The 144179-nt window shown below is 43.1% G+C and overlaps 3 protein-coding genes across 4 annotated transcripts; 1 reads left to right on the forward strand and 2 right to left on the reverse strand.

Moving 5' to 3' along the window:
• Window positions 1-19901: 19901 nt before the first annotated feature.
• LOC147899736 (uncharacterized) lies at window positions 19902-22033 on the reverse strand. Its single transcript, XM_087377787.1, has 4 exons — window positions 21069-22033; window positions 20615-20957; window positions 20297-20458; window positions 19902-20141 (listed from the first exon to the last, which is right to left on the reverse strand). Exons 1-4 carry the CDS (start codon window positions 21968-21970, stop codon window positions 19902-19904), a joined length of 1647 nt encoding a protein of 548 aa, XP_087233913.1. The 5' UTR covers window positions 21971-22033.
• Window positions 22034-31571: 9538 nt separating this feature from the next.
• On the forward strand, window positions 31572-91890 carry LOC147899737 (lipid phosphate phosphatase 2-like). The gene is made up of 8 exons (XM_087377861.1): window positions 31572-31806; window positions 51875-52136; window positions 89014-89101; window positions 89193-89302; window positions 89442-89535; window positions 89782-89970; window positions 91238-91297; window positions 91453-91890. The coding sequence occupies exons 2-8, from the start codon at window positions 51906-51908 to the stop codon at window positions 91608-91610; spliced, it is 930 nt and encodes a 309-aa protein (XP_087233987.1). The 5' UTR covers window positions 31572-31806; window positions 51875-51905; the 3' UTR covers window positions 91611-91890.
• A 28133-nt stretch (window positions 91891-120023) lies between these two features.
• LOC147899738 (putative L-gulonolactone oxidase 6) lies at window positions 120024-122662 on the reverse strand. Of its 2 annotated transcripts, XM_087378343.1 has the most exons (4): window positions 122252-122662; window positions 121586-122083; window positions 121206-121461; window positions 120024-121046 (listed from the first exon to the last, which is right to left on the reverse strand). In XM_087378343.1, the coding sequence occupies exons 1-4, from the start codon at window positions 122339-122341 to the stop codon at window positions 120217-120219; spliced, it is 1674 nt and encodes a 557-aa protein (XP_087234469.1). In that variant the 5' UTR covers window positions 122342-122662; the 3' UTR covers window positions 120024-120216. The 2 variants fall into 2 exon arrangements, with proteins under 2 accessions (XP_087234469.1, XP_087234468.1); XM_087378342.1 differs by having other exon boundaries at window positions 121586-122662.
• Between the last annotated feature and the right edge of the window lie 21517 nt (window positions 122663-144179).

Raw genomic sequence — 144179 nt, forward strand, 5'->3', positions numbered from 1 at the left:
GGGAGGAGGAGGAGGGAGGAGGGAGGAGGAGAGGGAGAGGATGGGTTGCAGGGTTGGAGGAGAGGGGAGAAGGGTTGCAAGGTTAGGACATGCTTTTGGACGTGCAGTGCAAGGAAGCATGGACACTTGAGACAAATGCTTGGAATACCAATGTAGACTCACACACAATGCCCCAAGAGTGTGGGCTTCATTCCATTATGGGGTATTTATACAAGTTGGAGAGCTTCTCTCTCTGCATGTAACACAAAGTCGTATCACAAAGTTGTAACACAAAGTTGTATCACAAAGTTGTAACACAAAGTTGTGTCACAAAGTCGTAACACATTCTCTCTCTTCATGTAGAAGATGTAACACAAAGTTGTTACACAAAGTTGTTACACAAAGTTGTAACACAAAGTTGTAACACAAAGTTGTGTCACAAAGTTGTATCACAAAGTCGTAACACATTCTCTCTCTTCATGTAGACAAACTCGTAACACAAAGTTGTTACACAAAGTCGTAACATAAAGTTGTGTCTAGAAGTTGTAACACAAAGTTGTAACACAAAGTTGTATCACAAAGTTGTATCACCTTCTCTTTCTTCATAAGTTCATGTTGGCACAGAGTCAACAATATTTGACATTCAACGGCCAGATATCTGTTATGTAGTAAGCTCACTAGCACAATTTATGGCAAATCCAAAACAGTCTCACTGGAATGCAGCCAAAAGAGTCTTGAGATACATCAGAGGTACAAGACAGTTTGGGATAGAATACAGAGGAAGTCATCCATGATCGCATGGATACCGTGATAGTGACTATGCTGGAGATCATGAGATCAGGAGATCGACACAGGGATATGCATTTTTCCTTGGTCAAGGTGCTATATCATGGTTGTCAAATGAACAGCCAACTATTTCTTTGTCTTCGACTGAAGCAAAATATAGAGCACTCACTACATGTGCATGTAAGGCTATATGGCTCAGAAGACTATTGTGAGAAATGGATTAGTTTGATGAGTCAAAGCCAACAACAATATACTGTGATAATCAATCAGCTCAAGCATTGGCCAAAAATCCAGTATATCACTCCAGGACAGCACATTGATGTCAAAGAGCACTTCATCAGAGAAAGAGTGTTAGTTGGTGACATCACACTATAGCATTGTGATAGCAAAGAAAATGTTGCAGACATCTTTACCAAACCACTCGATAAAGAGCTATTCGAGAAAAACCGACTAGCTCTTGGTTTGATGCAGAGGAAGGACATTCCCATTAAAGGGGTGTGATGGAATGTAATGTTCAGTCCTTCTTCGATTCCCTAGAATCATCATCTTGAGGGAAGGCCTACTTCATGATGTTGATCTTGAGGGAAGGTGTTGAGAGTTCATGCTCAACATCATGTGATCATGTGTGCATAGCACCATCATGTGATCATATGTGCATAGCACTAACCTTATAGAGTGCTATAAAGGAAAGGGTTAGATCCCCTAGCCCTAATCCTAAAAGGGTTTGTATATATTCTATTTTTTCAACTAAATCTAGTGTACAGTTAGTCATTTGTGGTGTGCTCTCTAGCTATGCCCTCTCTCCTCATCTCCACTCTTCTCCTCTCCCCTCTTCATATTTTGTCAGAAAGGACATTCCCATTAAAGGGGTGTGATGGAATGTAATGTTCAGTCCTTCTTTGATTGCCCAGAATCATCATCTTGAGGGAAGGCCTACTTCATGATTTTGATCTTGAGGGAAGGTGTTGAGAGTTCACGCTCAACATCATGTGTGCATAGCACCATCACATGATCATATGTGCATAGCACCAACCTTATAGAGTGCTATAAAGGAAAGGGTTAGATCCCCTAACCCTGACCCTAAAAGGGTTTGTATATATTCTATTTTTTCAACTAAATCTAGTGTACAGTTAGTCATTTGTGGTGTGCTCTCTAGCTGTGCCCTCTCTCCTCATCTCCACTCTTCTCCTCTCCCCTCTTCATATTTTGTCACTCTGTTTGGCCCACAGCCATCTGGGATCATCTGGGACTCCAAACGGGCCCCACAACCCAAGAGTGGGCTGCCTCAAGAAATGCTCTGTCTACCCTCAATGCAGTCAGTCATGGGATGCCTTCCCGCACTTGCATGTAGCCTAGTTGGCAGTGTGCCAACTCCGTCCAGCCATCAGGCCACACATGGCCCCCATCTGGTGTAAACTAGGACCTATCGTATAACCGAGCTACTCAAATTCCTTCTCCTCATATGGGGGGCTTACAAGTAGAGTAAGCTAGTTTCCGCATAGTTACATGAGAGTGGAGCATTGATATCTAACACTAACAAGTACTTGAAGTTGACATGACCATATCTCTTGTGCCATTTTGTAAATATTTGCATCTGTTGCAGTTGAGCTGACATGGCATGCTTATCTGGTACTGTAGCTAGCATTCTGTATAAGCATCCTTCCTTAACACCTTTTGCTACTAGCTGACATCTTTTGGATTTGTCTCTAATAGTGCATTCATCACCGTCGAAGATGACTTTGTAATTGTGTTCCGTCATTTGACCTACTGACAAAAGGTTCTTGCTGAGCTTCGGAACATAGAGCACATCTTTGACTAATCATTTTGTACCAATGAAATTTTTCATAGGGATAACACCTGTCCCTTGAACTAGATTCAGTGTATTATTTGTGGTGTAGATGACATTTTTCTATCCTTCTAATGGTTTCATCTCTGTGAACCATTCGTGATGATTTTTCATATGAGATGATGCACCGTTGTCGATGTACCAAGGATCCTATTCCACTTGGTCAACTTGATAGCTGAAATCCTCTTTGGGATTGAAATCAGTGTCTAGGTACACTATCTAGGTACACGTCTAGGTACACTGTATCAGTCTGATGCGATTCCTCACTTGCAAGAAACATATTCCCATGTTCATTTGCAAAATGACTGTGACTAGAATGTCCACCATGATGATTTCCTTTGCCTCAAAAATTCCCTCGATTACTGCTAGATTGACCGCCTTGTTCGTACTACTTCTTGTGGAAATCTCTTTCATAGTGTCCAAACTTGTGACAATAGTTGCAGTGAATGTTTAACACATTGGTGGATGCATTCCCTCGTCCTTGAAATCTTCCTCGGTTGGAATGATTTCCTCTTTGCTGATTCTGATGTTGCTAAGGATGATGCTGATTCTGACTTTGATTTTGTTGATGAAGACCACTTTTCTTGTATGATATACCTCTGCCTTTGCCTTTGCCTCTGCTTCTATCTAAAGTTGTGAATGCCTGATCATTAGAATGACCTTTACATGCTTGAATGGCCTGACTTCTGAGTTCTTCACCAAGTAGGACTGACTGAAGTCCTTTTAGTGTTGGAATTTGCCATTGGATGGCAATATACTGGACTAGATTCTCGTATCCCTCTCCTAGTCCATTCAAGATTACTTGAACCATTTTTGCAGGGTTCATAGTCTCTCCTACTACTACAAGTTGATTGTTGTAGTCTTTTATGCGTACATAAGCATGACCGGTTTCATTGCTGTTGCCGAAACTCTAGTTGATCTGGTTTCGCAAGGTGAGAATCTTGGATGTGTTCTTACACTCGTAGAGAGCTGCAAACATATCCCATGCTTCTTTTGATGTCTTGACTGTGTTGAGCTAGCCTAGCATGACATCTTGCACATTCTGCTTAATCAAGTGATAGGCATACTTGTCTTTCTTATCCCATTCTGCTTGAGCTCGGGCAATGGTAGGATCTACTATTGGTGCAAAAACTGTTTGTGTAGATGTAGATCCCGTTGTAGATTCCATTGCTGGTGTTGTGACAATAGATGGAGTAGAGCTACTGGTGGCTGGATTGTCCAATGGTCTAGGTATAGACCCATCGACATACTCCCATTTGTCCTGAAGCACAAGAATGGCCTCCATTCAATATTTCCATGTACCATAATTGGAGTTGTCTAACTTAGTAGATGCCTCTAGATTGAGGTTGCTAGTCGACATGGTGCAAGAAATGTACTCAAAAGTGGCGTGAAGATCTGATGATTTATACGCCATTTGGATGCATTTTTATCCTTATTGGATGCACTGATAGGCCTAGATTGCCTTGTAGGATGCTGTTTTTTATGGATGCTTTGCACATGGATGCTTATGATGAGGAACAGCTTTGACACATTGTAGTTGATGCACTGATAGTGTTATGCTCTCTTGGATGAGATATTGTTGATGCATATGCCCATTAATGGTGTTAATGCTTGAGCCATTTGGCACTTATTGGCATTTTGGATTGCCATTGCAGTTGGCATTTTCTTTTGGGCCAGATTTGCTCATATGGATGCATAGTACATGCACATGAGTCAACTGTATCTTTTGATGCTTTGAGCTTTGAGTTTTGGTGATATTTCACTCTATTGTGGCACAGACATTTGGGTGCACCTGGTATTTGGTGTGATTCTCTCTTGTAGGCACTAGCATTTGTGATTTTGCTTTATTTGCATCATGGCATCCTCTTCCATGTCTGAAAAGAAGTTTTTCAGCATTAAAAAGTTTGATGGGACAAACTTTTCTTTGTGGAAAGAACAAATAAGGGATGTGCTTATTCAAAAGAAGTAGATAAGACCCTTGCAAGGGATTGCAGCTAAGCCTGCAGCTATGTCCATAGATGAATGGAATGAGTTGGATGCATTGGCAAAGTCTACCATTAGACTTCATCTTGGGGAGATAGTTTATTTCATAGTAGTCACTGAAAAGACTATGGAAGCTTTATGGAAAAAGCTGTGTGCTACATATGAGAAAGAGACTGTCTCAAACAAAGTCTATCTCATGAAGAGATTGTTTGAGCTACACATGAAGGAGCGAGTATCCATAGCTTTGCACTTGAATGAGTTTAATATCATTTTCAATCAGCTTCAAGCTCAAAAGCTGAATTTTGATGCAGAAATGAGGGCAATATTTCTCTTATGCTCATTACCATTCTCATGGGATACTTTCTGTACTGCTATCAGTAACTCTGCACCTGGTGGAGTATTGAACTTTGATGATGTGGTTGGTAGCTTGTTGGCTGAGGAGATTAGACGAAAGTCAATGGAAGGCAACAAGAAGGATGCAGCCTTAAATGTGCAAAGAGGTAGATCACAGTCTAGGGGGAAGTTTCAAGAAAGAGGGAAGTCCCGTAGCAAGTCTAGGGCATGGAAAATTGAGTGTCACTATTGTGGCAAGAAGGGCCACATGAAAAAGGATTGCTACAAGCTTAAAAGAGAGCAAAAGGATAAGAAAAAGAATGCAAATTAGGGTGCAAATCAGAAGGAAGAGAGTCCAAGGGAGGACAAAGGAAAAGTGAAGATTGAGGAGATCAATGCAGTCGCACATGATAGTGACAATGACATTCTCTTCATGTCTAGTTTTTCTACAGAGTTGCTTACCACTTCAGATGATGCATATTCCCAGGATTGGATTTTGGATTCTGGTGCTTCATTCCATGTTACTCCCCATAGGGAATGGTTCTCCACTTATGACAGTGGAAACTCCCACAAGTATACAATCAAGGGTAGATAATGGATCATCTATTGGTGGAAATGATGAGCCAAATGTGGCTGATATGTAGGTGGGACAGGATGCTGAAATGCCCTTGATAAGATCATCTAGAGTGTCTAGACCACCTGATAGGTTTGTTCTAGGGGTAGACTATGTGATGCTTACTGATTGCAGGGAGCCTTCTTGCTACAAAGAGGCTATGATGCGCGAGGATCAACACAAGTGGGAGTATGCTATGCAAATAGAGATGAGTTCACTTATGAAGAATAAGATGGGACTTGGTTTCTTTGCCACATGGAAAGAAAGCATTGCCATGTAAATGGGTCTACAAGATGAAGGTCACAGGTGATGATGTGCCTAGGTACACGGCCCATTTGGTTGCTAAAGGGTTAAAGCAAGAGAAGGGTGTGGGCTTTGATGAGAAATTCTCTCCAGTTGTGAAGATGACCACACTTAGATGCATGCTTGGACTAGTGGCATCAGAGGATATGGAGCTTATGCAGATGGATGTCAAGATAGCTTTCTTGCATGGGGATCTACATGAGGAAATTTACATGGTGCAGCCGGAAGGATTTAAAGAAAAGGGCAAAGAGCATTTAGTTTGCAAGCTGAAGAAAAGTCTCTATGGTCTTAAGAAGTGCCTAGAGAATGGTATCAGAAGTTTGATGCTTTCATTCAGTCCCAGGGTTTCAGAAGGAGTGAAATTGATCACTGCCTCTGCAATAAAAGGGCTAAGGATAATAGCCTCATACTCTTGGCACTATATGTGTATGATATGCTATTGGCTAGCAAGAATACTCATGAGCTAGATGCATTAAAGGCCAAGTTGCATGAGGCCTTTGATATGAAGGATTTGGGACTTGTAGGTCATATTCTTGGTATGTGCATCACATGTGATCGGAGTAGGAAACTCCTTTGGCTTTCACAGAAGGATTATGTTACAAAAGTATTGCAGCATTTCAATATGGAGGGGGGGAAGGCAGTGAGTACTCCATTGCCTCCATATGTGAAACTGAGTCATACAAATAGTCCCAAATCATATGAGGAGAGGGCCATGATGGCCAAGGTTCCTTATGCATCAATGGTTGGGAGTCTTATGTATGCTATGATAGCTACTAGATGAGACATTGCATTTGCACAAGGAGTTGTTAGCCAGTATATGGCTAATCCAGGAAAGAGGCATTGGGAGGCAGTTAAGTGCATCATGAGGTACATGAAGGGTACCAAGGAGATGTGCATCTGCTTTGGTAGAGGAGACATGGGTGTACTTGGGTACATAGATTCAGACTATGCAGGGCATGTGGATAGTAGGAGATCCACTTCTGGTCATGTGTTCACCTTTGCAGGTGGTGCAGCATCGTGGATGTCTCATACACAGAAGTGCATTGCTTTGTCTACCACAAAGGCTGAGTATGTTGCAGCCACAGAGGGTTGCAAGGAAGCTATATGGCTTGATCGGCTAGTGGGAGATTTGGGGATTCATACAGGTGTACCGACATTGGTTAGTGATTCCATGAGTGCTATTCAGCTAGCACAGAATCCGGTCTTTCATGCAAAGACCAAACACATTGAGGTCGAGGAACCATTTCATCAGAGAGGTACTTGAGGACAAGCGCATAGATCTTGTCAAGGTTCATACAAATGATAACCCTATAGATATGCTAACGAAGAGTCTACCTAGTCAGCGGTTTGAGTATTGTCATGTATTGATGGGCATTGGATAGTATGCTCACTAGTTGTTCTCCCTTAAATGCACATTGTCCTTTAAGTGGGAGGTTGTGGGTGTTAAAGGTCACTGTTCCTTTACCCCAGTTATGTACAATACTCAAATACATATATAAATGAATGAAAAAGAAGCTTAGTGTGTTCTGCACACACCAAAAACTTGTGTGGCTCTCTGTTTCTCTCTCTTTCTTTTCCGTTCTGCTTCTGTTGAGAGCACTCTCACCTTGAGCTCCATCCTAACATATATTCCCCCCATCATCTCTTGGCTCATGCCTCTCACCATTTTCAACTAACCCAATAGTCACAAACTTACGAACCCCTCACACCTAGCTTCTTCCCTTCCCTTGCCAATCCTACCCTTGAGGATTAGCAAGTTGCTCAAACCATTTGCCCAATTCCCCCCCTCCCCTTTGCTCCCTCTTCCACAACTCTCTTCCATATTTCTCCCCCATGTCCCCCGATTCTCTCCTTGCCCCATCATCACCTCTGACACTACTTGTGCTTCCATCATCAGAAAATGCCACAATATTTGATTTTGAATATCAAGATCCGGATAATCCAATTTGTACTCCCATGCCAAGTTCCAATGATGGGTATGATGTTGATGAGATACCACTTCCCAGTAAACCCATCAAGGAATTTTGGAGCAAATATCTTGATATAAAAACTCGAGGTGGATGGACCTTGGACAACTTCCCTACCAACCTTTGTCAGCGTCAAATTAGTGAAGATTGGATAAGCGAGTTGGATCCACAACTTGATTGGCGCCGTCCCAAGCTCTTTGATGTAATCTTCTTGAAAGAGTACCTACGTCCACCTCCATGTCTCAAAACCCATCCCAAGTTCTATGTAGTTTCACGATGTAAAAAATGGGAAGCCAACATACACACTTTGGATGAAGGTCGCACCATTAATTATCCAATGATCGAACCATACTCAAAAGTAGAATGGAATATCCAAGGCACAATAATCCAAGCACTTTAGCAGCATGAGCAAATAATGTGTGGCAACATTAATCGCTTCCTTTGCCTAAGTGCTATCTTTTGTAAAACATTGGAATACATTTTGGAGGTCCCATGTTACCTCCACGGCCATTTGCCTCCACTTAGTTTCAATCCCAATGAATGGGTCGATGCTCAGATTGTTGAGATATCGAGCTCCACTCATGATATGCCAGGGTGACCGTTGTGCATTTATGTCACCGCCTTGTTAGTTGCAGATGCGGTTGGTACACTGCCCATGAATAATAGCTAGATGATAGCTATCCTTATGTACTCTAGTTCATGGCTCAAATAGTATGCCACCTTAGTTAGCTGAGTTTGGTTTGAGACCCACATATAGGGTTCTTCTATTTCTTTGTACTAGAGTTTTTTTGGCTTTCACAACTAAGAAGAGGAAAACTATTTTCAGCCTCCACCTCTGTGTGTATTCCACCATTGTGTATGTGAGAAAGCCGCAAGTGAGACTCCTTCCTTCTCTCCCACTATCTTCACATGGCATCAGAGCCTCGTTCATGGTAAGGAGCTCAAGTAAGCAAACCAAGATCGTGGTGTCCTAGTAAGAGGACCAGTGTTGCTTTCCTTTTTCGAGTTTGGGAACAAATCTCTACAGGTAGCACAGCCAAAAAGTGCAAGAGTGCATTGTGAGACGCCCTTCGCAGTGTGGTGAGGAGGCAGTATATGGTGCAAGACAAGGCGACCCCCTTGGTGACTTTATTTTTTTTATTCAAGGCCACTTCGGGGCCTGTTTTGGAGGCAGAAGTTCTTCGCAAGCACTGAGAGGAAGAAGGTGTAAGAGCATGGGGGAAAGAAGAGAGAGGAGGGAGGAGGAGGAGGGAGGAGGAGGAGAGAGGAGGAGGAGGAGGAGGGAGGAGGAGGAGGAGGAGGAGGAAGGAGGAGGAGGGAGGAGGGAGGGAGAGGATCGGTTGTAAGGTTGGAGGAGAGGGGAGGAGGAGTTGCAAGGTTAGGACATGCTTTTGGATGTGGAGTGCAAGGAAGCATGGACACTTGAGACAAATGCTTGGAATAGCAAAGTAGACTCAACACAATGCCCCAAAGAGTGTGGGCTTCATTCTATTATGGGGTATTTATACAAGTTGGAGAGCTTCTCTCTCTGCATGTAGGAATTGTGACACATTCTCTCTCTACATGTGCAAGTCATATGTAAAAGTTGTAACACATTCTCTTTCTACATGTAGAAGCCGTATATAGAAGTTATAACACATTCTCTTTCTACATGTAGAAGTTGTAACACATTCTCTATCTACATGAGTCCATGTTGGCACAGAGTCAACAGATCCATTTTATTACCCGTCCTTAGGTTATGGCTTATTTTGATTTCAAAGTTGGGATGCCATGTGCGTAATCCAGTGGCTGTTGAGCTTGTGGCATGTGAGTCATTCCTGTTGTAATGCTTTTGCACCATACAATTCATGGTTTGTAGTCAAGAAGCGTATCTCCTCTTGAGGAGGGGTAGACAGCTATGAATTTCAAAGGGGATCTTGTTGCTGAGGTTGCGGACTCTGCCATCGAATCTTCTTGAGAAGAGGTTTGGCGGGGGTCTCGTTGTTGAGGCTGGCATTTCTTGCTATCTTGCATACATGTTGGATGTGATGGCACCCGTATTATTGAGCTTGTAGATAATTTGTATGCAAGTCTGATATTTTTGCATATAGGATATGGCTGTGATGTTTGGAGAGGGTCTCGTTGCTGAGGCTGCAGACTCTTTTGCTAGTTCATCTTGAGTTTTGGCATAGCTTCTTGTCCTACTTGTGAATTCATTGCATGCTTTGAGAGTATGGAATGAAAGGATGTGATACTATTATTGATGCAATCTATTATGTGCCTATGCAAAATCGTGTGAGTATATGTGATGTGTCTAACTATATGCTTATCTGTGGGATTTAGTAGGGAAACTAAGACTCAATCATTCCTAATATGATTAGGTCTTCCTAAATGTGCAAAAATGTGCATATGCCAGTGAGTGTGCATGTAACAATCGAGTGCAAAATATATGTGCAAAAACGTGCATATGCGAGTGAGTGGTTGTGATACAATCTAATCCTAACTAAGGAAGACTTGGTTTCCCAAATCTTCGTTTTAGTCGGGGATGGCTTGCATGTTGAAGTAGTAGCGCTTTAGTCAGCTCCCATTTATTGTTGTGTTGAATTGGACTTCATCCAAGGTTTCTAGCAACACATCTTGAACTTCAGATTCTTTTCATGGTCTTGGCATTGCTATGGGGACACTACCACATGTAATTCTTGAAGTACTCCAGCACTTCTTGAAGATCAGCCTTTGATGGTGTTGAACTAGCCTGACATGTGCCGTGTGTACAGGGTGGCATAGTATTATAATTTGTTTGGCTCTTTGAGACCCTCTTTTTTTAATTTTTGGGTGAATTCTCTTGATCGATCTTCATACACACATGTGGCTTATACTTTTGAAACTTCATATGTTGGGAACTGCGGGGTAACTTTTGCACTGGTAAGGTGTTTCCAAGTAAGGGTTCATTTGCTGTGCATACTCCTTCCAATCCCTCAGGTGACCATTCAAGAGGCGGTGGTTTTGATTTCGAGGGAGCTTGCTTTGCAAGGTACAATTCAACCATCCTTAATTGGACTCGTTCAAATTCATTGAAGTGGCCTGCCTTGGCTTTTCTATGAGTTTCACCTTCAACTTTCTTGCGTGATCTTCTGCTGTTATTCAACTTTGGAGGTTCAACTGTTGGGACCTTGACTACCATTAGGGCATGCAGAATGGCTAAGTCATTATCAAATATTTGACCTTCAATTTCAACATTCATAGCCTCTGTTTCAAGGTCCCAAGGAAAATCCGAGTCGTCATTGGTATGGAAATGGTCTTCAGATTCATATCCCACTCAAGGTCAGCCATAAAGAATGGCATCTCTAGATCGATTGGTTCTTCATATTGGAGTGGAGGATCTACCTGTAGTGCCTTAGCATCGATCTGTGAAAAGATGGGGTCTAATGAATGGCAGTTGTCGATGGTTGCCAATGTTTGTATCCAATTATTGACATTGTTGTGAGTCACCCGCTATGGCATGCTATTGCAAGGGAGCTGACCTACTTGAGATTGTTATTGAAGATGTGTCATCCAATGCTTAAGGCACAACTGATTTAATAGCTTCTATCTGCACATTCACCCGGATGGTGGTGTCATGATTCTGGATTGTTAGTCTATCAATTCCCCAGTCATGGAGGACTGATGCTTCCCGTAACCAAGGACGTCCTAGTAAGCTTTGATAGGATTTTTTGGGGAGATCCAAGATTGTAAATTGAAATGAAAAGCAAACTCCTACGATCTTTATGGACATGCCATTCGCTATCCCCAAGGGTTTAGCCCGTGAATCACATCGGCAAGGCATATGTTGAAATTAGCCTTTTGCATCGGTGGGAGACCCATTCTTCATAGAGCGCCTTGGATAGGACATTTACACCTGCTCCACCATCCATTATGTCTTGGACTTCATTATATGCCTTGTGGATCAAAGGCACAATAAGGTTGCATATGTCATCTCTTTCAGTTAGTATGCCACCTTAGTTAGCTGAGTTTGGTTTCAAACCCACATATAGGGTTCTTCTATTTCTTTGTACTAGAGTTCTTTTCGCTTACACAACTAAGAAGAGGAAAACTATTTTCAGCCTCCACCTTTGTGTGTATTCCCCCATTGTGTATGTGAGAAAGCTGCAAGTGAGACTCCTTCCTTCTCTCCCACTATCTTCACATGGTATCAGAGCCTAGTTCATGGTAAAGAGCTCAAGAAAGCAAACCAAGTTCGCGGTGTCCTGGTAAGAGGACCAGTGTTGCGTTCCTTTTTCGAGTTTGGGAGAAAATCTCTACAACTAGCACAGCCGAAAAGTGCAAGATTGCATTGTCTCAGATTGAGATGCCCTTTGCAGTGTGGCAAGAGGGTAGTATATGCTGCGAGGGTGGGCAAAGCCCTTAGTAACTTCATTTTTCTGATTCGAGGCCATTTTGAGGCCCATTTTGGAGGCGGAAGTTCTCTGCAAGCATTGAGAAAAAGGCCCTGTTTTTGCTGTGCGACCACTGCTCTGCAGGTCGATGAAAAGTTGTCGCAAAAATTGCATCGTATGCATGTGCGCAGAGATATTGGGAGTTACAGAATCATCCTTATTGCCTGTTGATGGAAAATCATCACTAGGAAGTGACTATGTGGTCAAATACCACTTTCGTCAGTTTTGCAGATTTGCCCTTGTGAGGCAGAAGCTGTGTTTTTTGCATTGACAAAATATTTTTCAATATTCAGTAATGGTGTCTGATTCTCTTTCACAGATTGTCACTGAAAAGCTTGACAAGAACAACTTCCAAGCATGGAAGTTTAGAATGATGAATTTCCTTATGGGAAAAGGCTATTGGGAGTTAATTACAGGAAATGAAGAAGAACCAGTTCTTCCTAATGTTTCCAATCAAAAGGAAATGCAGGCATTTAAAGGATGGCATGAGAGAGCCAGAAAAGTTATGTACTGGTTGTCTATCACTATTTCAGCTTCTATGATTCTGCATATTCAGGATGCAAGTATGCCAAAGGAGGCATGGGATACTTTGGCAAAAATGTATACCACAAATATGCAAGCCAAGAAAATGCAGCTCAAGTAAGAGTTGCATAATGTGCAGAGAGAAAATATGAGCATCAATGACTACCACATGAAGGTGAAGAAGATTGCAGCTCCACTTCCTTCCATTGGGTCGCCAGTGGAAGATGATGATTTAGTTTCTATTACCTTGAATGGTCTAGGAAAGGATTATGCACAGTTCGGGACATCCATTGTCGTTCGTGAAAAATTTCTTGATTTTGAGGAGTTGTTTGCTCTTCTAATTTCTGAAGAGCAGAGAAATGGTGGTGCATCTTCTTCAGGAGGAACTTCAAAACAAATTGTCTTCTACTCAAATGCTGGAAGAGGTAGAGGAGGCCAATCTGGAGGCCCTGGTAGAAATCAAAATATGTAGCAAACTCAAGAAAACCAGTCCTATGGAGGAGGACGTGGTAACTCTAGAGGCAGGGGGAGCCAAAGAGGTCATGGTGGATGGCAGAGAGGCCAAAATGCAAACAGCAATGTTGAATGCTACTACTATGGTAAAATGGGTCATATGGCTAAAGACTGCTATCAAAAGCAGAATGACATCATGAATGCAAAATTGTAGCAAGGGAATTATGCATCTTCTAGTAGACAGGGTGATGACAGAAATGAGCATCTGTTTATGGTGCAGCACATGACCAATTCTGTGTCAAGTGCAGAAGAAAGCAATAATGTGTGGTATGTCGACTTAGGTGCATCAAACCACATGACAGGTCATGCAAAATGGATGCAAGATGCAAGAAAAATGGAAAGACTAGGATTTGTGGAGACTGGTGATGATACTGCACATCCTATTGTGCAGATTGGTAAAATTCCTTTGTCTATGCAGGATGGGAAAAAGAAATACCTGTCTGATGTATTTCATGTCCCTAATATCACCAAGAACCTAGTTTCTGTTGGTCAAATGGTGGAGCAGGACTTGTAGGTCAGATTTAATCCTCATGGATGCTTTGTTGAGGATATGAAAAATAACGGTCACTTGATAGCAAAAGGAAAGAAGAAGGGCAGGATGTTTACATTGGATGCAAACATGCCTGAATTGAGTGCAGCAATGTTTGCACATGGGACTGGTGTAGTTGCAGATATTGATATCTAGCATAAACGCATTGGTCATGTTAATGTACATCGACTTAAATCAATGCAGGCACAAAATATTGTTGCAGGTTTGCCTAAATTCAAGGTTACAGAAATGCATAAGGTATGTGAAGCCTGTCAATTTGGAAAACAGGCAAGGAAACCATTTCCTAGACATGTTCAAGAGAGTAAGAAGCCATTGGAATTAATCCACTATGATGTGTGGACTACTAAAGCTGCATCTATTGGAGGTTGTCATTATTTTGTCACTTTTATTGATGACTACAGCAAAAAAGTTTGGCTCTATTTTATGAAAAAGAAAAGTGAAGTGTTTGGGCATTTCAAAGCTTTTAAAGCTATAGTTGAAAAAGAAACAGGCCTGCAAATAAAATGCCTAAGGTCGGATAGAGGGGGAGAGTACCTCTCAAATGAGTTTGCAAGGTTCCTGCGGCAGCATGGCATAAAGCAGCAATATTCATGCAATCATACCCCACGGCAAAATGGACTTGCAGAAAGGAAAAATAGGCATATTAGAGAGGTATCTCCGGCCATGCTAAATGAAAAAAACCTACCAGATTATTATTGGGCTGAGGCAGTTGCTATAGTAGTTTAAATAATGAACAGGACTCCCACTGCAGCAATACATGGCATGATGCCAGAGGAGATCTATACTGGAAGGAAACCAGATATTTCTCATTTGAAAATTTTTGGTTGCATTTCCTATATTCATGTGCCAAATGATTTGAGGTCCAAGTTGGATCCAAAAGCTGAGAAGTGCATCTTTATTGGTTATTCTCTGCGGCAAAAAGGGTATAGATTCTATAACCCTTCTACTCATAAGTTTACAATGAGCAAAGATGTTGTTTTTTATGAGATGAGTAGCTGGTATAAACCAGTAAATGTGATTGATGATGTAGATGCACAAAATGGTAATGCTGCACAGAATTCATAGCAGCAATCACAAAATATTACTCGACTGCAGTGTCCTCCAGCAATGGTTCACATACTTTGCCATGGACAGGCAGATTGAGATCAGGAGAATCTCCTCAAAGCAATGTAAATACTGGTATGCAGGTATCACGAAAAGGAAAAGAGAAGGTAGATCACCCCATGTTTGATGTGAATGCAGGTCACTCTTAAATGTGGATGGTGAATCCAGTGGCTCAAAACAGAGCATTGACAATGAATTGGGTATTCTTTCTATTGTTACACCGAGAGTAAGGAAGACCAGGGATGTTTTGAGAGCACCTGGAAGTGAGCCTATTTTGCGCAGGTCTACAAGAGCTAGGTATTCTGTGGATAGACTGAAATATGATGGATTTACAGCCATTCACTATGCCTATATGTCAAAGTGATACGGGAACCAGAACCCACTTCTTTTGAGCAAGCCATGGGAAAAGAAAAATGGGAGAAAGCCATGGATGAAGAAATGGATGTCTTGGAAGCAAATGCTACATGGAAATTGGTGCCTTTGCCTAAAGACAAGAATGCAATCGGCTATAAGTGGGTTTATAAGGTGAAGCACAATGCAGATGGTTCTATGAATAGATACAAGGCAAGATTAGTTATCAAGGGGTATGAACAAACATATGGCATTGATTATGAAGAAACATTCAGTCCGGTTGCAAGGATGGCAACTGTGAGAGTAGTCATTGCTATGGCTGCATCAAAGGGATGGTCTTTACATCAGATGGATGTAAAGAATGCCTTCTTGCATGGTGATTTGCAAGAAGAGGTCTTTATGGACCAACCACCAGGTTATGTTCATGCTGTTCATCCTGAGTTAGTTTACAGGTTGAAGAAAGCCTTGTATGGCTTGAAGCAAGCACCTAGAGCATGGTCTGATAAGATAGGACAGTAACTTGTCACTATTGGCTTTCAGATTTCCATGGCATATTTCTCACTTTATGTGAGAAAAACAGAGAAAGGTATTATGCTGCTTGTCATTTATGTTGATGATTTGATTATCACAGGTGATAGTGAAAATGCTATTGAAGCAGAAGTTTGAGATGAAGGATTTGGGAGAGCTGCATTACTTCTTGGGCATTGAGGTGATTGGATCACCAAGTGGGATATGGCTATTGTAGAGGCAGTATGGATTGGACATGCTGTCCAAATATGGGATGACAGGTTGTAAGCCTATTTCAGTTCCTTTGGAGCAGAATGTGAAGTTGAGCGCAGATGCAGGTGAGCTTCTGGAAGACCCTACTATGTACAGACACATAGTAGGAAGTTTGATTTATATGACTATTACCAGGCCAGATTTGAGCTATGGTGTTGGATTGGTAAGTCAGTTTATGCAGGCTCCAAGGAAACTGCATTTGGATGTGGCTAGATGCATACTCAGGTATGTGAAGTCAACATTGCAATATGGACTATTTTTTGAGACTAGGGTTCAGATACAGTTGCATCGATACACTGATGTTGATTGGGCTGGTAGTATTTCTTATAGACGATCTATCAGTGGATATGTGTTCTCTTTTGGGAGTGCTGCAGTCACTTGGAGCAGCAAGAAACAGCCTACAGTTGCCTTGTGTAGCACAGAGGCTGAGTACAAGGGTGCAGCAATGGCTGCATGGGAGGTAGCTTGGTTGCATAAGCTACTTTATGATATGCTAGAACAAAGCACATTGACCCAGTCTATCATGCTAGAACAAAGCACATTGAGGTGCATTATCACTATGTGTGGGAGAATGTTTTACTAGGTCTTATGTCAGCACAGAGGATCAGGTAGCTGACATATTCACGAAGGCATTGGGCACAAAGAAGCAGAACAAGTTCAGAGACCTGCTTGGTGTGCAGGAATTGGGATTGAGCTCGAGGGAGAGTGTTGAGATATCGAGCTCCACTCGTGATATGCCAGGGTGACCATTGTGCATTTATGTCACCAACTTGTTAGCTACAGATGTGGTTGGTACACTGCCCATGAAGAATAGCTGGATGACAGCTATCCTTATGTACTCTAGTTTGTGGCTCAGTTAGTATGCCACCTTAGTTAGCTGAGTTTGGTTTGAGACCCACATATAGGGTTCTTCTATTTCTTTGTACTAGAGTTCTTTTGGCTTACACAACTAAGAAGAAGAAAACTGTTTTCAACCTCCACCTTTGTGTGTATTCCCCCATTGTGTATGTGAGAAAGCTGCAAGTGAGACTCCTTCCTTCTCTCCCACTATCTTCACATGCCAAACATCACAGCCATCTCCTATATGCAAAAATATCAAACTTGCATTCAAATTATCTACAAGCTCAATGATACGGGTGTAATCACATCCAACATGTATGCAAGATAGCAAGAAATGCTAGCCTCAACAATGACACCCCCGCCAAACCTCTTCCCAAGAACATTCAATGGCAGAGTCCGCAACGTTAGTAACGATATCCCCTCCTAAATTACAACCATCTACCCCTCCTTAAGAGGAGATAAGCTTCTTGACTACAAACCACAAATGGTATGGTGCAAAAGCATTATAGCAGGACACCCTTGCATGCCACAAACTCAACAGCCATTGTATTACGCACATGGCATCCCAACTCTGCAATCAAAATAAGCCATAACCCAAGGATGGGTAATAAAATGGATCCGGGAGTATGTTGACTCTGTGCCAACATGGACTTATGTAGAAAGAGAATGTGTTACAACCTCTACATAGAACTTCTACATACAACTTCTACATGTAGAAAGAGAATGTGTTACAACTTTTACATACGACTTCTACATGTAGAAAGAGAATGTGTTACAACTTCTACATGTAGAAAGAGAATGTGTTACAACTTCTATATGCGAGTTCTACATGTACAAAGAGAATGTGTTAGAACTTCTACATGCGAGTTCTACATGTAGAAAGAGAATGTGTTACAACTTCTACATACGACTTCTACATGTAGAGAGAGAATATGTTGCAACTTCTACATGCGAGTTCTACATGTAGAAAGAGAATGTGTTACAACTTCTACATATGACTTCTACATGTCGAGAGAGAATGTGTTACAATTCTTACATGCACAGAGAGAAGCTCTCCAACTTCTAAAATGTGTCTACTTTGGTATTCCAAGCATTTGTCTCAAGTGTCCATGCTTCCTTGCACTCCATGTCCAAAAGCATGTTCTAACCTTACAACTCCTCCCCCCTCTCCTCCAACCTTGCAACCCATCCTCTCCCTCTCCTCCTCCCTCCTCCTCCTTCCTCCTCCTTCTCCCTCCTCCTCCTCCTCCTCCCTCCTCCTCCTCCTCCTCTCTCCTCCTCCTCCCTCCGCCTCCTCCCTCCTCTCTCTTCTTTCCCCCATGCTCTTACACCTTCTTTCTCTCCCACTCCTATGCTCCCCCTAAACCATTTGTTCCTCAACCCTTAAACTCCACGATCTACAAGGGAGATGAGTTCTCCACAATGTACTCTACCCTGAATCTTGGATCCTCCTTCTCACCCTAGACTCCTTCTAAACCTTGGAACCTCCATCTAACCCTAGAACCTCTTCTAAACTCTGGAACCTCTTTCTACACCCTGGAACCTCCTTCTAACCTTGGAATCTCTTCTAAACTCTGGAACCTCTCTCTAAACCCTAGAACCTCCTTCTAAACCCTGGAACCTCCTTCTAACCCTGGAACCTTCTTCTAACCCTTAAACTCCTCCTAAACCCTGCAACCCCCAATGAAGGCGAAAGCCTTCATTACCTCAATCATGATGATACATGTTTGTTTACACATGCATGCACTTTGTTTGCTTACCACACTTAAGCCTACGTCTCTCACTGGAACACGACTCGAGGTCCTAAGCTACATGTATACTACAAACGACAAGCCCATTATATCTATAGGTGACAAAAAGCCTCGGAACCCTGCATATTGAGAATACCCAGCTCTTCCTACTACTCTTCCTATGAAAGCAGTAGGAATTATGTAGAAAGAGAATGTGTTACAACTTCTATATACGACTTCTACATGTAGAAAGAGAATGTGTTACAACTTCTACATACGACTTCTACATGTAGAAAGACAATGTGTTACAACTTCTACATGTAGAAAGAGAATGTGTTACAACTTCTGCATATGACTTCTACATATAGAGAGAGAATGTGTTACAACTTCTACATACATCTTTCTACATGTAGAGAGAGAATGTGTTACAACTTCTACATGTAGAGAGAGAATGTGTTATAACTTCTACATGCGACTTCTACATGTAGAAAGAGAAGGTGTTACAACTTCTACATATGACTTCTACATGTAGAGAGAGAATGTGTTACAATTCTTACATGTAGAGAGAGAAGCTCTCCAACTTCTATAAATACCCCATAATGGAATGAAGCCCATACTCTTTGGGGCATTGTGTTGAGTCCATAGTTGTAAGACACGTTAAGACACGACATGTTAGACACGCTTTAGACACGAGTGTCTAAAGTGTCTTAAAGATAAGACACGTAAGACACGTTTTCCAGTTATAATAATATTAAATAAATATTAAATTTAAAAATATAAGTATGTATAAGTACAACTTGGTAGCAATGTAGCATGCTGCATGACTAGCTGCTAGTTTTAAGTTTTAACATTTTAGAAGTACAATGTAGTTAAGAGTCAATCATCATAGTCTTCAATAAAGTTTAAACATATGTCATAAATAACTCGGCCAATGCCACATGAAATTTGAATGAAATATGAATCCTCATACATATAACTGAATGGAAAACTTTTGAATCTCAAGACTCATCCTAGTCTGAATCTGAGTCAAGAGTCAAGTCTCTCAAGACTCATCCTAGTCTGGACTCTGAATCTGCTAGGTCACTGCCACTGCTGGATCCAAAGTCACCATCAGTGATAGTGTTACCCTCACTATCATACTGTGGCTCCTCGGGCACCTCATCCTCCTCCTCCTCCTCCTCATCCTCCCCCTCCTCCTCGTCCAAGGCAGACCGCATAGGTGTATCTGACGAGGTACTGGCCATAGCCACGGCTCTCCCATGGCCACGTCGGATGGCACAACCACGACCTCATGCTCCTCTTCCACCACTCCTGCCTCTGACTCTGCCTCTGCCTCTGCCCCTGCCCTCTGATGTGTCCCTCTGTGCTGGAATAGCAATGGCTGATGATGCTGATCTATGACGTGAACGAGTGACTCGTCTATCTATGGTCTCTAGCTCTCTATGTAGCTGTGCATATATCTCCTCCTCATCAGCTTCAACTCTAGCATAAGTAGGCAACTCGGTTATGTCAATGGTTGTAGGATCCACCTGCAACAACATTTAGAAGCAATGAAGCATATGTTATTATGTTCAATGTTCATTGTTATGATTTCAATTTCCTAGATATATTTAGAATCGAAATCATAGATGATAGAACTGTGAACATGTTACAATAGACTCAAGCTAGTAGCTACCAATGTTACCTGCATTGGACCTGCCAAGTTTTTAAGCTTTCTTATAAGCCTCAAGTTTGCACGGCAGTATACTAAGCGCTCGAGTTGCCTTGTGCTTAACTTGTTCCTTATTTTCGTATGGATCAAAGAGTAGGAGCTCCAGTTCCTCTCGCATGCTCCTGCTGCACATTCCTTTTGCCATTTGGTTCCAAATCCCGATTGGCATTTACAAATCGAGATTAAAGGAGTGAGAATCAAGATCACTCATCATCTACATTTACAGTTTAAACTTTACCTAACCAGGAATAGCAAATGCCAAACTTCAAAGATATATGTCTCAGCTCTCACCTGAGATAAAATCCGGAGAGCCAACTTCCGCACTCGAGGAGTGGAGTAGCCATATGTCTCCCACCACTCAATTGGCTTCACACAAATCTCTTTCCTTCTAGACGTGGGTCTAGAGAAGGAAGTACCCACACTATTCTGATACTGAGAAAGCTCCAAGTCTAGCTCCAATTGCTCATCCTCTGAAAAAACCCTCCCTATGTAGGCATCTCTATCCGCCAATAACTCTGGCTTATTGAATAAATCAGCTGACTTAAACAGTGGATGCAAAAGTGTTGCAAGCCCATGGATGGGCCTACACATGAACTGCCATCTCATATCCACTAGAGACCTTACTTCTTCCAATCTACATATCAACATAATTTGTAAATTATAATAAACACTTGTCACTGATAATGGATTTATGATAAGTGATGATTCATTACTTATTAATATAATGGACATAGACCAACCTTACCTCTCAGGTGTGAGGGAGCTACATGTACTCAGCGAAACACGCAACTGCTCCATGAAATGATGGACCAAGCCAAGAGTACTTCCCTCCATATCAGTCACCCGCAAGACAGCGAATAAAGGATGGAGAGCTTTCACTATGGACTCCATGTCAGTCCAAAGTGAGTGATCCAAGCACATCCTCTGTACTGTCATGCTCTCTGCCCTGGTAGAGTCAGGCCACTCTAACCACATCCGAGACACCACTGTCTGTCGAAGAGCTGCATGCACTGCAAGAAGGCGCTCCAAAACAATGTGCATGTATGCAAAGCGTGTCTTCGATGGCCGGACAATTTCCAAGTTGCTATGCTCCCTGAATATGGCCAAGGCCTTGGGCTTCTTCTTAAAGAAGGCTGCAATGGTACTAGCAGTCTGCATCACACTAGCAATCCAAGGGAGCCGACCGATGTCCTCCATGAGAAGGTCTAGGCAATGTGAAGCACAAGGAGTCCATACAATGGAAGGAAACTCTGCCTCCACAAGCTCTCCCATCCTCACACAATTACTTGCATTGTCTGTAACAACTTGGACCACATTCTCAGGCCCTATCTCAATGATAGCTGCTCGGATATGCTGAAAAATGACTTCACCTGTAGTGCTAGCACCTCCTCGACCTGTATCAACAGCTTTCAAAAAGTACGTACCAAGGCATGAGGATACCAATATATTAATGATGCCCCTCCTCCTAACATCACTCCAACCATCAAACAGAATGCTGCAACCAAATTTCTTCCATCCCTCCTTGATAGGATCAAGAGCTTTGTTAATTCTGCCTATCTCCTCCTCCAACACAGATGTCCTCATCGCACCATATGTCACACCTGTCCATGTATCTGTAGCTCCCACAGCTGCCACTGCCTTGATCATCCTCTTCCACTGTGGTGTTTGTAGGACATTGAAAGCAAAATTGCATTCAATCACAGTCCTCCCAATTTCAATATCTGCCAAACGCTGCCACTCTTTTTGCCAAGACTGTGTGGACAATGCACCTGATAAAGTCCCCTGGTGCTTTTTCGAAGTAGCCATAGTGGTGGATGGTTGTGAGGATGTAGCAAAAGCAATGCCCTCTTTCCTGGCCCTCTTCTTTGCATGAGAGGAACCAATAGCACTAGAGTCACTATCCATAGCATCATTAAGGTTGATAGTGTGAGACTCAGGCCCCAACAAATCCTCATCTTGCAAGGCAGCAGGCATGGTACTAGGTCCACCATAAAGTTTTGGATGATCTCTGATAACTTTCTGCGCAATCTCAAAAGGAACAGAAGTACATCCACCAATTCCCCTACCACCAACTCCAGACACATGGAGAATAAGACGTGTCGCTGAGCTCACAAAAGGCTCACCACAATAATTGCATTTCCACTCTTTGTTTCCTGACCCCGTTGCCACAGCGGGGTTAATCATAGTGGTATGGATCCCCCAAAGTGGATTTGGAGGTTTAGGCATGGTAAATCTCTGCTACAGCCTGCTATGCTGTAATTCTCTGTTGCTCTGCTGTAATTCTGCTGCTATGACCTGCGACCTGTCATGTTGGCATGCACACGAGCATAATTCAATATAAATTTTGGGAGAAGTAGAACAAGCAAGTGAACTGCAATCTATAGACTAATTGTGTTGAGAAATGCACATGCCAAGCTTGAAGCAAGCTGCAATAGAAGCTTGAAGGCTCAAGCATTAAGCAGTGACAAGTCTAATGCATAAGGTGCTATCATCTATGCAGCCCTAAGGAGGCCAAATTAATTAGGGCTTTCAGCCCATACTTTGCCCCCTTTAAATTTACTGTTATTCTAGCAGGCTCTTATATGAAACAAAACCAGAAGAGGGCCAACTTTCTTATTCATGAACTTTTATAAGTTACGACATTCGAAGACAATTCACTTGTGCAAATACTCCTTAGCAGAATGTAAGAGCTGAAAGGAAGAATGGTACTTCAGCAAACAGTGCTAGAGCAATGCTTAGTGAGAAGCATCTTCCGAATCAGTATTGGGTAGAAGCAATAGCCACTATAAACTATTTACTTTATCAGGTTCCTACTAAAACGATTCAGGGTATGACACCTTATGAAGCATTCACTTGACACAAGCCACACATTGGGCATCTCTGCATAATTTGGTTGCATAGCATATGCCCACATACATGATGATCATCATAGGAAATTGGATGTGAAGTCATGCAAATGCATCATGGTTGGCTATAGTGAAGGAAGCAAAGCTGTATCGTCTCATCAACGACAAGGTCATTATCTCCAGAGATGTAATCTTTGATAAGGAATCAAAATGGAAAACCTCAAACACACAAGAGATAGACTCACCAATTACTCAGGATGAAGAAGAGCAAGAATTTCCAGAAACACTGCAAGCAGAGCCACAACAACTCAGATGGTCTACTAGGGTAAGTAGACCTCCAGCCAGATTGACATATGCTCAGAAAGGCAAAGCAATTCAAGTTGATGAATTGTTGAAACCACCAACTATGCTCTTATGACTACCATTAGGGCTACAGAAGAGCCAATGTACTTCGAAGATGCAGTAGACAAGCCAGAATGGCAAGCTGTTATGAATGAAGAAATGGATGCCTCGTATAAGAATAATACTTGGGAATTATGTGACCTTCCACCAAGAAAGAAGGCCATAGAAAACAAATGGGTATACAAAGTGAAGTACAATTGAGATGGAAGTATTCAAAGATACAAAGCCATACTAGTTGCAAAAGGATTTGCACAGCAATATGGTGAAGACTATGATGAGACTTATGCTCCAGTAGCAAAGATGGATTCCATACAGTTCTTGATATCACTAGCGAGGCAATGGTAGGCAAGCCAACGCTAGTGAAAGGATTTGACAATCATGGACATTCATTATTAGTTAAGGCAAACTCTATAAGTGAGACAAGCACTATTGAGATTTTATCAATCATTTATTCTTTAGGTAAACGTCAAATGCATGTACAACATACTTAGTTTGTGCAACATCAAGAAAGTCTTGCTCCTGTTAGAAAACAACATTTGCAACAACAAAGATCTTGATCAAGCTTTTTATCAATCACTTATTAGCTACTTTTGCTATCACTCAAGCTACTTCATCAATGACTAATGTTCAAAAGAAGAACAGTTGCTATAGGCTAGCACTTCATAAGAGGATACACTCATCTTTTCATCAAGCAGCAATTACTAGATTAAGAAGGGGAGATATCTTTATGATTTAGACTTTCATGATCAACAAAGATAAAATTTATGCTAGCAATTTGATCAATGTTCATCAATGTGTAATGGTAATTTTCTCAACAAGTGACAATATTTCATTGATTGTTTATGTCATTCATCAACATGCATTGTGACAATCAACATTAGCTTATGCAAATTTCACTAGTAAAGATAATTTTTTACCAAGTATCCAGTAAATGTGATTCATATACCATATTAGGTGGATTTTTTCTCTCACTTATTAATCATGGAAGTAAATCCTTGTATTAGTGAAGCAACCATTCAAAGATACTTTTTGTGCCAAGGGTAAGCCTTCGTGTGTGAGCATGTATGCCAAAAAAAAATAAATTTGTAAGACTATTAGAGAGAGAACCATAGATTTGGTTAGATAAGTGCAATGAGAACCACCATAATAATAGAAGTTTTTTCTTTTAAAGAACTCTTTATGGAGAATCCTCTAGATTGCACAATCTATTGTTACTATAGTGACACACTTATGTGATCACATGGTAACGTGCTCATATGACACCAATTCAGTGAAGTCAACAGGCCATTCATGGACATAGTTCCATTTTTCAAGTCTAAGAGACATTCCAACATCAATCCCAAAGAAGTTAAACAATGCTTCTCAATAAAGTGAATATATTTAATCCAAGAGGAAGTCAAAACCAAAGACCAATGGTTTAAAATCCACATAAAATTTGGTTTACCCTAAACAATTAAACTTCAAAATCATTATTTTTCAGCCAAAAAGGTTATTATGCTATTTCATTTAGGCTCATTTGCAAGGGAAAGGATAACCTTTGCTGACATCTTAAGAAGATCACTTTCCCTCGTCACTCTTTCCAACAACATATTACAACTTAATAATGAGGAAAAATTATGGTCTAAGTTGCACTTTGTGTGTAGGCTTCTATTGCTAGTAGTGTGCTTAGTCACATACTACTTTGATAATTTCATTTTCAATATTTCAAAAAATCCAAAAAGATTTTGTAACTTATGCACTACAATTTAAGAGCGGTGTTGAGAATAGTGTAAGGTCTAGAGAGGACCCTAAAAGCGAAGATGGAAAAATTATAATCCTAACCCTAAAGTGCAAGAACTACATATACTGAGTTTTCTTCATTATAATGCTAGCTTATAGTTAGCCAACCTGGTTGTGTAGTCCTCTCTCTCTCTCTCTCTCTCTCTCTCTCTCTCTCTCTCTCTCTCTCTCTCTCTCTCTCTCTCTCTCTCTCTCTCTTTCTCTCTCTCTCTTTGTGCCAAATCATCTTATAGAGAGGACGAGAGAATTTGCATGACCGTAATGACCTTTGCAATAGCGTAAAGCGATTATCAAGGTATTCCTCGTTTTTTGGATGATTGGCACACCGGCAGGTTGACCACCACATCAAAGGGAAGTTACGATGTTCAAATCAGTCTCCAAGAGAACAAGCAAAGAAAGGGAGAAGGTCAAATTCAAGTTTGAATTTCATGCCAGCTAAGTTAGAATACAATGCCTTAATCTCAACCCTAATCATAGGCTCACGCACAGGAATATCAGTTCTCTCTTGTCATCACGTCAAGGTTGAGGGAGTTTATTTCTTTAGCCAGAGGAGCCCTGCAGATAATCAAGAGGTTGGAAACGTCATGGCTATTTCCTTGTTCCAACCAGAGGAGTGTTTGCATATAATCGGAAGATTCTTTCTCTCTCTCGTCAAGATTCTCACCTGAATCTCCTTGAGGGGATGTCCCTTCCAAAGCCAGAGTCTCTAGTTAGCTCCCTCCCTGTCTGAGAGGATTGTGTCTGGGTCGATGGTCCCAACTCTTGTCCAACCGTCCCACAATCCTAATCCTCTACCAAGTAAGCCCATCCAAAGTCATTTCGTCCCACTACTCACTCCTCATCTCTACTAGTAGAAGGCCTCCCTCCCCTACTTTGTAGAAGTTGTGTTGAAAGCGACAAAGTGTCTACTTAAGGAATTGCACCCTCAAGGGCACCCTCGTCCGCAAGAAGAGAACTGCCCAGACCCAATAGTGCAAAGTCTAGGTAGTGCTCAACCGCTCCCACCAAGAGTCCAAGATCACTACATCTATCTCTGCCGTTCTAGCACCCGCACCTTTTATGTGCGCGAGTGCCTAAGCTTTGTCCTCCTCCTCCATAGGAAGCTGCCTCCACATCCCAAAGGAGCATGTGGGACTGCTATCCCATTGTGCCTAGCTACTATGTGTCCATTGGCCAAGCATGTGTTCCTCAAGATTGCGAACCACCAGGTATCACATCAAAGGTTGCTTGTTAAACTTCTCCCTACAGTGGGGTTCACACAAATTAGACTAAGCCACAACCACTTCCAAATGCAAAAATGACATCTCATTAGGGGCCCTATAGGAGAAGCAGGTGAGAGGATCCAACGAAACGACACCTGCCACTGTCCACCTATGTGGGGGGTGTTCTAGAGAAGCCCATGCTATATCAAGAGTTTCTAGGGCTCATGGCCTGGGTTGAACCCTTACACTATGAGCTTGCTTAGGAGGGCTCAACTTTGCATCTCAGGCTCTATGACGCCAAGGCCCCCATGGGATTGTGGCATAATCATTGTCTGTTGCTCATGGAGGATTGCCCATCAACCTGGAGCAAATCAAGGTGCACAAGAGATGCCACTATTGCACAAATAGAGTGACTGAGATGATGCTTTATAGTCTATGGGGATGACCAACATCATAGAGAGTCTAGGCAGTAGCTCTATGGATAGTAGCAAGTATCCAACACATGGAGAGAGACTTTACATGGGGGATGGTTGCCAGCTCATTGAGGGAGCACACACATTCTTGATTGACCCCACAATCATTGCCTTTCAACTTTATGGCCAGAACGTGACCAAGATTGAGGCACATGAGGCAATTTTCATAGGCAGATGTGCCCGCACCCTCCGCAGAGAATATGTGTGGGAGACAGTTGCTAGCATCTCCACATGGCACATCTAGGTTGCCCGCTGTAGTTGGATGATGGGAGGCCAGCGGAGCACTCTAATGGACACTCTAGTCCCCATTTGGCAAGATGTCATTTACACTTTAAGAGCTATTTGGGAGCGTGGGACTCCTAGGCCTAGAGCGATTATCGAAAGGCGGTAGTGCTTTTGCCAAACATGGCTTGCATGCTCCTTCTATTTTTTCACAGAGAGAGGTATTCGATGGTTATATAGTTCACCATTGTGATTGTTAGTGCATGTTCCAAAGACTCCCTAGGCAATATGCTAGAGCTTAGGAAACATGTTGGCCCTATTCAGGTGGCAATCTGTTTTTTTCATTTTCTTTTTCCCATGGTTAGCACCTTCTGGGTTGTTTGTTGGTTTGTATGGTGGTTTTTTTCTCAAGCCTTAATAGAAGTTCCTTTAGTCTGTTAAAAAAAAAAAGATGATAAGACAACTAAAAGGATGTTTTTTAGATAGTTAGATATTGGTTTGTGACCCTATTCTTGACCATAGGATGTGAAAATGGCAAGTAATCTTAGTGCTTTTCACATCTACCACCAGTAAACATAATTTACTAGTAATAACATTTGAAATGACATATATTGACTTAGAGCTTTATTATATAGATGCATCATTACCACATTCAAGACCACTAAAATGTTTGTCCCCTTTAATCACACTTCAAATAACACATATTGCCTTAGAGCTTTACTACCTACACATATCATAACCATATTCAAGACCGTATTTGCATAGGGTTCTTGATACATGAAATTGTATGAGAGAGATGTTTATGAAGACTTATTGAGATAAAGACTTTCTATATCTCAGCAAAAGCACAAATAGGGGAGAAGGGCATTTTTATGGAACATGAATTTCAAGAGAGGTTAGCTTGCCCTCTTTTGAGGGGTGGTTGTACACTTGTGTGAGAGGGTGGGCACTTAGGTGAGTTGAAATCCACAAAAAAAGCATTTCATTTTGCTAAGGGATTTCTAATATGGGACTTTGGTTGATAGACACCCCATGATCATGCATATCACTGAGCTCAATGTTTTAAATTAAAGGCCATATTTTTAAAGTTAGAATAAAGGGCTCTAGTTCAACCATTAATTTATGCAAAATCATGGCATTCATTTGTAATAAAGTAAACCGTTCATTTTCACAAACGATAAGGAGAACGTTCTAATCTCAAAGTCTTGAGTGCATAGAAGCATATGTTGGTACTAATTAAAAAAATTTTGGTTCTTTGAATTATGCCATGTGTGCTATGTGATGTGGCATTAGTTTATACACTTTAAATGCAAAAGATGAATGTGTGATCTTGGTAGTAGAGATTGAGCACATTTAGCATTAGTTTGGTAACAAGACATAAAAGCGTCCTAATATAGAAAAATGTCTTGTTAAGTGGCCATGTTTGAGGAATATTCACAAGCTACATGTACTGAATGCTCATATCTTATCTTCTTCATGTCCTTTATTATGATCCATAAGTTATGAAAAAATAATTCTACGATATGATTATGTGTCCTAGCATTACAATATATAAAATTTTCTCCACCCTCAAATCTTGTTGGTCAAAATAACATCCAAAAATAGTAGCTTCGAGTTTTGTGAAAAGTGGTTCTTATAAGATCATAATGCATAATTTTGTGGATCCATAAAATTATAATCAATGGTATATGCATAACTTTTTTTGGATTGATAAAACTACAATCAATGGTATATGGTCCAAAAAATCTTATTTGAACAAAAAAGTATGGATGGCTTTGACTACTATTTTCTTTAAATTTTGTTGTCAAATAGGCAAAAAATGACTTGTGATTAATAATTTTTTTCTCAAAATAGGTATTCTTATTTTGATGTTTCTATATATGGATGGAACTTCTTTGTGTGTCAAAGATAATGTTACTTTTTTCAATTGCTTAATCAGTTGAATGTGAGGTTTTTGTCTCTTTTTTTGGGTCTATCCAAATGAAGAGTGCCAGAGCAATGTAGTGTAAAGGTAAAAGTAATAGATTCATCAAGAAAAGTCTTAGGTCATGTTATACATGATAATATGGGATATATAAGATAGATTCCCACACTTTTCTAATAAGAGCATTTGATGAGATATAGAAAGTTTCCATGGCGCATGAGCTCCATTATATCGAACTATTAGCTTTTGAATTTAATTGAATGGTCAAAAACTGATTCTCATGAATTGATATTATCTTATGTCATGTAAAACAAAAGTTCAAAGTTTAAGCTTTGGTTATGTGTAAAAATTATAGGTTTCATAGGTATATAACTTTGAGTGGCTATGGTAATGATGACATACACATATTTGTTCAAATTTTAAGACCATTTGATAATTTTTTAGTATTGAAACCTCCACCCTATTTTATTTTCTATGCTAAAACTGTGTTCAAAAATTTATAAACGAGTTGTATGCTTGAATTTCGTTGAGCCACTAGCTTGTATGAGTCCAAGTAAGGACCATGCAATTGTTGCAAAGAACATAGATGCTTTGTCATAGCTTTTTGTCTATAGAAATATTTTTCCCAAGTTCTTGATCAAGTCAACATATATGTTTTGAAGGGTACTTACATTGGATAAAGGTCCAAACCACCCAAAAACAATTTCGAAACCCTATAAAAGACAGTTTTGTGTCTTATTATGGTACTAAACCAGAAAGTTAATGGATGCATAAGATTCCTCAAATTCAATTGTTTGTCAAACTTCCCTTAATGTATTAGTTAAAACATGGTATCTCAAAAAGTAGATGCACATTGCATTAGTGAAACCAAGCAAAAGAAAACATAAAATATCAACTAGAGTATGGGACTGGAATGCATAGGTATGTGGCATCTTTGTAATGACCCCTTTAATTATACAATGCCCATAGGCATGTGGGTTTTAAAGATAGGCTATAAGGAAATATTGAATATCAGGTTAAATGCATGAAGCACAAAATATACTATAACCAATGATGATAAGCAATAAAAGTTACAAAAGGAAAAACACATTTAAACCAACAAGATTGGAGAAAGTAAGGATAGATCTACTTTGCTAAGTAAGGATAGATCTACTTTGCTTATAGGGAATGAAACTTTTGCATTGAAAAGGTAGCTTTGCCCCCCGGAGCAACTCCTCGTGTGTTTGATGGAAGATAGCCACAATGCAAGGCCAATCTTAGACATAGTGTCCTCACAAAGCCATGCTAGGAATTTGCGATGTATTTTGTATAAGGCAACATCAAGTTGTAGTTTCTAGAGGGCAAGCATGAATGACTGAGCTCAAAAGGGATGGTAGAGTAGCATTGCCATGTTGTATTCCATATGCATATTTGCATGTGAAAAAGCTATCTCCTTGAATGCTTTGCTGTAGTGCATTTGCAAAATTGACCCCTTTTTGTATTGCATGTGAAACAACTATCTCCTCCAATGCTTTGCTATAGTGCATTGGCAAAATTGGCCACTTTTTATACTCCATGCATTAAAAAAAAAACTAGAAGATGGAGAACAACTCAAAAGCTTGACTTCCCATTGTCCACACATGTAATAGCCGTCCTATGCCTCTCTTGCCATCCTTTTCATGAGAAAGTTACTTTGTCAAAGGTGTTCGGCCCCAAATTCTTAAAAAAACCATGATGAAATAAGAAATCATTTGGAAGGTGCATGAAGGATATTTTGAACAATGCTCATATAAGTAACTTTAAATGTTGGAGAAGATGGCTTTGTTAGGTTACCCTTAAATGGGTTCTTGCTATTATAGAAGGTCGTTTCACGGTCAGCCTTTTTTAGCCTTTTCCATGGTTTTGGCCTTGCAAATAAGAGCTCTTGTTAACATCACCAAAACCATGAAAATAAGCATGGACATCACGCGTCTATCTTTTTTGCTCCTATGTGGCTAGTGAAAACTAGAGTGGCTCTCTGCGAACCAACTGACAAGCTCGATTTTTTTTGGAGCTTTTTCAAACTAGTATGTTCCAGAGATATCTTTGAACTTTTTCAACTATGTAGATGCCGACTTTGCAGGCTCAAAATCCTCGAGCATTGAGGGGAGAATGTGCTCTCAAACATCAACGAAGGGAATTTGGAAAATTTTATAAGCCCAAGGACGCACACCTACATGCGAAATTATCCTCGGAATGTCGGACAAGAGCAAAATGAAAGATGTATGTGAGCTGTTTCAACTAGTGTGTTCAAGTGTTCTGAAATGCACATTTGAATTTGAATTCTCGAGCATGGAGATGAAATTGAAAAATAAGTCGTGCCACATTATCCTCGGAATTTCTGACTAATAATGAGAGGAATGTCGCTGGGTGTCTGTTTGGGCCGTCTCGTCACTCTCCCCTCCCTCCACTCACTCAAAAAAAATAAAGCCTCTTTTTCCTTAGCATTTCTTTTTTGCACGCTATAGCCCCCTATCCTTAAGACTGTCGTCACCAAGACATTTGCTGCTCTTCACAGCAGCCATCATCCAATTCAAGCTTTGCCACCTTCCGGACCAATCAGTCACTCTCTTCTTGTGCAGCTGCCTCTCCTTTCCAGCTCTTTCGCCTTCTCAAGGTATTCTTTGCCCCTCAGCCATCGCCTCTTACCTTAATATTGCAATCGTCCTTAAACAGCCTATCCTTTACGTACTGCAGATATATTTTACAATAGCTTGTGTGCTAGGACACCTCAACTACTGTAACTGTTGAAAATCGCCATTTCGGAGAACTCAGCAACTCTCATAACCCGAGACCAGAAACATACAAGGCGAAGAGGTTGCTTTTCTTGGGGGAGGGGCGTTTCGATGGACACTTTCGAAAGTAGCTTGAGACACTCTATGCATGCGGCGACGCTGGCTATAGGAAAGGGAGACCTTGCAGAGCTCTCCCAGAGATTGCGACTCCGGAATTAAAAAAGAGAACGAGGAGGACGGACGAAAGGAAACTGTGAACGTTTGACCTCAGTATAAGGAGGGCTTCGTTCCTGGTAGACTTTCATTCCAACAGAAATTCAGCGTTGGCATCTATCTTTCGCCAAGGTAGTTCACTCAAGGGATTTATGTGTGTAGGAAGGAGGAAGCAAGGATAGGGGAAGAGAGCGAGGGATGAATGGCCCAAAATGGAGAAGCTAGGAGGGAGAACTAGCTGGCTGTGCAAAACAGCCAGCCCAGGCTTCCCAAAACCCCAATCTACCAAGACGGAGAACTAGCTTGATCTTGTTCTGATAGACTTTTGGTAGACTACATGTTTGCCGACTGAATTCAGGAAACTTAGAAGTAAGTTTTTAAAACTCCTGGATAAACGTATTCAGAGGCTTGCCACCCTTATTCAGGGTTTGGAGCTTTCGAAAGTTATCAAACTGATCAGGCTCCAATAAAAATTCTGCCGTGAAGGCTTGACAGAATGCTGCCCAAGTCGTGGGCACAATGGGCTTCTCCTTCAAATCTTGCCACCACAAGAAGGCCTTCTCTCAGAGATACATCTTCATAAGGGTAGCACGAATATGATCCGGATAATTTGTTATGGCAAATTGTGCACATAGTCCAGCAAACTCTCATCCTCCCTGGAGTACACCTCAGGAGAAAAGGAGAGCATACTGTTATGCACACAAATAAAGGCATAAAGCAGAGGTTTCTAGCAATTGCAACTGCCAAAAAGACTTGCCATGGCATGCAGCCCAGAAAAGTAATGCATGCAACCAGTAAGTCTACCAATACAGCCATCATTTTACCTTAGAACAGGCCACCACTGCCACAAAGGCAAATCAGAAGAAGCACTCAATATTCTGCTAGAGAGTGTCATCTCCCATCTATCTGTTAGGGAGAGAGGGCTTCGATGTGGGCATGCCTGCCCAGAGAGGGGTGTAGGAGGGGGCCCTAGCTAGGGTGCACTGCCAGGGTTAGAGGTCGAGTCGTGGGGCCTAGTTTGAGGCTGGTTGGATGCGTGGTTCGAGGCCTTTTCTGAGGCCTGTTCAGGGCTGGTTTGGGACCCTACCCCGGTAAACCGATCCGGGTCAACCGTCCAGACCAGGTCGGTTGGGTCGGCCAGTTAGCCGACTGATAATGACTGAATCGCGTGCAAACGCAGCCCTAAAGACATCACATTCTCAAATAAATCTTGGTGAAATACTGTGCTGCGCAGACCCATAGATGACATCGTCCATTTGAGATAACAGATATTTGTTCTTTGTTAGGCGATTAAGACCCAACGGACTGCTTTACATCATAAATATACCAAGCAGCAGGTAGTCCATCCGCACACTGCTCACCCACCATGGACTCGTCAATGTGGGCAGACAAAACTGTTTGCCGTAATCTTTCCCTGTTCACTGTTTACTGGACAACAAACCCATTTTGGTCATTATTGTAAGAGACATGCTTTGTAGGTGTGTTTTCCCGAAAAAGAACTCAACCAAAATACGTTTCCGGCTTTTCTACATACCAGTATACACTCTCCAGATTGCAACAATTGATATGTTTTCACTGCAGAACAAAGATTTTGATCAATGGACACATGTAAATTGAGATGCTATCTCAGCATAGGTCCGCAAAGATCTCTGTGAAGAGTAATCAGCTTTTCATGAACTCGAAATCAAATTATATGATTCCTGTAGTCAATATTTACAGTAGGGCTCTTAGTAAAGAACCACCCCATCCAATCAAAATGTCTACCCTATGTAATCTTATAACTGGTACAAGAACTTCTCTGAGTGGCCCTTAATTTCCACTCGAAGATCTGGAACCACCCAGAACTCTGTAGCTCCATGCACAAGATTAACCACGTAGTGGCTACTGGGAATAGCTGGGATGCTCAGCTTTTGCACAAGAGAAGCATCATTGTGAGCACTTCTGTCATCAAATAAAACGTGAATTGGATGCTCATCAACGTAACCCACCTCGTGGATTAAGTCATTGGAATTTGGGTCCAAACACATCGACATTAAAATGACATTTCTCACAATTTGTGAAAGAAGAAAAGACATCTACACTAGCAATGTGACAAGGATTACTTGGCATACATGATTCAATTAAGTAGACAACCGCTTTTTGTTTTCCCTTACCGTGGTTCAAAGGACAAGCATATAACAAGTGACCTGGCTTGCTACACTTGAAGCAAAGCCCCTTGGCTCAAGCTTTCTCTTGTGCCTGAGAATCGGCACAAGGATTCTTAGTAAGAGGCCCCGATATCTGCTTGTTGAAGTTAGTCTTTTCATGCCTGGAGTTACCGGCTCAGTGGTTCTTACGGTTGTCTTTTCTCTTCGGCTTTCCACTTTGTCTGACCAGTGAAGATCCCTTATTCTTGTGTCCAAAGGTACTATCATAAATCTTTGCAAAGTGGATAGCCTGATCCAATGTCTTCAGGTTGTTCATTCAGATTACATTTAGATAATCCTTTGGCAAACTATTTACAAGGAAACAAGCGTGATGTTTGTTGATTGAAGTTGGGAAATTTTGCAGTGATGTCCGGGAAGTCTTGGAAGTATGATTCCATGGAAGTATGGTGACTCTCGTCAAGTTTTGGAGCTTTCGAAAGTTGTCGTACTCATTAAGGTCTTGAAGAAATTCTTTCCTGAATGCTTCACTAAATTCAGCCGAAGATGTAGGTGTAGAAGGTTTTGCCTTTAATTCCCACCACCATGTAAAAGGACTTCCCTCGGAAATACATTTCAACAAGGGTCACCTGGATATTGTTGGGGTACTTGATGATTGCAAAATGTGTCCCCCACCTGTTAACCAAGAGCGAACATACTTTGGCGTTCTCTGCTTTTTCTCCCCTGAATATATATCAGAAAAAAAGGAGGGCATACCATAATGTTTCTTGTGCGCTTCCTGAGTTTGTTGCAAAACCAGGCGCTGCTGCTGTGAAGTTTGCATCTGGTTGAACAAACTCTAAAGAACCTGAGCATTAATTTGGATTAACTCGACTTGTGATAGTGTAGAAGGTCTAGGAGCTGTAGCCTATGGAGTTCCATCGCCAGAAGTTTCTTTCATGATGAGAGAGATGAGATGCAAGAAAGGCGTGAAATGGGTCAGGAATTACGACGTCTCTCCTTTTGCAAAGAGAGCAACAAGTGCTTGAAATTTGAAAGCAAGCTAAAGTTGTGACAGATCAGCTGGGAGTAGAGAGGTCGATTTGGTGGAGAATAGTAGTTTATGGGTGCTGGAAATGGGATGGACGAGATGTTGATGGTGAGTTCAAAAGGTGTGAAATAGAGAGAGAAAAGCAGGTACATGCATGGGCTGCATGCTTGGCTAGGTGGCTGTGGGAAAAGGTGTGGCATGCAGGCCACATACTTTACTCTCCTTTTATTTGCCAAAGGGTTGGTTTTCACGAAAAGTACTTTTAGGACTTAAAGTTGGCTTAGTTAAAGGTGAATGAAGAACTTAGTTCTAGTGGGGGATACTATTAGCATGCACGCCACGCATGGCACTTTACAGAAAGGTACTCCTACATGCACGCATGCATGTAGCCACTTGTCAACTTTAGAACTCATGCATGTAGCCACTGGTCAACTTTAGGACTCCTGTAGCGGTCCCAAAATAGTTTGCATGGCAAGTAGACATGCATGCTCCCCACAGTGCTTGCATGAAGCCTACTTGACACAAAATCCAAGGCGTAGTGGATGCTTTTAGCAGTTCCAACTGGTAACATAACTTTTTATAACACGCAGCCTAAGCAAGTGATTTCCTGACAGATGCAACCCTCCTTTACCCTGAAAAGTAGCACTGAAAAAGTTAAAAACTTTTCTTTGTTTCACCCCACAGACAAGCCACACCCAGCCCTTGGAGACCTCCCGCAGAGCCCAGGCAGCCAAAGACCTCAAATTGCTCCCTGAGAGTGTCACACGGCACTCAGAGATATTCGCACCGGGCGGCTACTATGTGGGCCGGCCGAAGGTTGCCCAATATATGTTACTGTTTCTGCATTGCACACTCTGGAACAGATTCACGACTGTTTCAGGCTGCTCCATCTGCTGCAAACAGGCGAAGCCTGCAATGATTCAGCACATGCCAATTTCGTTTTTGCAAGCTCCCTGATCCTGATTCTTCCAGAAACTCCCACAAGCTGTTTCCCTGCCCAAAAACTGTCGCCAGTTTCTGTTTGTAACCAACAATCTCTTATTTCATCTTGAAATCTGCAATCCTGGATGCAAAACAGGGGAAATTATGAAACATGCAATCTCAGATGTATTCCAGCAAGCTGAACTGATCTCAAGAAGGCATGCTGAATACAGCTTCTACTGCCAAATCTCAACAGAAGACAAATCGAATTCAAGCATCCCAAATTCTCAATACCTACGTTTGGCACACAAAAGCATGCATGCAATTGTATAAATCATGCAAATTAGTCAAGCTCTCGTCAACAAAAAGGGAGAGATGGCTCTGATACCAAATGAAACAACCCCTACAGGTTAGTCATCACTAACTTGGGGCTCTAGGACATCTTCTATCTCTCTGCTAACCTGCATGCAATCAATCGTGAAGTATTTAAACACAAGGACACATACGGTGTTGGCTTGTGCAAAAACCACCCAACCGTAGCTCCCTCAGGATCACCCGTGAGCTACCATGCAGCCCCATCTGCACACAGGTGTTGTTAGGGAGATACAGGCCCGGACGTGCTCTCAACCTAGCTGGGTACTTTGAGGAGGCCCCAGTTCTTAGAATGCCCCAAGTCTTGCGAGAGCTAACATCCGCCAAGCTATGGACAAAGTTAAGGCGTATGCGGATGAAAACAGATCCGTTAGAGAATTTAAGCAAGGAGAAAAAGTTTTTCTCAGAGTTCCTTTGCACTCTAAGTCTTTGACTGCAGGAGAGTGTGCTAAGTTATATCCCCAATATTGTGGGTTGTGGTTAATTCTAAAAAGAATAGGCAAGGTGGCCTATAAATTAGAATTACCACAGGGTTGTAAGATGCACCCAGTGTTTCATGTTTCTCGTTTAAATAAATTTTTGCATGTAGGGGACTCACTAATCGAGGGTGTTGTTTTGTTTCAAGAGATGGAAGATAATGCAAGACGCAAACCAACAAAAACCCTGGACCGAGGAACAATGCAAGTATGCAATCGGAAGATACCCACGGTGTTGGTTGTATGGCGCATTGTTTATCAGCGTCCTGAAGAGGGAAGGAATGTTACTCTCAAGTTGAGGTAACATGACCTCGGAAGGGTCAGTGGACATTTTCCTATAAAGGATCAATGTTTGTATGGTATTTATTTGGGCTTCATGTTAATGGTCAAAAGGATTTATGTTAAGGTCCTCGATGAGGGTGACAAGGCACTGACTAGATCGGTCTAAGGCTATGAGTCTTAAATGCATTAAATGTGTAATGTGCCTAGGGGGAAGTGAATAATGGGGCATTTTCCTATAAAGGATCAAGTTTGTATGGTATTTATTTGGGCTTCATGCTAATGGTCAAAAGGATTTATGTTAAGGTCCTTGATGAGGGTGACAAGGCACTGACTAGATGGGTCTAAGGCTATGAGTCTTAAATGCATTAAATGTGTAATGTGCCTAGGAGCAAGTGAATAATGGTATCCCAAGAGAGGGGTAGAAAAGGTGCATTTAAGAGGTACCCTAGAATGAAGACATGTGGCATACTAGATCCATCTAGGGAATTGGGGCTTGGTGGATTTTGCAAGCAGGAGCTTTCACGTATGATTGGATTCTATGAGAACTTGCTACCACCGAGAATCGTCGGGGAGGATAATCTATGTGCTTGCACCCATGATTGACAGTGATCATATATATACAAATCTATTGTACGTTAATGGAGCTTGATAGGACACGTGCAGATCGAGTCGTGGGAAAGGATCTGGTGGCAACATCCTGTATCACTGAGACAAGGGTATTTGAAGCATGTGCGAGGTCCATACCCTCTCCAAGTAAGACTAGAAGCTTAGAAGCCACGTGGCTCACGTACATCGGGTCAAGAGCACGATCAAAATGGATTTGAACGCGTGTGGGTGGCGAGGGGGCCCTCCTCATGGCTGGCATGATGGTCAATATACAGAAGACAAGGTATGGGTGGTTGGCCCCAAGTGGAGGAGGTGGCACAGTAAAATCGCGTATCTGTGGGACAAAAGCTAGGGGACCTAACAGGTAGTTCACTATACTTCTCCACCCGCCATGTGGGAAACAAGTGAGCCCACTAGATGATGTCCATCTTTGAAGACCGCTATCTATGATCAAGTCATGGATAGCCCCCAACTTGAGTTGATGCCTCCCATATGTTGTCACTGGTGCATTTGCATCTACCGAGTGTCTCACAATCCCCAGCTCTGCTGCATCGATCTCCGGTACTATGAGGGAATCCTCGTCGAAATCTAGCAGGCCAACTTGTCTGTTACCAGTACATGCATTGAAGTCGCCAAGGTGGAGAGTGTCCCCCTGTCTAGAAAGCTTTGTGATGTCATCATGACTAGTCTCATAAGGGCTCTGCCCGTAAGTGGTGACTTCTCGTGCATACGATGATGTGTCTAGGGGAAAGTAACACACTGCAATGAAAGTCGGGCACGTATCTCGTAGCTGAACTCGGACCCACATATGTCGTGTGTGCTCCTCTCTCCGGATCACAGATATGAGTGGTCTGAGATGTGCTCTGAAAAGGACAGCCACACCTCTCGACCCCCGTATACCACTATCTCCTCTTGTCTCCAACCTGTGGGCTGATTCCTGGATATATCCCGTCACTTTCGGCAGCCCTCTTTCTAGGATTTCATGGGTCTTGGTGTAGAAACTCATGTCTCTGTCAGTATATGTCTCCAAGAAACCTCCAGGATCGGACCAAAGGGTACCGTTACTATTCCACACTGCTATTCTCAGCCCTTCCTGTGCCCTCATCTCCTGGGTCTGACACCGTCATGTGCTGTCCATCTCCCCCTCTTCTCTTTCTTCCCTTTCACCCCTTTTTGCTCTCTCTTTGATAATCACCTTTCCATCTTTGTAGGCAGCCCATTTACCTGCATCTCTTGCTGCCATAACACGCACCATTCGCTCTTTCCGATGCTCCTAATGTAGCAGCGTAAGATCATCGTCCAAGTATATTCTTGTCCTTTTCAAGGTTGCCCTCATGCTCATGAGGGTAGACCTGTCCATTGCTGTTCGGAGTTTCATTATAAGGGGTCTCGTTGGAGCCTCAGCTTTGCCAACTCTCCTTGCTGTCTCGCATGTGATGTTGACTCCCATCTTAGTGAACAAGGCTTTGGCATCTGACATAGCGGTATCTCCAACTGTTAGGCCTCTAACTAAGATGTTCAAAGCCTTGCTGCTACTTCTCTTTTCTTCCTACAGAGCCTCAGAGATGATCTCTTTCTTGGGGGCTGCTACACCTTCTTAACCACATTCTTCCATTCTAACATATCTGCGTTTCCTTTGGTAATTTGCTGTGTAAATTCAGCATGCTTTCCGTGGATGGTTGTCTGCAAGGCTGCCATCTTCTTGTTGAGCTTCTCATTCTCAAGATTCAGTTCTTCCATTGCCTTGTGTGCCCGTTCTCGTGCTCCTTGCATGTCTCTTAGTTGCTGTAATTCTGTCCCCATAGCTTGCATTTTGTCATTGAGGCTGGTCTTTTCAGTTTCTCACGCCGTCTTCTCCTTCTCCTACTCATCCTTCTTGTTTCTCTCCGTTCTCCATTCCTCTTGCATTCGCCCTCCTTACTTCTTGACTTCATTGACTGTCTTGTCAATATGTGCTTTCTTTGCCATCAACGCCACATTGGTGGTCTCGAGGCTATCTACTTTCTTAATCAAAGCCATTCAAATTTTACTAAGGTGAGTCAGAACCTTAGAGTAATTTTTGGGTGGTGATCCTGCCATGTAGGCTGTCATTGCACTTTCAAGGGCTTTTGCATAGCCTCATGTCGTCCTTTCCAATGTATGGAGCTGTTCACTTTTTATTGCATATTCGAGAAATGGAGAAAAAGGTAGCTGCTGCTCTACAAGTGTACCTTGGTGATCTTTATATATGCTGGTACCTTTTCCCTGTCCTTCTTGACCCTTTTCAGGATTGCATTGTGTGGATTTTCTGTTTTCTTGCCCTTTTGTGCACGTTCTTGATTCGAGACTCTGCTTTCTCGATTGTTGCAGGTATTGGAGCTGGTAGGAGTGATGATGTGGATTTGGAGTAGAGGCCCGGGCGCGAGAGGAGGTGTGGGAGAGCCTAGAGACCTACGCAGGACCTATATGGCCTGCGGGCTGCAGCTAAGGGTGGTGCAGCAGCCCCTATGGCTGCGCTGCTGCAGGCGCTGCAGGTAAGGGTGGCGCAGCAGGCCTTAGGTGGTGCAAGAAGTGGCGGGGCTGACGTAGGAGGCACCTAAGTTGGCGCAAGAAGGCGGGATGGTGCAGGGGGGATGGCGCAACAGCCAGCAGGCTAGAACAGTCCGCGAGGGAGATAGAACAGCCCACGGGGCTGAGAGGAGGGTGCGGGGGGGAGGGAGGGGTTGGGTGGGTGGGGAGGAGCGTAAGGGCTGGGCAGGGAGGGAGGAAAATGGGTCTATGAGACTGAAAGAAAACCTGATACAAATCACAGTAAGGGTGGAGCTACTGAAACGAGCGTCATCACCCGTGCTGAATCCTAAGTCTGATCATACATAATCAAATACATCTGGATGTAGCAATGAAAAGAAAAGGACTCGAGCCGAGTGGAATCCTCCGTATGTCATGTCCCCCTGGCTGGTGCATAGCCGGTGATGGGACGCTGGTGCCGGTCAAGGGGTGCCATGCATCTCGGTCTCCTGGACGAGGCTCGACACAAGACTAGAGCCACCGTGACTCCCGTGGGACGTATCCCGGGTCTAAACAATGACGGGAGGTCCCCCAGATTGATCTGTGTGTTCCTTCGATGTCTCGTGTGTCGTGCTGCGATCGTCGGGTTGGGGTCTCTGTCACGTCGGTGGCTAGAGACTGGACGATCAATGTCACTCGATGGGAAGAACTCTGTGATCCTGCTCTGAGAGGTGTTTGATGATGTGGCCAAGCCCCGTCGCTTGAGTAAGTACTCTCTATGTCGGATTCCCTCGTGAATGAAGGCCGCGAGGCATCTCTGATCTGGGTAGGCGAGGAATCTGGAAAGGAGCCCAGAGCCGTTTGTGAAGAGGCAGTGGTAGCGACCTCGGATCTCGTAGTACACTGGGCACCTGAAAATAAAATGCTCCTCCGACTCAACCTCCTGACATAGCTTGCATTTCTTGTTGAGCTTCTCATTCTCAAGATTCAGTTGAGCTTCTCATTCTCAAGATCTCCTTGTTGAGATTCTCATTCTCAAGATTCAGTTCTTCCATTGCCTTGTGTGCCCGTTCTCATGCTCCTTGCATGTCTCTTAGTTGCTGTAATTCTGTCTCCATAGCTTGCATTTTGTCATTGAGGCTGGTCTTTTCAGTTTCCCACGCCGTCTTCTCCTTCTCCTACTCATCCTTCTTGTTTCTCTCCTTTCTCCATTCCTCTTGCATTCGCCCTCCTTACTTCTTGACTTCATTGACTGTCTTTTCAATATGTGCTTTCTTTGCCATCAACGCCACATTGGTGGTCTCGAGGCTATCTACTTTCTCAATCAAAGCCATTCAAATTTTACTAAGGTGAGTCAGAACCTCAGAGTAATTTTTGGGTGGTGATCCTGCCATGTAGGCTGTCATTGCACTTTCAAGGGCTTTTGCATAGCCTCGTGTCGTCATTTCCAATGTATGGAGCTGTTCACTGTTTATTGCATATTCGAGAAATGGAGAAACAAGGTAGCTGCTGCTCTACAAGTGTACCTTGGTGATCTTTATATATGCTGGTACCTTTTCCATGTCCTTCTTGACCCTTTTCAGGATTGCATTGTGTGGATTTTCTGTTTTCTTGCCCTTTTGTGCACGTTCTTGATTCGAGACCCTGCTTTCTTGATTGTTGCAGGTATTGGAGCTGGTAGGAGCGATGATGTGGATTTGGAGTAGAGGCCCGGGCGTGAGAGGAGGTGTGGGAGAGCCTGGAGGCCTATGCAGGGCCTATATGGCCTGCGGGCTGCAGCTAAGGGTGGTGCAGCAGCCCCTATGGCTGCGCTGCTGCAGGCGCTGCAGCAGGCCTTAGGTGGTGCAAGAAGTGGCGGGGCTGGCGCAAGAGGCGCCTAAGTTGGCACAAGAAGGCGGGATGGTGCAGGGGGGCTGGCGCAACAGCCAGCAGGCTAGAACAGCCCGCGAGGGAGATAGAACAGCCCACGGGGCTGAGAGGAGGGTGCGGGGGGAAGGGAGGGGTTGGGTGGGTTGGGAGGAGCGTAAGGGCTGGGCAGGGAGGGAGGAAAGAAAGAAAGAAAAGAAAAGAAATTTTATTAGAGTCTTCGGAAGACCGATGGGTCAAGAGACTGAAAGAAAACCTGATACAAATCACAGTAAGGGTGGAGCTACTGAAACGAGCATCATCATGTTGGGGAATTGAAGGGAAAGCATGAAGTGAACACAAAATGAGAATGCTTGCTTATAGAATGAAGAAAGGTGAGGTCCTTATGTAGGCACCTCTTACATGATCACTGACATCACTGATGACCTCTGAGCTCCACAATCATCTCCTCAATCTACTCCTAGATTCTCTCAATCATCCTATGTGGCATCTACCACCACCTAGGAGTGCTTATGGGCACCTAACTATGCCTCTAGCACACACACATAGAAACCAAGGTGTGCCTGGGGCATACACCTTGAGATATCCCATCATACCCCCTCTCAAGGGAATGCCTCAGGCTATGTCAAGGATACATTTAGTCTCATAGTTTCTCATGCCATCTCATGGTGGTCAAGGATAAATGCTAGCAAGGGATTCCCAAGGGTGTGAAGTAAAGAAAAGGGATACAAAAGACCTTCCAATGGTTATCTCCCCTACATGTACATGCACACAATGTCTGCAGGAGGTACCATGGAGCAAAACACATACACATGGCCTACATCATATGGTGACCAGAGGTGTTTACAAAGAACACAATAGTTTATTTCATTCATTTTGGAGGACTATCCAAGGCTGAGTACCTTGACTGAACATAAAAAAGGGAGATCTGGAGCATATATGGAGATGATTCAAAAAGCATAATCTTCATAGGATGCCTCATCTTGTGGAGGCACATCAACTGAAAGTAGATTGGCAGTTTCTGACTTTGTAGTTGCTTCCTTTTTGGCTCTACAAAACTTTTCATGGTGATTGTTTTTGCCACAGTGTTAGCATGGATTGATCTTGAAGTAGTCTTTTGAGAGCTGATTAGTCTTCCCACAATGTTTGCAAGGTGAAAACTTGCCCTTTTGGATTTTTATGGCATAGGCTGTGTTATTGCCTCTCCGGAGTTCCATGTGCCTTTCTTCTTCTTGAAGAGCAGAAATAAGACCTTCAAGATTAGGATTAGGAAGATTTTTCAAAGTGGTAACAACATGATCATAATCTTCAGGCATACTCTTGAGCAACACTGCCATTGCATCATCTGTAGTGATTGGAGAGTTGATAGAAGCAAGTTGAGTCATGAGACTCCGCATATGATTGACATGGGCAGCCAAAGGAGTGCCACTAACCATCTTCAATTCAAAGAAAGCAATTTTAAGTGACAATTTTGAGATGTGAGAGCTAGCACAAAAAATAATGTCAAGCTTCTGCCAAGCTTTTGAAGGAGACTCTAAGTCAGAGATGTGATGAATATAGTCATCTCCTAAGGCAAGACAGAGGTTGCTATGGTTGGCTCTCGATTTCTCCATGAGGTTGGCAGCAGAGGGAGACGAGCGATGGTGGTATGCACGGACTCACAGATGGTTTGTGAGACTAGGGTTCCACATCGATAGGATACCTCTTTTTCAGTACAGTTTAGATGCCCCTCCGGTACTCCCACCCACCATCCCGATTGGGCCACATACCAACCAGGTCATTCGAGAGGATCTTCTGCAGCTACACACCTTTAGGACCTGGTTGGAGCCGAGGGAGCTTCCAGTGAAGCTGAGTTTCTACAGAGATTATTGTCTTCGCATTTCGGAGGAGGGATTCATCACACCACGGGGATACACTGAGCTTCATACACTACGGATCTCCATCGGATAGTTTCGGGTATCATCAAACTGCCTCCGCATAGAGAGCGGCAGAGCAGAGGTTGTGCGATTGTCAGGAGGTTGAGTCGGAGGAGCATTTTATTTTCAGGTGCCCAGTGTACTATGAGATCCAAGGTCGCTACCACTGCCTCTTCAGAGATGGCTCCGGGCTCCTTTTCAAATTCCTCGCCTACCCAAATCAGAGATGCCTCGCGGCCTTCATTCACGAGGGAATCCGACATAGAGAGTACTTACTCAGGCGACGGGGCTTGGCCACATCATCAGACACCTCTCAGAGTAGGATCACAGAGTTCTTCCCATCGAGTAACATTGATCGTCCAGTCTCTAGCCGCCGACGTGATAGAGACCGCGACCCGACGATCGCAGCACGACACACGAGACATCGAGGAGACACACATATCACTTTGGGGGACCTCCCGTCATTGTTTAGACCCGGGATACGTCCCACGGGAGTCACGGTGGCTCTAGTCTTGCATCGAGTTTCGTCCAGGAGACCGAGACGCACGGCACTCCTTGACGGGCACGAGCGTCCCATCATCGGCTATGCACCAGCCAGGGGGACATGACATACGTAGGATTCCGCTCCGCTCCAGTCCTTTTCTTTTCATCGTTACATCCAGATGTATTTGATTAGGTATGATCAGACTTAGTATTCAGCACGGGTGATGATGCTTGTTTCAGTAGCTCCACCCTTACTGTGATTTGTGTCAGGTTTTCTTTCAGTCTCATAGACCCATCGGTCTTCCGAAGACTCTAATAAAATTTCTTTCTTTCTTTCTTTCATGTACCTTAGGGGGACATGCTTATTCCCAGTACCTTATTAGGAAGAAGCTATGCTATCTCTCCGTTCCATTCATGGTAGACAAGGTGTTCTCAGCAGTTTTAGATATCTCACAGTTCTTTCAGGTAGCATCCCATTCAGTTTAGTCATTAGAGGGGTGCCTAGCAGCTCCTTCGTTCCTTCGGAGAGCATCCAGTACAATCTCCTTCTTGGAGGGGTGCTCTGCATTGCCAGTCGTTGCTCGGCTCCTTGGAGAGACAGCCACAGTGCCATCTCTCTCGGAGTTTCTCAAAGAGACAACTATAGTTTCCACAGCTCCCTGCATCATGCAAGTTCTTTGGGAGACATTTCCATCCATAGTTCCAAATTCCAGGAGGACGGTAGAGTTTTTACCCTCGGCAGTTATCATGCTAGCAAAGGAGGCAGGTTCCTTTGCCTCACTGCAGTCTTCATGGCAGTATCGGTTCTTAGGAGTTTTTATTGAGCCGCCGTGTTATCATACCAGAACATTCGTTCCTCAGCCTTTTGGAGCGGTACCAGATCATTCCCAGTGCCAGATTGTTCTTCCTCAGCTCTTTGGGAGGACAATCAAGTTTCGAGCAGCAGTTGGTGGTCATCACGATCACATTTGCTTTGCAGATTCACTCAGTCTCTCAGCAGTTATCATCATCCAAAACTTAAGTAGGAGAAAATGTCATATGCACTCCTACACTAGGGAGCATGGTGACACACAGTCTGACCCATTTGACGAAGTGAGAATCGTACTCTCCTAGTCTCACTCAATGAGCATAAAGATCACGGAGGATCAAACTATAGAAGAAACTCCATGAGAGAGAGAAAGGAAGTATGAAACACTCAATCTATTCCAATGTGCTATATCAACAATACATGATAGGCCTCTTATATAGAGAGAGCCTTTAGAATAGTCAAACCATGTGGGATCCTCTCATCCACATCTCTCCTTGTGGATATCCTCAATCCACATCTCCACATCATGTAGTCCACATCTTAGGGTGGCTACTTTAATACATTCCTTATCACATACCTTTGCCCTTTAATCTATGTGCTCATGGCACCATATCTCAACGCCTCCCCTTGGTGCCATGATCCTTTGGCTACTGCAAGGTGGTCAGATGTGAGTTACAAATCCATCACCTCCCCTTAGTGCTTGCATTGCTACTTAAGGTGGTCAAGTGTGGTTTTAACATGTTAATACCTCCCCTGGGTGCTTTCATAGCTACTCTCAGGTGGTCAAGCTTGATTTTCAAACATATGGGCTGAAGTTGGTAAGGATGTTGCTTCATGCTTTGTTCTTCCATGTGCCTTGAGGCTTTACGTGTGGATGCCATGCTTCATGCTATGGTCATCTCATGCACTTGTGCTTTTGGCATGCTTATGACAATGATGTGTGCATTCATGCTTTGATTTATCATTTGTTGCAAAGGTCTTACCAATTGATTTCTTTCAATATTGGCAGTGTCTAATTGCTAATAATGATTCTGATCTGATAGGCATGTAGAGCTTGAAAAGACGATCACTTTTCCTTTTTGGAGCGTGCCCAAATTCTTCTTGGATTGCAAGTTATGGCTTGTCAAAGTTTCTGTGAAGAAGAGGGCCTTGATGATGTGGCACACGGATTCATATGCTGAATTCCAAACTGTGCTTGGCAAGGGCTATGTGCTTAGGTGGCACTTGGTGATGTGGCAGTTAACCTAAACTTAACTATGGTTAAAACTCTTATTTGCCACGTGCTCTTATCCTCTCCACACCCAGGGTCAGATGAACTTAACCAAGGTTAACCTATCCTGGGTCAAATTCTATCTGCCACGTGTCTCAAGATTAGACCTTAGAGAACATGCGAGTTTCGTGGCAATGGAAATGAAGCTACTGTACGCGGATGGCATCGTTGTTTGTTGGAGAGAGGCTCCCATGAGGCCGTTTGTAGAGCATAGGCTTGCTCTTGCCTTGCTTGTGGAGTCTCAGCTTGCGAATAGTTCCTTGCTAGAGGAGCCACTCAGAAGGTTGACGCGGTTCGATGGAGTTCGCTGCACAGGTGGTCGGCGATGTGTGAAGGGTTGGTCGTTGGCGATGCTTCTAGGTCATAGATGCTGCGAGTGGCCGCTTTTTGGCTCTTTGGAGGAGCCTTTGGAGCTTGTTGGGTGTTCATCTATAATAGTTGCGTGGGCGCTGGAGCTGCTGATTGCACATTTCAAGGAGGCCTGTTGGCTGTTGATGGAGTCGAGTCTGAAAGCTTGTGGGCTGCGGAAAAGCTGAGGCGATGGTTGCTGGTAGGAGCTCGGCTCTGGAGATGGACGTTGATGCAGAGGCTCGCTAGTACAAGTAGCTATGGCATGCGTGACAACGGTGCCCAATCAAAGGCGCAAGTGAGTCGAGCCGTTCATTGGCAATGGCATAGTAGACATTGAAGAGGCTGCAGACGGAGAGCGGTTGGAGGCTTGTTGGAGGCCAGCTCGTTGGTAGTGCCGGCTGTGGAGTCGCTGGTCGAGCTGAGAGGATACTGGCATTAGTCACCTCTCTTACTCAAGTTGCCACTCGATGGAGGTACCTGCTGGCCTTGTATGCCTATTGCAGGCTGCTGAAGGTCTCTTGAGACTGCTGCCAAACGCTGGCTGAGTGAAGGCCATCAGAGTACTTGGAGTCGCGGCTGAGTCGAGGCGATGCAGAAGATAAGGCTGCTGGGAGCTAGAGCCTCGTATGACTTTTGGAGCCTTTGATGGAGAGTTCCCTTGGTAAGAGGCAATTAAAGGAGGCTATTCAGAGCTTGCGCGTAGACGTGCAAGTCTTCATTTGTAGAGAAACATCTTTGTAAAAACACCTTTTGCAACAACACCTTCTTCACAGTAGCATCAATCTTGAAATGTCTTCCATGGACATAGTTTCACACATAAGAACTCTCCCTAAAGGTACTATGGGTGTGCCAAATTTTATTTCTCTATACACAAAGCATGGGAAAGAAAACACTCACTAATCTACCTAGGCTTGTGGAGCTCCTAAGCTCTGATACCATGACAAAGTGAGGATCGTACTCTCCTAGTCTATCACTCAATGAGCATAAAGATCACGGAGGATCAAGCCATAGAAGAAACTCCATGAGAGAGAGAAAGGAAGTATGAAACACTCAATCTATTCCAATGTGCTATATCAACAATACATGATAGGCCTCTTATATAGAGAGAGCCTTTAGAATAGTCAAACCATGTAGGATCCTCTCATCCACATCTCTCCTTGTGGATATCCTCAATTCACATCTCCACATCATGTAGTCCACATCTTAGGGTGGCTACTTTAGTACATTCCTTATCACATACCTTTGCCCTTTAATCTATGTGCTCATGGCACCATATCTCAACACCATTTGTCGTACACCTTGGGCTTGTTGTGAGCCCTAGTACAAGGACGAGTCAGGCACGAGATACTAGGGTTTGTTCCCAGTTCCCAAAGTCACAAGCCATGTTGGAGCAGTTTGGGCAAAGTGTTGCGAGGTGTCCACCTAGCAACATGTTCAAAAGAGGGGAATGTCACATGCACTAGGGTGCCCAAGTGGCAGTGACAACTGGCTGCTTAGCTTGCCTGAAATGGCCCAAAAGGGCTTGGTTTTATAGGCAAGGGCCAGCAGCTTGGTCGGTTGTGTTGGCCCAAGGTTGGTTGGTTCCCAGACCTATATAAGGGGCCTTCAGCCCCCCTTTTCACTCACTCAGCTTCCTCAGTTCATGACCTAGCTCCCAGCCTCGAGCAGCACTTCCAGCCAGCATAGGTGCAAGGTTTGGGTGTCCTATTACCGCAGCATAGTTCCATCTCCCGCATGTCGTAGTCAGGGGAGTGGTCTCAGCACAGTTTTGTATGCCAATTTGGCAACCATGTACAAATAAAGCAGTGTTCTATAGTTAGGTAAATCTCTCGTGTCTCTCATGCTTGACTTTGCCTTTTACATTCATCTATTTTCCGCACACCAAGTCTCCGCATGTTACACTCATTGTGACTGGCATGGCAGTAGAGAGACAAATCTCCTGTACGTGCATTGAAGTCGCCAAGAGGGAGGGTGTCTCCTTGCCTGGTGAACTCCGTGATGTCATCATGTATTGTCTCGTATGGGCTGTATGAGAGAGAGAGAAAGAAAGAAAGAGAAAGATGTATACATCTTCAGAAGGCCTCACGAGACTATGAGATAAAGTACAATATGAGAGTGACACTCATACAAGCCGCTATCACTTGAGGCAAAGGGCTCACTAAGACCCTTTGTTGAGTACTGGACTAATTCTAAACTACACCCAAAAATATATAGAAAGCAAACTCAAAGTCCAAAACTAGATACATATAGCAAGAATCAAACTTTGAGTCAGAGTCAGAAGACATAGCCAAGTGCCATGGTAGCTCTCCTGTGAGCTATGAAAATGTCTCGTATCTGAGTCTGTCTGGTTGTCTCACATCGTGGCAGGGGGCGTGGTCTTCGAGATCTCTGTATCCTGTGGGCCATAGCGATGGTGACGCCTGCTATCAAACGGTCTCCACCGAGTAGAGCTCTGATGAGGTGAGCCTCCATCGTGCTTGCTCTGGTCCATCACTGCGTCATGTGTGGCTCCTGTGTCATTGGTTGCATCCCTCTTCGTTGTCTCATCTCACTGATGTGAGAGAGAGAGAGAGAGAGAGAGAGAGAGAGAGAGAGAGAGAGAGAACCAAATAAGGAATAAATCATGAGATCAATAAGGATCTAATGGAAGAGAGTGAATGATCTAATGCAAGAGAGTAAACGAGTGTCAGCCCTGAGGGAATCTTGTTGTGTATCAGCCATAGCGCACCTTAGCTCTTTGTGGATCGGTTGGAGTCCCAATAGCAAGGTTGAGATTTATTGTTGACATCCTCTCCAAAAGGATGGACTGTGGGCATCTTGAGGTGGCCTGGCACTGTGCTGCTGCTATGAGGGTGCCTTGAATGGGCTGAAATCCTGTATCTAGCATTATGCAGGTCTGATATCTTTGGAGAATGTCCTTGGTCTCCGTGTACATTTAATCCTTTTGTTTTTTTTTTTGGGGGGGGGGGGAGGGGAGGTCTATAGTATAAGAATCTATTTTCCTTGCCTTGAAAGAGAAGCATGTGTTGAAGAGGCTTGGGAAGTTTTGACAATTTTCTTGAAAGAAGGTCATAAGGGTCTAGGATAGCACTGTCTAGTTTTTCTTATCTTGCAAGCTGAGCTAAGGTAGAGGAGATTTGGAAAGGTTAAAACATTTGCGAATATGTGCTACATCAAGATCTTTTGTGAGGGCAGTTTGTTACTGTTATCACTTATATTATATAGTGGTGTTACCAAGGTGGAGTTGTGAGAGTGTTCAACAGTACATTTGTTAGCACTGACCTGCTAGGAGCAGGCTATAGCAACGATTCAGGTGCCCTTGGAAAGCCGACTTTCCAAAAAATGTGGCCAAGGGAAGGAGACTTTCCAAAACAAGGTGATTGATATTCAATCATTGAAAAGGCCTGCCTGAGATTGAAAAAGCGACAGTGGAGATGGTGCGCATTGTCTTGTCATTGGGTAATTGGCTCAATTGATTGATGAGAGCCCTCATTTGTAGAACATAGTCATTAATGGATTCTCCTTTTTACTTTTTCAATGTATTAACCATTGTTTAGATGTTCTTTGTGTTCACATCTTGGTGGAAATGCCTAAGGCTTTTGTCATCTACTACCAATCTTGGAAGTTGCTAACACCCTTTACAGACAAGGCTGGCAGATGCAAATGGGAAGCAGATGAACCATCGATCCAAGTCCCTCTATCAACTTCTCCAGCAAGATCTTCAATAGTCCCCCCAGTAGTTTCAGGCCAAAGGACCCAATATCCTCTCCAGTGTAGAGCTGCAGGAGATATGGATTGAAAGCAGAGAGAGAGAGAGAGAGAGAGAAGAAGAAGAAGAAGAATATATTATCGTCCTCTGAAGACCAAAACCGGCCTATGGGACCTGAGCAATACAATATCACAAGTACATGAAAGCTCCTCCCGAAGATGGGAGGGTGGAAAGAGAAACCACCTTCTAGGATTCAGGTGGATTCCTATGCTTGAAGAGCTTATACACAAATGTTCCTAAAGCTGAAGGTGACCCTTTATGCAGCAAATCAGCCAGTTTGTTATGTCCCTCAAGGAGGTGATTGAACTCTTCCCTAATGTGTGCATAGTGAGGGCATATCATTACCATGTGTTCTTCTGTTTCAACCATACCTTGATCACATAGTTGGCATATTCTACTCTCCCTTGGCATCTTTTTCCATCCCCCTGTTTCTATTTGCAGCTGGTGTGATCGGGTGCGAAGTGAGGCTAAAGCAGAGAGAGAGAGAGAGAGAGAGAGAGAGAGAGAGAGAGAGAGAATTTCAAGGGAAAGAAATAGCAAGTGGGAAGTTGGATCAATCATAATAATTCAGGAATTTCACAAACGAAAATTTTGAATTTTGCTTCTTAGAGAAGCGAACCTCCAATAACACCTACCTCATACGGGCAGGCCAAAAACGGGGCAGTGCTCTGGGCACCCTGTGCCTTTTGTTTAAACAAAAATTTTTCCTCTTTGTTTTAAACCTGTTTCCAAACCCAATACCCTACCAAGCTAGATGAGTCCATAATGGTTCCTTTTGCCCTTATTTTTATGTGCTTGGCATAATCAATGTACAGTGTGTAATATAATTAGGAAGGTCTATACCCTGTCACCAAATGCAGTTGATAGATATAACCTTTTGATTTAAATTAACATGGAGTATATATAGAATGCTGGTTTAGATGATTGTCTCAGGTTGGTATTATTCTGGTTTTCAGGAAATTTTAGGCTGGATTTTACCTCTCCAAGATGAGAGGAAATACTGAGATCCTGGGGGAAGAAGTAGCTAGCACTGTAAGAACAGCAGTCTACAGGCTGTTTAGATTTCATGTGCATGATTGGCTCGCTATATTTGGTCTTGCGATTCTCGATGGAGGTCTGAACATAATTCATCCTTTCTATCGATTTGTGGGGAAAACCATGATAGGAGACTACATGTACCCATTAAAGGCAAACACAATTCCATTTCAAGCTGTACCGGTAAGCCCTTCTCTCGTTGAACCTCAATGTCTATAATCTCTTGGAAGATTCTCTCTTCGCCACTGGATTGTGATAATCAAGCATTTATTTAATAGTGCTTCCCTATTTTATTTAGCAATGCGTTTACACCAAAGTCCTTATGACTTTTGGAGACGTAATTGGCTTATTAAGCATGAGGGGTGGGCCTTTTGTACAGGGAATGTGAACTAGACAAAGTTCCATTATAGTTTGCTTCTGCTGGATGTAGGCCGGCAGAGACATGGGAAAGATGATGCATGTCCATTACATGATGGTGATATTGCTACTAGTAAATCTTGCCTAATCAGCTAGGAGACTAATGTGAATACCCTTGCAATTGGCCAGAAGCATTTCCAACTCCGGCCAAAAGGAGAGTACAGGACATTGGCAGCTTCGACTATAGAAGGAGCACGATCTCAGCAGCAGCAACAAGCGGCCACAACATTTCTAGAATGTCAATAATTAATGCCAAGGAGGAATGAATATATATGACCAAAACAGATAAATTGGCACTGTTTCTTTGCCAAATGATATAATGTCAAGGGAGATAATCTCAGCTGATTCCCGCCCCTAGAATTCATGGAATAAGTGTAGCTTGTCTTACTCTGTCAGAATAGTAGTTATGGATGCCTTCGCCTCTGAAGTGTCAGTTGGAAATCCTTTATAAATAGGTCATGGATCAAATGTAAAATGACTTTCAGAGATCCAAAACGTAGTAGCAGAAATCCTTCTGAAGAGTATGAATAGATTATCTACAGTTTGAAAGCCTTTGCAATTATGTATTGGTTCTCTCTCCTCTCCATTTTGTTAGAGCAAAGAGTAGAGATTGCCTTGCAGCCTAGACAGCGGTGCTATTGGTTCGGTTGGTTTTTCATCATCTCCTGCTGTCTTGTGTTTGAATTTACAGCTTGTTACCAAAGTCCCCTCTAAAAAGAATGGATGCAAAAGGAGCACTATAGTGGGACATGTGCTTCCTATAAAGTGCTCATTTAGTAAGTGAAACCAAGAAGCATATGAAACTACGGGTCCACGCTCTCTCCTCTCTTTGCTCAATCACATGCAAATTTTACCAATTTAAAGACTTGGCAGCTATGTACACCATAGTACAATCTCCCCAAGGTAGTCGTATGCATAGATTATAAGAGTGACATGCTTTATTCATTTTTCTTCTCTTTCGGTTTCTCTTTTATTTTGTTTGTAGAATTTTGGACTTTGGAACAACAAAAAATCTAAATTTGTACGATTGGCTATATTCTAGTCTTATAATAGTGACATGCTATATTCAAGGGAAATAGCACAGGACAATGAATAAATCTTAAGAATCATTTCACCGAGGTCACTTGCATACTGTCCGTATGTCCATTCTCCTTAAACAATCTAATCACCTCCCAAATGTGGTTGTGAAAGGCATGCTACTTTAGAAGAATCTATGAGGGGAAATAGCACAGTACAATGAATAAATCTAAAGGCTCATTTGACCAATTTCACCCGCTTACAGTCCGTATGTCCATTCTCCTTAACAATCTGGTCACCTCCGAAATGTGGTTGTGAATGAGGCATGCTACTTCATAAGAATCTATGGTGGCTTGGCAATTCCCTTTTTGGGGGGCCGCAACAACTGATTCCTATAGGTAGTTAGTCACCCTTGGTAAGCCTCTTGGCATTCTTATGTGTCTCAATGAAAAACATGATATCTCGATGTGCAAGAAATGTCTCCAAATTCCTTGGCATCAGCTGTATCATTCCATTAGAGTTCCACATAACAAGACTTGGGTATGTTGCAAAACTTGGAATGCCTTGAAACATCCATTGGTTGGGCAATAGCTAGTGCACATCAGTCCACCCTATTTCTATAGTTTGGACCATTTGTTAATCTTCTCATCTATAACAATATGAACGTGTGGCTAAATCTTGTAGATACGCAAGCTTTATTTAGGGAGAGACTAAAATGAAATTGTATAGTCTTCACAAGCAGTTGTACCTTGAATGAAGAGAATGTTGACTGCTTTTTGATTAGCCTTCTCCTTTAGTGCTAGCTTTTGTCTCATGGCTAAGTTGGCCCTTCACTTTGCCTCATGATGCAAGTGCTGATCATTATTGAGGCCTGATGGAAGTATGACATTGATAAGGGTGGAACTATTGTATGCACCTTACTCAATGCTTAGGTGAGGGCAGCCATTTTTGTAACAACTAGGTTCTCTAGCATGGAATAAAGCTTTATCTCAGAAAGGACCTCATCCCAAATGAGTAGAAGGAACATGGGAAGTGCAATGAAGCACATAAGAAGCACCATCGCACATGGTGTTAAGAAGCTTGGGCTTCCACGTGTACTTAGTGCAACGGGGGACTCCGAGGCCCAATGGGTGTGAATGAGTCCGTGTACCCTCACTAGGACTGGTTGCCCAATCTAATTTTATTCCACAAAAAGAAGACACAAGACTACGATTCTTGCGACTTGGACAGAAGTTCTAAGACTCTAATTCTTGATAGTTCGGTTTTTTTTCCCCCCCCAAAGAAAGGAACCTTCTATTAATGCTTGAAAGATTTCATACAAGACAGCAGCCCTGAAGGTGCTGAGTATGGAAAAAACCGGAAAAGGCTGAAAGAAAGAAACCGGCCTGTTACAGAGAAACCCAGCTCATTGCCTAGGGGATCTCTGGAACTGGGGCTAACAGCCAAGTGGGGGGACAGTACAGCCAGCGAATCCCTCACAGAGTGAAGATGTAGAAAACACTTGCAGGCCAAGCCTTGCAGAAACGAGCACGCCTCTTGATAGTCACCCTGGAGCGTGGAGTCCCACGCTTCCAAGTGGACCGTAGAGTGTAAATGATATCCTGCCAGATGGCAACTAGGGTAGCCGAGGGTGGAACCGAGTGCTCACCCACATCACAAGACTGCAACGAGCCACCAAAATCCAAGCTGTGATGCTGGCTACCACCTCCCAAACATTGTCTTCCCTAGGAGAAGGAGCTAGGTTGTCAGGGGGGGGCTGCCTCGTGGAGTGCAATCCTCTAGATGCTCTGACCCTGTATCCGGTAGGCTGGGGAGATCTCATCAATCTAAAACGTGTGTCCTGCCTCTTTCAACCAAGCCACCATCCCCCAAGTGTAGTCTCTATGAAGACTCTGCATACGTGTCATGATCCCGAGGGCTCCCATCTAGATCCTCGCTGCACTATGACAGCTCCACAAGCAATGCGGGATAGTCTCTAGGACACCATCGAAGCAACAATGGCACTGCCCCTCCACTCGCATTTGCTCTAACCACGGGCCGATGGGCAAGCCTTCGTGGGCGGCCAGCCAAAAGAAGTAAGAGATCTTCCTCGGCCGCAAGCTGGACCACAACCGCGTCCAAAACTTGGAGCGCACATCTCGGGGCACTCTCTGGGTCACCCAATGTCTCTCCCTCGAGGAGGTCCATCTCGACGAGTCCATCTGAAGCGTCTTGCCAATCCGTGTGGTGTAGGAAAAGAAGGGTACCTCATCCACCGGCTCAGCTAGGTTCAGCTAGGTTGCCCCTGGAGGGCCAGAATCACTCTCCCGGATCCCACTGGACCTCCCTCAGGGGTCTACCCTCCCACAGCCAAAGGCTCCATCTAGAGGCATCCTGCTCTAGGGTCAATGTGCCACTCCTTCCCCAAACGTCCTACGACTCTGATCATTTGCCAGTGTATCCCATTAAGACTCCCATCCATCTCGGGGTTACTCTCAGTGAGTGGCTGTAGTAGGCCTCCAAGTCCTACACGGAAGAAGCCGGGGTGCGTGCTGTCGCGTCGCATCAACATGCTCAAGGGAACACTAGTATGGGAAAACTGTCCCAACCATCTGCTGTCTCTTCAAACGTGGAGTCCTTCCCACTAGGACACAAGAATGGCTAAGTCAATCTCGCCCATCCGCTGCCTTGTCCCTTGCAGATGCGCCAGGCGTCAAGCCTCGCCTCTGTCTCCATAGGTAGTCTGCTCCAACGGCCAAAGGACCCTGCTGGACCACTGTCGACCACTGTCCCATTGTGCCCAACCAATGTGAGTCTGCTGTCTGAGCATACGTCCCTCCTGATCTTTGATCTCTGGGTGCCACATAAGGGGTTGGCGCTCAAACTCCTCTCTGCATCTGGGCGGAGCACGGATGAGACCCCCTGCCAGTCTCTGCCATACCCTGTGAAGACTCCTCATCAGGGGGGAGCCCTTCCCTGTAAGGGGGGCCTCTGAGAAGATCCATCTATGTGAAGGCTGCCATTGTCCCCCAGTGCGTGGGGTGTTCCTTAGAAGCCCTCGCTATAAGAGGAGCTTCCAAGGATTTGCACCTGGGGTGAGGCCGCGAACCACCAACTTGCCTAGAAGGGCCCTGCTCTGCATCTCCGGATCAATGACAACCAAGCCTCCGAGTGCTTGCGGCACTCACTGTCTGCCAAGCTACTCGGGCCCTAGTGTTCCTCGTGCTGTCTGATTTTGCCCAAAGGAAGTTCTGTATCAACAGTCGGAGCTGCCCAATGCATCCTTTGTGAAAGCACCAACAGGAGGCGATATACCAGGCCGTGGCAAGAAGGACTTGGTTTGCCACTAAGGCGTGACCTGCTACGGAGAGTTTGGTCGAGCTCAAATAGAGAAGCTTGCGCCGAACACTCTCAAGGACCGGGGTAATCTGGATTTCGTCCAGTTGATTCGTGTCCTCGAGGCCTCACAGTAAATAGCCAGGGCGCCTCTGACTCTCTTCAGACTCGCTATGGTGCCCTCAACATACAAGGCCGTGTCATCTGCAAACTCCGAGTCAAGTAGCTTCTCCTCCTGTTTGATTGGGAGCCTCAACCCTGTGAGACCCGTAACCTGTGATCTCAAATAGTAGCCCAAAGCCTCCGTCACAAACAAGAAGAGGAAGGGAGCGAGTGGGCAGCCCTTGCGGACCGAGTGAGAGAGAGGAAAGGCCTCGCCTGTGTGTCCTCCAATAAGCATTTGACTAGAGCTCCCTGCATATAGTGCTGAAACTCCTCTGACCCATGTGTCTGCGAAACCGAATCTCCTCATAGTGCCCTCCAAGAAAGACCACTCCACCCTGTCGTAGGCCTTCTCAAAGTCCAAGAGAAGGACGGCTAGCGGGTGCAAGTCCTCCTTGGACCAATCCACTGTCTCCCAGAACGTGAAGATGTTGTCCAAGATGCTGCGCTTCTGGACAAATGGAGTCTGTGTGTCATGGATGATGTCGGTAAGATGGGGCCGTAACCGCGAACTCAAGACCTTGGCGAGGATCTCGTATGCAGTATCAAGCAAAGTGATCGGCCTCCACTGTCAAATATCCGACCTATCTCCCCCTTTGGGATCAAACAGATCCACCCCCTACTCAAGGACTGAGGGAGAAGGCCTGTGTCAAAAATCTCCTGGCAAGCTAAACGGAAAGGGATGGAGATAATCTCCCAAAAGTTCTGGAAGAAGGCCGGAGTCAAGCCATCCTCACCCAGGAACTTCTGGGTCGAGAGAGCCTTGAGGGTTTCCCAGAGCTCCTCATCTGTGAAAGGCTCCTCAAGTTTGCTGCACAAGTCCTACGAGACAGTGTCGGAACGTGATCCCAAACTAGCTCTCGAGCCACAAGACCAGCTGGGGTCATCCTCTCCGTCTGAAAGAGCTGGTTGTAAAAACTGGTGGTCTCCTGTGGGTCAGTGTGCATGATGCCCTGTGAGTCCCGGACACACTGTAGCTGTGTGCCTGTCGATTGGGGCCCAATGGTCTGAAAGAACTGCTTCGTCATCCTGTCTCTCTGTTGCACCCATCGGGCCTGGGAGGAGTGATAGGAGAACTCAGCTTGTCGCAACTCCGTGTCCTGAAGCTCGAGACGAGCACTCTCAAATCTGTCACTAAGCCACTAAGAAACTAGGTCCTGCTCCCTGAGCCTCTCGATGGAGGCGAGGTCTCTCCTCAAAGCCCGCTCACGCTCCTAAAGGATCCTCCTCCGCTTAAGGGCATGAGCTTGCAGCTCCTCACTGCTCCTCTGAATCGCATCGGCCACCCACACAGCCCAGCCCTCACACGCTGCCATCTCTGATTGCTCCCAAATCCTTGCCATGACCTGTTGAATCTCCTCGTCCTGTAGGAGGTCCTCTGAAATGTGGATCCCCTTCTAGGGGAGACCTTGGCGGGGCTGATCAAAGTGAAGTACCACTAGAGAGTGGTCTGACATCGTGGTACCTGTTAGAATCTCGGTAGATCCGCCTTTGTGTATTGCCCAATCCCCAACACAGAAGCGGTCTAATCTCTCTAGCAATCCATCGTGTCTCCTTTGTCCAAAGGAGAAGAGAAGGCTGCCAGGTGTCCTATTGAAATTTGGCTCTCCACGGGTCTTTGCCACTGATCATGAATATGAACTGCTCTTGGGTGCTACGCTCTGCTGCTGGCATCTCAGAGAACGAGGCTCCGCCTTGCTTGTCTTCCACAAACTCTAGGTTGTTGAAGTCACCTCCAACAATCCAGGAGTCTATATCCAGAAGACACTCTGACAGCCTCCTCCAAAAGGCCGGGCGGTGCTGTCTGCATGTTGGGGCATACACGTTCAAGATCCCAATCTTAAACTCCCCCGTCCGAACTCCCATCCAAACTACCCATCTTGGAATGAGCTGTCCTGATCGTAGACCTCTGAAGCCAAAGTCTGTGAGATTGAGATGCAGATCCCTCCGCTCCGTCCTACTGCGGGGGGCCACTCCTCTGGACCTCTCCTTAGGAGAAGGTGATGGCGTCGTTTGATGCTGCGGCTGAAAACATGTGCTCTTGAATCATAAGGATGTCCACTGCCCGCCCTACCATTGCCCTTGGCAACTCCTGTTGGAGTATCAAGTATTGCGGCTGGCTACGAACACGGTCGTGGAGCCCGTGTACGTTCTAACTCACTATGGTCCAGCTCATGAGGACGGGGGAGTCGGGAACAAGGCTCTCCTGTGAGTGGGTGCTAGTCCTAGAAAGACTGCCTTGTGTGATTTTGCCGGGGGTTTAGTAGTCAGTGAATGTGCGGTGCCGTATTAGGGTGGATATCGGCTCAATACCGATCTTCCATGCCCACTTCATCATGAAGGCGGCTTCCACCCCGAACAACTCCGCACACTTCTGGAGGGGCCAGAAGTGTACTTGCTCCACCTTTGCCTCTAGCGGCAATTTGATAACTTCTGTTGCCAAACCACACACCGGTTCCTCGCGCGTGAAGCTCAACTGAAAGTTCACCTTCGTGCCATGGGCATACCAAAGGTCTAGTCCCTGTGGTCCCATCCACTCTTCCATCATGAGTGTAATCTGGTTTCCCAAAATAGCATCAAACACCTTCGAGGACCACTTCTCCAACCCTGTGGAGGCAAACAGAAATCTCCAAACGAGGTGTGTTTGAGATCCCACTGCACTGATCAAACCCCCCTTTCGGGGTTGAAGGACCATGAACGTTACCTCCAATGGTAGAGGATATGAGTCCGGAATCTCTAGATAGTTCCAGGGTCCTAACCTCCAAAAGTCTTGCGGGAAGGGATGCCTAGGCTGAAGGTTGGGAGTTGCTGACCGAGAGGACGAGCCTCGTCGCTCAGGATCCCTCCCTGAACGGACCTGTTGCTGCGATGAAGAAACAGAAGGGGGCGTCATCGTTCCCTTGCCTGCTGGCAGGGGTGTCAGAGCTGAAGAACCTGCTATTGAAGTGGAGAGAGGGAGGGGTAGAGGAGCGGTGGTAGAGGGAGGGGTAGGGATGCGGGGGATAGGGGGAGGGGGGCGGGTGGTGAGGGTGACCATAGAAGGGGGGGCTGAGGGGGGGGGAGGGGGGAGGGGGGATGGGGAAGTGAAGAGGAAGGGGGGGAGGGGTCTGGGGGGGGAGGGGGAGGGGGAGGAGGAGGAGGGATAAGGATGACATCATGGCCCCTTGTTGATCAGGATCGTCGGGGCTCTGGATCGGATCCTCTGCGGCCCTCGTCGGGCTAGCGTCTGCGGCTTCCGCCATCATCGCATCTGGAGCTTCTGGGGCTCGCTGCTGTTGCAAGGGTGGGTGTGGAGGCTGAACCTTCGAAGCTGGAGGATCGGCTGGTGGGCGGTGGCCCCTGCCACTGGAGGAGGTGGCTCTTGCTGTTCCTCCTTCAAGGCCTGTTAGTCAACCCTATCCCTCTCTCTGCGATTAGCCCTCTGCCTACGGCATTTGCGGGCTTGCTTGCTTGGTTTCTTTTTCTTTTTAACCTGTGTTGTGAGGGGGTAACCCATGGGGTCTGAGACTCCTGCTACTCCTGCCTGAGAGGGCGTTGAACTTGGGCTTGTTGATTCTGCCTACTCTGCGGAGGAGGGGGGGAGGCGCACGAGGGAGGCCACGGGGGCAATCTCTGGCGAGGTGACCCATCTGTCTGCACCGAAGACATTGGCCTGGTAACTGCCCACAAGCGCCTTGTCTTGGAGGGATTGAACTGCCTGCTATACCTGTTGCTTGTCAGCTGGGGAAAGAAGAACCTTGACGGCTGTGGGATTCGAGGGTGCTGCCATAGAGACCCTCTGGCTAGACCAAGGGTCACCACCAAGGTTTTTCTTTCGCCCTCACAAGCACAAGTGCTCCCATTGCAGGGAGGAAGAAGAAAGAGGAAGGGTGAGGAAGAAGAGCGTCAGAGGGGGAGGCGGAGACGAGGCGGGGGCAAGGACAGCAGTGGAAGAAGGAGGGCAAGGAGGACGGAAGGCGGAGGAGGAAGGAGGGCGAGAAGGTGAGGGGGGAGAGGAGGAGGGAAGGAGAGGGAAGAGGGTGGAGAGGAGGTGGGAGAGGGGAGCCGGCGGGGGAGAGGAGAAGGACGCGGGAGGTGGAAGAGGCAGAGGTGGCGGGGGGTGTAGGTGGAGGAGATGGAGGCGGAGATGGTGGAGGTGACGAGAGGGAGAGGTGACGCGAGCGGGCGGAGTTGGCGGGGGCGCAGCAAGCGGAGGGGGAGGCAGCAGAGGCGGGAGCAGGAGGGGCAGACAGGGGCGAGGCAACGGGAGTAGAAGGGGCGGCGGGGAGGGCAGGGGAGTGTAGAGGGGGAGTAGAGGGGGCGGATGTGGCGAGGCAGCGGGGCAGCCAGGGAAGGCACGGCGGCTCGATAGTTCGGTTGATACAATTGAATATATAGAGATGTGGTAGTCCAGGTGCAGTTACAATCCTCTCTATAATGATCAATAGTAGAACTCTAAAAGTAGCGTTTCCCAAAAGGTGTCCAAATCTTTCTCCAAACACCAAGAGAGGTAGTTGAGCTAAAAGGCATTAAGGGCAAGAATCTCTCTCTGCTATCCGAAACAAAGCTATAAAACGTTTTACTTCATACAAGGTGTTACAAGGTCAGGATAAAAGTATCCAAAAGTGAAGCTATTCTATATTTTTGCAAGTTTAGAGCTTAGATCTACAATGAACTGAAATATATAGCAACAAACCATTACAAAACCCGTCCGAAATCCAACACTGAGTGGAAAATGGGTTAGCACAGGTACTAGATGCAAAATGTCGACAAAAATGCTAAACATGAGCTTTCCAAGCTAGATTGCTATCAAAAAGTGAAGTTTGTGGAGAGGGATAAAGGCCCAACTAGCTAGTCTTACAAAGGTATATATATATAACGATTGAGAAAGAAGAAGGTAGGCCTGCGCAAAACCATCCGTGCGGTGAACACCAAATGGGTTTTGGTGAAGTGTGAAGATTTGCTCCAAAAGGCAAATCCCAAATGAAGGATTTGGAACAGGCTGAATAGATGATAGAGTACAGGTAACCACCTATAAACTAAATAGACGATAGTGCTAGGTAACCACTTGAATTGCACAACAAGGTAGTTTTGGTATGCTTATGTACAAAAATATCCCTACAAAATTGTACACTACATAAACCTTTTTCCTCCCAGTCTATGTTTCTGTTTCTCTCCTCCCTCGCCTTCTCCCCCCACCTGTCACGGGTGCAAAGTTCACCTTCACTTTTTTTAATAAAATGCCCTTTGCTACTTGTGTTGGGCTCCTTCTTGATCAATCTTCCTCCTAACGCCTTCCTCTACGTGTATCTCGACCGGGCGACATGCCTTTGAACTCAAGGCTTCCAAAAAGAGAGCCCCTCACGGCTAACTCCCTCAGAGCTTTGCTACATGTCCGATTCTTTGTTAGATGGATTTGGATCGTCGATCCTCCAACTTAAAACCCGACTATCCAGTTTGTGGGTTTAAACGGGGCTGTTTGATTAGCACACCCACGGTAAAAGAGAACTCTGGTCTGGCTAACACACAGCTACCACGTGACACAAAAAGGATGTGCCACGTCAACCGCGCATATCCGTTGAATATTCCTTGCTCTGCATCGCCTTGATCGAATCGAAGTTGGATTGCCTCTCTTGTCGCTGAAGGACCTTGCCACTGAACCAGACCATGAACCTTGACCCTGGAGCTTCTCCATATCGTCTTATACTTTCCTTCCAAGTCCTGAACGAATGGTCCACGTGGCAAAGGGGATACTCAGCGGATATTCTGCCTCAAGGAAATCCCTCACAGAATATTCCTAATTTTGTCTGCGCAGACTTACGTTTGGGACTTGAACACGAGTCGTTTTGCTGTGACCCGGTTGGCCTAATTGCAAGGTTCTCCACCATGAACCTTGATGGGGTTATTAGATGTATCTTGGGGACTCTAGACTTCAAATGCAAATGGTGACTCCTCTCGTCCGACCCTTGTCGTCGCTTTCGACCATAGAGCTTGGAGACTCCTTTCGAGTTCACAGAGATTACTCCCAACTGATGGAACGAATGCTTGGACGAACCTTTGCTTCAAACGAAGCCTTAGGGTATCAAACAGATGACACATATGCTATTGAAGAAAGAACCCTCGTGTCTCATTTCCACAGCATGCCATAGTGGAGAAACTCCCTTCTTTGACCACAAGTAATCACACCGACGCAGTGCACATCAACCTTTCACCCCACCATTCGGAACATAGAGAAACCAAGCAAAGAGGAAAGAGTGCGCTTATCGTGCCAAACACCCAATGAGATATGAGCCTTTGGATTGTAGATGCATTCCTGTGCCACTCGACCCACATGCCACTTTGTTTCCGAGTTCGGGCTCTCTGGTTTCTCCAAGGTCCCCCGACGTGCTGTTGCTGTTGCCTACTGGCTCCCTTGCTCTGGCAAGCAGCCATTTGTTCATCTTTGACCTTCATTTTAAGCTTGCATGGCGAGTTTGAATGAAAGCTTAGGAGATGTTGATTGTCTGAGCGTCGAGCCCTTGATTTCCTCGTCGGATTCGAGGTGCTAGTCAAAGCATAATTGGATTGCTAGTTAGGTTTAAGTGTAGGCCATCTCCTGGTGGTTCTAGTGATGCCCTATAGGCCATGGCATGTGCCTTGTAGGCATAAATATAGGCACTTGTAGTGTTAGTGCCTTTTAGGCCACATAGGACACTTAGTCCTATGTGACACCTAGGACACTTAGTCCTAGGTCTAGGTACAAGTACTTTGTACTCTTTCTTTTCTATTATCCTAGTTGATGTGATGGCGTTTCTCATCGACCCTTGTACCTTGTACATGCTTCTTTTTTGTCTACGTGACCCTTCAGTGGTATCAGAGCAGGCATTGCCATCTTTTTCCAGCCCATGTCAGTTATCCCAAGCCTTCCCTTAACTCATTGGAGGCTGATTTCTTGCTGGTCAACCTGTTTTCTTGTTGGGCGCCTACACGTTACCGTACAATCCATTGCTTCCCAATAGTGCAACGTCTTTGCCATCGAAAGCAAGACTTCGATTTCAATCTCAAAATTTGGGGCTTTTCGATTTTGCAAGACATTTGGGGTTTTTTGGTATATTACAGTTAGATTTGCAAGAAATTAAGACAAAAACTTGGGGCTTTTGAGGACTTTTACAGTTACAAACCTTGAGGCTAATTTTTTTGGGATTTTGTCTGCAATTTCTCTTTTGATTGCAATACATTGGGACAGATTGGAGAACATTGAGTTACATTTGTAGGACATTGAGTCAGATTTTCAGACATTGAGTCTTTTCTACAATTCATTGAGTCAGATTCGCATACATTGGGTGACATTTGCAAAATTTCAGCAAAATTTGGGGCTTTTATGCAAAAGCCCTCTTTTTGGCCTATTTGCTCTCAATAAATTTGGGGCTTTTGCTAGATTTGCTGTTTTTGCGGTGAACATTGCCTGCCACAGTCACATTTGGGTCAGATCTGCATTTGCCCTTTGATTTGGGTTGGAAATTTGCAGATATTTGCTGTCATTTTTGGACAGCCAGCTTTTTACAGTGATAGCCTTGAGGCTTTTGGGTTTTCAGGTCTCTTTCAAGGTATCACATTTGCTATGGCTGGGAACAATCAATATCTATTTGGCATTCTTCGTGAAGATGATAAGTTGGATGGCACCAACTATCCGATGTGGTCTTATCTCATGAAACATATTCTTGTTGCAAAGCATTTTGTTTCTGGGGTTGATCTGAGGCCAGCCAATGCTACACTGGTTGCCTCTATTGCTGGTCCCTCTGCAAGGGGTACTCCTCCTGATGCCTCATCTTCTAGCACTCCTGCTACTACTCTTCCAACCCAGGAACAGACAAGATGGGATGCAAGAGATGCAAATGCACATTCATGTATTGCTTTATCATGCAAGAGAATCATTATTCCACACATCTGGTCTTGCAGGACAGCAAAGGATGCTCGGGATAAATTGGCTTCTCTCTATCAGATTCGCAATGAGGCACGTGTTGCATATTTGAGAAGGCAATTACAGGAAGTCAGCATGAATGAAGGTGACTCTATGGATGCATACTTGACAAAGGTCAAGGACCTCATGGAACAACTTGCCAACATTGATGAGGTGGCGCCAAATTCACAGCTTGTTAGTATTACATTGAATGGACTGCGAGAAACATATCAAGGGTTTGCTACAACCCTTCGATTAGTGGCCATGGGTAATCCAGACCTGATCAGCTAATTACTTTGCTTTTGCAGGAAGAGCAAAGTAGAGCTAATAGACAAGCCATTATTCTTGATCATGCATTTGCTTCACAGCAGACAGGAAAAGGCAAGGCTTCCAAGCCTATGGGCAAGCCAAAATCTGTGCATAGCAGCTGCAATTCCTCTCATGCATCTAAAAATACAGGAGATAAGTCAAAGAAGAAAAGATGCAACTATTGTCGCAAGCGTGGACATGACATTTCAGAATGCAGGAAGCGCATTGCTTCGGAGAAAAAGGAAGCAGGATTGACAGTTAATCCCTCACATGCTATTGAATCCCATGAGTCAGTAGATGCTTCTCATGCACATGCTCTTTAGGATGATTGGGCATTGGGCTCTCCATTGCTCATTTGATCCCTCCAAAGCTGATGCATTCTTTACTGCTAATGATGCTTAATTCTGGTACTTTGATAGTGGTGCTTCCAAGCATGTCACATCTTGCAGACAGTTGTTTCACTCTTTAGCTGATGCACCTCGAGGGGGGACTGTCACATGTGCTAATAATGCTTCATATGCTGTAAAAGGAATTGGAGATGTGCAGCTCACATCTATTTCAAGTCATCCTGTCACTTTGACAAATGTTCTCTTTGTGCTTGGAGTTGAAGTCAACCTGATCTCAATTTCAGCAATTACTACTTCAGGTTTTAGAGTGATTTTTGATGGCTACAGATGCCTAGTTTATGATCTTCGTGATGACAATGCCATAGTTCTCACTGGCACTTTGCAAAAGGGGCTTTATCACCTTGATCATCACTCAGCTGCACTTTCTATTGAAGCATTTGCTATTTCAGATTCACAGCTTGTTGAAACTCATCTTTGGCATGAGAGAATGGGCCATCTCAATTATAGAGCTCTTGCAAAGCTACATTCACAACAGATGGCAAATGATGTACCTCAAACTCACACAGTTTCCAAACATGTGTGTGGGGGTTGTCTCTTGGGTAAGATGCATCGATTTCCTTTTCAAAAGAATTGTCCAAAACTCTCACAAAGGAAATTGCAGCTAGTACATAGTGATGCCTGTGGCCCAATGAGGACAAATGCCATTGAGGGGTACAAATATTTTATGACTCTCATTGATGATTTTACAAGATATTGCTGGGTATATCCTTTCAAAGCCAAATCTGAAGTTTTCTTATGCTTTCAGAGGTGGCTGAATATGGTTGAGAATGAATCAGGATGCAAGCTTGTCACCCTCGACACAGATAGGGGGGGAGAGTATATGTCAAAGGAGTTTGATGCATTTCTCTCTTCACGGGGCATTATTCACTCATGCACTACTCCTTACACTCCTTAGCAGAATCTTGTTTCTGAAAGGAAAAACAGGTCCACAATGGAGATGGCCAGATGCATGCTTAAGGCCAAGTCTTTGCCCAATAAATTTTGGCTTGATGCAGTGATGTGTGCCAACTATATGCTGAATAGATCACCTACACGGGCATTGAAGACTGTTACACCTTATGAAGCATGGGAAGGCAGGAAGCCTTCACTTTCACACATGAGAGTTTTTGGGTCTCTTGCATATGTTCATGTACCATCTTAGCTGAGACATAAGCTTAATGATAAGGAAATACTGGGAAGATTATTGTCAGTAGAGATGTAATCTTTGCTGAACATTCAGCTTCTCCTCTTGTGGACTGCAAAGCTAAGCCAGATGTCGACATGTTTGATGCCTTTGAATCTTGGTTACCTTTGCCATCCTCAGAAGAGGACTTTGACCAGCAACATGAGCCTCCTGCAGGCCCTCCACCAAGCAATAATCAGCCACTACATCATGCTGATTTGCAGGTTTCTCTTCCAGCACAAAATGATCCCACTATTCATGATGCAGTCATTGAAGAAAGAGCTGTCAATAGACAGCAAAGGCAAGTTCCTAGATGGCTTCTTGTAACATTGAGGGACAGCAAACAAGATCAGCCTTTTGCTGCCCGGACAAGATCAGGGAATAGACGGCATGGTCACTTTCTTGAGTTTGCACTCCTTGCTACAGCTTGCAATCAAAGCCTCTGTGCCATAAAGATGCTTTTGACAGCAAAGAGTGGATGGATGCAATGAGAGCTGAGTTACATTCCATTGCTAAAAATGACACATGGGAATTAGTAGATCTCCCTCTCGGCAAGCATGCCATTGGAACCTGGTGGGTCTACAAATTAAAAAGGAAATCTGATGGTAGCATAGATCGATACAAAGCCGGTCTTGTTGCGAAAGGGTATGCCCAACAACAAGGCATTGACTTTGAGGAGACATTTGCTCCCACATCCAGGATTACTACCATTAGATGTGTCATTGCCATTGCAGCCCATCATCATTGGCAAGTGCACCAACTTGACATCAAGACTGCTTTTCTTCATGGGGATCTGCAAGAAGAAGTATATGTCACACAACCTCCTGGCTTTGAGGTTGTTAATTCTGAAAATAAGGTATGCTGGCTTAGAAAAGCCCTTTACGGTTTGAAGCAAGCACCCAGGGCATGGTATGCCAAAATTCATGCACACTTACTATCCCTTGGTTTTTAGAATAGTCCCACAGAACCCACTCTTTATGTCCGTGGGAGTGGAGCTGATTTTTTAGTGCTGATTTTATACGTGGATGATATGCTCATCACGGGCCCAGATACTCAGCAAACTGCAGCTTTCAAGGCTGATTTGCAGCAGGTTTTTGACATGTTAGACATGGGATAGCTCCATTATTATTTGGGCATTCAGTTTGCTCATGTTGAGGGGGGTATCATGATGTCACAATCCAAGTATATTGGACAGCTCCTTGATCGTTTTCAGTTCGACGATTGCAAGCCAATCTCTACTCCAGTAGACCTTGGCTTCAAATTCTCAGCTCATGATGGGAGCCCATTATGTGATATCACTCTTTATCAGTAGGCTGTTGGATGCCTTATTTATTTATGTCACACCAGACCTGACTTGCAGTATGCAGTATCTCAGCTCAGCCAGCATTGGCAAGCAGTGAAGAGAGTCTTCCGATATCTCAGAGGCACTCAGGATTTAGCCCTCTTCTATGGTGATCAAGGTTCACTTACCATGCATGCTTACACGGATAGTGACTGGGTAGGATGTTCCAGCACCAGTGTCTCATACTGGCAATTGCTTTTTGCTTGGCAATTCATGTATCTCTTCGCTTAGCAAGAAGCAACCAACAGTTGCCACATCTAGCTGTGAGGCTGAGTACAGGGCAGCTTTCACTGCTACAGTAGAGTGTGTTTGGCTTCGAGAGTTACTTACAGATCTTGGTATTCGCCAGACATCCTCCACTATTGTCTACACTTACAGCCAGAGTGCTTTGGCCATTGCACGTAACCCAGTGTTTTATGCGTGTACAATGATACGGTCTTTCTTTTCTTACAATCTGGTTTTCGTCGATTCACAGGCAATCACAAAATCACAGGCGGTGGCATCATAATTTTCCTCCTTGCCTCTCTCATGGATGGCATGCTCACAAAGATACGTAACTTTATTTTCTTCATGCTTATCCACAAGCCCTCAGTTCCCTAGATGGTTCCCTCTGCCACATGTCATCATTCTAGACCTTTAGCTTGGTACACCATTTACCTCTCCCTTGGGGCACAATTAAAACATTTGCCCCTTGGCATTTTTACACATTTAGGTGTACCTAGGCCTTAGCACTCAGAACCACCTAGTCGATGCTAATACACCCTCACCTAGGACCTTGGCAGTTACTTCCCTTGATCATTTAATTTACGCACATAAAATATTAGGGAAGTCGGTTGTCTAAGAGAAAATGCTCACCGATCTTTCTGAGGTCATGCTATCTCGGCTAGAGCATAACATTCCTTCCCTCTTCAAGCATCACTGTCCTCGATGATGAAATGTGGGAATACTCTCCGTAACTGGTATACGGATTCCCAGGTAGCTTCCGATAGAGGTAGACCATGCCATGCAACCAACACCGTGGGTATCTTCCGATTGCGCACTTGCATTGTTCCTCGGTCCAGGATTCTTGTTGGTTTGCGTCTTGCATTATGCTCTATCTCCTGAAACAAAACAACACCTTCGATTAGTGAGTCACTAATATGCAAAAATTTCTTTTTTCCCTTTGATATAAATTTTAGTTTCCAGTTTGCAATCGATTTATTCCTGTACAGCAGAGTTTGGAGTCGATTTATTCCTGTACAGCAGAAGGAAATTCGAGTGAAAAAAAAAAATCAATTTTTCCTTTTGAAAGAATGGAGACAGAGGGACAAGATTCCAGGGTAAATCCTGGTGAATCTAGAGCGCAGTCTATACAACAAGTGTCCCATCACACAACACCTACTCTGGTGGGTAGGATTTCTGTACTAGAAGATGCTTTACAACAGATCATGAACCAGCAGCTTCAAGTGAATGCTGGTCAAATTAGAGAGATGGTACAAGCCTTGTCGGCTAGACCATCTAGAAATGAAAAGGGCAAAGCTCTAGCAGAGCCACAGCCCGGTATACACTCATCAGAGCGTGCGAAGGTCAAGGTACCTAATATTGCCAACTATAGACTGGAGAAGTACGCTGGTCGGATGACCGAGCGCAATTCTGATGTGATCGAGGTTTGGTTACACAAGTGGGAGGAAGCCTTCGCCATTTGTGAAATCAGATTTGATGTAAAGAAAATCCGCGAAACCACTCACCTGTTTATTGAGGCAGCGGATAGAGGGTGGATAAAGCAACAGAAAGATCAGGTTGCCCCTACCACCTGGGAAGGGTTTGAGGCTGAATTTAAGAAACACTTTCTTCCACCTGACGAAGAGTCCCGAGCTTGGGATACTTATAGAAACCTTCGCCAGAGGAATTTGTCGGTGGCAGAGTACACTGACAAGTTCAGGGAATGTGTTATGAAAATAACAGACCCTCTCCCTATGTCAGTTCAGTTGAAAGACTATATCTATGGACTGAACAACAAGATTAAAATGGAAGTTCGGGCTAAATATGTGACTACATTAGATGAATCTATTGCAGTAGCCCTGAACTATGAGGATGCCAGAGGCAGATCTAGTGGATTTGTGCAGGCAGGGACTCAGCATGAGTACACGAGAAAAGGGGGATTTCAGAGGAAATGGATTTCAAAGACAAGTGTCTCGCAGCCAAGTGGCCAAACCAAGCAGGTGAAGCCGGTTGAGGGACCAACAAAGACAAGTATTACCGTTGGGGTGAAAAGGAAAGTAACTCCAATGGCAGCCTGGGCTTGGTCAAAGTCCTCATTGACCCGTGAACAAAAAGAGAAAGCTAGAAAAGAAGGATTGTGCTTCGGCTGCCTTCAGCGACATCAGTGGAAAGATTGTCCACTAAACAAAGACCGTCGCACGGCCGTTGCCATTGTTGGAGTTTGCCTACAATGATAGAAAACATTCGTCTACAGGGTTCAGTCTGTTTGAACTGAACTATGGTTATAGACCAGCGAATCCAACTATAGTTGGAGTACCTCAGAAAGTGCCTAGTGCCGCGAACTTTGTGGTTGAGATGCGGGAGATGCTAGCACTTGCGAGAGCTAACATCCGCCAAGCTATGGATAGAGCTAAGGCGTATGCGGATGAAAACTGATCCGCCAGAGAATTTAAGGAGAAAAAGTTTTTCTCAAAGTTCCTTCGCACTCTAAGTCTTTGACTACAGGAGAGTGTGCTACGTTATCACCTCGATATTGTGGGCCATGGTTAATTCTAAAAAGAATAGCCAAGGTAGCCTATAAATTAGAATTACCACCGGGGTGTAAGGTGCATCCAGTGTTTCATGTTTCTCGTTTAAAGAAATTTATATCCTTCTGCTGTACAGGAATAAATCGACTCCAAACTCTGCTGTACAGGAATAAATCGACTACAAACTGGAAACTAAAATTTATATCAAAGGAAAAAAATAATGCAAAAATAATGGTTTGTGTCTTGCATTATCCTCTATCTCCTGAAACAAAAAAACACCTTCGATTAGTGAGTCACCAATATGCAAAAATAATGGAATATCCCGGAGTCCCGAATTCCTTTCTTCTGCCAAGCCTTGCAAGTCTCGAAAATCCAAGCTATTTGCTTCTCCAGCCTGCTCTCTATTTCGAAATCAGCCTCAGCCCACGGGTTATGTACGTGACCACAAACGCTCCCTTCTAATCTCGTCGTCCAGCGTATAGCAATTCAGATACTATAGAATCTGAGAATCCTAAGGCTTTCGCACTCGCAGGTTGGAAGTGGATTGAATTTGTGTGTTTTTTTTTTCCCACAACTGACAAAAGGATCGCATGTCATCCAGACTGAAGACCCGCTCTTTCGAAACCATTTTCCCTTCATATAGCTCGTTTGAGCGGCCAGCCATCGCATTCTTTGAGTTACATTCTATACGAATATTTTCAAGCGGGTGCTCCGAATGATACGCTCCCTTATCTCTCTTGCTTTTTCGTTGACCGAACCAAATTTTGCGTGGCTTATAATTTGTCGCAGGAGCGTAAGGTTTGCAAACAACGAATTAGAGTTTCTTCGTCGATGAGGCCACTGATACGCTTGATATTGCCAACACCTCGCTCACGGGCTATATCGCTGTCCATGCATCGTCCATTGCTACGCCTGATTTACCAATTGAATAACCACTTCTAATCCTTGCCTGATGCCAACGGACGAGATGGCCAAATCCCGTGACCATTCAAAAGCACACGTCGCAATCCCTTGTGCTCCGATGCGAATGATCACGACCCTTCGTCCACCTGAACGCTCACCTGCTCTGATACCAAATGATACAGTCTTTCTTTTCTTACAATCTGGTTTTCGTCGATTCACAGGCAATCACAAAATCACAGGTGGTGGCATCATAATTTTCCTCCCAGCCTCTCTCATGGATGACATGCTCACAAAGATACGTAACTTTATTTTCTTCATGCTTATCCACAAGCCCTCAGTTCCCTAGATGGTTCCCTTTGCCACATGTCATCATTCTAGACCTTTAGCTTGGTACACCATTTACCCCTCTCTTGGGGCACAATTAAAACATTTGCCCCTTGGCATTTTTACACATTTAGGTGCACCTAGGCCTTAGCACTCAGAACCACCTAGTCGATGCCAATACACCCTCACCTAGGACCTTGGCAGTTACTTCCCTTGACCATTTAATTTACGCACATAAAATATTACAGAAGTCGGTCATCTAAGAGAAAATGCCCACCGATCTTTTTGAGGTCATGCTATCTCGGCTAGAGCATAACACGTACCAAGCATATTGAAGTTCATTATTATTTTGTTCGGGAGCGGTTGTCAGTAGGAGACATAGAATTGTCCTATCTTCCCACAAAGGACAACATAGCAGATATGTTTACAAAGGCACTTCCTCGTCCCAAGTTCAAAGTCTTTTGACAGGCTTTACACTTGGTTCCCTTTGTTACATGATCTGACACCCCTTGTACATTCATAGGTGGCTATATCCTTTTGGATGAACATGTGCCACCATGACCAGAAAGTACCAGGTATTCTGAGACGTTTCCAGAGTACTTCAGCCCATCCCATGGAGGGGGGTTTGTAGGCCATCTCCTGGTGGTTCTAGTGATGCCCTATAGGCCATGATATGTGCCTTGTAGGCATAAATATAGGCACTTGTAGTGTTAGTTCCTTTTAGGCCACCTAGGACACTTAGTCCTATGTGACACCTAGGACACTTAGTCCTAGGTCTAGGTACAAGTACTTTGTACTCTTTCTTTTCTATTATCCTAGTTGACATGAAGGCGTTTCTCATCCACCCTTGTACCTTGTACGTGCTTCTTTTTTGTCTACGTGACCCTTTATTAAGGTTAGTCCGTTCGGTTAGTTGTTTCTTAGTCCCACTTCCCTCAAGCTGCCACATGGCGTGACCCTAACTAGCCCACGAATCCTTGAGCTGCCATTCGTGCGAATCTCGTGCCGCCTCGTGCTTTATGCGCCATGCGTGCGTCTTACTTGGCACTCCACGTCGGAGTTGTCGATTGAGTTTTCTTCTGTGCTGCCTATGTGGCTTCGTGCAGGTTTGCTCCGCGCGACGTGGCCTACTGTGCCACCGCTAGTCTATCTGCCTATTTGTCTTGGGTTTGGGACCCGTCAGATCCGCCGCCTTCCTCTGATTGGTTGTAGCTAACCCTAGCCTTGAATGTCCCGTGATGACGTCCTACCGTGGCCTTCTCCCATTGGGCCTGTCACCCATTTGCATGGGAATTACGTGGGCTCGCTGCCCACATGGCCAGCGCTGTTGGCTTCATGCGGATAGGGAAAATATGGGCCGTGGATGCTAGATGGGATCCAAGGGTTCAAGGTGCCCTTGAGATTCCCTTTTCAACAGGGTGGGCACCCCTTTACATACCCCCTCTCATTTTTTGACCCCCTGGCGTTTTCAAAAAGAGGTGTGTAGAGTTATAGTCGATGATTTGCTCACGGAACCAACACAATGATGCTTCTCCTCGCCATTGAGTTTGCACCAACTGGTTTCCCTCTCCATGGTAGAAGTATATCCGGTTAGCTTCGAATTGATTCAGGCGATCCTAGTATTGCAAAATAGCTTCAAGCTCTTCCGCTTCCGAGCCGCTCTTTAGCCATGGCCAACTTCTGAGGCCACTCTTGGTGGAAAGAACCATCCGTTGGAGCAACTTCTCCGCTTGTGGTCAACGTAGTGGCTTCTCCCGGTGCCGTGGGTTGAAACCTGTATGCCAATTCAAAGGGTGAGAATCCCTTAGCTGAGTATTGCCACTAATTGTAGGCGAATTCAGCAACATCTAGGTTGAGAACCTAGTCAGCCTAGTTAGGGCAGTTAGCCCTAAGGTTTTGTTATTTTGGCTCACCCTTGAGCCTTCACACTTCAGTTTTGTAGCAATCTATTACAACATCTCGTTTTTCTCCATTGTGCTTCCATTGCTTCCAACACCCAACAGTGGTATCAGAGCAGGTCGGGAATCCATTCCCTCAGCCATTGACAACTTTCCCAAGCTGTTTGGCAGCCTCTGGAGCCCTCATTCTTACTGGTCTTGCTAGTTATCACACTCCCACGCGTGTTTGAGACCTTTCCAAGCAATTCTGTCGCGAAAGATCTCATTTTGACGGGAGAAGATCACATTTTGGAGCAGCTACAGCAAAGGAGATGCATTTTGGAGCAAATATGAGCACTTTTTTGCAGCAAAACCTCATCTGTACAGAAAACTGTACCGACGTCAGAAATTCCGTACAACTGTATGGCCCTGTTAGAAATCCCGTACAACTGTACGGAATGTCAGAAATTCCGTACACACGTACGGAAATCCGTACACTATAAAAAATCTGTAGTACACTATCAGAAATCTGCACGAAACTGTCTCGAGGTGCGTGCCAATTATATTGAAGGTTTCTCAACATTTCGGAGCTGCCTTGAGCGGCATGCCGGCGTTTGGAGTCATTTGGAGCTGCTGAATTGATCTGGAGAGTTCTCTTTGAGCCCTTCCCTCCTCATTTGGCATCCCTTTGCCTCGGGCTACGAGCTTCTCTCCATTGGATCTCTTTCTCTCCATTTCTATGTGCTCTCCTCCTCGTGGGAGCACTTCTTTTTCTTTAATTCTCATTTCCAGCCCTCATTTGCTTGCTTTCAGAGCCTGTCACTGCTGTACATCATTGGGTAAGCCGTTGTTGCATTGGCTTTTTCCAATTTCTGCTTCATTTGCATTTTGGAAAGGCTTCGTGTTGCCTTTGGGGATTTTTCTTGCAACAGGTACACCTTGGGACAGTAGAGTCTTTTGCAAACATAAGCTTTGAAGCTTGGGCAGATTTTTGGCACTTGATTATGAGAGGTTGCATTTCTCTCATTTGCTTTGCCAGTTGGTGCATTTGCCTTGTATTTCAGCACCATGTCTCATGGCAAAGATGATTTGTTTGGGCTGATTGGGGCTGATGACAACCTTGATGGCACCAATTATCCCATGCGGTCGTACATGAGGGGACATATTTTGGTTGCCAAGAATCTATGGCATATTGTTTCAGGTTCTGAGGCCAAGCCTACACGCACTGTTATCGGTGCTACACCTATAGCCTCTCCTTCTTCAGGTGATGGGTCTTGAGGTGATGGTTCTACTGCTATAGCCAGGACTCTTGCACCTCCTGCTCCAGGTGCTTTGCCTCCTTGACAGGAGCAAATTCAGTGGGATGGTTGTGATGCCAAAGCACATGCCTTAATTGCTCTTTTAGTGAAACGGGTTATTATCCCTCATATTCGGTCTTGCGTTGAGGCGAGTGTTGCCTATCTCCGCAGGTAGTTGAAAGATTTAAAGCTTGATGAGGGTGGTAACATGGATGCCTATCTCACTAATGTGAAGGATTTGAAAAAGCAGTTGGCCAACATTGATGAGATTATGCTTGATTCTTAGCTGATTTCTAATACCCTTGATGGGTTTCGAGATTCATATCAAGACTTTGCTACTACATTGAGGTTGGTTGCAGGGGGTAATGTCAATCATTTCTCATTTGACGAGCTTGTTGCTCTTCTTCTTCAGGAGGAGCAAAGTCGTGTGAATCGCAATGCTACTATGACTAGTGATCAAGCATTTGTTGCCCATCACAAACAAAAAGGTAAAGGCAAGGTTTCAGCTAGAAAGCCCTTGCATTCCCATGCTGATCATTCACATGGTGCCTCTTCTTCAGGGGATAACAAAAAGAAGAAGAGATGTAATTATTGTAGGAAACCTGGGCATGATATTTCTGAATGCAAAAAGCGCATAGCATCTGAAAAGAAAAAGAAAGAGTCTGGTCTTGTAGTATTTGGTTCTTCTAGTGCAGAAGATTGACATGAGTCCGCTAATTTCGCACAAGACCACCATTGGGCTTTCTTGGTTACATGTCAGTATAATCTTGATGTTCATGATTCTTGTATGGCAGTTCAGATGTTCGTGATGCTTGGTTCTTTGATAGTGGTGCTAGCAAGCACATCACTTCTTGCAAGAAGTTATTCAGCTCAGTGGAGCTTACATCTAAGGGGGGCAGTACATGTGCCAATAATGCATCATATATCGTGAAAGATATTTGGCAAGTTGCTCTTACTTCTGTCTCTGGTGGTGTTGTCACTCTAGAGCATGTGCTTTATGTTCCAGGCATTGGTAAGAACCTCATTTCTATTTCAGCCATTGCTACATCTGGCTTTCAGGTTATTTTTGATGGTGTGAGGTGTGCAGTGTATGATGTTACACATGCCTTTATCCTGGTTTTGATTGATACCTTGTCTAGCGGTTTTTACAGACTTGATGCTTATGACAGATGTTCAGATGATGATGCTGCACTTGCGGATGCACATGCCTTTGCTATTGATTCTACTAGGCAGATACTCATTTGTGGCATGAGAGGTTTGGACACCTCAATTTTGGAGCCTTGGTGAAGTTATATAAGAAAGATATGGTTGTGGATCTTCCCAAAATGCATATGCTTTCCAAACATGTTTGTGAACCATGCTTACTTTGTAAGATGCACCGTGCTGTGTTTCCCAAGGATGGGAGAGTTGGTGCTTCACGTAAGCTTTATCTGGTTCATAGTGATGTTTGTGGACCCATGAGGGTTGCAGCTCGTGGGGGATGCTACTATTTTGTTACTTTTATTGATGATTTCACCAGGTACACTTGGATTTTCGCATTGAAATCCAAGTCTAATGTTTCTTCATGCTTCAAGCACTTTATTGCCTTGTCTGAATATGAGAGTGGGCTGCACATTGCTCACATTAATACAGACGGGGGGGTGAATACATGTTGAAGGAGTTTGCTGTTTTTTTGGCTTCTCGTGGCATTAATCATCGATGCTCGGTGCCTTATACTCAACAGAATCCTGTGGCTGAGCAGAAGAATAGATTAGTGATGGAAATGGCCAGATGCATGTTGAAAGGCAAACATTTGCCTAATAAGTTGTGGTTGGATGCGGTCATGTGTGCAAATTACATCTTGAATAGATGTCCTACAAAGGCATTGCAGACTATCACACCTTATGAGGCTTGGACAGGTCGTAAGCCTCGCATTTCCCACATGAGGACTTTTGGATGCTTAGCTTATGCTCATGTGCCTTCACAGAGACGCACTAAGTTGGATGATAAAGCTGTTAAATGCATTTTTCTTGGGTATAGTTCAGAGAGTAGGGGCTATAAGCTATATCAGCCCCGCACGGGCAAGTGTTTTGTCAGTCAGGATGTTGTGTTTGATGAATCTTCCACTATGCCTTTGCTGGACTGTCAAAAACAGCCCGTTGTTGATGCCCCATACATATTTGACAGCTTGATGTCTTTGTTTCCATCCGATGCTCGGGATGATGTTCCATCTGAGGTTGTCCCTCCTCCATTTGTTGGTCATTTGCAGCCACATGTGCATGCAGAAATTCAGCTTCCTTTATGTGGATGACATGCTTGTAACGAGGACACATGCTCAACAAATTGCAGATTTTAAAATTGATTTGCAGCAGACATTTGCTATGTTTGATCTTGGTCTTGTGCACTACTATCTGGGCATTCAATTTGCTAGCAGTGAGGGGGGTATTTTGATGTCACAATCCAAGTACATTGGATAGCTTTTGCAGCGTTTTCAGTTTGAGGATTGCAAGCCAGTATCCACACCATTAGAGATTGGTTTTCACTTCTCTTTTGAGGATGGCAGTAGTACATGTGATGTCACTCTCTATCAGCATGCAGTTGGTTGTTTGATTTACCTATGCCATACGAGACGTGATCCACAATATGCTGTCTCACAGTTGAGCATATATATGCACAGCCCATCTATGCACCATTGGCATGATGTGAAGCATGTTTTCAGATATCTTAAAGGCACTCAGCATTTAGGCCTTCTTTATGGGGCTGATACTTCACTTGTCATGCATGGATTCACTGATAGTGATTGGGCTGGTTGTTCTGACACTCGTGTGTCATATAGTGGCAACTGTTTTATGCTTGGTACTTCATGTGTTTCTTGGTTCAGCAAGAAGCAGAGTATAGTTGCTACTGCTAGCTGTGAAGCTGAGTAAAGAGCAGCTTTTATAGCTACAGCGGAGTGTGTTTAGCTTCGGAAGCTACTTGCAGATCTTTGTGCATGTCAGACTGCTCCTACCGTCATCTTCACTGACAGTTAGAGTGCTTTGGCTATTGCACGGAATCCAGTTTTCCATGCTCGCACAAAGCACATTGAAATTCACTATCACTATGTCAGAGAGCGATTATCAGCAGGTGAGATTGAGTTGTCTTATGTTCCCACTGAAGACAACTTGGCAGATCTTTTTACGAAGGCTCTACCTCGACCTAAGTTTGAGGCTTTTCGGCAAGCTTTAAACTTACTCTGTATAGTCATAGGTTGCTATATCCTACGGGATGAACATGTGCAACCATGACACTAGCTATTTAGGTATCCTGAGCCATGTCCAGGATACTTCAGCCCATACCATGGAGGGGGGTTTGTAGGCTATCTCATGGGCTATCCATAGATGCCACTTATACCTTGGTATGAGCCTTGTAGGCCTAGTTATAGTCAATTAGAACTATCGGTACAGTTAGTTTATGTACCATCTAGGTCAGTTAGGACACGTAGTCCAGTTAGGGCAGCTAGTCCTAGGATTTTGTTATGTTGGCTCACCCTTGAGCCTCCACACTTCAGTTTTGCAGCGATCTATTACAGTATCTGGTTTTTCTCCATTGTGCTTCCATTGCTTCCAACACCCAACATAACACTCTCCCGTTCAAGTATGGACAAAGGTTGGAGTGGGCCTGCGGGTTTTTTGCCCTTTTGCTTTATCTTGTGCGCATGTAATGCATGTACACACATAAGCGTTAGAGTCTCTCTCCATGAGAGGCAACCAAAAGTTCCTTGTGAGTAAGCTTAAGGTTGGTTTTCTTCTGGCCCGGATGCCTTGCCCAGTCGGCATCATGTTGTTCTTGAAGCATTCTTCTTTGGAGGCCTTCTATAGAGAGAACATAAATACGACGTTGCTTGAAGAAAATGACACCTTCACGTACCTCGACATGCCCTCTCTTGCCTTCCTCCTGAAGAAGTCGCTTGGCAAGGGCATCTTCTACATATCCATGTTTAATCTCCTCCAATAGAGTAGCTTTGTGTAGTATTTGGATGGTAGAGACATTAGGGCATTGTTACAAGGCATCTGCTACAGCATTGTCGCGCCCACTTAAGATCAAAGTCGTAATTGGTAAGAAAGTCTTGCCATTGGGCCTATTTGGGTGATAGAGCTTTGGCTGTGTGACAAAATACGAAGTTGTCACATTGTCAGCGTATACAATAAATTGCCTCCCTAGCAAATAGTGCTTCCAAGTCCTGAGGCAATGGATGACTTTGGTCATTCCTTGTCATGGGTTGGATTCCGGGTCTCTCTGTCGGTGAGCTTTCAGCTTTCAAGGCTATCGGATGGCCGCCTTGTAGAAGCACTCTCTCGATCACCTTGTCAGACGCATCGGTCTGGACTTCAAACCGCTTGTTGAAATCTGGGAGAACCAGAATGGGTTCACTTAATTTCTTGCTTTAAATCTGTGAACGCCTTGTTATGCTTAGCAGTCCACTTCCAAGCGACATCCTTGCAGGTAAGATGGGTAAGAGGCGGCGTGATCTCTGTGAACGTTTCGATGAAGCATCTGTAGAAAGAGGCCAGGGCGTTAAAGGCACGTAGGTCGTGCACGGTTTTTGGCATAGGCCATTTGGTGATTGCCTTAATTTTTTTCTTGTCCATCATCGACCCTTATAGACAACTATTTGTGTAAACTCGCACTTGCTCAACTTAGTCCTTTGATGCCCGATATGATCCTCTAGGGTCTGGGAATAGATCATGATATCATCTAGATATAGGACCACGTAATCATCAAGGGCATCCTGAAAAATCTCTGTCATGAGTGTAGAAAATGTCGCAGGAGCATTCGTTAGGCCGAATGTCAACACGAGCCTCTCATACGAACCATATTTCATGCACATAGTCGTCTTTTCAACATCCCCCTCTGTTATGCGAATTTGTTGCTACCTGGATCTTAAGTCAATCTTTATGAAATACTGGGTATGGACCAAAGAGTCGAACAGTTCCCTTTTGTTTGGAAAGGGTACCTGTTCTTTACAATGATTTTATTAAGAGCTCGATAGTCCACACAGAGCCTTAAGTCTCCTCCTTTCTTTTCAAGAATAGGACTGGGGCTGCTTCGTAAGGTGATTTTGAGGGTTTAATGAACCCAGCCTCTAGCAATTCGTGTAGCTGATGTTTCAGCTCTTGCTTCTCTTCATAAGTCAGCCAGAAGCGAGCTTGTGTTGGTGGGTCTGATTGTGGGTACACCTCGATACGATGATCAATGCTCCTTTTAGTAGGCAATTCCTTTGGCAACCGATTTGGCATGATATCTGCATATTCGAGGAGAAGAGCTTGGACTTCATGTGGGATATGCTTCTTTTTTTTGGGCGGCTCCTCAATATCCTCCTCTCTTTGCTGAATTAGAACACGAAATCCGGATTTCCTTTCCTGACAGCTTTCTTCAATTGCATGGCCGATAGTGTCTGGGGACCTGCGGGTCCACTCTCCCTTGAAGTTGGAATGACCTCCCATCCGCATTCTCTACACATAACAACCTGCTCATCACGACTATTAATGAGAGTGTAGTTAGCTCTCAACCTTGTTTGCCCCAGAACTAGATCAACGTCATCCATGGTGACTATTGAGAGCTCGCAGGAGCAAGTTAAACTACTCGGATGGGCAACACCTTTTGCCACACGAGCCACTGCTTGACCAAGGGCATTCACGATCTCCGTGACCTTGCCTTTGCTATCCTCCACTTTCAGGCCAAGCTCCATTGCATTGGCTGGAGTGACAAAGTTATGGCTGGCACCGTTATCAACCATAGCGCATGCCGGCCTACGATTAATATTGGCTGAAATAAACATAAGACCTCGCTCTCCTTCATGGTTCCCAAGATTTGAATCAGGGTAATCGTTTGAGCTGGGCTCTCCTCGAGCTGTTCATGGATAGTCTGTAGGCTTTGGTGCATTGGACACAGTCCCGGATGTAGTGGGCGCTAGTATAAATATAGCAACCACTTCCTTTTTGGCCAGTGCTACTGGTTGAAGCTTTGGCGAACACCACACTTACTTTGGTTGGGATGTTGATGCCTTAGCCTTCCGCTTTGGGTTACTGGTCGGTGTAGGACGTGAGTGAGTGTCACTTGGAGCTCCCATTGGCCGAAACCACTTGCAGGTTAGTAAGCGCGCCTCAAGAGCCCAAATTTTTGCATTGCTCGGCTCTCGTGTCCCTCGTTAGTAGGATGGGCTTCACGAACTTCCTACAAATCGGATTCGCATCATCGACTTCCATTGAGCCTTCCATGTGAAGATGCTCTAATACCACCTATTGCAGACGCAAAGTTCACCTCCCCTTTTTTGTTTTGAAGCCCTTTGCTACCTGTGTTTGGTCCCTCCTCGATCAATCTTCCTCCTAACACCTTCCTATCTTGATCGGGTGAAGAGAGACCCCCTTCGTAGCTAAGTTGCTTAGAGCTCTGTTAGCCATCCGACCCAATTCCTTGTTAGATCGTGATTGTCAATCTTCCAATTTAAACTTGACCACCGGATCTGTGGTTTTAAACAAGGCCGTCCGATTAGTGCGCCCAAAGTAAAAGAGAACTCACCTTTTAGATAACCTGCAGTATAGCCAATGCATAATTACCAAGGATGTGCTGTTGAAAATGGGGAGAAGGTGAGAGACACATGATTGGAGACGAGCTGAGGCACGAACTGATGTGGATTCATGGATATCTTCACAGCAAGTACATAGCCTCTTTTATAGGCTGGGCAAGCCTTAGCTTCTCACACAGACACTTCATAGATGAGGTCACACACAAGAGAATCTAGATCCTATAATCTAGGTGAGGAATCACATCTACCACATGAGGTGGCACAAGTGGCCTCAAGACTCTTCACACTCACACACCTATAGGACACTCCTAGGACTCTAGGACCACACACACTAGGACTCCGATTCCAACAAACCTCCCTTTGGAGCTAGGGTGAGAAATTATGACATCATCCAGACTGTGCATCCCAGGCAATCTCAGAGGCTAACAGCTGAGCATAATTCAGAGGTTGAACCGAGCACTCTCATGGCTTAGGTGTCAACGTGATGAGAGACTCAAATCTCAGCATGGATGCATGACCAACTCATAGGTCTAGGGAGTATACCAACATCCTGCCATCCTGGAACTCGCCCAGGCCTGATAAAGGAAAGACACAACCACCCCCCTGTCTCCTAACTGGGTACATGGAAATAAGTGGAGCCTTTTATAGGAGAAGGCACACAAAATGACAAATTATTACATCATTTTAGGGGGACTACCCAATGCAGAGTACCTAACATACATGACTCTAGAAAGCCCACTCTTCATCTATCACCTCATGGAGGGATAGACCAGAAATAGCAGCAGTGCAGGCTTGTTCCTCAGGTCCAGAAGGTGTAGCTTCATCGTCTTCGTCCTCGCTCTGCTCCGCAACCAGATCGGCATGTTCTTTGGCTTGTACCTTTGCCATTTTCTTGAAGCAATGATCCTCTGGATGGCCAAGTTTCTGACAGTAATTACATTTAAGAGGTTTTCCGTTCTTCTTGGGCTTATTCTTGAGAAAGAATGCTTTGCCAGATTCGAAGGAAGATTCTGCTTTCTCTGTAAGCCTACGGTCCTCATCAATGAGATGAGCTACCATATCCTTAAAGCTCATATTGCGGCTGACTCTTAGGACAGCAAGGATCTCATTATACTTGGAAATGTCTTCAATACTGGAGAGAAGTACAGCAACTTGATCATCATCTTCAACAATGGCTCGGATGGCAGATAATTGTTGGAGAATTGACCCAAGATTGCTCAAGTGTTCATTGAGGGTTTCAGTTTCCTTCATCTTGAGCTTGAAGAGTTTTTGTTTGAGAAATACTTTGGAATTATTGATCTTATTTCCAAACAAATTCTCTAACTTTTCCCAAACGTCGTTTGCTGTCTTATCAAAATCCACATGGTGGATAAGGTTGTCAGCTAAAGCTAGCCAATGATAGCCATTGCTTTATCATTTTGGTTCTCCCACCAACTGATTCTAGCATTATCACCTTGGGGTTTTGGCTCCTTGCCATTGGTGATATTCCATATGCCTTCTCGCATAAGAAGAAGCCGGAGTTTTGTCTGCCAAGTTGGGAAATGGCTCCTTGAGAATTTCTCGATGAACGAGGAGTTTTTTATGCTATCCATTGGTGGGAAGGTCTTAGCTGTTATTACAGCCAGTGTCTAAATCCCTTACAATGTTTACTCAAATTTCAAGAAAGGCCCAAATTTTACATGGTAGAAGCTTCAATTATGCCAAAGGAAGACATAGGACAGAAAAGCCCTGAATTTTTGGGTTAGGGTTGCTGCAAAAATTAGGGTTTGCAGAAAATTGGGGCTTTTCAAAATTTCCTAGAGCATAGTGTTCTAGTAACACTAGGGGAGATTCAGACCATAAAAGCCCCAACAAATTCACCCAAAAGTGAGGCAAAAATCTTCAAAAACGCAGAATATCTCAGACGGACTGTTTGCTGGTCAATGGAGAGGCATAGGTCCGGGCTGATACGGGCTCTTGTACACTGATGCTGAGGCTAAAGAGCAGTCGATGATGAGGCTTGGGTAGGAGCTCATGTGGAGAGGCGAACGAAGAAGATCAGAATCTAGACTCCAGCTTGCAAATTAGGTAATTACGAACTAGGTAGTTTGCAGAGAAAAGCATGGGAAGAATGCAAACGCAGAGCAGCCACGTAGAAAACCTTTGCCTACCTCGCGACGTGTACTCAGGAGATCAGCCCAAGAGATACGCGATGAACAGCTGCAGATAAGCGATGCAACTTCAAAGGATATGTCGGGCAGGTGACGAGTTGTTGCGCTCAACCAGAGATGGCGAGTTACGGTAGTACTCAGGATGCAACGCCTGTCATGCGGGCGCCTATGCGCTCTGGTGGTGGGTGCTGCAGCTCCGCACGGACCTTCCTTGCTAAGGCTTGGGGTGTAGGGTTGAATGGCGACTGTTGCAGGAGCAGCAGCGTGGGCAGAGAGGTGCAGCGTAGAGCAACGAATCAGGCCTGTTGTGCGAGCAAATGATGAGCAGAGGAGCGGGTAGAAGATCCGCAGGATGGTGCAGCAGAAGAGTGGCACAGCAGAAGAGTGGCGCAGCGGAGGAGATAGCGGGCAAGAGGAATGCCATCAGGCAGGAGCTTCAACGTGACTCTGATACCAACTGTTGAAAACGGGGAGAAGGTGAGAGACACATGATTGGAGACGAGCTGAGGCACGAACTGATGTGGATTCATGGATATCTTCACAGCAAGTACATAGCCTCTTTTATAGGCTGGGCAAGCCTTATCTTCTCACACAGACACCTCATAGATGAGGTCACACACAAGAGAATCTAGATCCTATAATCTAGGTGAGGAATCACATCTACCACATGAGGTGGCACAAGTGGCCTCAAGACTCTTCACACTCACACACCTATAGGACACTCCTAGGACTCTAGGACCACACACACTAGGACTCCGATTCCAACATGTGCCACATCAACCGTGCATATCTGCGGAATATTTCCTACTCTGCAAGGCCCGAATTGGAATTGAACTCGAACCGCCTTTCCTGCAGCCGAACGACTTTGCCATTGAACCAGATGAACCTTGACCCTAAGGCTTCTCCATATCATCTTATTCTTTTCTTCCAAGTTTCGACCGAATGGTCCACGTGGCAAAAGGGATTTTTAGCGGATTGCCTTGGGCTGTGAGATTATCTCCATTGGATCCTTCTCCACTCATTTTGAGGTGCTCTCCTCCTTGTGGGAGCACATTTTCTTGCTGTAATTTGCTTTTCCAGCCTTCTCTTGGCACCCTTCCTTGCCATTTGCTGTCCATTTCACCTCTCCTCCAAGGGTGACTGCTTGTGATCGCATTTGGAGCATTTTCCTTGCTGTATTTTTGGGCTACATCGTTGGGTAAGCCTCTATTTCATTGATACCTTTTATTTTATGCAAAGCCTCGTGCTACCTTGGAAGGCATTGTGTTGCCTTTTGGGAATCTTTTTGCAGCTGGTACACTTCTTGAGACAGCCAAGCATTGGCAGTGAAAAGCTTTGAAGATTGAACATAAATTTGTCTTTTGGTTTTGAGAGGTTATCCTTCTCTCATTTGCATTGTCAGTTGGTGCTTTTGCCTTGCATTTCAGCACTATGGCTGGTAGTAAGCCATACGCCGACAACTCCGACTCGAGGCCAAATATAACCTTCCGAGTGAACTAAACATGGTACGCGAGTACCGCCGTCTACTAAGCTTGAAGAAGCAAGCGTTTATCCGCTAAACTAAGGAGCTCATAAACACATTCTTTAGTAACAACTCCAAGGGTTTTTTGTGGAATTCCTTGAGCAGAAGTCCCATCGCCCCTAACTGGCACACAGGTTTGGTACACATATGCCCACACTTTATATGTGTTCCCTATCGGGTCCGCCCCTAATCTCTCGCACACACCCTGCCCCACTACTTGCACTCTATTCACTAAAGGGGGCATCAAGGACGCGGCGTTGAAGCTCCACAATGGCTAAGCGAAGGATCACAAGGGATTATGCATTGAGTTTGTTGCACATGGGATTAATATCCTAGCCGTGATCTTAGCAAAGCTCTTTAACGACGTTGGTTGCCTTGGCTTTCCTCACACCTGGACCCTCAACACGATCACACCCATCCACAAGGCAGGGGATCCCATGATACCAAGAAACTACATGACCATTATGATTTGGCATGTTATGTCCAAGATCTATGCATTAGTACTTCACACAGAGGTCAGCAGACCTTGGCTCTTCTTTTTGACTCCTTGGTTCGATCGGCAGGCATCTACAATAGCCCTTGTTGGGGATCAGATCTCTTAGACATAGAGTGGGCTAGGGTAGAGAGGCTCGTTTTCTCTTGCTCTCTCGGATGATTCAAGGCAAACCTCCCACACCGTATCATTCAGTACGAGTTCGGGTCTACCTTGCTACAATCAGATGCGGCATTCTAGGTCATCACCTAGCTATACCGTGTCAGAGGGTATGAGGATTGCGCATCAGGGTGACATAGGCTGCCATGGTTGGCACTATCTTCGTCTATGGGTTTGGCAGATGGTGGATATCAGAGAGGTTGGTATGCACAGACACGCAGGTGGTTTTAGAGATTGAGGCTCCACATGGACAGACTGCCTCCCTTTCAATACAACTTAGATGATTCATCCGTCCCGCTCAGAGGCCATGAGGTCAACGAGGTCATTGGAGAGGATACCTGCAGCTACATACATTCAAGACTTGGTTAGCAGAGAGAGCTTCCAGTGAAGCTTGGCTTCTACAGAGATCACTGCCTGCACATCTCTAAGGAGGGCTTCATTGTCCCACCAGAGTACACTCAGATCCATCTACCACATTCTATGAGGATCTCTATCAGCCAGTATCGTGTCTCATCACATCGACTCCATATCGAGAGCGGTTGGGCCGAGGGGATACCTAGGGAGAGCCGCATATGCACACTGTGTGATTGACGCTATGACTGTCTCTTTAGGGACGGCTTTGAATCCCTCTCTAGACTTCTCTCATACCCATATTAGAGGTGTTTGGCTGCCTACATTCATGAGATGAACCGACATAGGGAGCACCTACTTAAGACGAGGAGACATGCCTCATGCACACAACCGACTCATCTCAGAGCAAGATTACGGAGTTGTTCCAGTTGGACCATGGGGACCACCCTATGGATAGTAGACACAGTAGAGATCCAGAGCTCGAGGTTCGCCTCACCAAATGGAGGACGGATACACAGTTTACATTGGGGGACCTCCCTTCCACGTTTAGGCTCGAGACACGTCCCGCGGGGGTCACAGTGGCCCTTGTTCGGAGCAGAGCCATCATCAGGCGATCGAGATGGGCAACACCTACAGATAGTAGCCATCGCTCCATTACTGGTTACGTCTCAGCACAGCCTCGCCTATACCCGAGTCCCCCATGACACCCTCATTGTACTTTACCATGGTCGGATGATGAGGATAATGTCAGTTTCCCCTCACGAGGATGGCATCACATCATTGATGATGATGATATGACTATGTACTTCCTAGGACTTAGCTTTCCGCACGGGTGATGATGCTCATGTAGTAGCTCCACCCTTTCTGCTCATTGTATCAGGTTTCTATCAGTCTCATAGACCCATCGGTCTTTCGTATTTCTTTCTCTGTTGATAATGAAGATGAAGCTAGAGCAACCGTTTCCTACACTCTAAAGGTCATGCTGCTATTATTACACTCAACTCACGAGATCTACATGTCAAACTTCTCCGATGATCTTACAAGCTAAAAGGGACCAAGATATGGATAGCTGAGGAGCTCACACGAGCTCAATTGAAGAATAAGGCAACAGAATCAGCCAAGGTTGAGGCTGCTAGGAAGGATGGAAAATGGGCAGTATATCGTGAAGGCATAGCAATAATTAAAGAGTTCAAATCCAAACCCAAAGACTCTGTCTTAAACTGATGTATGTTTGATTATGTTGTCAGACTATTATGTAGGAACTCTAAATAAATGGAGCTACTTTTTTGGACTCCTTAGAGCTGCCATGTGCCCTCCCTAAGCAGATGTACTAGATGGCTTTTGTTGTCCCATAGACCTGTTGGTCTCCCGTGGACATTAATAGACTTTCTTTCTTGGTCTCCCATGAACATTAATGGACTTTCTTTCTTTCTCATTCTTCACATTTCTTCTGATTTGTTTCTTGTTTGCTATCAAAGTTTTTGCTGCTTCATTGCGATTTTAAAGCTTGGTAAGCATTGGGTTTACCCAAGAGATTCTGGAATGTTTTGAAACCCAGATGGCAGCTTATGCTTGGGTACTGTTGAGAACATAAGCATAGCTTTACTTACTAAGTTATTATTATTATTTCTTTCTCATTTACTCATAATTTTTTCTAAAGTCACTAACTCCATTCTTTCCTTTGTTCTTTTGCTTGTTCTATAAACAATTTTAATTTGTGAGATTGGATGTAGTATAGTCTTATGAAGTTCTACATAAGGTTCAAAATTTGGAATGATCACGTTACCAAGAGCGAATGATGTTTTGGTTGAGAACTTCAATTGCTTGATACCTTGTAGTATCTTGCCTGTCACAATTAACTTTCAGTTAAGAAAGTTATATTAGTGCTGTAATTAGTTTCATTATCTGCCAAGTGCACTGATGCTCCTCTCGTACCTGCGGGTATTCAGGTGGGTTCTGAGGCATGACATACAGATTCTACCCTACAGATAAAATACAGAATCCAGTTCTGAGAGGGGAGTTATTAAATGATCACAGCACCAAACTTGATTCTAGGAAGAAAAACAATTGGAACATTCAACTGGATACTGAATGTAACTTACTCAAGCCTTGGATGAGAATTGAGTAAGTGAATTGGAATCAGTTTCTGAGATCACTCAAAGGATTCTAGAGCTGATACTTCTCCAAATTTCGAGAAGGAATTTGATAAATATCTTTGACTTCAAATTGCTTTGAGAAGGATACCACACAGATCCTACCCTTGGAATTGGACGTAGATTGAGAAGTCTAGTCCGAGAATCACTGATTTAACTTTCCTACTTTGATTCATGCCAGCATAAATCTAATTTAATGGTGGGAGAACGTACATCCATGGCTGGACTAACAGAGGCTAGGCTTAACCAAAGCCAAGGTCAGACTAACCTGGGATCTAGGATTAGATCTAAGGTTAGAGCATGGTCTTACCCAGGGTTAGAATAGAGTAACCTGGGATCTAGGATTAGATCTAAGGTTAGATACCCGGGGTTAGAAATAACCTAGAGCTAGCATGGATATGGAATCTGAAAATAATTTAGACAGCATTCACCGACTTGATTTGTACTGTTTTGCAATCAGTATTTTTAGTTAAGTTTCTAGTAATCAAGGGCTACGTGTGAACAGGTTATTGCCATAGTTGTTCCACTGGTATTTATATTGGGATACTTTCTCTACAAAAAGGACATCACCGATCTGCATCATGCAACTCTTGGTAATAATTTTTTTGCTATTCCTGGTTTTTTTTAAATGGATTATTTCTGTTTGTTAGCTTATCTGACTTCTTATATCTTCAATATCTTCAGGTCTCTTCTTTGCTGTTTTGATGACAGCAGTCATTACAGATGCTGTGAAAGATGCAGTTGGTCGGCCACGACCAGATTTCTTCTGGCGTTGTTTTCCTGATGGCAATGCAGTAAGCAGACATATATCTGCCTTTGCCTTGTATTAATGCACATGACCACATGGATAGGCTATGACATTCAAGTTTGAGGGTTCCTTTTTGTGAGTTGAATGTATTTGCTTGTATATCAATTTTTACATTCAAATTGCAGGTCTACAATAACTTCACTGGAAAAGTTGAATGCCATGGTGATCCACAAGTGATAAAAGAGGGCCACAAAAGCTTTCCCAGTGGACACACTTCGTGTATTTCCCATCATTTGCTGGCTATTTAATATTTTAAGTTATAGATGGTGTGCTTGATTTATCTGCATGTTAGCTTCAGTTTTAGTTGCGGCATTTTAACACGTTTCTATCTTAGATTGCTGTTTGTACTGTGACATTTTATCTTATGCTTGGCTGATCTGTGACGTTTCACACATGTTGCTTGTACAGACCTTCTTGTCTGATGTTAGGCTGACCTCCAACTGCTTCGTCTTGGTCTCAATGCAGGGTCATTTGCTGGTTTGGGATTTTTATCCTTGTATATTGCAGGAAAAGTACAAATTTTTGATCAGCGAGGCCATATTGCAAAACTTGCTTTAGTTTTTACTCCTCTGTTAGGTGCCTTATTAGTAGGTCTTTCACGAGTGGATGACTACTGGCATCATTGGCAAGATGTGTTTGCAGGCGCTTTTTTAGGTATGAATCTCAACTTTGTTGTGAGTCGCCAACACCCGCCCTCCAAAAAAAAAAGAAAAAAGAAATCAAAGAAAAACGGAAATTGAAAAATGAACAGGAATGAAAATGTAAGGTGCTTTCCATGTAAGGTAACTTTGACATATCTTCTGGATGCTAGTTTCATGGCTTTGTAATTGGGTAATGCATGTAGATAGGGCTGCTCACATCTGAGTTGCAGGTGAGATCATGGATGTTAAGTTTCTTGGTCAAAGGAGGGTTCTATCGTTTAACAAAAAGAGGAGGTTATCTGAGGACCATTCCAATGATTTCATTAGTTCCTAGGTGATCTGTAGATATAGACGTTTGGAATAGGATGCGAACTATCCAAAAATTGCATTCAACAAAATTAATAAGGGATCTATAGATACGAATTTTTTGAAATATAGGGCATGGATCAGCTCTGGCTTATTATTCTATTCCATTCTGTTATTACGAAATTTGAGGATTGTTTATAGTAATTGCAGTGTGTAGGTCATGTCTGAATGTAATCTACTCACCAGAATGTCTGGAACCTATCTGTTTATAGTCTTATGTTACCTGAATGAAGGCAAAGCAGTGTTGTGCTCCACCCAATCCACCCCTGTGGAGTGGACCTTGTTTAGTCGGACAGTAGAACACCTGGGCAGGCTGCTTGGCTAAGGACAAATATTGTCCTGCCCTTTACAAAATACGTGTGTGGGAACTCAACAGTAGTGCTATGAGCTGATTGATGGACCCTGTTCTGTCGTCCTTTGTAGACAAAAGGATCACTAAGGTCCCTTGAGCTAAGTGTCCTAATAATCTGAGATCCAGGTTTCTTCCAGGTAGACATTACTATTTTAGTCATGTTAATCCTTTTTCCATTAATCTTCATCATGAAAATCAGCCCACCAAATTAATTCACACTGATAGAGGTGCAAGAACCTGTTTCATGCAATGCAGTATGCAGACAGTAACCAGTCCTAAGCAAGCCTAAAATGTATTGTTTATTACATTCTCAGCTTTCAGAGCAAAATTCCATCTCGCCTGGATGCCATAGGAAATAATGGGTCTTTCAAGTTTTTGTTCATTTCAGACGGAAATGATCATAGAATTTCCATTTCTCACCACACCAAACAGAATGACTATAGAAGCTGGACGTTTAAGACTGATTGCTTTATGCTTTGTAGGCCCCAGCTGGATCTTTGTTGAGAAAGGTTGAAGTGGCAGAGTTCATTTGAATGCTGACAACTGTATCTTTGTTTTGTAGGTTTGACAATGGCAGCTTTTTGTTACCATCAGTTTTTCCCTGCGCTATACGATACCAATAGTGAGTTTACTGCTATCTTTTTCCAAGTGCACCGAAATCATGTAGACACATGTGAGGTGTGTGCTATCACTTAATTTCCTAGTGATACTTGGACCTTCTGATTTGGATTGTGTACTTAAAAAAAGACCTTTCTGATTACAATTCCTTTGCTGAAGGTATGGGACCTTATAGGTACCTTCGAATCGAGGACAGTTTTCAAATTAGTTTCTTCCCTTGGTATCAGCAACGCCGTACACGTACTGGTGACTGGCCCCCCCAAGAGAATGGACAAGCTCGTCTGGAACGCGGCAGAAGTGATGAAATTCCTTTGTAATGTTACGAGAATTTGCCACACGTGTGGTTTTTGTTCTCATGGTCTCTGCACAAGTTGTGTGTGCTATACGTGTGAAGTAGTCCTTTTGAAAACCCATTTCCACTAGATTAGATTTCTTTGCCTTGCAGTGTGCCCTTTGTATCTATAACTGTTGCACATTCTTTAGTAACTGGAATGTACTACTTTGCTCTATAGAAAGGTCTTCACTTTAAATGTAAATGCGCTAGGTATTGACATTAATTGTGGTTTTTAATATTGCTAAGCTTGGAAAAAGAAGGTGCTCTTGCTCTTGGTGAAGCTTGGCATGCAAAAGCTGGATTTTTTTTGGGTGTAGAAGGTTTTTATTGTGGTTCCAGTCAAATGTTTGTAGAAGCTAACATTTGTTATAATACATGCTAAAAAGTCATACTCCAAAACATTCCCAATCTGCCCTAAAAAGCGAAAAATAGATACAACAGATTCAAGTTTTTCATTTTTGATTATGATCTTCCATTGATCATCCACCATGCTATGAGTTATTGTAAAGTCTAAAATGTAAAAAATGTAGTTTATTGCAAACTGCAATAGAATCACGTGATGATGTATCACACATCACTCGGTGCTGAAAATAGACAAAGTATGAAGCATGGGTGAGAAACAACATAATTATGTGACATCAAGTTACAAATAGATATCAGAAATTCAAATGTTGCAGTATCCGATGGGATGCCTTTGTATTTGATGTACACTTCGAGGACTGGTTATCTAGATCCATGGATGAGAATATCGTATGCTTGGCCGTGTGTTGATTGAATGTACAAAGCTGCAGAAGTTTCATCCTAAATGTTCGTAAGCATGAGGTTTTGTTCTTCCCATTAAAACGTAAAGTGTCCCTTTGAAATGACTGATGTTCATTTTCATTGATTTCATTGACTACATGTATCATGATCAGCTCCGCGATACAAATTTGGGTCTTTAATATATACCAAAGTGGACATACATAGTGTCGATTTTGTCTATGCAAGACTAAAGTGTCATATATATTTGAGTTCAACTAAGGACACTTTTGTAGAGATGTATTAGAATCTCTAATTAACATATATATTATTTTCTCCAAATATAATGAGCACAATTTTTAGTAATAAAAGAAAAATAAACCAATTTACATCATTGCGCTTTTCCATCGCAAAATTATACTCCATACAATTACCTATTTTGTTTACAATCCCAATTTTGATTTGATATGAATTTCTGGTCAAGTTCTTGGATTGGACTTTGTTAAATCATTCCTTGATCATAACATATGACCTACACTCTCTTGAGGCGTTTGATGTAATTTAGTATGTTCTTTTGAATTTCGTCTGAGATAAGGAAAAAGAAAGAGGCCAACTTAGCTATATCCTCTTAAAAAAATAATTAAGTAGAGCAAAGAAGGATAAAAGATGTATCTAGAGATGCCTTGGTTGTCTCGTCACAACGCTTGTATGCTTGATTGTGTCTACTAAGTTGACAAGAGAAATTGCCAATTGTTATCGAAGGAATAACATGCATATTGTGTATCTATTTGTCCTTGTTTCATCTGTAGCTCTCAAATAGTAATTTAGTTCTATTGCTTTTTTTCAAATAGCTGTGGTCTTTTGCTTAGGAGAGCGACATTCGGGTTACGATTTTCATAGGACTTCCATTCTTGAAATCACATGACGCTACTATTACTTTAAATATCATTAATTATACAAGAATATGAATCTTTATTGTCCTCATGTCGTAAGGTTAAGTCTTTGGTCATGGGTGTTTATCTTCGTATCCAAAGACTGCTTTCCCAATTCATTGACAAAAGGCAATAAAAAGAAACAACCATAAATTTCTTACTTGAAGTCGGAATATATTGATCCAATCACTTAAAAGAATTAGCGCATACCTTGTTTTTGTCAATTCCAACTGAATCTATGGAGTTGTAAAGGTATCTAACCCCAAGCACGTATTTTTGATGTTGGCAATTGGTGAACACTTCAAGCTTTCAAGAACAATGACTCCCTCTCAATTGGTAAACAATTCAAGCTTTTAAGGACTATCACTCTCTTTCTCAACTTATTGCAGATATAAACACTTGACTAAAATGTTCACAACTCAATAGACAAATCAAGAAAATACACTTATAATATAGAACTATATGGAGCTCATCTTAATTGGGCTTGTTGCTTGTAAAAGTTAAAGGACTTACATGCGGATTGCTACAACATTGGCAGTCAGCAATGGACTTACTCACAAGACAAGCTTAAGAGCTACACCTCTAAGATGACTCTCATTAGAATGACTTTCATACATAAATGCCACCACACCGCTTATCTAGCATACACCTCAAAACCACCATAACTTGATTGATGTCGCATGTATGTGTGAGTGGTGTTAGTTGCGTGGCCACCCCCACCTAAGGTTCCCCTATGAGGCAACAGACGCTCCCTTGAGTTGAGGAGGGAATAACATCACAACATTAAAACAAGAGAGCACAAGTAAGCACTAAGTTTTGTGAAACAAGAGAGATGCAATAATTCCTTGCTACTTTATACCACCATAGCATTTGATAGTTTAAGTGTTATGTTGCCACATTGCTGTTGCCACCCCTCTAAATCGTGTGTTCTATTTGTATACCGAAGTGTGACATGGAAAAATTCTTTATTTAATCCAACTTGCAGCTAAAGAGTTGAAAGGCTTTGATGTGGTGCACCTTAGGATTGATATTGCGGGAATGTTGCTTCTCAATACGCCAAAAGCATATATTTCTATTATTATTCACCTTGCTGGGTGCATCGATTTAATGCATGAACAAAAGTCGGGTAACATGAGGGTTTTGTGAGTAATGCTCCTGATAAATGATCTAAGAAAGTGTGGAGATGGCATGCCTTGGTTCGGTATATTAAAATAATAAACATTGATTTCCTTAGATTTGGTGGAAATTTGCTGAGGCCAGGGACTATGAATGTTCTGTGTGATGACAATGAAAGTTTGCGTTTGTACAGTAGCAATGTACCATCCCTTGGAATGTGATGATTGTAGTGTACTTTTGTTTGTCTACATGGTCTGTTGGATGTGCGGTTCTAGTTCTGGTGAGATGGAGCAAATTACATGCTTGGAGATTCTGATCTACATTTAAATTGGTTGCATGTAATTGTAGTGAACATGTGTTCAATGTCTGTAAGATAACATGTGCTTGACTCCAACTTTCAAGGAGTGGTACATCAAATCGCCAAGCTGCAACTGTAAGAAGTCTTTGCATTTCTATTGCAACAGTTGGATCTACACGAAAGTGAGTACTGCTTAAGGGTTTTATGAGATAGATATTTTCTTTGGCATGGAACCAAGCGTGTTGTGTAGGGGATGCCGTGTTGTGGCCTGCCTATGGGGTCAAAGCATAGGCATTCCAATGTTGAAGCATAGGGATTCCAATGTTGAACTTTGTGCGCGATGTATTGTTCTTGCTGAGGCTAGTTGAATTGGGTACTGCATTGATGTCACAATATGGTTTGTATTATTTCCTATTTGGACTTCTCTTGTAATTGGAAGTAATGCAGTCCTTTATTGGTCGATAGAATTTCCATACAGGTATCGCGTTTGTTGCCATGTCCATGCCCCTATGTTGGGATTTGAAACTGTATCCAAATAACTAAAATGAATTGGATGTTGTCATTGCTTTGATTTGCCCATCAGCTCCATTTACAAGACCATCGGATGTGTCATAGTTTCCTACACATAGCTCGACAACCATGCCTACTTTTAGTTTTATTTCTTTATGGATCCCGATAGTTTTATTTGATCATCTGAGAGAGACAATGGACAAGGACAGTTGCTGCTTTTCTTGTCTATGGCAGGCAAAATGTAAACATCACCCTCGGTGTGCTAGAATATACATTCATTCTGCATGTGGACTGACTTGTTCCTACAAAACAAGTAAGGCAATGTCAAGGTTGGTGGCACCTTACGAAAGCATGCAAAGTTGATTGTGCTAATTTCCTCCGGGTGCTGTGTGTTTGTTCAGGACCTATTTAGAATGCTAGTAAAGAAGAATTCACCTTGTCACATAACGGTGTTGAGCTGGTAACATCTCAGGTTTTCTTTCCAGAAACTTTGCTTCAAAGGGTTTTCTTCTTAGAACACCCAATTGTCATGAATGGGTGGCAATTGGTATAAGTCACATGTTGTTATGACATCCAAGCCTTTGAATGGAAAAAATGAACATGTTTAATGGCCCATAGGCACCTATCAACAAAGCCTAGAACATCCTCTCATCAATTAGTGATATTTCATCGATAATTACTATTTGAATCTCCATGTATTTTTTTGTGTGTTTGTTTAATCTCTCGACAGGTGACTGTGGCATTTCTTTGCAAGTTAATGGTATGCCTAACATTGAATGTACAGTTGCACCGCTTATGTTGTATGCAGCTCTTCTTGTGTATGCCATTTTCAATATTTTGGGCTTTAGTGGATCGAATTTTGGGTTTTTGTTATACCAACGGAGTAACTTGATTGAGAGCACGCATGATGGTTGTTTTATCGGTTCTAGCCCCCCCGTTAGGAATATGTAGATGGGCTTGTTAGAGTTGTTCTTTTTCTTCCACATTATTTTATTGAATATATGCTGCTACTCTGGGTTCATCAACTGTATTTGTGACCAGTGTTCTTATTTCCATATTAGCTTCTTTATAGGTTGCAGGAATTGAAAAGAAGTAGGAATTCTTTTTTTAGCCTATTTTGAGCTTGGTGTAATGAGAAGTCAATAGATTTCTTTTCCGTGTGGTTGTGGTTGTGGTTGTGGTTGTTATGTCAACCATGTCATATAAATCTACCAAAACAGCGCTGTTAAACGTTTCAGCGCATATGTCATTGTTTGCAGTTGTAATCATTTCATCTATTTGGTTCTCGAAGTTTTGCCAAGCCTCGGTACCTTGATTTCCCAAGCTTATATAGAAGTTGAATTTATCTTTGATCTTAGAAATTTGGTTCGCAACTATGCACTAAGAATCTTGTGAGGTTTCTTCTTGATCCTTTAGAGCTTCCTCTGAACTAGGGTATAAAGCGTGAGTTATTCTTTATAGTAGTTGTTAGGGTCTCATTGTTGGTCTTAACATGTGACTCTAATTATTTGTGGCCGCCTTTTTTAAAAATAGGTTTTCTTATTGTATTCAGAAACTAGCCAATCACAATGTCGCCCAATCAACTAGAGTTAAGTCACACACAACCATAGTAAAGCCGAGAAGAGCTGGAGTTGACCTCCAGTTAACGATTTTCTGAGAATTAAAGAATACATCAATTTTTACACAAAATTTACCAAAAGTTGGCCAAACCATTCCTAAAGCATTGGCCTGTAATGAGCGAGTGCCAACAAGAACATTGCTTACACGGAGCCAAAATTAGAAAACCATCAAGGTATTTGCAAAACTAGAGTCAACACTAGAAAAGCATCAAGATCAATACCAATCAATCTGTCAAAGGGCCCTTGCAGGGCCAAGCCACTAAATAGTACAAAGGACAAGGTTGATTCAAAATCTACAATCATCACAAAGAATAATCTTTGATCACAATTCTCTGCAACACAAATTCTTCTTCAACCAAACATGCCTTGGCATTCAGGGATTCCTTGTTGTGAGTGTCATAAGCTTCCTTGTAGGTGGACTTATTCGAATGCCCATCCTTCCCATTGTATTCACACATAGGCATCTTTTTATTGTTATTGCTTTTTGCCTTCCCTTTGTCTTCTACTGCATATGCACCATGCATAGCTTTGTTTGTCCGACCTTCTTCACTCAAGAGCATCGAAATTATTAAACTCAAGATTCTTTGAACTTCCCCTTAGTACAGCTACCAACTCCACATAAATGAGAAGGTAATCCTAAAAGAAGAATGGTGTTCGAATCCTTGTCGTCAACTCTTGAACTAAAGTGTGTAATTGCTTCATGATTGATTGCAGGCAGTTTGGATGTATACACAGAATGTATCCTTCCCCCATCTTACTCTCTTAGTCTCTACTGCTTTTTTTCTAAACCTTTGTGACATCTACTCTAAACATCTACTACTCTAGATCTAGACCTTTGCTACACTTGCTTTAAACCTATGATACCCTTGCCTAAATTTTTGCTTCTCTTGATCTACACCTTAGCTACTTTTGCTCTAAACCTATGCTCTCCGATCTAAACCTTTTCTACTGTTAATATAAAAATTTATAGCGCCTCTACACCTCTTTTCTCCTACATTGCACCTCTAGTACACCAAGGTATAATAAAGTAGGAGCATCAATAACAATAATGATGTCAACCGTATTGATTAACATGGCTAATTTTGCTATTTTGTGCTATTTTGATTAGTGGAGTTAGGAGATAGATTGTGACTTGGAGCCAATTGACACACTCAACATAGTGATTGAAACTAGCAAATGAATATTGGCTCTCCATCATCACCCTGAACTTCACAAAAAATAGCTACATCCAATTATGCATTTATGTTTCCTAGTTATGAAAGCATACAATCTCAAGTGACTAGCCATTGCTATGCAGAGTCAAGGTTCCTTACTAGCAACACTCACACTTACATAGATCAACTAGAACCAACACGATGGCTATTATTTCAACCATTGAGCATGGAGAAGGATATTCTCTCTCTCTTGTTGGGATATCTGAAGGTGTATGCCTCAGGCACACCTTATGTTTCTATGTGTGAGTGCTAGAGGCACAGTTAGGTGCCCACAAGCATAGTTAGGTGGTGGAAGAGCCACATAGGATGATTGAGAGAATCTAGGAGTAGATTGAGGAGATGATTGTGGAGCTCTGAAGTCATCAGTGATGTTAGTGAGCATGTATGAGGTGCCTACTTAAGGACCTCACTCTTCTTCATTCTACAAGCAAGTAATGCAAGTATTCTGAGTTTGTGTCCACTCTTTGCTTTCCTTTCAGCTATCCAACATGGTATCAGAGCCCTTTGATCCCCCTTGAGCCCATTTCTGCCACATCATCATCATCTTCTTCATCTTCTTCTTCTCCATTTTCCTCTTTCTTCCCAAAATCTTTGAGAGCTTGGTTCTCCACCTACAAACGACCATTGCCCAAACCCTCTGAGCTGGAAACTCCTCTAGTATGGGCGAACTTCCACCTGCAAGCAATTGAAAAAAAAACATCTGTGGTGGCTGCCATTCCCTAAACAGCATATTTTTCACCATTTCTTCTACTGCTCAATACTCCCTGCCTGCTCCGCCATTGCCTGAGCCCTCTTAGGAGTAGATGGGCGACCTCAAGACAAAGATTTTGAGGCATTTTTCAGGTCATTTGGTTCAGTAACGAGGGAGAAATCATCAAAATTCAGGTTCAGCCTATAGCAACTCCCCCGGGCAAAAGTGCGCACCATTTCGTCCAACCTCTGTGCTGGACCCTCTCTGGTATATGAGCTTTCTTTTGCCTCAGAAAGCCCTCTTTTCCTTGCTTTGAAGAGTGAGCTACAAGCCCTCCAATTTCAGCCTTTTAGTTTTGACAGTTTTGGACAAGTTTTTGAAGATGATGCTACATAAAATGCTACTCTAGCATTTCTAGTTTTTTGAAACTTTGAATAACTTCAGTACAAGTGTGGCTTCAGTTTTGTTTTGAATTGCTAGACCTGGTTTTGATTGGAAAGTATTCATTTTAGCCACTTCTATGAAGCATGTAAGAAGAAGCATCATTGATTGAGTATTGGTCACTAGTCTTTGCTACATCAAGTGCTCATATTTTGGAAGTCTTTCAGTTATTTTTTGCCTTGTAAGAGAGATAGACACTGCTCAATATCTGGGTTAGACCCTCTCATGGCTACCCTATTGAATCTAGAGAAGTTCAATGGAAAGGGCTTCCACACATGGCAGATGAAGGTGAAATTTGCATTGATGAGGGAGAACTTATGGGGACTTGTCAAACCAACTCCTACCGCTTCTTCTACGGCCTCCAACGCTGGAGAATCCTCAACTCCGACACGACCGGCAAGGGATCCAGCTAGAGAAGAAAAAGCATATGGTATCATTGCTCTTGCTTTAGGAGATAATTATATTCACCATATCTCTAACTTGGAGTCTCCTTTAGAAGCTTGGCAGAAGCTTGACATGATTTTTGGTGCTAGCTCTCACATCTCTAAACTATCACTTAAAATCTCTTTCTTTGAATTGAAGATGGCTAGTGGTACTACTTTGGCAGCTCATGTCAACTATATGCGGAGTCTTATGACTCAGCTTGCTTCTATCAACTCTCCTATTACTCCCGATGATGCTATGGCAGTGTTACTTAAGAGTATGCCTGAAGATTATGATCACATAGTTAGCACTTTGAAAAATCTTCCTAATCCTAATCTTGAAGGTATTATCTCTGCTCTCCAAGAAGAAGAAAGGCATATGGAGCTCAGGAAAGGCAATGACACTGTTTATGTTGTAAAAGTCCAGAAGGGCAAGTATACCCCTTGCAATCACTGTGGAAAGACAAATCACCTTTCAAAGGACTGCTTCAAAATTAATCCATGCAAGCACTATGGCAAGAACAACCATAATGAGAAGTTTTGCAGAGCCAAAGCAAAGACAGAAAATGCAAATCTACTTTCAGTTAATGAGCCTCCACAAGATGAGGCATCCTTTGAAGATTATGCATTTTAAAACATCTCTATGTATGCTCCAGATCTCTCTTTTTATGTCAAGGTACTAAGCCTGGATAGTCCTCCAAAATGAATGAAATAAATTATTGTGTTTTGTGTGTAAACACCTCTGGTCACCTTATGATGTAGGCCATGTGTATGTTTTGCTCCATGGTACCTCCTGCAGGCATTGTGTGCATGTACATGCATGGGAGATAACCATTGGGAGGTCTTTTTGTATCCCTTTTATTTACCTTACACCCAAGGGAACCCTTGCTAGCATGAGAACCTAGCCATAGATTAATCCTTGACCACCATGAGATGGCATGAGAAACTAGATGTATCCTTGACATAGCCTGAGGCATTCCCTTGAGGAGGGGTTTGTTGGGATATCTCAAGGTGTATGCCTCAGGCACACCTTATGTTTCTATGTGTGAGTGCTAGAGGCACAGTTAGGTGCCCGCCCACAAGCACAGTTAGGTGGTGGAAGAGCCACATAGGATGATTGAGAGAATCTAGGAGCAGGTTGAGGTGATGATTGTGGAGCTCTGAAGTCATCAGTGATGTCAGTGAGCATGTATGAGGTGCCTACTTAAGGACCTCACTCTTCTTCATTCTACAAGCAAGTAATGCAAGTATTCTGAGTTTGTGTCCACTCTTTGCTTTCCTTTCAGCTATCCAACATCTCTCTCTCTCTCTCTCTCTCCCCCAAAAATTTCATAAGATGAAAATGAAAATTATAGCCACACTTACATAGATCCCCAACTAGAACCAGCATGGTGGTTGTTATTTCAACCATTAGGCTTGGAAAAGAATATTGCCTGTGTGTGTGTGTGTGTGTGTGTGTGTGTGTGTGTGTGTGTATCTCCATCTCTTTGTCTCTCTCTCTCTCTGCAAATGAAACTAGTATGCAAGGAAGAAATATAGCCAAATTTTAGCATTGTAAGTTTGACTACTACTGACCTGTGTTGTGTCAAGCATGTGTATGATGTATTCCTCCTACTTGCATCCCTTTGTAGCCTATAGATGTCCTTGTTTGGAGGAACTCTTATGTTATTGTACTAGATTAATGTCACTACAATGATGACTTTCTCAATTCCTCTTTGTAGCTAGCTAATCTAAGCTATGCACCCCTTTCACATGATCAAGGCCATACCTCAAGTTAGAGAATCTAATATTTTGCTCATGGCATTAGAAGAGTGGACAGTTGATGAATCCTTAGGTGCAAGGTATAGCTTATGAGGACACGACCTTGTTAGTCCCCCAAATGACCTAATATTGTTGTCTCAAAACCACGGCTTGCGTTCTTCATTTTGATAACACTACTTGAATGGGTGCATCTACTGCCTTCGAGGCTAATTGCTTAGCAGAGAAGCATTTCTTATGGGTCCCTTTGGTGGATTTGTAGCAAATGTGTCTTCCATTGTGGTTTGGATATTGTATCATCAATTTGTGCAACCTTCAACCTCCTCGTGCCTTGACTGAGTATATCAACTTTCCCTTGCAGCCTTTGTCTAGTTCTCTTGCAACCCATGATAAATTACATCACACCATGTGGTTTCTTATTTAAAATAAGGAAATCGAATGAAGGAATGAGAAATGGTTTTGTTATTAGATGAGCTAGCTTATGAAGAGAAACAAGCACTCGCCTAAAAGCTTCATTGCTAGGAATAAAAAATTATGCACATTCTAACTTCCAAGAGATCCTGGAAGCATGGAGAGCCATACCCTTGAGCAACACAAGAAAGCAAATCTAAAAAAGAAGTAGAAGCCGAGGTCATGGATGCAAGTGAATCGGATTCTAGGAGAATGTTCAAGAGGCAGAGTGACAGGGAAGGACACATGTGACGTGAGCGAGAGTAAGAAAATCTAGTGAAAATTTTGAATGTAATAGTGCAAGGTGTCAAATTTTGGAAAAACCCTTTTTGCCACCTCGAGCTATACACATCACCAACTTGTGCCCCCTAAGTAAGTGCAAAAAATCCCAAAATGAATGGGAAGAAAAAGAACAAAATGGATTGCTAGCGGGTTTAATGCTAAGTTCAATTAGTTGGGGGACTATTAGTTGTGGAGAAAAGGAAGAGGGGTGAAAAGGAAGAGGGAAATCACATGATTAAACAAAGGGAAGGGAGAGAAATAGGGAAAAACTTAGGGGATGTTAATAAAAGCGGCATTATAGAGAGAAGGATATGGGATTTGGAAGGGACAAAGGGGCCATTTATAATATTATGGTCCCCAATACTTATATTATAGTACTTTGTAGGGCTCAAAGGTGGGATAAGCGTTTCTTGAAATTTTGGGGAAAAGGAGAGTATCCTTCCACCCTTCCCCTCAACATGTAGATGGATTTAACCCTTAAGGTCGAGGACTTCAACCACTCTAAGACGAGAAGTAAGGCTTGATCCGTGATGGAGGAGTAGCATGCCATGGTTGAGGCACCTAGCAGCTGGACATGCTCAAAAATAGACCCACATGGTTTTGCAGAAGAGGTTCCAGCCTACAGTCAACCTTTCTTGACTTGTGCTGGCTTAGTGGAGGTGCCTCCTGGGTGTGCTTGCCTTGGGAGGGTGAGGTCAACCGCTCTCAAATGGTGTCAGATCATATGCCCTGTATAGTTTCATTTTTGGTTGGCAGTAAGCCATTCAGGAAAGATAAGCAGGACTTCAAGTTGAATACTTCACTGTTGAATGAAGAAAATTGCAGGTTGCTAGAGGACGCTTGGAGACAAGGAGCTAATAGTGAACTTGACACTATCGTGGCCTTTGATAAAGGAATTGAAGTAGTCACTAGGCTAGCACGTCGGCTGGGGAAGATGAAGGCTAGACTAAGGAGAGATACTGATTTCCACACGAGAGAAAAATTGAGCCTATTACACTCAAAGGAGGCTTTGGATGGCCAAGAAATAAGGGAGATGCAGTAGTGTGAGGCCACTCTCAGGTAATTGGAGCTGCACAAAGTAGAAGGGGCAAGGATTCATTCCTTTGCTAGATGGCTGGCTCTAGGGGGTGCTCCTTCCTCTTTTTTCTTTAGGACACTTAAGATGGATAAAGCGAGAGATAATATCTGTAGGATCCGAGATCATAACGGGGCAAATGGCTTATTGATCCAAATGATATCAGTTAGCATATCACCGCTTCTCTTGAGTCGATCTTGGGTGCTATTGAGAGCACAACTCAGGAAGCAAGTTGGAGGCTCGACAATTGCTTATGGATTGTGTTGATCAAAAGTTATCAGAGGAGGATATGCTGGCCCTTGGGCAACCATTCATAGTTGAAGAAGTCGGTGAAGTCCTCCTTCACATGAAGAAAAACAATGCCCTCGGCTCGAATGGGTTGTTAGTAGAGCTCTATTTGGCAATATGAGGCACAGTCAGAGGTTACTCTATAAGGATGGCCAATGAAGTGTGGGAGAAGGAATCCCTCTCTCCTAAGGTTAATAGAGGTCTTATCAAGCTTATCCCTAAGTGCTTTCCCAGAGAGAGATTTGGAGATTGGAGACCCTTATCTCTACTTAATGTTAATGTTTCTTATGAGCTCCTTGCAAAAATGGTAACATCAAGGATTGCCAACTTGGTCCCAAAGGTTGTCTCTAGCCACAACCGTACAGATTTGTCAAGGGAAGGCACATACACGATAATGTTCTAAATGCTATTGAGGCATTAGAGCATGCTTGGGTTAGCAAGGAGGAAATCATTTTGCTAAATAGATCGACTTTGATAAGGCTTATGATCGGGTTGAATGGGGATATATTCTTGTAGTTCTATAGGCTATGGGTTTTGGGGTCATTGTTTGCTTGGGTGTAGCCATTTTTGGTGAGATTCGGGGACTTTTCTGTATATGGGTATCTTGCATGACCCATAACTTATGCATTGCTCAATGGAATTCAAAAAAATTTATCTTTAAGTTGTGGTATACATTCCAAACTTGAACATGAGAGCAAAAAATTATGGAATAAGGATTTGGAACGAGACTGTTAAAGCATTATAAGTGCTATGTTGCATGTGAAGAATGCATCCTGAAGACTATAGGATATAACAATATATTCAAAAACATTAAAATTTTGTTCTATATATACATGCAACCAAGTAATCATTCTAAAGTACACTACGTGAGCTTCTCCTCAACCCCAAGACACACCTAAATGAGATCATTATGCATGGATTAATGTGCCTCCAACGTTGTGCTAAAGTGATGCATACCCATTTGAGGGCACACTCCATAACTTCCTTTTGATTTGTTGAAAACCAAAATGGATTGAAAATTTGGAATCCAAACTATTGGGACTAGTGCATGGTGGTCTAAAACATTGATAATTGTTGGTATTGGTTTTGAATCAATATTAGGCAGAAGCAATAGCCACTGCAAACTACTTGCTTAATCAGCTTTCGACGAATTGATACAGGGTATGACACCTTATGAAGCATTCACTAGACACTAGCCATGCATTAGGCATCCCTGCATATTTGGTTGCATAGCATATGCCCACATACATGATGATCATCGCAGGAAATTGGATGCGGAGTCATGTAAGTGCATCATGGTTGGCTACAAGCATTCTAACATCTAATTCGAGAATTGTAACCTCAAAATGAGAACTCTAGGGGAATCTTTCAAATATTCCCTTCTTTTCATGTGAATTTTACATATTTTTTAAAACGATATCCGTTTTGCACAATGTCTTTCGACAAGAGACCTAAAAACCATCTTTTTTTGAAAATATTTCAACGACGGTATTTCAGAAAACAAGCATGAAAACCTTTACTTAGAATATAAAATCCACATAAAATACAATAATGTCTCAAAATCATTATGATATGGACCTGTGCATCAATGCAAATAAAAGGGCCATGGCATGCCATATTTCAAAAGTCTAAAATGCTAGAAATTACATTGCTTCACAAATATACATGCCATTGATTCTATAAAGAATAGTACTCATCCTTGGATCCTATACCTTCAAATGCATTAGAGCTAAAGCTTTGTGGGGTAAAAGTTGTAAGAGCCTTCCTCCTCCAAACTATCCACTGGAACATTCTCTGAGTCAAACCTAGCCAAGTTGAGATGCCACCATCGTTCTTGCATGGCGTGTCTTGGCTTTAACTTGTGCACTGCATCCAATCAATGTCTTTGGAATCTTTCAAGATAATGTTATGTATTGAATATAAAATCCACATAACATACAATATTGTCTCAAAATAATTATGATATGGACCTGTGCATCAATGCAAATAAAAGGGCCATGGCATGCCATATTTCAAAAGTCTAAAATGCTAGAAATTACATTGCTTCACAAATATACATGCCATTGATTCTATAAAGAATAGTACTCATCCTTGGATCCTATACCTTCAAATGCATTAGAGCTAAAGCTTTGTGGGGTAAAAGTTGTAAGAGCCTTCCTCCTCCAAACTATCCACTGGAACATTCTCTGAGTCAAACCTAGCCAAGTTGAGATGCCACCATCTTTCTTGCATGGCGTGTCTTGGCTTTAACTTGTGCACTGCATCCAATCAATGTCTTTGGAATCTTTCAGGATAATGTTATGTATTGTGTCATCTTTGGCAATTGCCCTACTTATCTCAATTGAAATGCATATACCAATTCATCTAACCCAATTGCTCAGTCAATGATATCATCTACCAATCTCTACCTTGCTTGCTTTATGCAACCAAGCTATATGCTTGGTCAATGATATCATTGACCAAGTGAGCCAAATGATTGAATATCTCAAGGTATATCCCCTAGGCACACCTTGGTTTCTATGTGTGTGTGCTAGAGGCACAGTTAGGTGCCCATAAGCACTGTTAGGTGGTGGTAGATGCCACATAGGATGATTGAGAGAATCTAGGAGCTGATTGAGGAGATGATTGTGGAGATTAGAGGTCACCAATGATGTTCGTGATCATGTAAGAGGTGCCTACATGAGGACCTCATCTTTCTTCATTCCATAAGCAAGAATTCTAATTTTGTGTTCACTTCATGCTTTCCCTTCAGTTCCCCAACATGGTATCAGAGCACTATGACCCTCCTTGAGCCCATTTGTGCCACATCATCTTCTTCTTCTCCATTTTCTTCTTCTTCTTCATCTTCATCATTTCTTCCCCTTCTTCCCAAAACTTGCTAGAGCTTGTTCTCCCTCATTGCTTCACCATTCTCCAAGTCCTTCTGGCTGGAGATACCCCTCATATGGGCGAACTCTCACTTGCAAGGAATTGAAGAAAGGTCGTCGCTGCTGGTCGCCATTTCCCAAAAATCATCGCAACTCTCTTCTATGTATTCTCTATTTTTGCTCCACCTTTCTCTAATTTCTTTTAGGGCAAGCTTTTTCATACCTTGGGCTATCTTGTGTTGAAATTTGAGCAACAATGGCTACATATTCAAGGAGAAAACAAGGAAAAACCAGTCAAATTTCAAGCAGCTAGCTATGGCGACGTGACGTGGAATTGCACCTCTCCTCCTCAATGGCTCTTCTCTGCTATATGACCTTTGTTTCTACCTAGAAAGCCCTTTTTTCTTTGCTTTGAAGAGTGAGATACAAGCCCTCCAAGTTCAAGCCTCTGTTTTGGATAGTTTTGACAAGGTTGTGAGTTTGATGCTACATTAGATGCTACTTTAGCATTTCTGATGTTTTAAAGTGATGAATAGCATTAGTACAACTGTGGCTACAGCTTTGTTTTAAGTTGCTATACCTGGATTTTCCTAGAATACTTTCATTTAGTCACCTCTATGAAGCATGCAAGTGAAAGCATCATTGATTTGTAGTATGGAATTTGGTTACAAGTCCTTGCTACTCTAAATACTTGTACTTTGAAGCCCTTCAACTCTTTCTAGCCTTGTAAGAGAATAGAAACTACCCATTCTGGGTTAGACCCTCTCATGGCTACCTTTTTGAATATGGATAAGTTCAATGGTAAAGGCTTTCACACATGATAGATGAAGGCTAAGTTTGCATTAATGACGGAAAACCTCTGGGGGCTTGTCAAACCTGCTTCAATTTCTTCTTCAACAGCCTCTAATGCTAGAGAATCCTTAACTCTGACATGCCCGGCAAGAGATCCTACTAGAGAGGAGAAAGCCTATGGCATCATTGCTCTTGGCTTAAGAGATGACTATATTTATCACATTTCTTAATCCTACTCTTGAAGGTCTTATTACTACTCTTCAAGAAGAAGAAAGGCACATGGAACTCTAGAGAGGCAATGACACAGCCTATGCCATAAAATTTCAAAAGGGCAAGTTTTCACCTTGCAAACATTGTGGGAAGACTAATCACCTCTCAAAAGATTTCTTCTAGTTTCAGTTGATGTGCCTCCATAAGATGAGGCATCCTATGAAGATTATGCTTTTTGAACCATCTCCATGTATGCTCCAGATCTCTCTTTTTTTGTTGATTCAAGGTACTCAGCCTGGATAGTCCTCCAAAATGAATGAAATAAACTATTGTGTGTTTTGTAAACACCTCTGGTCACCATATGATGCAGACATTGTGTACATGTAGGGGAGATAACCATTGGAAGGTCTTATGTATCCCTTTTGTTTACTTCACACCCTTGGGAACCCCTTGTGCTAGCATGAGAACCTAGCCATAGATTTATCCTTGACCACCATGAGATGGCATCAGAAACTATGAGACTAGATGTATTCTTGACATAGCCTGAGGCATTCCCTTGAGGGGGGGTATGATGGGATATCTCAAGGTATATGCCCCAGGCACACCTTGGTTTCTATGTGTGTGTGCTAGAGGCACAGTTAGGTGCCCATAAGCACTGTTAGGTGGTGGTAGATGCCACATAGGATGATTGAGAGAATCTAGGAGCTGATTGGGAGATGATTATGGAGATTAGAGGCCATCAGTGATGTCAGTGATCATGTAAGAGGTGCCTACATAAGGACCTCAACTTTCTTCATTCCATAAGCAAGAATTCTCATTTTGTGTTCACTTCATGCTTTCCCTGCAGTTCCCCAACACCAAAACCTTTGCTCTAAATTATTTGAAAAAAAATTAAACTTTTTTAAGATACATATTTTGGTACTCTTGACATCAGAAATGAGCTTGGAAGACCCCAAAACCCTAAAAATGATTGCAAACATGGGTACCTTTTCATGATTTTTTGAAAAAACCCAAAGAGAAAAGTATGTGCCCACATGCTAAGTTGATGATATCATATGTTTTTGAACTTCCAAGCCATGCAGTCCTTGTACTCTCAAAGGAGACTCTCAGAGGAGGGTAATGAAATCATGCTCTTAGTTGGGTTTGAGGTCCTCTTCTATCTATACTGGTCATGGATCTGCCCCTTCCGGTTCTCGTTTTACTTCATTAAGCTTGGATGAGCTATCATATTCTTGGAATAACCCTTCTTCTTGGGTTCTCTTGGCTGACTGGTATAAGATCTTGCATTCCTCAATCATGTAGACCTTATAATGGGAAGGTACTTATCGCAAGTCCTCCTTTTCATCATCCTCCTCCTCAACTCCCTTTTGGGTGGCTTCCCCCTCGCCCCTACTGGGAGCCTTTGAGCTTTTGGAGCTTTGAAGCTTCGGTGCAAGGGGGGCTCCTTCATGGGACTCATGGAGCTGATTGGAGAGGTAACTTTACTTAATTGAGATCCCCATTTGGAGGAGAACGCATGGTGAGCAGTAGTGGCACCCACATATGTTAGCCAATGGAGGTATAATTTGACCCTTACTACCCCCTCGTCACCTCGCAGGGTTTGTGTTGGAGTTAGTGTGTGATCATCCTCACATTTTAGGCCACATTGCACTTATTGGGGATATCCAATTTTGCTAACATGTATCGTTGGAGGGGGGAAAACCGACGGTTGAAATTTTTCTAGTCCCATGAATTTTAAATTTTCACACTTCCCGCACATCAAATCTTGGAAGATTTAAGTACCTGCAACTTAGCCCCGCCCTGCAAACACCCTGCAACCCACACGCACCTTGGCGTGACCTTGTGCAAACTTTGGTTTGCCATTGTATTCTTTCGGGTAAGTTGTCTTCTATTCTTTGCTTGCCTCACCAACTAGCTTCTGTGGATGTATTCTAGATTGATCGTGGCCATGGCATCAATGACAACATGCAGCTCGCCATGGCTTGCAAGAGAAGGAGACAGAGGCTATGAGACAGGAAAGCCAAAAAGCTAGGTCAAGGCACAAGGAACAGAGTGCGGGTTGAGGAAAGTGCTGGCATGGTATCGAATCGGCAATGGAAGACACTTTTGCAACATCTGCGAAGGTAGAGACAACGAGAACAAAGAAGACTCCTTGCAGAGCAGCGCAAGAAGTGGTTGTAGTTGCACGCATTCGATCATTGCGATCGGAGCGAAGAACACAAGCTATGGTGTCACAATTGTTGGGAGCATTTGAGGTAGCAACATCAGGCCATTCACGTGATTTGGCCAGTCTTGAGTCTGCACAAGCTTTAGCCTGCACCCTAAAGTTCGTAGAGTAACAACCCTACCAGCACCTTGGGATATGCACGCCCAAGAGGCGATGCTCTCTAACCTGAGAAATGGCCTATACAAAGTGAAAGGGGTGCACAGCTTAGATCAACTAGTTGTGTAAAGAGGGCGACATTAGCTATGTTGGTGTCCCCTGAAACAAAGGCAAAACAGCTTGGGTGCACAATGTCATAGATATTGTAAATCAGAAGGACCAACGTGGCTCCAGTGGTTGAACGTAGAGCAGAAGAATGCACGATCATCCCGATTTGAGAAGTTTGTGGGCTTCAATAGAATGTAAGAAAAGGAGAGACAGCCTAAGTGCGAAATTCATTGCTACAGTGACGACATTTTGGCACAACAATATGAGAGTTTCTCCAAATAGAAAGGACATTTATAAGAAGCGGACGAGGCAAAAGGTGTTTGAGGAGCACATCATACACATGCTGGATACAATGCAGGTGAGTGGTGCCTAAACTAGCTCAGTGGTTGTTTGTGATTGAGATTTGGGATAGATTACTTGTTTCTTTTCTTAAACTAGGCTTGGAATAAATGTCATTGTCCTAAACCAGCCCGCTGGTTGGAACATCATGCAGTCATAGGCTGGTTCAGCTCAATTGCCATTGATGTGATTGTCTTGAACTAGCATGGTTGAACATACATTAGTTGTTTTCAAGCCCGATGGCATGGTTGAAGAGCAAAAATTAACAGCAATATGTTTCGCAATATATTGCTATTTTATTAAACCAGCCTGATGGTTGGAACATCATGCAACCGTGGTTGCTTCATCTCAATCACTAGTTATGTGATTGTCCTGAACTAGCATGGTTGAATAGACATTAGTTATTGACCAGCCCAATGGTTGAAATTATTGTTTCTTAGTTCTTAAATTTGTTAAATTTAATTTCCTGCTATTCGGGTCATATACCACTTAAATTGTGGAATTCTGAAATGAAAAGCAATATATTATTATTTTCTAATGGTGAAATTCAGAAATGAGAAGAAATATACTTGTTATTATCTAATATGTGAAGTTGAGATATACTTGTTATTACCTAATATGTGATTGTCCTGAACCAGCGTGGTTGAACAAACATTAGTTGTTGTCTAGCCCAGTGGCATGGTTGGGGTAGAAATTAACAGCAATATATTTCACAATATATTGTTATTTTACTAAACCAACCCGGTGGTTGGAACATCATGCAACCATGGCTACTTCAGGTCAATCACCAATTATGTGATTGTCTTGAACTAGTGAGGTTGAACAGGCGTGAATTGTTGACTAGCCCAGTGGTTTTAAATTATTGTGTTTCTTAGTGGTTAAATTCGTTAAATTTAATTTCCTGCTATTCGGGTCATATACCATTGTTAAATTGTGGAATTCAAAAATATATTGCTATTTTCTAATAGTGAGATTCAGAAATGAAAAGAAATATACTTGTTATTGTCTAATATGTGAAGTTGAGACTCTCAGGCCAAACCATCCTGGTGGTTGAAACTGTGACATTGTCCTAAACCATCCCGGTGGTTGAAATTGTGACTATCCTAATGTGTCCTAAACTAGCCTAGTGATTGAAATTGTGACTATCCTAAACCAGTGCAGTGGTTGAAAATTGTTTTGCTTCATTATATACTTTAATTAGACTGTGTTTTTTATCCTTTTAGTAGTAGCAAAAAGGAGGCTCATTGTTCTGTTGTTCCCACATGTTGGGTCAGTAGACGGAGTTGTATCTCAAGTTTGTGGATCATAATCCAAACATTTCAATTAGGCAGAGGAGCTTTTAGCATTATAAGCCTTGGTACATCAGGAAACTCAAAGATAGGAATGTTTGTTGTTGCAAAGCACACATAGACTTTGACTTGGCCTGGCAAGCTATGAATGACTTGAGATCTGGTCATGTTGGAGCATTGCTCCACGGGGATTGATGCCCATGCCTCCCCAATGAATGCACAATCTGTAGGCCACTTGGATCCTCATCATGTGTTGCAAGTAAGGGTAGGTTTTGTAGCTTGAGTTCTTTGTGGGAGCCAATGGTTTGTCCAAAGGGAGACTATGAGTGGCACATGATTGAATGCATTTGTGGCACATGCAAGCATTGCAGTTTGAAGCAGAAGAAGAAGACATTCAATGTCTATCCAAATGAAATGAGGGAAGACAACCACGTTGCTCTAAAATGGAGGAGATTTGAAAATGTCAATGTTGAAAGATTCGATAAAAAGAGATGGCTGCTGTCATATAAGAGCACCTAGCCAAGGGAGCTTGTAGGTCACGTGGTTCAATCCATCCCAAAATGTGCTTCACAATTGGTAGGATAAGCAGTTCAGGACGTGCCTTGCCAATTTTCCCTGTGACACTATTGTATCTGTCATAGATTTTGCAAAAAATTTTTCTTTTCAAGAACAAGAAGAGATACAAGGTGCTCACTGGTACAACAAGTAGATAACAATTCTTGTGCATATCGTGTATAGTCATTTTCTTGATTCTTCCATGCTTGATGCCAATCTGCTTGATGACTCACATGAGTCTAGGTCAGTGCAACGCAATTACCATTTCTACATTTTAGATGATAGGGAACATGACACTCTATTTGTGCAACATGCTTTTCTACTACATTGGGAATGGCTGAAAAAGAAAAATCCCCATGCAAAAAATATAAAACAACATTGGGTGTGCTCAGATGGTGCTGCCTCTCAATTTAAATCAACATGTGGATTCTACTTCGTCTCAAGGTTCAAATCCCCGATCGGGGGTCTAGACATGATGTGGAATTTCTTTGGGTTTGTAGCCATGGCAAGGGTGAACATGATGGATGTGGTGCTGTTATTAAGCAAGCTCTATTTAAACACCAATTAGCATGCCCATGATGCTGTAACATGGCTTACAACCAACCTCTCCACAGAAGCACATTCAACATATAGTAAATAAAGCCTTAAGAATACTATATATAGAGTGTTCCATGAAGTGAAAGTGGATGAAGTGCAAAGGAGAAGTTGGCATGATTGTGAGAAAATTAAAGGAGTTCTTGGTTTGCACAACATATGGAGCTTTTCAAACAACCAACTGATTAAAATGATAAAACTTTCATGTTTCTGCAGTGCGTGCATCATAGGGGAGCATGACAATTGTGAGAACATTGCAACTGCAAAGAAATAAGATCGAGTTCAAGGCTTTTCTCTACGTTCAAATGGAGTCACAAACAATGGAGAGACAAATGACTCGCCATAGTTTGGGGAGAGTTTCAATGACCTCAGTGACTGTCTGGAAGAGGGGGATAACTTTGCAGTTGTCACAGATTCTGGGGAGAACGAGGAAGATGACCCATACTTTCTGTTGCAGTGCACAAAACCTAAGTACAAGGTTGAGGAAACCTTTAAGGATAATTGGGGAACAACCTATGAGAAGTGGGATGTGGTAGTCAAAGCTTTTTGGTACAAAAAAACATCCAAGAGAGGCTGCAATTATAACTTGGTACATAAGAGTCCACAGACATGTGTGTACTCTCATCTAGTAAGCGCTATTAAGTTCTAGATGCAACTTGTGCCACAACGAAAGAAGGGCAAGAGTGTCTTCAAATTGGATTGAAATAGGCATGAGCACATCTTGGGGTGTCTTGGAGCAGTGGACGAGGATGACTGAGATAGTACTAAGAATATGTATGCAGTCTCATTGCAGGGAAACAATATGTCCACTTGTCCTACAAAATGGAATTTGTATTGAGACTGCTTCTTATATCCCAAGCAACCACCGTGCTAGCTTTATTAAATTGTTTTTGTAAATCCCAAATGGTAAAACCCATGCTTGTTTTTAGTATGTCCCAACAACCACCTTGCTGGTTTCCCATAATGAATCCACACATACTACAAATCCATTCATCTTGTAATGATAGAAGCAAACCACTGTGCTGGCGATAATTTATTCTACACTACTACAGTGCTATCCCTACACTATTGCCATGCTATCCTAAAATTTGTTGCATAGTGCTATACTAAAACAATGCCCTTTAGACTGTTTATCGTTTCATTAACTGTTAGATTTTATCCCATGCTTGCTTTTAGTATATTCTAACAACCAATGCTTTGGTTTCCCATAATGAATCCATTCATCTTGTAATAATAGAAGCAAAACACCCCGCTAGTGGTTGCTCATATTCTAATGTAACCAACCACCGACTTATATGCCCATAGTAACTCCTCCTTTCACTGGGGGTCCTCTTCATCTTGCTCTTTGTGCTCTATACATCTTCAAGCCTCTATCATGTCTTGCCAAAAGAAACCTACATCATGAGCTTGACAAGAGCCTTAAAGGAGCATAAAAAACAATAGCCAGGGAAATTAATAATCACCGTCTGTGCCACTCTAAGTAATACACCCACCACCGAAGAATATACTCCTTGCAACTATTTCCCTCCTTCTCCGAGTCTGTTTCTGCGAGGATGCCATCCAACATCATTTCTCAGATAGAACAAAAGGATTCCAAAGTCTTTTGGGTATGCCATAGATTTGCAGTAGGTGGATCGGTGTACAGAGTTTGGATTGCTGTACAGAGTTTTGGGGCTAGATTTCATAATAGGCTCTTCGTTGTGTCTGCACTCCACTTAAATAGGGAGAGAGTTTATTGAGCCCGACCTTATCATTCTTCAGTCTCATGTTAGTTGTCTAATCTAGATCTTTCATCTCACATTAGTTGTGTAATTGAAATCTTTCGTGGTACAATAGTTCACTAATCGAAATCTTTCAGTCTCACATTAATGATCTAATCGAAATCTTTCATCTCACATTACGTGTTAGATCGAAATATTTTGTCTCATTATTATCACCTAGTTGGCATGGATCAAAGGACACTATCTAGTCACTTAGCTAAGAAAACATTGCCCAAGTAAACTTTGGAGAAGATTAACAATTCAATAGATTACACACAGATTACAATCTCAAAGACTCCCTCCCTTCATGCCACTTCCTCTTTCCTTGATTTGAGCTTCTTGTTTGCAAGCTCAGCCTTTTTTGCTCCTTTTCGAAAGGGGGCTGGTTCCTCCCTTTAGGCTCCTTTTCCTCGTAGTCAGGTTCCAGTCTTGGCCTTCTTCCGTGATCTTCTTATAGGGTATTGTAGGTTGCTCTTTGGAATTCCAATTATGTTTTGAAAAAAAACCCTCACTGTGGCTGCTGCAAAGTTCTCCACTATAGTGGCTAGAACTTGCTCCACTGTGGTGGCTTCTCTCTGCATCCTTTCTGGCTTGGGGAGCTATCTCATTGTCTTCTCCACCCCGGCTGCTCTCTACCCCATCCTTCCTGGCCTCGAAGCTCTGTTGCAGTTCTTGCATCACCTTTCTGGTTTCTACATTCTCCCTTTTCAGCTCCTCCATCATCTGGTCTTTTTCAATGTTCAATGAGTTTTGCATGTTGCAGAGCCGTTTGTAAAGATGCTCCTTTTCGGTTCTCTGATCTTCAAGGCCCTTTCGCATCTTTTCTAGCTCCTTGTCTATCATGTCCCTGTAATTTCTCACTTCTTCAAGCCTATCTCGGAGCTCCTTCATGCACTTCTTTGCTTCTTCTCTTCTATGCCTTTCCATGTCGACCAATTTTGTCACATTGCTCTAGTGCCTCCTCTACCTTGTCTTTTGCACCTTCCCTAAGACTTTTATCAAGTTGCACTACCTTTGCTGCATTGATGACTTTATCATGTAGAAAAGTCACCTTTTAAGACATCTGCTTCTCGTATTGCTCAAAAATCCCTTTGAGGGTGGATGCCATTAGGTGCATTGCAACTCCAGCAGACTGAGATGACAATTGGGATTTGCCATCCACACAATTCTTTAGATTGGTTAACATGCTCTTGGAGATCGCCCTTGAGAAAGATACATGACATCCTTTCAGTTTCTCTACTACTGCTTGAACCTGCGAGAACTTGCAGGTTCAAGTAGTAACAGGAAAGTAGTGAATTATCTTCTTTAGTACATCTTGGAGGTATGTTGGCAAGCTCAAAATGTTGACTGCACCATCTTTACTAATCTGAGCATTGGGGTATACATCTAGAATATCCTGTCTCTTCCACTCCTTCTCGAAAAAGTGTACTTGTGTATTGTCTCCAAAAATTCCTAGAGCCTTTTCAATCACGCTTTTATTAATGGCAATCTCGTGACCTTGACAGACTAGTTGCCCCCCCACATTCACCTCCTGCACCATCCTGGCGAAGTTTTTGAGAGCATCCAAATTGGGCTTTTGAATAGCGAGAGAGGAGCTCCCATATGCCATGATTTCAAGATGAGGGGAGGAGGGGCTCTGGCACTGTACTGCAGAGAGGGAGGAAAGATTGTGTGAGGAGATCTCGGACTGTGTAGGGTCCATTACGAGAGGGGATAGAAGTTGCAGGAAGAGTGCAAGGAAGAAAGAAATGGTCAAGAGGGATAGAAGATGAAGCAGTAAAGGAAATGGAATAGTGGAGGCTTCAGATTGCAAGGGAGAATGAAACGTTCGAGAGGGATATAAGAGGAAATGGTTAAGGGAATGGAATAGCCGACTAGACTATTAAGGTGAGAGCCACCGTAGTGGTTGTAGCTTGACTAATGTCAAGGTGAGAGCCACCACAGTGGTTGGCTGGAATTTTGAATAATTCAAGGCGAAAATACTGACTTGCATGGTAATGAATGATTAGAGGTGGTGGCATCTAAGATTCCTAGCCACATCTGTGGTGGTGGCTAAGATCCACCAAGCTATTAGTTAATTACCAGCCACCGCAGTGGCACGCAATTACTTAGCTTCCAGTTATCACAACCACGCTTGCATGCATGATTACTACGAGTACAGTAAAGTATGGTAATTATGAGGGATTAGAGGTGATTAGGCTTCATGATTTACTTTTGTGGGAATTATTGCCCAATGGTGGTGGCTGTCATCAGCCATGGTTACGATTCCACCGTGCCACCACTCACCCACCACTGTGCTTTAGTATGCGTGATCACTACGAATGCATCAAAAATTACTAGTCATTCCACTGCTCACCCACCACCGCACTTTAGCATGCATGATCACGACGAGTGCAGTAAAAATTACCAGTCACCGGGCTCGCATGCTCAGTAAGAGAACTAGAGTGCATGGTAATGAGTGATTAGACATGGTAATGAGCATTATTGCTCGGTGGTGGTGGCTCTCATCAGCCACATCTATCGTGGCTAAGTTAATTATCAGCCACCGGAGTGGCACCACATGGTGTCTTCTTCATGATTACTTGCTTGTCTAGGGGATTCCACCGTGATGGCTTGCAATTAATATGGAGGGAACCCTGGGCTCCAGCCACCACAGTGGCTCGAACTTAATATGTATATATATAAGATCTGTGGCATTTGGCATTTTACTACGTTGCTTTGATCCGCCCATGCTCTACTACTTTGCTTCACACCCCTCCTCTATCCTCTATCTCTTTTTTCCCCCTGCTCTACTTTGCTCCCTCCTCCAACTCTCGTCACTGCATCTACTCCCCTGCTCATCTTCTGCTCACCCACTCATCTTTAGCATGCCTAGTTGGTCCCCCCCTCGATGCTCTGTGATTCCAATAATATATGCCTTCACGAATAAGGTCACTGCATTGCACTCACATGGAATAGAAATGCTCGCACTAGTGGAGACTCTTTGTTCCCATAGGCGACTCCCCACACATTTAAATGTCATCACCTTGGATAACATGCTCACAGAGGGCCTCTTTGTGGATGTGCTGTATGGGTTCCCCCTAGATGTCGATAAAGCCCTCAATATTTTCAGAGGAGAGTACTCTCGGGTGATTAATTGAGTCTTGGCAATGTGCGGTTAATCTTGGCAATGTGCATGGTCTTCGGCCTCTCCATCATATCCTCCTTTGGCTCCCTAAAAATTGCTAATGCAACAAGCTAGACTTGTCGAAAACTGAATTGTACAAATTCCTCACTATATGTAATGTTTCGGTCTTTAAGAGACTAAGGCAGTTATGTAATCTCTTTTTGTTCAATTTGAGGCTCTCAGTATGCACTGTTGTTAACTTTTATATTTGTATTTGAATGGTTATGGCCACTACCTATAATCTTTTGTTTAAGGCTCTTAGCAATTGCCGAGTTTTTATAAATGTAAGACCCTTTGCTCGGTATAAGTTGATAATTTGTATATAACCTGTTATTGGATGTGAATATACATTGTAATCTCTTTTGCTCAATTTTCACTCAATAAATTGTACTTTTGCCATCATTAGTATTTATTGCAACAAGGACTAAATACTAGGAAAGAAGGACTAGAATTTCCTTGATTTATGACCAAAATAGCGCTAGAATAACTCCAATGACCCCACCGTTGTGGTTGCATGGAGATACATCTAGAAAAATACAATTAAACTTTCAAAAAATGCAATTGAAAATATGGCCCTTGAGGGGTTGCCTTTAGGGACAAGGGCCATATCGACATGCCATTTCTGTCAAGTGGCATCCTGGATATTGTATAATGCACGTAGATATGGCCCTTGCTCCTAAAGGAGACCCCTCAAGGGCCATATCGTCAATTGCATTTTGCTTGGTTGCACAATGGAACACATTTTCCTTGGTACGCAAATATATAACTCCAAGAACTAGCACGGTGGCTTTCATAGATCTCCTCCCTCAATATATAAAAATAGGTAATGGAGCTATAACTCCAAGAACTAGTGCAGTGGTCTCTCCAAGACAACCTTGAATTTTGGGCAATGACAAGTGGTCATGCCAGAGATTGTGCTGAGGCGATGCTTAGAATGATAGATTGCGTCTCATTATTATGCCAAAAACCAGCACGGTGGTCTCTCTAAGCCAACCTATGATTTGCATGGGCTGCGGGCAAAGAAGCAGCAAAAGGTTGCATGATGACACATGGTCAGGCCAGAGACTGCGCTACGACAGTGTTCAGAATGATAGATTGCATCTAATTATTACGACAAGAACTAGTGCGGTAGTCTCTCCAAGCCAACCTTCAATTTTAATGATCTGCATGGGTGCGTGCCTAGTGAAAGGTGGCAAAGCTGCAGCAAAAGGCTGCGCGATAATAAGTGATCAAGTGGCATAGGCCAGAGACTGCGCTGCACGAAACAATGTAGAGATGCCATGTGTTGAGCAATGTGGTGTTCTAAACAAATAGATTGCGTCTCATTATTACGCCAGTGTGCCTTCATGATGTCTGGAAAATTTTCAACGAGTGCGGGTCTGCGCAAAATTCAAATATTCACCCAGAAGTACATCGCGTCGCATCCCTAAAATGGCCTCGAAAATAGTACCACGATTGGCTATACCCAAGTTAACGTTGACCCTTTGGTGATAGGTTTCTAGCACTCATTAGGGCTCTTCTGTCAAATGCTTGAGCTGTTGTCATAGTGAATGGCTCTGAAGTAGGATCATTCAAGTTGAGGAGATCCATTACGCAGGGTTGCCCGTTGGCTCCCCTGTTGATCGCCATAGTGATGGAGCCCTTGTTGGCCATGTTTCGGAAGCTGATATCAAGGGGCTCATTAGACCCTATGAGAATCCTTGGGTCCAATGTGCTGTTATTTGCGCAGTTATTTGCGGATGGCTCGAACTCTATTTGCAAGGCTAATTAGGAGCAGCTTCAGCTAGTTCTTGGCCTATTTGAGTTGCATTGTGAAGCCTCAGGTTCTAAGATACAGTGGGAAAATTCGAAGGAACTGTTTATTTCTAAGAGAGATCTGCTTGACTGGATGAGAGATATAGGGCTACAATGGGTTCCTAGAGGCCATGTGATTAGATATCTTGGGATCCCCATTGGAATTGGGATATCCATTTGGCAAAGATTCATGTGGTGGTGGCCCAAGTTCAAGGTCAAAGTTGATGCTTGGTCCAAGGTGCCTTTGAATTTGCTCGGTAGATGCACTATAGTGAAGCATATCTTGGCTCTAGCCTCTTTTTATATACTGTTAGCCTGTGCTTTTTTCAAAACACATTTGCTGCTAATTGAAAAGGGGTGCTACTATTTTTGGGAAAGACCTGGGACCACATAAATTTGCTCTATGGGATGTAATCAGATATGCTATGTTGCATAGAATTTGGGTTGCCCGGTATGAGGCCTCGATCAACGGTTCTCTTGTTTTTTCATTGTCTTGTAAGCAAGCAGTCATGGAGATAGCTCTTTAGGTTAGATGGCCAGATGAGGGTGTTAGAGCTCGTCTTACAAATTAATATATGAGGAGACCACTTTCAATTTAAAAAAAACATGTAGATGAATTTTAGGACAAAAAATAAAAGCCTCTTAGAAGATTCACATACACTTAGAATAAATTAAACTATGGGTTAACAAATATATGGAATAACCATAAATTTATATGATGCCTTAAAAAGTTGGAAACATTGTCCTCTGAAAATCCTCAATTTTTTTTCTGGGAAAACCTCAACAGAAACCTTCAAAATTTTGAAATCTTGGCCGAGTTTTGTCGAGAACAATGTTTTCTGCGGGCAAAATGCTGATCGCGAGGAGAAAGCAGGCAGAATACTGATCTAAAGGAGAATGCAGACAGAATGCTGATCTAAACGAGAACGAAGTTAATGAGTGCAGTGTGCAGCCACTTCTAAGGATTATCGAGGCGGCAGACACGAGCATCCTGGTAGATTTTGCCAGGGCGACACACATAGCCAGCCTGCGGAGCGCAATGCCTGTCCGACGAGCAAATGCACAGCCCCTCCAATGCACACCCATCTGCATCGCTGCTCAAGATACTACTGCTGTTTTGCGTAGCAATCCCCAACACTGCATCAGTCCATTCGCTTGAAAACAGTCCCTTTGGATCAAACTTCGCCTTCACTCTCAGGAATCGCCCCAGTTTACTATACTTCTTCCACACTCCTTGGAATGCAATCGGCCTGTTCTTTCCCCAGTGCGGCCTCCCTGCATACTTGAACGCTGCCATCTGCTCGATCTCCTCCAACACGTCCTCGAATAGCCTTGGCCTGTTCGGTTTCGCTGCGCGGTAGTATGTGATATCGATACTCACTGCGTCGTCCTGCTCTCCCAAATAGGCGCTGGATGCTCTCACGAAACGCATGAGGAAACCGTCGTAGAGGTCTACTCCGCATAGGCTCCTTGGGTCCACATCCCGGAGAGCCTTCACGTCTGCAATGAAGTCCTTCAGCTTGGACACAGCTATCGAAAACGCGGTCTGATGAAAAAACTCACCACGCTCGCCCAGGCTCCATGGGCAAACATAAATCGAGTCATCCTTGGGAGTGTGTAAGCAAGAACCCGAAGCTTGTAGGCGATTCTGGTATCCTACGACTGGGTATTCCGTGAAGATGGCATCGTTGTTCTTCAGTCCGTTGCCCACCGTGAGAAGAGTAGCAATCTGCAGACGAGCCTGTCGGCACTTTTCATCCGCGTTGTTGGTATCTTCGACGCTCGTTTCTGAAACAAGAGAAAAAATCCGGAAGCGTGTGGACATCATTGTGGGAAAGGGCGGTCATGTAGGTGCAAAGACAAAGAGTATCATTTTTGCAAATTGCCAATACGACGCTTGCTTCGTACCGGAGTCCGCACTAATCTTTGTCATAATTCATCGCTTACCAAGAGCTCTGATTGCTTCCATTACAATTTTGGCGGTTGGACGAAACCCGATGAAGTCATTGACGCCGTTTCCTGAAGCATTACTCGATACTCGATCGTCGAGCCTGTACACTGCTTTGCTTTGTGATGGATGCCATGTGATATCGCCGAACTCATGGGCCAAAGCGAATGACAAAATCTTCTGCTCAAGATCAATGTCGGAGACGTCATCGTTCGTGATAGAGCGCTTGAACATTGGTTCCAACTTGAGCGTCACCTGAAATCAATTCCATAAAATAAAGTATTTCACAGTGCTTCAGGCATAGAAGTTTAAGCGTGAGGTTGGAAAGTCAAGGCCTGCGATCAGGCATTCATGTACTCTGCCGTGCAAAATGGCTTACCTTAGAAATCACTCCTAGGACTCCTAATGAAACCTTGACGGCGTTTAGTTCCTCCGTAGCTTCAGTGAGCGTGATGATCTTAGCGTAGCCTTCCCTAGGCGTAGCAGGAATGATAAGCGTCATGCTCGTCACGTATTCGTGGACGGCGCCCCCTTTCTGAAAGAAAGAACTACCGTGAGCCCCGGTGCTTAACAATCCTCCCACACTCACGCCCTCCCAATAGGGCGTGTAAGGAAGAGCGAGGCCTGCCGATGCAATCGTATCTATCAACTGTCGAAGTTCCACACCGCTATCGACTGTCACCGTCATTTTGCTTTGATCTATTATCAGACTTCGGTTGTAGTCTCGCGTGCTGATCACCAGTCCTTCCGTCCCAGCGGGACAAACCAGCTTCGGTATACTGTGTGACCACCTCGACACAACTTTCATTTTCCGGTTGTTTTGCACAGCTAAAGCCACCGCAGCCACAATCTCCTCTTGGGTGGTGGGATAGACGACCTGGGCGGCAATGCAGGGGAGGCGGTCAGGCCAGATGGCATAGCTGCTATAGATGTTGCAGCGAGTGGAGTCGCATTGCACAGGCTGTGGGGGGGGAGGAGCATGCACGGGCATAATAAAATGCAGTAGAAAGCAGAGCGCAAGGGCAAAAGCTATGGTGCAGGGCACCTGCGAAGTTCTCCGAAGGTTGGCCATGGAATTTGAGAGCGTTCTGCATTGTTTCAAAGAGAAGAGCAGGGTCACCCATCCCGTCTCCATGTAGCCCTCTGAAGTGTATGACGGAGGTTGCAAGCTTCAACGTTATCGGATTCAAGGGCACATGGTTGCGGACACATGCTCAGGATGAAGTTTGAGATGTGTTTTTATTGCCGGATTTCAACCTCCGTCATACATCTGCCTACTCTGTTCCCCTCTCTTAGACGGTAGGGGCGAAACTCCTGCGATTTTATTGCCAAGAGAAAGAGTTTCTGTTGCTAGCACGAGCAACACTTGCAGTTCAGCCACATCACGGACGCCCTAGACAGGCACAGAGTCGAAGTGGTTGTGCGCACCATTCTTCTGTCCTTCCAGAACACTGCGCTATCGCGACGGACTGCAATCCATGAGGTTGATAGCTAGTGGCTCACGAGTAGAGCTGCCCACCTCCTCATAACCATAAATACACGACACATAGATCCTTTCAATGCTTCGGCTTCCCGCTATGAGGTCCTCGTCACCAAACTTGCAACTCACTCTAATTTAAATGTTTTGGCCTGAGCCACTTACACGCATTCTAAAGAACTTAGATCGTCAGAAAATCTTCACCCTATTTTACATGTGGACCATACTCTATTACGAGATGTTGGATGCAATGCCTTGCATCACTCATTGCATCCTACATAACAAGCATGCCTTTTTATGACGGAATAAAAGTTATGCGTATGATGTTCTAGATACAACCCTCTCAAGGCATTACTCATTGCACCTTACATAACGAGCATATGACCTTGCCATGAAGGCAAGAAAGCTATGAGTAGTACCGTAAAAGCAATGCTCTAACTTTGAGGGTGCAACCCTCTTCCTTCAAGGCAATTCAATTTGCATAAGGTGGAGGGTGGGGGAGACGTTTTCAAATACCAAATCATAAGTTCTAACTTTATAAACTTTTGGGTGGCGTAAGGGGGGGAACATGTTTTGAAATACTAAATCATACATTCAGACTTTATAAAAGTTTTCTTAAATCAACTAACCCTTCATGCCTCTATTCTATCCATAGTCAAAATTCTCATTCCCTATATCATGAGCCTACTCACTTTCAAGATTTTATAGAGGTTTGCTTCTTTATAAATTGCAAATCTACCATTGTGTATCCTTAAGATGGAACTTAGGACTGCCTCATTAGGCATCCCCTACTGCATGTATGCATGCATTTATAAAATCCATGTAAGGAAAAATCTTAGTATATATCTAGATTAAGGCAACTTGTGGTTTTTTCTATGTTTGCTACTATTTTCAATGTCTTGTTGGCTTATTTGCAGTTGGTGGGATAGATAACATTGGTAGCAATGCAATGGATTTAGCTAGATGGGATAGCTACTAGAGATGCTACAACAATAAATGGAGCTACTTTGCACAGGCAATGTCGAGGAAGGTAGATGTATGTGCATAGTAGTATGTACACAATAGAAAGCTGTGCACAATGGCAATAGCCGTGGTGCAAGGAAAATGCAAAGTTGTCAATAGTTTGGCCATGGTATTACAATGTGTGATTGCTAGCATCTTGTATAATTCAAAAGAGAAAGGTCGGGTCTCGATGTAACCTTCCTCAATGTGCTAGGCAATTAGAAATGCATCTTCTCTTGTAGAAGTGAATGGTGAGGTGGAGGGATGAAGATAGCCAATGGAAGCAAGTGGAGGCACCTCAGTTGCTAGGATGATAGCTCGACATTTCTCCTAGATAGGGATTTGTGAGAGATTTAAATTGGTCATTTCAAATTGACATTTTAAAATGTTTTAAAAGTTTCTTGGACAAAAAGACCATTGATTTAAATCATGCCAGGGGCAAATTTTTTCCACCATCAACTATGCATGATTACCATGCAGTGATATCGTGCCACTATGTAGTGTCGTAATAGCTTTGCATGGTATTACAGTATTACCACACGATATGTGAATGTTATCATGTAACACATACAGGCACACATATATATGCACATGCATGCGTGCGCACTGTGCGTGCACATACAGTCTAATGCCATAGTACTTTATGCTTTTCTTGAGAGACCTATGCTCCAAGTTCAAGCTTCCATGACTCTCAAAACAATAAAAAGGACAAACAAAAGGGATATTCAAGAAGCTTAAAGGACTTATTAAAAAAGTGAGTTTTATTATTTCTCTTAAAAAGTATATCGTGTTTGTTGTGTAGTTGGCTTTTGTCGACTTTAATCAACTCACTCTTGGATACAAGTATCTTAATGTTTGTAGTTAGTAAAGAAAAGGATGTTTGATTTTTAGATATAAGATTTTTATTCTGCAACTTGTAAGAAGTATAAAGCTTAATTTTGTACTAGTTGATTCTTTTCATTTAGTATATATGTAGTTAGTTTAAAAGTATAAAGTTTGATGTTTTTACTAGTTAATATGTAGCTAGTAAAGGTATAAAAGTTTGATTTTTAATTAGTAGAAAAACAATTTATAGTAGCAAATTGTTCTCTACTTTGAAAAAAATCTATAGACATAGCAATATTTATGATAATACATAACAAATTTTAAATTCTTTAATGTTAATTGTATAATATTATAAATGATAGTAATATACTATATATGATATTCAATTTCTAATATTATATTTGTAATGGAAGAGACACTATGTTATATTCCATTTGAACTAGTTGTGCTTCTCACTTTTATGAGCCTTGATCAGCTCGTTTGTAGTCTAGCCGATTGCGTGGCTCAAGTATGCTGGCTTTGATAAACTTGTAAGTTATACACATTAGGACTCTCGATTAGTTATAAGTGTAGAAATGATCCCACAAGCATTCATGCACACTATCTGTGAAAGAAATAAAATATTGTGCCATAACTAGATCCATTAGAAAAATGTAGTGAGCATAAAGAGGGATCTCTAAATCTTCCAAACAAAAAGTAGCCGATTCTTGAAATCAAAAAACTATTCCAAAATGCATCATTATATTTGTCAAAGATCGATGACTTTGTTTGATCTCTAATATTAGTAGAGCAGTGTATAGTTTCTTAGACTAGTCAAAGTTACGAGTGATGCAATCTAACAAGTCAAGAGTGATTCAAAAACTCTCCTTATACAATGTATGTGAAGAGAATGTGTAGGCTTTTCTTTAGGTGGCCCACTTGAAAAAATTAGAGAAAACTAGAAAATGGGATACATATTAATTTAAGTATGGCTCACTACTAGAAGTTAGTAGGGTCATTGTTTGCTTGGGTGTAGCCATTTTTGTTGAGGTTCAGGGACTTTTCTATATATAGGTATCTTGATGACCCATAACTTATGCATTGCTCAATGAAATTTGGCAAACTTTGTCTTCAAGTTGTAGTACACATTCCAAACTTGAACATGAGAGCAAAAAATCATGGAATAAGGATTTGGAACAAGACCATTAAAGCATTACAAGTGCTATCTTGCATGTGAAGCATGCATCCTGAAGACTATAGGATATAGCAATTTATTCAAAAGCATTAAAATTTTATTCTATACATACATGCAACCAAGTAATCATTCTAAAGTACACTACGTGAGCTTCTCCTCAACCCAAGGACACAGCTAAATGAGATCATTATGAATCCAGGGTTAGCGAGCCTCCGATGTTGTGCTAAAGTGATGCATACCCATTTGAGGGCACGCTCCATAACTTTTTTTTGATTTGTTGAAAACGAAAATGGATTGAAAATTTGGAATCCAAACTATTGGGACTAGTGCATGGTGGTCTTAAACATTGATAGTTGTTGGTATTGGTATCTAGATTCACCCTAAAATGGAAGAAGTTAGAAAAGTGCAATTTGTGTATGTGCAAAGATATTTTAATAAATCCAACACTATTTACAATTTTGAATTGTTTCTTTTTCCTTGCACTTGCTTGTTATATGGCTCATAAGCATGCCAAAGGTCATTGCATTTAATAATACACAGCATCAAACCCGATAGCGTGCACTTTGGCCTATTTGTGTTTTGAAGCATTTTAGGCCACATTGCACCTGTTTGGGATATCCAAGTCTGATGACATGTATCGCCAAAGGGGCGGCTGAAATTTTGCTACTCCCGTGAATTTTAAATTTTCACACCTCTCGCCTATCAAATCTTGGAAGATTAAGTACTTGTAGCTTGCCCTCGGCCTGCAAATGCCTTACAACCTACACGCATCTCGACATGACCTTGTGGAGACTTTGGTTTACCATTGTCTTCTTTCGGGTAAGTTGTCTTCTATTCTTTGCTTGCCTCACCAGCTAGCTTCTCTAGGTCTATTTTGGACTGATCGTGGCCATGGCATCAATGGCAACATGCAGCTCGCCATGGCTTGCAAGAGAAGCAGACAGAGGCTGTGAGAGGGCTGTGAGATAGGAAAGCCGAAAAGCCAGGTCAAGGCACAAGGAAGACACTTTTGCAACATCTGCGAAGGGAGAAACAATGAGAAGAAAGAAAACTCCTTACAGAGTAGCAGCAGCAAGAAGCAGTTGCAAATGCACACATTCAATCATTGGCCATCGGAGCGAAGAACACGAGCTATGGTGTCACGATTGCTAGGAGCATTTGAGGTAGCAACATCATACCATTTAGGTGATTACCAGTCTCCAGTCTTCACAAGCTTTAGCCTCCACCTTAAAGTTCGTAAAGTAACAACCCTACCAACACCTCGAGATATGGACGCTCAAGAGGTGATGCTCTCTAACCTGATAAATGGCCTATAGAAAGCGAAAGGGTGCACAGCTTATATCAACTAGTTGCAAAGAGGGTGACATTAGCTATGTTGGTGTCCCTTGAAACAAAGGCGAAACGGCTTGGGTGCATAATGTCGAAGATGTTGTCAATCAAAAGGACCAACGTGCTCCAGCGGTTGAACGTAGAGTAGAAGCAATGCACGATCTTCCCAATCTAAGAAGTCTGTGGGCTTCAACAGAATGCAAGAAAAGGAGAGACACCCTAGGTGCAGAAGTCATTGCTACGGTGATGACGTTTCGGTACAAAAATATGAGAGTTTCTCCAAATAAAAAGGACATCTATAAGAAGCGGACGGGATGCAAGGTGTTTGAGGAGCACATCATACACATGCTAGATACAACACAGGTGAGTGGTGCCTAAACTAGCTCGGTGGTTGTTTGTGATTGAGCTTTGGGATAGGTTATTTGTTTCATTTCTTAAACCAGAATTGGACTAAATGTGATTGTGCTAAACTAGCCTGGTGGTTGGAACATCATGCAACTGTAGGCTGGTTCTGCTCAATCGCTGGTTATGTGATTGTCCTAAACTAGCGTGGTTGAATAGACATTAGTTGTTGCCCAGCCCGGTGGCATGGTTGAGCATAAATGAATAGCAATATATTGTTATTTTACTAAACCAGCCCTATGGTTGGAACATCATGCAGCTGTGGCTGCTTCAGCTCAATCACCAATTATGTGATTGTCCTGAACAAGCGTGGTCAAACAAACATTAGTTATTGACCTACCCAATGGTTGAAATTATTGTGTTTCTTAGTACTTAAATTCATTAAATTTAATTTCCTACTATTCGGGTCATATACCACTGTTAAATTGTGAAATTTAGAAATGAAAAGCAATATATTGTTATTTTCTAATGGTGAAATTTAGAAATGAAGAAAAAAATTGAAAGTGTAGGGCTTTGGGATACGATGGAGATGGTAGATGATGGAGACAATGACATAGGTTTTGAGGGTGACACTAGATCCCTACACCCGTACTTTCCACTCCCATCAACCTAGTAAATATATCCTTCGACTTACCTCAGCGCCTTTTCGAGCTTGACTTCTTGTCAGACTTCTCCAGTGACATTAACGCTCGCTTTCCTTAGGTTCCATACCACCTCAACATATCTGACACAACACTTTCCTACTCTAGTATCCAACCTAGTTGAGGAACGTGAACCGCCACCCTTACGCTATGGAGCTTGCCTGGTTCCCTGTGGTGGAAGAGGAGGAGGAGCTGTGTGCCCCTCTTATGTGCATGTAGCTCAGAAGCCATGGGGTGGCTTCTTTAGGCCCTCCCCCTCGGTGGGATCACATCCTTTTGCTAGCTCTCCCAGTGCAAACGGGACCATGGTGGCCAGAGACCTCTCTAGTGCAGAGACGCATCTGGCAGCAGTGAAGGAAGAGCTTGAGGTACTAGTGCTAGCCCTACCTCCAAGCACCCACTTAGCCAAAGCGGTGAAAGGAACCATGCGAAGTGATTAAGCAAGAGGAATTTTTTTGGGAGCTAATTGGACCATACCTTTTACTGCTATGGCAAGAAAATGTTAGGAAAGGTTTTCTTCCCCTTCACATAAATGGAGGCATTATAAAACTGATTCCTAAGGAGGGCCCTAAGGATGAGTTAAAAAATTAGAGACGTCTTACAATGTTGAATTGTAGCTACAAGATATTTGTGAAAGCTTTGGTTCTAAGGATTCAAGGCAAAATGATGGATTGGATTCTTCCAGAGCAAAAAGGTTTTATCAAAGGACATCAACTTCTTGAAGCAATCATCAATATTTGGGAGGGGTGTGAGTATGCTAAGGAAACCAAGCAAGATATCTGTTTTCTTAAGGTTGATTTTGATAAAGCCTATGATAGGCTGGAGTGGGACTTTATAATCCAATCTTTGCAAGATATGGGAATGGGCCCCTTTTTTGTTTCAGGTGTTAAGCTCCTACTCACTAATGCTACAGCTAGGTTCAATGTCAATGGTATTATGAGTGATCCCTTCTTTCTCAAGAGATCAATCATACAAGGTTGCCCTCTAGCTCCTCTTTTATTTGCAATTGCTACAAATTCTCTAGGATGTATTCTTAGAAGCCAAATACAAAAGAGATCTCTGAAAGGGATAGAACTGAGTAATGCTAAACAACTACTATGCCAATAGTTTGTTGATGACACCACCTTGACTCCTAGAAACACTGATCAAGACGTTAGGTGTGTAATGGACTACCTGGAAGTTTTCTATCAAGCCTCAAGTTCATGTATTAACCACTCCAAAATAGATCATGTTACTCTCAGTGGGAAAGATCAGGTGGTTCTCCAATAGCTAGTTGCATGAAGATACAAAAAGGTACAGTTTTCAGACTCTTGGGGATGCCAATGGGGTTTGAGTCACAATGAAACAGAGGTGGGACTAGGTATTGGACAGATTCCAAAAAAAGATGGATAAATGGAGAAGCTTCCAAGCCAACTTGGCTGGTAGGAAGCTAGTCCTCAATCATTGCCTCTATCCTATTGTTATTTTCTATCTCTCTTGTTGGTCTCCATCCAAAACTAGTCTAGATAGATTTATTAGATTATGTAGATCGAGGTTCTAACAAAATCTCTAAGGTAAGATGGGAATATTGTGTCAAACCCAAAGAAGAAGTAGGTCTAGGGGTGATTGACATTTCCTCTGCTGCCAAAAAACTTTTTGCCACCTGGATTATCAAAGATGCTCTCCATCCAGAGGAGGTTTGGGCTCAGCTTTTGTTGAGAAACATGAGTTATATCAAACCATGCAGGGCACCTAATTGGAAGAAGTATCCTTTTATCTCTGCTCTTTTTAACCCTGAACCTTGTAAATCCAAGGGGTCTATCTTGGGGGCTTTTGCAGAGATAAAAGCTTACCTCCTTTTCTCTGGCAAAGGTACTTTTATGTTAATTGATTCTATTTGGGTGTCTTCTATATTTAGATCTGCAACTCTACCAGATGATAGGTTCATAGTTGCAGCTACATTATTCAAGAAAGGTCTTCAAACTTGGGGTTGGCTTTGGGATAGAGAGCATATCAGATCGAAATCCTGGCTTGAAATCAAAAGAGAGTTCTCCTTAACCAATCAACATCAAAGATTGATTATGGGAAGATTGGAATTATGGCAAGGGTATGTGAGTTGGGAAGGGAGGTTCAGTACTATGCATGCACAAGGAATTTAGCTGGGTGGGGTGCTCCTCTTTATTACCCATTCCAACTCCCATTGCTGATATGGAGGATCCATTTAGAACTCTTAATAATAGGTGGAAATTTAATGATGACAGAGCCAAACTGTACCTCAGATTCCACAAAATTTGGATTAGGAATGTGCCTAAGAAAATGTATTGTCTTGCTTGGCTAATCCTTCATAAGGAAGTATGGTCCAATTCAAGAGGACTCAGCATTGGTAAAGAGGATGGCAAGTGTATGAGATGTTTAAATTCTATTGAAGATATCTTCCATCTTTTTGTTGCTTGCCCTCATGCCAGTGAAAATTTATTCAGATGGAATGTGGTGAGCCTATTAACTGGAAAGATATTCTTCTAGGAGATGCTTGCAGAATAAAGCATCAACCTTGGTTTCTCATTAGGGCCCATGCACTCTTGGTTCATTTGGGTCTCTAGAAATAATTTCCAATTGAATCATAAAGATATCTGTACTAATGCTATGTTTGCTGCATGGTGGGACAGGAAAAAAGGAGACTTGACTTCTTTATTAGTGCATACAACCTTGAGCACCAGAGGTTAAGTGTAGATATTTCTAGACACAAGCACTCTTGTTTTATTTCAAATGATCATGCCAAATTACCCCCCTTTCTTCAAAGAAGATTTGCAACAATTGGGGCTCCCCTACCCTCTTCCCCAGGTTCAACTCCTCATAATCTTCATGCCTCTTCAAGCAAAGCCCCCTCTTCTAGTCTTGCTGCTAGTCCCATTCACCTTGTTGTGGGTTGCCTCTCTATCAAATCCCCCTTTGTGGCTATGGACTGATCAAAATAGCCTCAAGATGCCTCTCCTAGAGCTAACACACAACTCCCTAGTTCTGGATTCTCTGATCAGCTCACTCCTACCCTTGCTGATCTCACTCAGGTTCTCCCTATGTTAGGACAAGACCTCTCCTCTATGTCCATTGACCCTCCCTATAGATACTACTACTGCTCATCGACACTCTATAAACACTTCTACTACTACTGCCTCAGATTCCAAGGAAGAAACTTCTAGCTTTTCCTTTCATCTTTGAAAAGTCACTCTGGACTTTTTGGGGATTTTATACTTTTGTTGTTATTCAAGATGTAAGGGCTCTTTTAGCCACAATAGACAGCTCTGGTTCTATCTTTTTGATGTATAACATGATATAAAACGATAAAGACACATTAATTTTTTGCCCAAAAAATAAAAATAAAATAAAATCAAGAAATGAAAAGCAATATACTTGTTATTGTCTAATATATGTGAAGTTGAGACCGTTAGGCTAAACCGCCCTGTGGTTCAAACTATGACAGTGTCCTAAACCATCTCGATGTTGGAAATTGTGACTGTCCTAAACGTGTCCTAAACCAGTTGTGATTAAAATTGTGACTATCCTAAACCAGCGCGGTGGTTGAAAATTGTTTTGCTTCATTATATACTTTAATTAGACTATATTTTGTATTCTTTTAGTAGTAGCAAAAAGGGGGCTCATTGTTCTGTTGTTCCCACATGTTGGGTCAGCAAACAGAGTTGTATCTCAAGTTTATGGATCAAAATTTGGACATTTCAATTGGGCAGAGGAGCTTTGAGCGTTGTAAGACTTGGTACATCAAGAAACTCAAAGATAGGAATGTTTGTTGTTGCAAAACACACATAGACTTTGACCTGGCCTGGCAAGCTATGAATGACTTGAGATCTGGACGTGTTGGACCATTGCTCCATGGAGATCGATGCCCATGCCTCCCCAATGAATGTGCAATCTGTAGGCCACTTGGATCCTCATCATGTGTTGCAAGGGAGGGTAGGTTTTGTAGCCTAAGGACTCTATGGGAGCCAGTGGTTTGTCCAAAGGGAGACTGTGAGTGGCACAGGATTGAATGCATTCGTGGCACATGCAAGCATTGCAGTTTGAAGCTAAAGAAGAAGACATTCAATGTCTATTCAAATGAAATGAGGGAAGACACCCAACCAAGGGAGCTTGTAGGGCATGTGGTTCAATCCATCCCAAAATATGTGCTTCACAATTTCACGGCCAGTTGGCAGGATAAGCCAGCCTTGCCAATATTCCCTGTGACACTATTGTATCTGTCATAGATTTTGCAAAAAATTATTCTTTTCAAGAACAAGATGAGATACAAAGTACTCACTGGTACAACAAGAAGATAATAATTTGCATATCACGTACAATCATTTGCTTGATTTTTCCACGCCCGATGCCAATCTGCTTGCTGACTCACAGCAGTCTAGGTCAGTGCCACACACATACTAGTTCTACATTTCAGATGATAGGGAACATGACACCCTATTTGTGCAGCATGCTTTTCTACTACATTGGGATTGGATGAAAAAGGAAAATACCCATGCAGAAAATACAAAACAACATTGGGTGTAGTTAAATGGTGTTGCCTCTCAATTTAAATCAGCACATAGATTCTACTTCATCTCAAGGTTCAAATCCCTAACCAGTCTAGACATGATGTGGAATTTCTTTGGGTCTAGCCATGGCAATTGTGAACATGATGGATGCGGTGCTGTTATTAAGCAAGCTCTGTTTAAACACTAATTAGCATACCCTCAAGCAAAACTCAATGATGCCCATGATGCTGTAACATTGCTTATAGCCAACCTCTCCACAGGCGCGCATTCAACATACAGTAAACAAAGCCTTAAGAGTACTATAGTACACAGAGTGTTCCATGAAGTGAAAGTGGATGGAGTGCAAAGGAGAAGCTGGCACGATTGCGAGAAAATTAAAGGAGTCCGTGGCGTGCATAGCATATGGGGCTTTTCAAACAACCAACTTAATAAAACAAGAAAAAATTCTTGTTTCTACAATGCGTGCATCATAGGGGATCATGACGATTGTGAGAGCATTGCAACTGTGAAGACATGGGAGTGAGTTCAAGTTTTCCCTTTATGTTCAAATGGAGTGAGAAACAATGGAGAGAAAAATGACTTGCCATATTTTGGGGAGAGTTTTGATGACCTCACTGACTATCTAGAAGAGGGAAATAACTTTGCTGTTGTTGCAGATTCTAGGGAGAACGAGGAAGATGACCCATACTTTCTGTTGCAGTGCACAAAACCTAAGTACAAGGTTGAGAAAACATTTAAGGATAATTGGGGAACAACGTATGAGAAGTGGGATGTAGTAGTTGGAGCTTTTTGGTACAAAAAAATCCAAGAGAGGCCACAATTACGAACTGCTACATAAAAGAATACAAACATGTGTGTACTCTCATCTAGTAAGAGCTATTAAGTTCTAGATGCAACCTGTGCCACAATGAAAGAAGGGCAAGACTATCTTCAAATTGGATTTAGACATGCATGAGCACATCTTGGATTGTCTTGGAGCAGTGGATGAGGATGACTGAGATAGTACTAAGAAAATGTATGTAGTCTCATTGCAAGGAAACAATGGGGTGGTGGATAAGGATGACTGAGATAGTACTAAGAAAATGTACGTAGTCTCATTGCAAGGAAATAATATGTCCACTTGTCCTACAAAATGGATTTTGTATTTGAGTCTGCTTCTTTTTAGTATATCCCAAACCACCACTGTGCTGGTTTTATTAAATTGTTTTTATAAATCCCAAACGGTAAATCCCATGCTTGTTTTTAGTATATCCCAACAATCACCACGCTCATTTCCCATAACGAATCCACACATCCTACAAATCCATTCATCTTGTAATAATAGAAGCAAACCACCGCGTTGGTGGCTGTTAATATCTTAGTGCAAACCAACCACCGTGCTGGCGATAACTTATTCTACACTACTACCATGCTATCCCTACACTACTACCGTGCTATCCTAAGATTTGATGCATAGTGCTATACTAAAACAATGCCCTTTAGACTGTTTATTGTTTCGTTAACCATGAGATTTCATCCCATGCTTGCTTTTAGTATATCTCAACAACCACCGCGCTGGTTTCCCATAATGAACACACATCCTACAAATCGATTCATCTTGTAATAATAGAAGCAAACCACCATGCTGGTGATAAATTATCTTGCAATAATCCTACACTGCTATCATGCTATTCGTACACTACTGCCGTGCTATCCTAAAATTTGTTGCATAGTGCTAATGCCCTTTAGACTGGTTATTGTCATTAACCGTTAGATTTCAACCACCGAGCTACTTATAACATTTAAGTACTAACATGGAAGTATGTCGATACAATATCAGGTATTACAAGCACCATGAGAATATCCACAAGTCCAAGAAATGTCTACAAGATTTTTATTGTTTCAAAACACAACGACATTTTGCTTTTTCAAGGAAATTCCAGACTCCCAACTATCTTATCAGCCTCTCTATGGCAAGCATCTCCTAGCTCTTGAGGCCATTCTGCTGCACAATGGCAGACCGCTTCACACACTCGGATTACATGTTGCTTGCTTGACTCTGGCAACTTATATGCCCATAGTAACTCCTTTCACTGGGGTCCTCTTCATCCTAGTCTTTGCACTCTATACATCTTTGCGCCTCTATCATGTCCTGCCAAAAGAAAACTACATCATGAGCTTGACAAGTACCTTAAAGAAGCAGGAAAAACAATAGCTAGGGAAATTAATATTCACTGTCTGTGTCGACTCCAAGTAATACAACCACCACCAAAGCATGTCCTCCTTGCAGCTATTTTCCTCCTTCTCTAGGTCTATTTCTACGAGGATGCCATCCAACATTGTTTTCAGATAGAACAACAACATTCCAAAGTTATTTGGGTATGCCATATATTTGCTCTAGGTGGATCACTGTATAGAGTTTGGATCGGTGTACAGAGTTTTGGGGCTAGATTTTGTAATGGGCTCTTAGTTGTGTCTACACTACACTTAAATAGGGAGAGAGTTCATTGAGCGCGACCTTCTCAATCTTCAGTCTCATGTTAGTTTGGTAATCAAAATCTTTGAGTTCATTGAGCCCGACATTCTCATTCTTCAGTTTCATGTTAGTTGTCTAATCGAAATCTTTCATCTCACATTAGTTGTCTAGTTGAAATCTTTCTCTCATAGTAGTTTACTAATTGAAATCTTTCATATAAGTGATCTAATCGAAATCTTTCGTCTCACATTACTTGTCAAATTGAAATCTTTCGTCTCATTATTATCACTGCACTAGCGTGGATCAAAGGACACTATCTAGTCACATAGCTGAGAAAACATTGCCCAAGTAAACATTGCCCCTCCCTTCATGCCGCTTCCTCTTTCCTTGATTTGAGCTTCTTGGTTGTAGGGTTGGCCCTTCTTTCTCCTTTTTTGAATGGGGCTAGCTCCTCCCTTTAGGCTCCTTTTCCTCATAGTCAAGCTTGGTCTTGGCCTTCTTCAATTTGAGCTCCTTGTCTTTAAGATCTTTTGCCCGAATGGCAAATTGAGCTACAGCATCTACTTTCTCATCATTGATAGTTGTAGCAGGTAGCCACACTTTTTGCTCACTCTGTGCAATAGCTTCATCTGAATCCCTCAGCATCTGTTGAAGCTATGTAAATTGTTGAAAAACATCTTCATGGGCCGTTTCCAAAACTTCCACTCTAGTTTGGAAATCTCTCAGGACGATGGATTGCTTTTCATAACTGTCAAAAGACATGATGAGCTCGTGCAAATATCTATCCTGAACTTCTTGCAGGGTCTTTTAGCTTGCTCTTTGGACTTCCAACAGTCTCATCATGGTTGCTGTAAATTGCTCGACCGTGGTGGTTAAAACTTGCTCCACCGTGGATGCTCTCTGCATCCTTCCTGGCCTGGGGAGCTACCTCATTGTCTTCTCTACCTCGGTTGCTCTTTGCCCCATCCTTCCTAGCCTTGAAGATCTCTCGCAGTTCCTGCATCACCTTTCTGGTTTCTGCATTCTCCCTTTTTAGCTCCTCCATGATCCTGGCCTTTTCAATGTTCAATGCAATCTGCATGTTGTAGAGCCATTTGTAAAGACCCTCCTTTTCGGCTCTTTGATCTTCAAGATACTTTTGCATCTTTTCTAGCTCCTTGTCCGTCATGTCCCTATCATTTCTCACTTCTTCGAGCCTATCTCGGAGCTCCTTCATGCGCTTCTCTACTTCTTCTCTTCTATGCCTTTCCATGTTGACCAATTTCATAGTGGCCTCAGCTTGCTCTTGTGCCTACAAGGCCCTCGCTTGTGACTTCTCTACCTTGGCTTCTTCACCTTCCTTGAGACTTCTCAAGTTGCGTTGCCTTTGCTGCATCGGTGGCTTTCTCTTGTAGAAAAATCACCTTCTGAGACATTTGCTTATCGTATTGCTCAAAAATCCCTTTGAGGGTAGATGCCATCAGGTGCATTGCAAGTCCAGTAGACTAAGATGAGAATTGGGATTTGCCATCCACACAATTCTTTAGGTTAGTTAACACACTCTTGGAGATTGCCCTTGAGAAAGATACATGACGTCCTTTCAGTTGCCCTAGCCCGATTACATTGTCAAGGTAAGAGCCACTATGATGGTTGGCCCGAATTTTGATTAATTCAAGGCAGTAATACTGACTTGCATGGTAATGAATGATTAGAGGTGGTGGCATATAAGATTTCCAGCCACGTCTGTGGTGGTAGCTAAGACCCACTGGGCTGCCAGTTAATTACTAGCCATTGCAATGTCCCGCAATTACTCAGCTTCCAGTTACCACCAGCGGGCTTGCATGCATGATTACTATGAGTGTAGTAAATTACTAGTCGTCACTGGGCTTGCATGCTCAGGAGAGTACTAGAGTGCATGGTAATGAGGGATTAGAGGCGATTAGGCTTCATGATTTACTTTTATGGAAATTGCTACCCGATGGTGGTGGCTATCATCAGCCACTTCTGTCATGGCTATGATTCCACCATGCCACCGCTCACCCACCATTGCACTTAAGCATGCCGAGTGCAGTAAAAATTACCAGTCAACAGGATTGCATGCTTAGTAGAGTACAAGAGTGCATGGTAACATTACAAAAATTTTGGACTCAAAAAGGGGCCCTTTGGAGAATTACCAAAATATTAGAGGCTTGGATAAGGGAATATGGTATCCATGAAGGAGATTATGCCATGTGGACTTCTTTGTAACAGAGGCTCCCCAAATCTAGGAAAAATTTTAGTTTTTTTTCAAAATACCCCGAAAAACATCATTGGTGATTCATAATAAAAAATTATCTTTGATAGACCTACCCTAACCATGCCAAGCCTCCTTGTTTTCCTCCTTGGTCTATGAATGATAAAGCGATAAATATTTGTAATTTTAAATTTGTGTGGGTATTTGTATATTTGTATTGTGCAAGACAGAGAGTGTGTGAGAGATAGATAGCAATTAGAGCATGCAAGAGAGAGAGAGAGAGAGAGAGAGAGAGAGAGAGAAGTTGAGAGTACAATAAGCAACACAAATAATGCACTTGGCCATGAGACAGAGTTAGATGTATGAAGAGAGAGAGAGAGAGAGAGAGAGAGAGAGAGAGTTGTTGACTCTATGCCAACATGGACTTAGGTAGAACAGAATGTGTGTGTAGAGTAGTGGCAAAGCTCCGCTTGTTCTTGCATAAGGCTAGAAATAATCTCTCTTAGAAATCGAACTTGCATGTTCTACATGCAAGTTCTACATACAACTCCTACATGCGAGTTGTACATGCAAGTTCTACATGCAACTCCTACATGCGAGTTGTACATGCAAGTTCTACATGCAACTCCTACATGCGAGTTGTACATGCAAGTTCTACATGCAACACCTACATGCAAGTTGTACATGCGAGTTCTACATGCAAGTTCTACATACGACTTCTACATGCAACTTCTATATGCAAGTTCTACATGTAGAGAGAGAATATGTTACAATTCCTAGATGCAGAGAGAGAAGCTCTCCAAGTTGTATAAATACCCCATAATGGAATGAAGCCCATACTCTTTGGGGCATTGTGTTGAGTTCTTCTGTGTTATTCCAAGCAATTGTCTCAAGTGTCCATGCTTCCTTGCACTCCACGTTCAATGGCATGTCCTAACCTTGTAACTCCTCCTCCCCTCTCCTCCAACCTTGCAACCCTTCCTCTCCCTCTCCTCCTCCCCTCTCCTTCTCCTCCTCCCTTCTCCTCCCTTCTCCTTGTCCTCCCTCCTTCTCCCTTCTCCTTCTCCCTCCTCCTCCTCCCTCTCCTCCTCCTACCTCTCCTCCTCCTCTCTCCTCTCTCTTCTTTCCCCCATGCTCTTACACCTTCTTCCTCTCCCACTCCTATGCTCCCCCTAGACCCTTTGTTCCTCAACCCTTAACCTCCATGATTTACGAGGGAGATGAGTTCTCCACGCGTACTCTACTCTGGGGACGAGCATTTTCTGAGCGAAATCTTCCAAGCATCCGAGCGAAGGAAAAAAAAGCTTCCAACTATGCATAAATATGGCAAAAATCGATCAGAAGAAAACATAGTTTCACTTAGAAATATGCAAAGTATTATAGCAATGCCTATTTTATACAAAAATCTTTAGGTGAATCTGTAGGAATGGTGAGAGCATAATGGGATGGCTTTTGAAGAAACCCACATGTAGAGTAGACTTCTCTATGAAAATTCCCTTATGATCCTTCTTACAACTTTTACTTAATAGGGGGTGACATTGAAAACCCTCTCTCAACCTATCTTCATGAAAGAGTTTCTTCAAAGAAAACTCATTGAAGCAAGCCATCCAGGTAGTTTCGCCAGCGAAACCCCTTTGAAGCAAGTCTCCCAAGGTAGTTTCGCTGGCGAAACTACCTTGGACAACACTTTTAAAAGTGACATAACTTTCATATCCAATGTCCAAATATAGTCATTCAACCACTCAAATTGATCGGAACACCCCATTTGAGCACATCCATGAAGTTATATTTTGGAAAATCTTTTATATATAGTATTAAATATTACATGTATTTTATGAGAGTGATATATAAGCCCAAGTTAATACTTATTTATAGTAATTTAAACTTCTTTAGAAACATGTCCATAAATATGCTATAAAAACACTAAAAAGATATTGCCATATGATATAAATGTGTTAATAAGTAATTATATATGCATAGTATTATTACATTGAGAGTGATTATGAGGAATGTTTCTTAAAGGAATCAACACTTTTTTAAGGTAATAACAGGGGTACAAAGGGATGTCTCTAAATAAGAAAATTATGTTGTGTAAAAATGAATGAGTGACTAGTCTGTATATTTTTATGATAAAGGGATCTAGTTCTAGTGAAAATAAAAGTGTAAAAACCATGTTTCCTAAAGAAAAACATTTTTAAAAATCTCTTGAAAAACACGCTCGGATAAACCTGCTCATAGGTTTTTGCTCGTAAAATTGACACATCCCTCTACTCTAAACTCAAGAACCTCCTTCTAAACCTTGGAACTCCTTCTAACCTTGGAACCTCTTCTAAACCTTGGAACTCCTTCTAACCCTGGAACCTCTTCTAAACCTTGGAGCCTCCTTCTAACCCTGAAACCTCTTCTAAACCTTGGAACCTCCTTCTAACCCTGAAACCTCTTCTAAACCCTATAACCTCCTTCTCTTCTAAACCCTATAACCTCCTTCTAAACCTTGCAACCTCCTCCTTGTAAGAAAACAATACAACTTCTGTGCTCAACAGATAACAGGATCTCGTACGCAAGAGAGAAAACAGATAGTATGGAGAATAAAAAATTTGATTACTGTAAGACTGATACAACAGATGGCAGTGCCTCCCAACCGTGCGCTCCTATGAAAGAAGCTTCGATGGCGTGCCAGAAACGGTAGAGGGCGGAGGCTGAATGCTAAGGAATCAGGGTTGCTATAGCCAGTGATGAAATGGGCTTCACGAGCTTGCTCTTATATAGCCACCACAAGTAGTCGATTAGAGCCAATTGGGTGACTGACCCAGTCCACCCAAAACGGCCGACTGGGGGTCGGTCCCAAAATAGGCCACCGACCACACGATAGAACCGGTGTGCAAAATAGAGCAACTAACCTATGGTCATCGTTCGGCCCAGAGCCATCCAGGATCATCTGAGGCTCCAAACGGGCCTCACGACCCGAGAGTGGGCTGCCCCGATAAATGCTCTATCTACCCTTAGTGCAGTTAGTCATGGGATGCCTTCCCGCACTTGCATGTAGCCTAGTTGGCAGTGTGCCAACTCTATCTGAAGCCGTCCAACCATCAGGCCACACATGGCCCCCATCTGGTGTCCAAACCAGGACCTACTAGGTAACCAAGCTACTCAAATTCCTTCTCCTCATATGGGGGGCTTACAAGTAGAGTTAGCTGGTTCCCACATAGTTACACGAGAGTGGAGCATTGATATCTAACACCCCCTCTTAATGTCCACCCGCAAGTGAACTTACTTTTTCGGCCCAATGCCAAGTCGATGAAGATGCCTCTCTAGCAAGTCTCTTCCAAGAGCCTTCGTGAAGATGTCCGCAGTTTTCTCTGTAGTCGGACAGTACACCAAGTCGACCTCTCCATCCATAATGAGCTCACATACAAAGTGAAATTGAATCTCAATGTGTTTTGTGTGAGTGTGGAACACAAGGTTTTTTGCGATCGCCATGCAACTCTGATTGTCACATGATAACTACGTAGGCTTGTTCTGCACTGCACCCATGTCCCCCAAAATCCTCCTCAACCACATTGCCTCGCAAGAAGCAAAGCATGTTGATTTGTACTCGGCCTCGGTAGACGAAAGAGCAACTGTGGGTTGCTTCTTGCTAACCCATGACGCAGCTCCAGATCCAAGTGAGAAACAATAACCTATCACTGATCTCCTACTATCCACGTCTCCTACCCAATCCGAGTCACAGAATCCGGTCAAGACATCTGTTGCCCTTGGTATAGGTGATACCATAATCAAGTGTGCCTTTGATGTATTTCAGCACCCGCATCCCTGCCCTCCAATGGTTCTCTAGGGGCTTATTGGAAAACTTGCTTAGTACACCAGTCACAAAGCTGATGTCCGAGTGCGTGTTGCACAAGTAAATCAAGCTACCCACAAGCCTTCTATACTTCGCTTCGTCCACCAGTGGTGATGAATCCTCGTTTGAGAGCTGCACATCAACCTCCATAGGGGTACCAACTGTCTTGCACTCAGCCATGCCAAATGCCTTCAGTATCTCTCCAGCATACTTCAGCTGTGAAATGAAGATCTGTTTCGGGTCTTGCCAAACTTCAATCCCCAAACAGAAATGCATCAGTTTGAGGTCTGTCATTTCAAACTCTCTTCCTAGCAAATGCTTTGTTTGCGAGATCTTCTCTTCATGGTTCCCTGTTATGACAAGGTTGTCCACATAAAGGACCACAATCATACACCCGCCTCTTCCTCTGAAGATATACAAATTTGCATCAGATGGGCTCCTCCTGAACCCGTTTTGTAGAAAGTAGGCATCAATTTGCTGGTACCATGCTCATGGGGCCTGTTTCAGCCCGTAAAGTGCCTTCTTCACTTTATAGATGTTACCTTCTAAATTGGGGATCTCAAAACCTGGTGGTTGTTCCACGTATACCTCCTCCTTGAGATCTCCATTCAGAAAGGTAAATTTTACATCCATCTGAAACACAGGCGAAATTCCCTGTGTAGCTAAAGCCAAAACACTGCGAATCGTGGTTAGTCGAGCTATGGGAACAAAAGTATCCTGATAATCAAAACCATGTGCCTGTGCGAATCCTTTTGCCACGAGTCGAGCCTTGTACTTATCCAACATGCCGTTGGACTTGTACTTTGTCTTGTACACCCACTTGGTTCCGATTACCTTGCATTTTGGTGGTCGATCCACAAGGTCCCAAGTGTTGTTCTTCATTATGGAGCCATACTCCGACTACATAGCCTCTTCAAGACACTTGGGTTCTTCAACACGGATCACCTCTGTCATCAAAGTATAGTTGACCAAGTGTTCCTGCGCCCTTCTTTGCTCCTCTAATCTCTTGGACCGGCAGTATTCGGATGGTTCCTCCTCAATGGCTGGAGGTTCTCTACCATCCAAAAGCTGCTTTACCTACTTCGGGAATGGCCGTTGCCATTGTGGTTCTACAGGCTCTTCTTCCTCTTCTTTATCTTGAATCCTCCCAAGCACCATTGGGGGAGTTTGGTCTGCTGTTGGTGGTTGTATTGGATGGATATCCTGGTCTTGGTTGTCTGGGAAGGAAGCATCCTCCTCCGATTGATGCGGCTGTTCTGAGAAGACCACATCGCAACTTACAATTATCTTCTTGGTAACATGGTTATAGAGACGGTAACCCTTTGCCTCTTCACTGTGTGGCGCAAGAAAATACACTTCCGACTCTTCGGTTCCCATTTGGTCTTGTTAGCATCAGGGACATGCACAAAACAGTCACATCCAAAAACTTTAAAATGCTGAAGGTTTTTTACCAGAAAAGGCGTGCAGTGGAGTCATCCCGTTCACAGCCTTTGTGTAGCTATGATTCAGAATGTAAACTATAGTGTTACATGCTTCAGCCCAAAAAGACTTTGGCAAATCTTTCCCTTTCATCATACTCCTGCCCATTTCACAGATGACGTGCATCTTGCACTCTGCTACTCCATTTTGCTGTGATGTATGTGGCGGGGGTTTCTGCCTCTTGATCTCATGACTTTTGCAGTAACTTTCAAATTCAGTGGATGTGAAGTCTCCACCTCTGTCTGATCTCAACTTCTTCACCTTCTTCCTCGTTTCTTTCTCGACCATTACATGCCATTCCTTGAACTTACTAAAATCCTTGTCTTTAGTCTGCAGGAAGTAGTAGGAACCACCCAATCCTTCTACTGTAGTCGTCAATCAGTGTCATGAAGTAGTACGAACCACCCAAAGCTTCCGTCTCCATCTTTCCGCAGAGGTAACAGGATCTCGTATGCAAGAGAGAATACAGATAGTATGGAGAATCAAAAATTTGATTACTGTAAAACTGATACAATAGATGGCGCTGCCTCCCAACCGTGCGCTCTTGTGAAAGAAGCTTTGATGGCATGCCAGAAACAATAGAGGACGGAGGCTGGATGCTAAGGAATTAGGGTTGCTGTAGCCAGTGATGAAATGGGCTTCACGGGCTTGCTCTTATATAGCCACCACAAGTAGTTGGTTAGAGCCAATTGGGTGACCGACCCAGTTCGTCCAAAACGGCCGATTGGGGGTCGGTCCCAAAATAGGCCACCGACCACACGATAGAACCGGTGTGCAAAATAGAGCAACTGACGTACAAGCACCGTTCGGCCTAGAGCCATCCAGGATCATTTGAGGCTCCAAACGGGCCCTGCAACCCGAGAGTGGGCTGCCCCACGAAATGCTCCATCTACCCTCAGTGCAGTCAGTCATGGGATGCCTTCTCGCACTTGCATGTAGCCTAGTTGGCGGTGTGCCAACTCTATCTGAAGCTGTCCAGCCATTAGGCCACACATGGCCCCCATCTGGTGTCCAAACCAGGACCTACCGGATAATCGAGCTACTCAAATGCCTTCTCCTCATATGGGGGGGTTACAAGTAGAGTTAGTTGGTTCCCGCGTAGTTACACGAGAGTGGAGCATTGATATCTAACACTCCTAACCCTTAAAATCCTCCTAAACCTTGCAACCCCCAATGAAGACAAAAATCTTCATTACTGCAACCATGATGATACACGTTCCTTTTACACATGCATGCACTATATTTGCTTTCCACACTTAAGCCTACGTCTCTCACCAATGGTACACGACTTGAGGTCCTAAGCTACACATATACTACAATTGACAACCCTGATATATCTATATGTGACAAAAAGCCTTGGAACCCTGCATACTGAAAATACCATACTCTTCCTATGAAAGCCGTAGGAAAGAGCCAACAAGAATAGTTAGGGACACAAAGGGAGGGAAAGAGACAGAGGGAAGGGGAGGGATACAAAGGGAGACAGAGAGAGTTAAGATTGTATTTATTCATTTGCACCTCTAAGTTGAGAAAGAGAAAAAAACGAAAGTTAATTAAGGTCTTTGAGAGACTAAGAGATTGAAAAAAAACACAGATACAACTGATCCAAAGGGTGG

This window comes from Dipteris shenzhenensis, chromosome 8, assembly GCF_047967505.1.
Source record: "Dipteris shenzhenensis isolate YYH24624 ecotype China chromosome 8, Dip_SZ_1.0, whole genome shotgun sequence".
NCBI lineage: Eukaryota > Viridiplantae > Streptophyta > Polypodiopsida > Gleicheniales > Dipteridaceae > Dipteris > Dipteris shenzhenensis.

Bases quoted from the DNA above. Each gene is read 5' to 3' on its own strand.
- LOC147899738 (XM_087378342.1), bottom strand. From the start codon at position 122,341: ATGGAGACGGGATGGGTGACCCTGCTCTTCTCTTTGAAACAATGCAGA. The intron at 121,462-121,585 runs GTAAGCCATTTT...AATTGATTTCAG, and splicing joins TCCTAGGAGTGATTTCTAAG to GTGACGCTCAAGTTGGAACC. The intron at 121,047-121,205 runs GTAAGCGATGAA...CTCTTGTTTCAG, and splicing joins GGAAGCAATCAGAGCTCTTG to AAACGAGCGTCGAAGATACC.
- LOC147899737 (XM_087377861.1), top strand. From the start codon at position 51,906: ATGAGAGGAAATACTGAGATCCTGGGGGAAGAAGTAGCTAGCACTGTA. The intron at 89,102-89,192 runs GTAATAATTTTT...CAATATCTTCAG, and splicing joins TCTGCATCATGCAACTCTTG to GTCTCTTCTTTGCTGTTTTG. The intron at 89,303-89,441 runs GTAAGCAGACAT...TTCAAATTGCAG, and splicing joins GTTTTCCTGATGGCAATGCA to GTCTACAATAACTTCACTGG.
- LOC147899736 (XM_087377787.1), bottom strand. From the start codon at position 21,970: ATGATCAAGGCAGTGGCAGCTGTGGGAGCTACAGATACATGGACAGGT. The intron at 20,459-20,614 runs GTGAGAGCTGAG...AAATGGCAAAAG, and splicing joins CTCTCCGGATTTTATCTCAG to GAATGTGCAGCAGGAGCATG. The intron at 20,142-20,296 runs GTAACATTGGTA...ATGTTGTTGCAG, and splicing joins ACTTGGCAGGTCCAATGCAG to GTGGATCCTACAACCATTGA.